This window comes from Leptosomus discolor, chromosome 1 (genome assembly GCF_034619465.1).
Source record: "Leptosomus discolor isolate bLepDis1 chromosome 1, bLepDis1.hap2, whole genome shotgun sequence".
Lineage (NCBI taxonomy): Eukaryota > Metazoa > Chordata > Aves > Leptosomiformes > Leptosomidae > Leptosomus > Leptosomus discolor.
Genome location: NC_141391.1, coordinates 117,075,499 through 117,218,131, shown reverse-complemented (window position 1 = coordinate 117,218,131; position 142,633 = coordinate 117,075,499). Strand labels below are relative to the sequence as shown.

The 142,633-nt window shown below is 46.1% G+C and overlaps 2 protein-coding genes across 2 annotated transcripts; both read left to right on the top strand.

Annotated features, from left to right (window-relative positions):
* The first annotated feature begins 57,858 nt into the window (after positions 1-57,858).
* On the top strand, positions 57,859-104,372 carry PTGFRN (prostaglandin F2 receptor inhibitor). The gene is made up of 10 exons (XM_086460394.1): positions 57,859-57,877; positions 58,178-58,279; positions 64,198-64,623; positions 65,472-65,891; positions 68,931-69,314; positions 73,699-74,124; positions 80,879-81,298; positions 95,760-95,867; positions 102,672-102,977; positions 104,206-104,372. The coding sequence occupies exons 1-10, from the start codon at positions 57,859-57,861 to the stop codon at positions 104,370-104,372; spliced, it is 2,778 nt and encodes a 925-aa protein (XP_086316520.1).
* Positions 104,373-119,874: 15,502 nt separating this feature from the next.
* CD101 (CD101 molecule) lies at positions 119,875-138,906 on the top strand. Its single transcript, XM_086460386.1, is given in 11 exon segments — positions 119,875-119,926; positions 121,024-121,145; positions 121,147-121,405; positions 122,311-122,731; positions 125,632-126,011; positions 126,785-127,168; positions 128,111-128,515; positions 134,500-134,907; positions 135,755-135,880; positions 135,883-136,143; positions 138,761-138,906. Coding segments are annotated over 11 exon segments (2,964 nt in total).
* Positions 138,907-142,633: the final 3,727 nt, after the last annotated feature.

Genomic DNA, 142,633 nt, shown 5'->3' with positions numbered 1-142,633 from the left:
GGTGGATCACATTCAGACTCTTGGATGCCCATGTCGCCATCCAGAAAGATAGTGGTGCTGGTCCAAGCATGATCCCTCACTTCATCATGGGTCACGCTGCTGCCTTTGCCATTCCCTGCTCTATCTGCCTGGGACAGCATGCTCTGTGACTATCATCATGGTTGTGCTCTCCTTGCTTCAACTGGGTAAGCAATTGCCTCTTTCCCCCTCTGGAGTGACTACGTGTCAGTGCAGTGAAGGAAACACAAGGGCTGCATCACATACTGCTTTGACCCCACGATGAAAAGGTGGTAGGAATGTAGTGTGTGGCGTGGGCACGCATGGACCCAGAAGCAAAGTGGCTGGGAGGAAGCCACCTTTGATGCCCTGCAGCTTCACACAGGTGGTGGTTTTGCCTTGCTGCTGCTGCTGCTTGTTTCTTCTGATGGTGTCCTACACACCTCTTCTACCACCCTTTTGCAGCCAGAGGGAGAAAGGAAGGTGTTTAGAATTCTCCCTCTTTAAAAAGCAGGTATTTCTGCTAACTAGAAGCAGTCATGCCCTGTCGTACTCTTGGTAGGAGTCATGTCTTGTCACACAGAATGTTAACGTACCCAGTATTTCTGCTCGCTGGGTCTCTGAGCCCATGCTGTCAGGGGCCCAAGCCCTTCCCAAGACCTCCCAGGTTTGCATGAGTTTGCAACTGTGCTTCCTGCTACTGGTTGGTCTGGACGTACAAAGGGAACAAATGTTGGATGTTATTTAGCACTTCAGTCAGGTCGTGCTGCAGCCAGGAAGAGCGATGGTTCGTAATGGAGAACATATGTGATCTCACACAAACACCCTCACTGCCTCTGTCTTCGTTTCCCTGCCTGTAAAATGGAAATAATAATTCAGTACCTCAAAGAATAGTTGTGGGGCTCACTTAATTAATGTTTGTGAAATGCTCACAGACCTTCATCCAGAAGGGGTGGCAGGAGGGTGTTGTGTTTTCAGTTGCAGGAGCATTGCCCGTCTGTCTCCTTCCCTTGGACCTGATGGAAAGGAGATGCTGTGTGGCCTGTTTGAATGGCAGGTCATGGTGCATGGGGCACTTAGTGTGTTCAGTGGCCCCTGACCACATGGGGACCTCTGGGGGTCCTGCTGTACCAGATGGGCACACAGCAGTGGAGTGACCTGCCTGTGTCCATCTGCGTGATGGCCACCTCACAGCCCTTGTGGCAACAGTACCTGAGGGAGATCAGTCCCTGAAGGGGGGTGTTGGATAGTGTCTCTGGCCCCGTTGTCCCCGTAGCTGTCTGGGTCTGTTTCTCGCTGCTTGCATGGAAAACTGGTACCCACCCATGCAGCTGTCCTTGCACATATGCACATTAAATGCTGACTCCAAGAGCAGTAGCATTGAAAAAAGTCCCCACAGATAAGAATATTTCTCCAGATAGTAACATAAAGTAGAAGTCAAGGGACTACTTTTTTGTTTTTTCCTCCTCCACCTTCTTTTTTTTAAAGTGAGGCTTTTTATTTTACCTTCAAGGAAAGTCGTACTTATCTTAAAGCTGGTTTTAAAAAAATAATTTTCCTTTTCTGTACTGTCCTTTCTGAGGCAAATGAAGGCAACAGCCTTTAGAGAAGAGAGCTGGGTAAGGCAGAAGCCCCCCCTCTTCCTCCTCCTCATCCAGGGCACTGTGTCCTCACTCCCTCCATCCCTCACTCTTGGCCTTGGTCTCTAGGGGAGGAGGACATCGGCTCCATTCAGTTTCCTGATTGGCAGGCTCTGACACACACACATGCTCACACACTCACACACTCCTTCCCACCCCTCCCTCCAGGCTGGTTGATATTTTCTTGGTCTGTTTTCTTCTGGTGAGTCCAACACACTGACGTGACAAGCTTGAGGCTCAAGACCTTTCAGGAGCAAAAGTCTAGGCTCCTGTAACACAGTAGGTCCTCCTCCGGTCTTCTGTGGCAGGGGTCATAAGAAGTCCTCCTGGTACCCAAAGCCACCTGAGAAGCAGAGTGGCTGAGCTGCACTATGACCAGTGGTGTTTGTATTTGGTCAGGGAGAGACCATTTCTCCCTGCATTTCAGTACGGCCTGAAAACCTGGAAGGTGTGAGCACGCAGCACAAAGAAATTGTCCCTGAAACCCCAGTTGCCTCTACCTGGCCAGGGAATCCAAATGGCTGGGAGAGCTTCTAGGGCTGACAGCACGAAAGAGGGTCCCTGGCAGCGTCCTCGAGAGGCAGGGATGGGGCTGGCACTGTTGCTGATCCAGGGACTTATCCTGGCAATTCTGCACAATAGCTGGTGAAAACCTGTCAAAGCTGAGATTCACTGAGCAAACCAGCTCGCCAGTAAATGAAGTGGCATTTTTCCAGCGAAATTTTTGCTCAGCAGAAACGGTGCGGCTGCATCTGATATGGACTCTGTAAATGGCCATTAGCCTGTGGTGGATGAGAGCAATATAATTGAATTTAAGGAAAAGGTTTAGGAGGGAATAAACTTTTTCTTTTGCATAGTTTCCCAGAAACTCTTTAATTTTTTTCTCCAGTTGATAGCTGAAAATGTCAATAGGTTGCAGTTAATACATGGAGACAAAAATAAGAACCAAGGGAGGGCAAATGAGAAGGAAAGCTAAGGATGTCCATCTTCACTAGAGCTGGGTGTATGTAGCAATAAATGTTCACAAAATGTGCTTGTGAATAAAACATGCAGCCTGTCTTCCTTCGTGGTTGTGACCCATTTTATTCCCAAACACTCTCTTGAAAAAAAAAATTTCTACCCGCAAAGATGTTCACGAAAGCAAGCTATCTTTTAGAGTAATGTGAATAAATATAATTGAATGCTCAGGCTGGCGTTATTCTCAAAGCTGTTTTGAAGAGCACTATCAGTTGCATAATGGGCTTGTGGAACAATTCAGCATGATTGCAAATAACATGCGACGAGGAGAGGATGTTTCTCCTGCGTATGAAGCATGGCACCTAGCTAGAAGTGATATAGGATGACTTACACAACCAATGGCATCATGTAAATAGTGAGTGAGGAGTAGGATATTTTCAGCAAAAGGTTCCCAACTAAGCCATATGTTAAAATGCCTTCGCGCAAACTGCTTGTCACAGCCATCCGAAAAGCAATCCTGTCTGTAAGTAGACAGGCTGCTGGCTGATAATTTGGGGACAGATAACGGGGCTGCGTTTGTCGGAGAATTTATCTGCAGTGAGCAATTTGATCAGCTTTAATCATGTGCGACAGCAATGTGAAGTGTAAAGTTGTGGTCAGTCAGTTTGAATTAATCCTTCCATCAATGTCACTGAACCGAAGATCAGGGCAGATTGGTGTTATTTTCTCAGTTAGCCCATCACCAAGAGGAACGGCTTTCCCTGCCCGCAGGTGTCCCCACCTTTCCTGCACTGGCCTACATTCCTCTTTGTGAGCCTTCCCTGCCCACCGTATCAAAGGCGGAGACGGAAACAAGCTATCGGTTCACACAGAGTCCATTCACTTCTGGCTGTTGCAAAGTCCTCTCCAGTGGGTTTTTCTTTTTTTTTTTTTTTTTCCGTGTGTAGCAGCAAGTTGCATTTCATATGCCCAAAAAACGCCTGGGCTTTCCCAGCATCTCCCGGATGGCTATTACACATTAAACTGTAATTGCACCGTCAGGGAGTTTTCCTTTCTGATGGTCTGCCAACATGATCCCTTTAAAAAAATTACGTCTATTGAGGTTAGCAGCTTGGGCAGGAAATAATCCAGACAAATGTAGGCTGCCCCATCTTTGGGCCAATTAATCTGGAACAGATAGCCAGTGAAAGGGTGATAGCGGAAATGCTGAATGAGATCTGTGGGGAGTGGATGGCAATTTAGCTGGGCTGTAAACTTGCAATTCAGATGCTGGCAGCAGCACGCAGTGATTATGGGCTGCAGAGAGGGCAGAGGGGGAATCTGCTGCAGTGGGCAAGGGACGGTGCGTTTATGGGCAGCACCTACCGTGCACTTCAGGCATCCCAGGGCCAGCTCCCTATTGACAAGCTGCTATTTGTTTCTAGGGGAAAGGCACAGCAAAGCTGCTAGGTTAGACCGGCATTCTGGTGGAAATAACCTGTTGGTAAAGCACAGGAGAGAAGCCTGCATTTCTCAGACCCACCCCCAGGAAACAGTTTTCCATGCAGTGCAGCCCAGGCTAAAGGGCTTCCCTGTGCAGGGGCCAGATCTTGGTAATGCAGACAGCATCTGTGGAAAATTAAGAACGGCACTTTTTGGGCAGAAGCGCTTGTAGAAAGCTGGGCGGCTGCCTGGATGGGGCAGTGTGGACTGCAGCAGAACCCACAGGTAGGGAAGTTGTGAACACCTCGTTCCTCTGCTCTGGAAACTCAGCAGAGTCTGCTGCAACTGTCAATTTCTGGCACCCCTCTAGCAGGACGATAAATTAAGAAAACATGAGTTAACTTAAAACGTGGCAAAGCAAAGAGCTGTGTATTTAATTTTCTTTATTCTGTCTTTGAGGATTTGAGACTTTTTGGCTTAGAAAGGAACAAAGGATTGTTCTGTGTGCTTCATTTTGACAATACTGAAATGAAACCCTTTGGCTGTCTGACAAGTTGGTTGGTCACTCCTTTATTGTTTTTTTACGTGAATAGCTATGCAGGCTGTGATAAGCCCATGAAGATTTTGGTGCCATCAGATCTGAATCTATGTTGGAAAAAGCATTACCAGTCGTATTCAGGTGCAGCATTAGCCGTCACCACTAGAAAAGGGGGGCCATGAGGTGGGGCCATGACTTTCTCCAAGGAGTGCTGTGAAGTCTGCGATAAGATTAGTGGTAATCTGATGAACATTAACCAATGGGGGGGAGGAATGTGTCTAGGAAAAGTTTGATAGTGAGGTCTAATAGTAAGAAGGAGATTACCCTGAAATAATGAATGCTTTTGCATGACAAATTGATTTGGAAAAAAAAAAGAAAGGAGTTTTCACTCATTCTCTGTCTCCCCTGTTTGATTTGTAGTTATAATGCAAATAACACAGTATCTATAAATCCTCTCTCAGAAACTCTTCTTCCATTCCTGACCCTACCTTAGAAAAAAACTCAAAGCAACAGAAAACGTGCAAGAGTGGGTAGCATGCAATATTTTTATATAGATTTTAGTCCTGCTAGTTGTGCTATTTGAGAATGAATTGGATGTAGCAGGGAGGTCAGCAAAAGTGGTTGTTAATAGCCACTCTCTTTCAAGATACGTGTAAAAAAACCCCAAACACGTTCCCTTTATGAAATATAAAAATGAAATGATAGGAGCCGCTACCCAGATTGTAAACGGTACAGAAGGTGGGTCAGGTATTTGATCTATGGGAGGAGAGGTGTGACCAGAGAATAGAGTAACTGACTGTAAGCACAGGAGGCCAGTGCGGAGCTAGGGGGGGAGCTGCATCATTTTGTGCAGAAAAGCCACAAAAACATCACAGAAGCAGATAAAAGAGGATGTAAGCAAACATCAAAGAAGGGTTTGTAGCACCACTTTAGAGAGTTTTAGGGGAAATGAGCCTGAAATAGTGAATGGGAAATCTCTCCTTTGTTTTCCTTCTGTGTTTAGGAAAACAGGCTTTACTGTTGCTTGCATCCTCAGTTCTTCCAAGGATAGAGAGATGTCCCCTCTAAGTGGGTTACGGCATGCCCTGCTGCAGGAGAGACAGGCTGCGAGGGGATGGCAGCAGGGGTGTGCTGAGGGGCAGCCAGGGCACGAGTTTTCTCTCCACCCCTCCCCCCCCAGCTCCCCAGTTGCTCAAAATGTTCGTCTTTCAAGCAATGGTCACTATTCCAGCCTGGGTCTGTGCAGAAAGGTTGCTTTCTCTGGAAAATGGGAAGAAATGTGGTTCGACCAATTATTAGGAAGAAAGCAAGGGTGTTCTTAGCAGCCTTTTGGCCAAAACCCAGGAGAATGAAAGGCTGAAATTAGGCAGGGAAGTAACCTCTGCTACGAAGAGCTCTCTCAGCTTATGACTGCAAAGTTAGCTTTCTTTTGAGCACATTTTGATTGCTCTAAAGTCATGTACTGTGCGTGCACGGTACTTTTTTGTGTGGCTAAGCTCTCAAAGTGAGCAGCTGAACAAGGCTTTGCAGTCTGCATGAGTGGCTGATTTCCCTGCACAGTGACACGTCTGGTTGAATGTATTGTGGACTGTGCAAAATGCACACAGAGCCCTTGTTTGACCCCCTGCAAAGCTTGGAGAGGAGCAGAAGACCCTGTACTGCAGCTCCTTGGTCCTTGTTAGAGACAAAGAGCATGCTGCTGAAATGGCTGGCAGCACAGCTGGGGAAGATGCACTTCCATAGGGCTTTGGGAGCCTTGCAGCTGCTAGTGGTCCTGGAGGACGACTTGTCCTAGACCTTTCAGGGAAAAAGAGGTGGACAAGAGATAGAAAAGCCAAAGCACTGGAAGATGGAAAAGCATGTGGGATATCCTGCTTTTTGGGCAAACAGATGTAATGTCCACAGATATTTCTGGTAGAGGCAGTGTTTCAGAGACCTGCAGAATGAAAGTCCTGTTTTCCTTCTGCTTTTCTTTAAGGACAAAACCAAAACAAGTCTTCCCTTCCTCACAAACTAGGGAAAACTGTAGAAATGGACAGTGAGGGGAACGGCTGCCTTCTCTGGGATGGGAGGCAGGTTTTCTAGCAGGGGTGGGTAGGGAGGCAGCTGTAGGGTACAAGTGACCTGCCTGAGCTGTGGCGTGCTGCTGGGCTGAGGCTGCGCCCAAGGGCCTTGCTCTCACGCTGCCCATCTCCCCCACGCTGCCTCCTCTCACCCCGCAGCAACGCAGCACCTGAGCTGGCCCTGTCTCTCTCTGTGCAAGCGCTAGTGTGTCAGCATCTGCCATAGGTGTTAAATCCATTAGCCCCTGAGCACCCCACGGGCTGCCGGCTGACAGCCCCCCACAGACAGCAGCTTCGTGCACATGGCCATCGCCAGCCCCCCGTGCAAGGTGGGGAAGGGGTGTAAGCCCAACACAGGGGTTGCTGGGTGTAGCAAGGGGGGACAAGCAGAAACCGGGGTGAGGCCGGAGTGGCAAGGGGAAGAAACAGACCTGTCCTGCTCTTGGGCTGTATGCAGAGGCACATGGGGAGGGAAAGTGGGTGTGCCCCTGGTGTCCCCCAAGAGCCAGGGTAGGCTGCTTCATATTGTTCTTGCCCAACAAGTCGGCACAGAAATCCCTGCCAGAGCCAGTCTCTTTGGACCACTTGGCCACTGCTTCCCTCCATAGCCTGCTGCTTCCTGATGCCCCCATGGGAAGGGAAGCAGCATCCTCAGAGGGCTGGGTAGCACCTTGAGACTTTTGGCAGCTCAGTCTGGGAGCCTCTGTCATGCACTGCAGTCCTGGTCTGGCTGGAGGACAGGACGAGTAACGGGAGCTGCCAGTGCCGTGTCTGGCATCCCGTGGGATGGGAAGCTCTGTCTGAACCAAAGGGTCCATTTAGTGTTGTGAATTATTGAGCACTTTGCAACGTGGAGATGCCGAGTGAGCCAGCTGTCAGGCAACTTGCACTCTGCTTTTAGAAAACCTGGCTGACCAGAGAACAAAACACCCCTCCAGCCCAGCAAAGCCATGGTGTGCAGGCTGGAGTCCCCCACAGCGAGGTGGGGATGTGGAGGCTGATGGGAGGCAACACTGGGGATCTCGTCGGCAGCAGGCCAGGCAGTGGGAGTGAAGGAGTTGGAGATGTGGTCTCCCTCCGGGACTGGGGAAAGCAGTCTGGGCAGTGAGCCGCAAGCCCATTGCCAGTGCTTAATATTTATTAATGACTTGGAAAAGTAGGGGAAGCAGTGAAGTAGCAAGTTTGGCAGATGGCATGACATTATTTAGGTTAGAGAACACTGTACAGGCATCCGGTGGGACTTACCTGAGGTAGGCAAAGGGGCAGGCAAACCTTGCTGTTGACAAACACGGTGGAGGAGGCTGCCTCCACGCCAACGCTGCCTCACTGGGTTCTCAATAGACCACAGCCACCTGGGTGACAGCGGGAGGAGGCTGGGTGTCACTGCACACAATTCAGTGGCAACATCTGCTCAGTCTGCAGCAGTCATCTCAAAAGAGAACAAAACGGCTGGCTATATAAATAACAGCATAAAAACCCCCATGCTCAAAATACCTTTCTGCTGTCTAAGCAAAGCAGGTGAAGTATGGGCTGGAGTCATCCTCTTGTTGCATGAGAAACATAGATGAAGAATGGGAAGCAAAAATGGGCAAATAAAATGATGGATGCAGAGAGACTGAAAATAGTGACTGTCTTGTTCCCACCTGTATGAGGATTGTGGTGAGGTGTTTGAAAAATAAAGACAAATGAGTTTATGCTCCTAAATAAGCCACAATCAAAGAGACATCCTTTGACACTGACGGACGAAATGGCTAACGTGCATCATCAGCCCGGGGCACGAGATACATCCAGTGTGATTCAGGGTAGGACTGTACGCATAGGTGAATCACAAAGACATTCAGGTTTTGTGTTGGGCTTAGGAGTTGGCATGGCAGGTACTGGGGTGCAGTTCCTAAGAGTTGCCCTCAAGTCTCCCCTGCAGCTTTTCCTTGAGGCACATTAGTGGCCACAGTGAGAAGGTGATGCTGAGCTGGGAGGGTAGGTGAGTGGACCCTCCCAGCAGCACAAGGCCATCAACCATCACCACCTCTGACTTCTTCACAAAAGGGGACTGAGGTGGTGGGCTGTGCCACCAACATAGCTGGGGGAAAGTGGCAGAGAGGTTTGGGTTTTACATCAAAATGCCTGCTAATCCTTGCTTCTGCACTTACCTGTTGGACCCAGGGCTGAGGATCAGTCTTCTCCCTGCAGTGGGGTGGCAGCATCTCTGTGTGCGGGGTCTTTGCTGCGTGGTGCAGATGGCTGCGAGATAAACACAGCGTACAAAGGTTGGGCCTCGGCAGCTAATGGAGAAAGAACACGAGTTGGAAATAGTTCGTCTCGGAGATGTGTATATTAGTAACACTGATGAGGAGCTGCTTCTCACCTAGGATCTTAAAGCAGTGGGGCTGTAAACAGCATTTGGTCCCTTGCACAGGGCTTTTTCACCCCTCCAGAGCAAAGCAAGGGGAGCTATCGCTCATCACAGGCACTCGCTGCACCGCTTCATAAAATTCTTCTAGGGTGGTTAAATCACTCAAGCAAGACAAGCCTTCGCCTCCGATACGGCTAGGAAATGTGACCTAGTTAAGCCCAGCCGGTTTTGAGTGCGATGAAATGGAAGCGACTTGTGCTTGCTGAAATTTGACACCAGAAATAGGGCATTTGCTGTTCTCCCAGCCACCGAGCCCGCTGAGTGTGGGTGGGTGGGCGGGTGGGTGGGTTGGTGGGTGCAAGAGGCAGCACCCTGCCACAGCAAACCCATCCCAGCCCTCCTCATCTGCAGTGCCGCGGCTGCACCAATGGGTACCAGGGACCCCTACAGCCCCGGCCATCCCCTCTCTGTGCCTCACTCTCCTCCATGAAATCCAATTAAAGGGTGAAATGAATTTCGGAGTCACTGCTAGGGGCTTAGAAATGTCCATGCATGGGGGAAAAAAAGGCCTGTCTGCTGGGGCTGGAGCAGCAGAGAACTGGCTCTGGTCTCATTTTAAGCCCAGCCCCACTGAAAAGCTGCTGCCGTGGCTGCAAGGGAGCTATAAACGTAGCATGCAATAATGTTATCGCTTTGATGGATGCTGTAAAGGCTCTGAATGTCTTTTTTTTTTTTTTTTTCTTTTACACTGTGGCCTTGTACCTTGCAGCCTCCCTTGTTGTAATGTGCTAGTTTCTTTTGTAACTCAAATCCTTCCCCCTCCTCTCTTCCCAACTCTTTTAATGGGCAGAATGCCTTCGTTTGCTGCCCATTTCCTAGAGGAAAAAAGACCTGCTCTACCATCTGAGGGAAAATAAGCCTTTCTCCCCTCCTCTTGCTGCTCCCAGGGCAGGTTTATGCCTCTCTAACCCTAATTAGCACAGAGGTGACCAGAAAGGAGCTCCAGTGCAGGCTGCTCAAGTGCCTGGAGCTATTCTCTCGGAGAGGAACTGGCCTTGTGGGGACTGTGGGATCCTCAGGCCTCTGGAGGACAAAGAAACTTCTTGGTGCTGAAACTCATTGGTTTTGGCATTTTCTTCCTCAGAAATAGTTTTCCTTTTGACAGCGATACGCTTGGGGCAGCCCATTCGAATGCACTGCTAAAGTCTTGGACCCTCCAAGGGGCTGGCATGAGAGCCTAGGAGTGCACCACGTCGATGTGACCTTGATTTGCTATTTTAGGAGTGCTAACGGCTGGGCTGGCAGATGCAATGGGTCCCTTCCCAGAAGGATCCACTCCATCCTCCCTCACTTCTCAGCAGCTTTCCCCCATCCCTCCCTCCCCAGTGCTTTCCCCCTGCACATCCTCAAGTTATGGAGCTCACTGCTGCCAGGTAGGATGGAGGCCAAAAGCACAGAGGGGTTTGCAAAGCAATTAGGTTCAGAGCAGAAAAGGTCCCTGAAGGCTAATAAAGTTACAGGCACAGTCCCTGGCTCAAGGAGTTGCTACGCCTTGGACTGCCAGAGGCTGGGAAGGTCCTCTGGGGAAAGTCACGCTCTATGCCTGTCCTGGCTTTTCTGAGCTTTTTCCTTAAATGTCTGCTCCTGGCCACTGCTGCAGACAGTGTACCAAGCTCGATACCCACCAGGCTGGTGCAGTGTGGTCATTCTTACATCCTGCTCTCCTGCAGTTTTGTTCACCCTCCTTCTTCTGTCTCTCTGGTTGTTTCCCTGCTAGGATGACTTCCTCTCTTTCCCACTCTGCTTTGGCCCTGTTCTCGCCTTATACAATTCGTTTCAATGTTCAGCCCTTGCTTGGCTTTGGCTGTGGATGACTCATTCTCCGCGCCTTGCCTCAGTCCCACCTCTTGGCTGTCTCTTGGACATCTGCTCTGCGCTGCATCATTCAAATGTAGCCTGCCTGAAAATGAAGCCCGGCTCCGTCCCCCGACACAGCCCCTTCACGGCAAAAACTTGCCTTCCCTGGGAAGCTGAGGCTTCTCCAAGGTCACAGTGGGCTCCCCAGTGAATAGCATCAACAACAAGGAATTGGTACAGTCCTCTCCTCCTCTCCTCCTATCTCCAGCCTTTAGTTAAATGGATCTTTAACTATCTCCCAATCAGCCTGGAGTCACAAGAGCAGTAGAGAGATGGAGCAGCACAAGATCCTGCTGTGCTCATCAGGCTGTCCCTGGGTACTCAGTTAAACGGATTTTTGAGGCTCGTTGGAGCCATGTACGGCCAGCTACCTGCTTGCACCGGTGCCTTGCGGCTCCCTCCCTGCTCCTGCACCCATGTCCTGAACATGCCTTGCTTATCTTGCTCTGCCTGCCTCTCTCTCTTCATTGCCTGCCCTGTGGCAGGGCAGCACAACTTCTCTGATGAATTCCCTTCTCATGGGAGGAGAGGGAGGGAGAGAGCTGCTTTGCACTACCCAAGGCCCTCCTGAGAAGAAGGGCTGCCCCATCCCTGTTTGTTTCACAAACTGAGTCCCCCAGAGCCCCAAATTCCTCAGGGGCACTGAGCACAAGGAGCTCACTGCAGGAGGCTGCATTTGCACCCAAAAAGATGGAGTAAGAGTATCGTTTCTTTTAGTCTAACTTCCAAGTTTTCTTCCATGTAGGGCTCTGGAGTAAGATGTAGCTCATCAGCAAGGGTATAAAATCTGACAAAAGTAGAAGGTTGCGTTTCAGGCCAGTATCATTAGACTAGACAAAACTTGATGAATGTGTTTTCTTTCTTCCCTCCTCTCCTTAAATGAATTCAGAGCAGGCCAATGTTTCCTTCGTGGTGAGGATTTCTGACGTTCTGACTCCATGGAAAGTTTGACTGGCACGGGTGTGCGGCCAATTTTTGAAGACAGCATTTGTTGAGGGTTTTCTCAATGCTTGGAATATGAAACTGAACTAAACATATACAGTCAGTTGCTGCGCTAAGAGTGAGGGCTTTATGTGCATACTGTCCAAACACACAGGAAGGACTCTGCCCCTGCAAACCCAGACCAACTGGCCAAATCAAATATGAAGATATGCGCTTAAGAAACTCCTATGCAGATCTGCGATTGAATAACATCCGTGCTGCAAAGAGACAAAACTCAGGTGCATTTCTGAGTGAAGACTTCCACAGCTTCTTAATGTCAACAATAATGTCTTTTTATAGGTGCCTTTCACTTTGAAGCATCTCCAAATACTTTGTAGATTAGTGTGTATATATGATAATTTGCCCGACAATGAAGGGGAGGCTCTGGGGTGGGATGTAGCAGCCATCCTGTGTTATCTACAGTGCCTTTGGGCTCCTTCTCCTTCTTTCAGAACCCTGCAGTGCACCTGCAGCATTGTTAGCTCTAACGTCCTCCTCCAGTCTCCTTCCCCTGCATTTCTCTAGGCTTTCTCCATAACCCTCCTTGCATCCCTTGGTCCAACTCTCACCCTTCTGTGCTGGGTTTCTTGTGCCTGGACAGCCCTCCCTGCTCTCGCCTGTGCATGCACTACCCCTCTTCCTTGGCAGTCCCCTTCAAAACTGTCCTCCTGAAGCACTCCTTGCTTCCTTCATCTCCTCCAGACTCCTCCACACTTGAGCTCAACTTCCAGCTGAATTTGCACGCCATCCCTGTTTTATCTTGCATGCCGCCTGGGACAGCAGAGATGTTTTATCTGCAGTGACAAATTGCTGCGTAATGTTACAGTGCTACATGAAAAGGAAAACCACCCTAACGGTATTGCAACCTGATGCCCATGATACGCCAGGGAGAAGAACGTTAAAGAAAAGAAAGCTGAGTGCTGATATATTAAGGTCTGAAAGCAAAAAAATATACTTAGGAGGTTTACTTATCTAATGCTTTGCATCTAGACACTTTCTGAGATCATCTGTCAATTCCCAGAGTCTCCTATTACAAGCAGAGGAAGGACAAACTTCCTTGCACTTCAGAGATGGCCAGAGCATGCTGATCTTATGAGCCATCTAGCAAACCTTCACCAGGCTGAGGTTCCCAGCTTTCAACTATACCAATGGTATCATTTAAATTGTCTCAAGTGAGGACTCCAATGCCATGTGTGTAACCTCACCCAGCCCCTACCACTTGATCCTCTGCCATATGTGTTCACTTTAATTTTTACTTCTGGCCTAGGCTTCTTCAGGATTTCAGATGACTTTACAAGAGTGAGTGCTTCATGAAGTGCTGGGCAGTTGGCGAGCAAGCTGCCCTGAGCTGCTGCTCATCATCTACCTGGCACTTGCAAATCACAGTTCTCCACACTTCTCCATGCCTTTGGCCCCAGCTTCATCTCTAGCTCTTCAAGAGAGAGAGAAATTTATAATGTGCTCGTGTAGCACCTTGCACTGTGTGAGTGAGGTCTCTACATGCATTGGCAGTAACGGTTGGTTAAGAAGTCATCTCCCTCCACCCTGAGCAGGAGTAGAGCTGATTTCAGTGCAACAGGCAACTTGGAGCCTTTGGCCTATTTCCCTGCCCCCCGATGTGGTGGATAGTCTGACTCATGTGGCATGTGTCTATTACAAACAGGCTTGGGATTGTCCTCACCAATTTCCACAACAAAACAGGCCAGAAAGTAGCCCATGGACAGCCTTGGCTGTGAGTTTTTCTAGTCAGGAAAACAAGGAAAACCAGATAGCTTTGACAGCTCAAAGGTAATTGAATACCAACAGTGCGAAACCTTAGGTTGTTGCATGAGGTAGGCACGTGAGGATGGTGGAAAATAGGACTGAAAGGGACCTTCTGTAGCATATTGCCCAACCCCCTACTGTTTGGGGTAGCTATGGTATCTGTAAAGAACTGCCTCACCTCTGCATTAAAACAAGTTGGGATTTGTATCCCGATAAAACCTCTTGAAAGTCAATCACAGAAATGCACTTCTTGAACAGTCAGGACCTTCTTCTAATTTCCAGCTGAAATGTATTCCTGGCAAATTTATGGGCACTTGTTCTTGTGTCAGCAGTGCCCTTTCACTCAAATAGATTTGCTCTCTTCCTGGTACTTCCCTCCAGCGTATTTGTAAGCAACAAATATACCGCTTCCCAGTCTGCTTTTGCTAGACTCAAACCAAGCTCATTTAGTCTCTTCTTGTAGAAGAAACCTCTCTCCTCCCCTAGTCACTCTAAGAGAGAAAGAAGCAGAAAAGGCAATTTTAAATTAATTCATCTTTTATATGGACGTACAATAATCTATACTTCTGCGATGATAGTAATCTTGCTAGTCCTATTAGAAATCCCTCATCTGACATGTCTTAGGTTCGCATTTGTCTTTCTCACATCTGCATGCTCTTGCCAGCTTACAGACATTTGATCGGCTAGTGCGCTCAGGCCTTTCTCCTCCTCTGTCACTTCCAACTGATGAGCTCCCAGCTGGTAGCAGAAATTCTCGTTATTACTCCCTCAGGGCATGACCTCGCATTTTGTACTATTAAATTTGATTCCATCTCTATTGCTTCTGTCCCTTTTTTGCAGGAAAACTGCTCTGATTAGTCACTGTATAATGCCTTAGAGACCCAAAGACATATTCACTATATTTTTATTTTTAGAAACTGTTTGCTGTTTCAGTATTTTCATTCAGTGAATGATGCTGATGTCTCTCTGTATTACCACATCTTTCTTACAGAAACTCCAGGCTGATGTGGAGGAGGGCAGGGGAAGATTGCCACCCAGATGAAATATATAGCAAGAACAGGTATATTTCCAAACCATTTCAAGGAAATAATTTTTTGAGTTATTTGTCACTCTGCTGCATGAAATGATCAGACACACTGTCCAATCAACAGCAAATCAGAAACCTACAGGTATAAAAATATTCTGTTTTACCTAATTATTTTTTCCAAAGTGATCCACTGTTGCTGTGAGTGAATTTACTGCGTCTCACTGCCAGGACGTAGTTCTCATCTACAGAGCTGTCTCAGTGATGGCTCCCAGTACTTTGGGGTTTAACCATTAAAACTATTTTTATGATGTTCAAAATACTCCAGAAACAACTGTCTTTATGGCTTAATTGTTGTGCTCAATTACTATGGCAGTGGGCAGCTTATGAAGAGCTGTGATGGTGATGAGAATTCATTTATTCTTACCTCTCTTTCTCAATTACAGTTAATGTTATTGGAGATTGTTTTACCCAGAGAAGGTCTGATATAATTCAAAACAACCCCTCTGTCCTTAAGATGCTGTAGAGGTCTGAAGAATGTCTCACACTGCTGGTGCTTTGTAAGGAGACACCTTTGCATGCTGAAGAAAATTGCCACCGCAAGAGCTACTTTATGGAAAAATATATTTCAGAAAACAGATGAGGAGAAGTGCACACGACAGTACTGCAGAATTTTGTTTCCCATGTCTAAATCATCTGGTATACTTTTGTGAGGTGTTTCATAGGGCTGTGAGCTCTTTAATGGCTTTGTAGGTGTTTGAGCAGCACCTAAAGCAATGGGACTTCCTGCCCTGAGGGGACCTCTGCAAAGTCCATTTCTGCAAATGAGTATCGAGGTTACTCTGGCTGCTGGTAAACCAGAAAAGGCTGATGCATGTAGGGAGCTGTAGTACTGACATGGTATTACATGGTGGTTTCAATTTGTTCTCACTTGTGCAAATGAGGCACATCTCAGAGGTGCATGACAATTTGCCATGGTGGTCTTCAGATGGACAAAATTCGGTTCTCATGAAAGAACCAGATTTTCTTTCCACACTGTGTTCTTCATACACTCTGAGGATTCCCTCTGTGTTGGGATGCTGTGGGGATGGGGTGTCTGAGGGGAGGACGCTCGCTTTGCCTGTGAGACAGGCTTTGGTGGCACTTCAACTGCCTGCTCAAAGTGTCAGAGGGGCAGGATCTCTATGCACCCTTTCAAGCTGCGCATCGTGGTTTTTTGCCAGCAAAGACTGTATTTTCTGCCTCATACAGCCACGCTAATGAGGCACCCGTGACATCTGACAGGGCCTACCTACAGAGATGTGAAAGAAAATAGCAGAGGGAGAGGGAAGGCAAAGCATTGGTTTGGAAGCATGAGAACTTCTGAAACATTAATCTGGTGAATAACTCCCTGCCAACAGAATTTCACTAAACCACTGATGTGAATCATGTTGCAGATGGCATCATCTTCCAAAGTGTTAGCAAAACACAGGGCTCAACCTTCAGCAGCCCTGCATCGCTACCTCTGATCCAGCACAACAACACGCCTGTAAAAGACAGAGCTTGTAATAACTGCAGTTCAGGAGAAAAAAGCCCAAAAACCTATTTGAGATCTGAATAGCTGGCTTGCAGAAGGAGAATTGCCCATTTTGCTCAGTGCAGCAGTGAAGATGGGCTCATAGGATAAAGAGTACCACATGCTCCAATAGACTCTGAGATTCGCTTTGATGCCTTTTTATAAGTATAAAATCCCGACTGGCATTTCTGAGTGGACGGTGAAGGTGCTAGGCTTGATAAAGCAGGACGAGTCATGACACAAGCGGAAGGAGGAGGAAGAGATGGCCTGTCAGCCAGGAGCCTCTGTTTATGTTATTTCATGGCTGCAGGAAGAATTTAGTCTTGAAACGTTGTTTTAAATACTAAAACCAGTGTGACCTGTTGCCATGATGGATAAATAGTAGTGCTCTTGGGCGTGTAACCTCTGGTACCAGAAGCTACATCTGTATTATCTCAGCCTAAGGTCTTTTTGACATGTCTCAGCTTCTCAGTAAGGAAAGATTAACGGTCCCCACCTCCCTACACCTGATTTCCATGTGGGAGGACACGCTGGCTCCAGATGAGAGCTATGGCTGCTCTGAGTGGGTGTCCATTCGCATGGCCAGGACCCTGAGGAGAACCACAGCACACATGTGAGGCGCTCTCCAGGCAGCTCTAAAATACAAGCACCTCTCCTGGGGGCCTGGGATCTGGCATCCTGATCTCAACTGGAGTTTCACAGGAAACATAGCTGAGATTTCCACCATCCCGGTTTCCCAAGGAGGGACAGGCCTCCCAAGGACACTGGTACCTGTCTCCTGGGCTTTGCCTGGGCATCTGGCTCAGGGCTACCACTGAGAAGTCTTTAAAAAAGATAGCCAGCTTCTGTTAGACATCTTTCACACCCACCCCCCCCCAACACAACAATGTTAGAACAATGCTAAGGATTGCAAAAGCAAGCCCTCTGCAAGCAGGAAGGCAATGGAGGACAGCCAAAGTAATGGTTGCCTTGTGCAATCTTATTTTGGGCTCCATGTGTGTCTAACTTGCCTGCTGTTTCAGCCCCTGGAGCCCAGCCTCTCCTGGTGCAGATTGCAGCTGCAGAGGGGCTGAACAGCAAAACGTGAGGACAGAGGAGGCTATTGCCAGTTGACATATGCTCCTTTCACTGGAGAAGCTGGAAGGCATGTAGTAGTTGAGATGGAGGCTGAAGGAAGACATTGTCTCATTGGCAAGACACGGGAGTGCTGTCTCAGAGATCTGGACTTTCTCCCTTCCTTCACTGCTGTGTACCTGTGGGATATCACAGACATGACTTCAACCAGGCATTCCCAAGTATTCCCTGCCTCTGTGTGCTCTTGTTGCCCAGTGCCATCTTGAAATCCTAGGGGTGCTGATCTCTGCAGTGACAGAGATCAGCAAGCATCCTGCTCTGAACCTACGCACGCTATGCTAACATGCTGGTCCCTGGGTAGGGAGACCCTAGGCAGCTCAAAGAGGGTATCAGAAATGACTGCCTTTTTCCATCAGGTGCTGAGCTGATGATAAGAACTGCAGGAGTTGCTGTAAGCACTTCAGTATTATAATGGTGTTATAGAAGAACTTAAGAGGAAACTAATAGGGCCAGAGTAACCGGATTTGAAGAGCATGTAGAACAAAAGGCTGAGGAATCCATCAGCCCAAGGCAAGACCTCTCACAGAAGATGTCAGCCCAGCCAGTTAAAGTCAAGCAGCGTTAGAAGAAACTGCATATAATGCCAACCTGCATAATAGACACTGCTACCACCTATCACAATAATGAGGTTTCATAAAGAAAAGCCCATCTCGGTGGCTTCCAGGAGGATTTGCTTTAGCGGACAGCTGGGCACCTGGGCTGATTAAACACAGATATAAGTTTGAGCAACTGCAACAGCCTATCATGTTTTGCTGTACCCAGGCAGTTCTAGATAAAAAAGATGCAGCAAATACATCCAGTCCATTTTTAGCTCATCTCTGAATGTATACACCCTGTGAGATAGCTAACCATTTAGTCCCTGCAACGAACATAGTACAGTACATCCTTCCATGGGAATGGGCACCCTGCTCAGTCCCCAGCGGTGGGAACAGCATCTTGCAGCCTCTGCCATGAGACAGCAAGAGGCAGGATGCATAGACTTGCTGCACCTCGTCCCACAGGCAGATAGAGAAAAGGACAATGACACTTCCTCTTGGCTAGAAGACAGGATCTTCTAACACAGCCACAGTGCTTCCTCTGTACTGGAGGAGGACCTGAAAGCAGGACTCAGCCATGAGTCTCTCCACGCTTGGCTCTGCACGCAGTGCAGCTGCAATGCTTCATGGCTGGCCAGAGCCACAGGCACAGCCCCATCCCTCCCAGCAATATACTGGTGATGTTCTTATACCTTTTTGCTGGTTTGAAAATCAGCTGCTGCCAGTCTCAGTTAAGGCATTGCAGCTGGAGTTGGGGCTATGCTTGTGATTTTGATCTGCAATTGCCTAGTGACTTGTTGAAAGCAGTAAGAGTCATCAGGGAAAGAGCTGGTGTGAAACCTTGCAGATGCTGGTTGTGTAGGCAGGGAACTCCTCAGACATTGTTTCCTGCCACAGAAAGACTTTGTTTGATTCTCAGAGTGATCTGGGTCCTGGTTCCGTTGCTCAGGACCCCACTGCCTCCCTGACAAATGATGTCACTTCTCAGCAAAAGACTGGCTTCTAGCACCAAGCTTTTAGAAATGTCCTACTTTATGGCCGGGGCTGAAGCAACAGTGAGGCGATCTAGTGAAAAGGAGGGGATGGTGCAATTAAGTGAAGGGATGCCAAAGGCAGGGAAGGTTTAGACTCCTCTCCTTGTAAATATTTGTAAAGCTGGGACTGAGGCAAGGCCATGATTCCTTAAATCACCCAACACCTGGAAGCTATTGGCAGGATCACAGCACAGGCAAAATGGGTGTTTCTGTTACTGATATTATTCTCGTCATCAGTTCTACTAATCAAGCAATGACAGAAAAATGCATCATCCAAGGGACGGTGTCCACCTTCCATTTCTACACAATATGGCTTTAATTACACTCAAAGGATCTAATGACAAATTAGGGCCTTGTCAGCATGCTTTGAAGTCAACAAAAATATTCCTGTTGGCTTGAGTGGTCATTGGCTGAGGACCACAAGCTGCAGGAGGAAGACTGAATCACTGTGATCTCATGCAGGACTTTAGTAAGGGATGGCTTTGCCTCCATGAGAAGATAGCTCGTGTCAGAGCAAGCAGAACTGAGAGCCCACAGCTGACAAAATCAGGAGCATGGATTTATCAAAAACCCCATGCTGTGGTGTTCCCATTCACTTCTGATCTGTAGAGGAGTTGCATGCCAGTCCATAACTCTCACCACTTACCCACACACCATCGTGTCGCATTCCTAGGGAGTCACCCTTTTAGACTATTTTCCTAGTTGTAAAATGGGACCAGGTCATCGACTCAGGCACCAGCTCAGAATCTGGCCTTTTTCTGGCCTTTTTTCTTTTCTTTTTTTTTTTTTTTTCACTCTTTCATCTAGAAGAAATGGCAATCCATGCTAATTTTTAAAACTGGCAAAGCTATCAAATCAGATTCAATTAGGGTCTTTCCACCCCTTGCACATGCCTGAAATAAAGCTTCTGTTATTGGAGTTTAGCTGACGATGCTTTTGTGCAAGAAAGGAAAGGCTCCAGTTAGTTTTTCTGTAACTGAAGCCATATGGAATTGAAACTTGTTGAATCAATAATGAAACATGTATGTGTCACAGAGCAGTTTTGATTCCAAGACTTACAATAGACTGTTTGCAAAGTCACGTTGCTGGTTAAAACTACATTTTTTTAAAAACCAACAAATGATTTAGGGACTCAGCTGCTTAGGAGGATATGGTCTAACTGATTGCCTGAGAAAGTTTTAAAACGTCCCCAAACCAGCCTGAGGTTCTCTGTTGACTTGCTTTCATAATACATTTAGCTACACTGTGGCAAATGCTTGCCAGCCATTTAGGCAAGTTGCTTAAGACATGTCAAGACCCATGAAGAGTAAAAATGATTTCAACCTCCTAATTTTCCATCCATCCTTCCCAACACATGCATGATAGCTGCACTGAGAAGCAGGTGAGTTGATAATGCAGATTAAGTTGTCCTTTGAGGAGCTACTGCAATTAATCCATGCAGTAACCCCCAAACAAGGAAGTATTTCCGCGACACATCAGTATTTCCAGATTTGGAAAGGACTTGACAAATGCCCAACTGAACTTGCTCAGCGAGTGAACTGTGGTGGAGAGAAGTGTGTGCAGCCTCCAGAGGCAGGCATGGAATATCTAAGGGGGTATTGATCAATGATAACATTTATTTTATTTTATTCCATTTTGGTGCTTGGCAGTGAAGGAGGACGTTGGAGGACATCAGAGGTGTTTCAGCAAAGCTTGCTGGTGAAGAGAAGTTTCTTCACGTAGCAGCCCATAGCCACCTGAAGTCCATCTATATTACAATATGAGGTATTCCCGCTCGTTTTGGTTCTTGACCTCAGTGTCACACGGCTTTGTAATGCCAATGTACAGTAGCATTTTGCAGAAATCAAAAAGCTTTGGTAATTCTTTTCAAAAAGCTGAGCTTTTTCTGAGTTTCCTTTCTTGGTAGTGCTGGGCTAGGTCTGCCCCAAGAACATCGCATTTCATAATCTCTTGGTTCCTACTGGCCCCGGGTATAAGACAAGCACAAGACACCCGCGCTCACTGAGCAGGAGGAATGCTGCGTGGTGGTGGGCTCCAGCCTGCTCAGCTCGCGTTTCCTCCTCAGGGACTGTGGGAGCAGGTGCCTGGAACACTGTTTTTCCTGGGTTTTCCTTCTTTCCTCTCTGATTCTGTGTTGGGTAATTAAGGACTGAAAGGTTGCCTTAAGTGCAGCCTTGGGAATCGTGTTTTAGTGCAGACAGTGTTCCCTGTTATCAGTTATTGCATTATAATAGGACCTAAAAATCCAATGCACATATGATCCTTTCTCGGAAAGGTTTGGTGTTGAAACACATTAACCATGTAGGCAGATAAGAAGACACCTATGATTATGGTGCACTGTGACACTGTAAATGGTGGTAACTCGAGACAGTGTGCACTGGAAAGAGGCAGGCACTGGTGGCAAATTGCTCAGATCCTAGTTCGGTGCCTCCAATGCAAAATTTGAGTCCTGTAGCAAGGGATTGGAAATGCCACAGGGGAGAAAATCGTTACCAACCAAAATAGCTGACATCATCCATGGTTGTATGGGAACCTGCCTGTGGGTAGGGGGTATATATCAATTTCCTGGTGTGGATTTTCCATAGTAATTTATCACTCCAGCAAAAAAAAAAAAAACCTCCAACAAAACCCAAACAAATGAAGTGAAAAAAAAACCACAAAAGAGCGCAATGTCTCATAATACGCTCTCTCTGTTGTGGCAGCAGCTGCAGTTTCTCCTCTCAGATTTCTTTTCTGTTATTACTCAGAAAGAATCAGCAGCTGTTTAGGAAATATTCCAGAAGGATTCATTGAGAAGTTCCTGGTTGTTTTTCACATACTAATCTGGCAGAAGTAACGTCTTCAAGGAAGGGACTGGCTCTCCTGTTTTTCATCTGCTCCTCATAAATTAGTGGCTTCTGATAACACTGTTATCTAAAAGGATGCAACAGCAGGAAGAATCCAGAACTAACAGGTCCAGGTGACGGGAGACAAGTACATTTTTTATGTCACAGACGGGGTGTAGGAATTGCTTAGCTTATTTTAACGATTGGGTTTGCGTCTCTTTAAAAACTTTTGCTCAACCAAATTGCTTTCTAAGTGGCTGTATCTGGAGGCAATGCCCATAAGAAGGATCATTTGGAAAGGACACAACACAAGCTCCTCTGAAAGTAGCCTACCTTCAGGACATACCGACTTTGGTGTTATTTCGGTGCTGTCGCTGTGCTCTATGCTTTAGGGCTGGAGTGTGCTGCCATCAGAGCCTGGACAGGGAAGATTTTGAGGTGGAGATCTGTGGGATGGTCCAGGTCAGTGCCTCTGAACAGGCACTCCTATTGCTAAACTTTGCTGTTCTTTCTTGTGTGCCTTATTTTAGCTGGGATGCCTGCTTGAAGAGAGCATTTCTCTGCATAATGAAGGTGCCTAATGACAGTCAGAGCTGATGCCTGATCTGAGTCAGGAAGCCAGTAACCAGTGGTTGCTAAACAGGTCGGGCAGTAGAGGTGAGCAATCGTGTCAAGGCTCAGCATTCCCCCAAACCTGGTGGTTGGAAGCTGTCACCCTGAGCCTTTCCCCTGCCGTTGGCCCACGCTGTAAAACAAATCATATTCCCATTCCCAGGTCTCTGGTGCATGAGGGCACAACAATTCAACCATCATCTTTTGAATTATGTTTGCCCATGATTCAAAATCAAAGCGTGTTTGCCCTTCCCCTGTCCTTCTGTGTCATAGGCAGCACTGCCTCTGAGCTCACTCCAGGCAAAATCCAAAGCTCCTGTTGGTGTCTGGAAGTGGAGACATGGGTCTTCACAGGGCCAACGTGGAGACTCCAAAGCTCTCAAGACCATGGATCTTGTCGCATGGAGAGTTAAATGCAAAAGTTTCTTCTGCTGCTGCTGCTGTCACTAGTGGGTAGGGGAAAAAAAATTAAACCTGGGTAAAAGCAATTTGGATCTGTGATGTCCAGTGCTGCAAAACACTCTCCACTGAAGTACACAAGCTCTCAGGAATGTGGAAGAGATAATTGGAGGTTAATAGAGCTTTTACTGCTGGCTGCCTGGCCAATTATTTCTATGGAAAAATCCTGACTCTTTCCCTTTATTGGAGTGAGTTCATGATCATCTATATAAAAGAAAGCTGTATTCTGAGAACACATATGCATTTGCATACGGATGATGTTCTATTGCAAATTATTTGAATAAAAATAAAAGAAGAATGAAAACAGGAGTTTTCACTCAAGGGAAAAGTTAATGAACTCACTTCTCTTTCTTTCACTCCCTGATTAAATATTATGTTACCATTTTATCTTTGTGCATGAAGAGTAAAGCCCTATTCTATACTTTGCCAGCTTCATTCATGAAGCTTTTTATTATTTTTACTGCAATAAAAAATTAAAAATTACTCTCTCCACATGAGAAGCAGAATGGAGGAGTAATTCCCTGCAGTATGGAGGAAGGAGAAAGTGAAAGATGAGACACCCTCTTTTGTCTGTTTGAATAGGCGTGAGATGTGCTCCAACATGTGCTGACAGGGAGCAGTTGGAGAAGACCGGCTACAGCAGCTCAACAAGAAATGCAAAAGGCATTACCTGCTATGCAAGGTGTCAGTGAGACTTTCCTTTCTGAAGAGCATTTTTTTTCTTTAATGCTTGTTATTTCTGAAATCCTGTGGGCTCAGCAGCAGATTGTACTGATGTTTTAAAGTTGACTTCTTGATCATTCTAATTCAGATCCTGTGGATTTTCAGTGTTGGCAGCTAACAGGATTTCAGTGGATTTTCAGTTAGAGCAGCTGAGTGCCACCGGACTTCTTGTTCTGCGGCGATCAGGTAGCTCAGCTGAGCTGGTGTTACTCACGTGGGGCACCACCTTCTTTTAGGTGGCAGCAGAAGTGTTGGCAACATTCAGATAAGTAAGTCCAGATTTGTACGCCAGAAGATGATTCTAGAATTGGCTTGGCATTTTACTAACACATCAGAAGGCTATTGCCATGGATTTGTCAGTCTCCGGATATATGAAATTCGCTCATAGCCCCTGTCTGAGACAGCACCAAAAAACTAGCTCTGTATGAAAGCAACTTCATGGGGAGTGCCCATCATCTGCTAAATATGGCTGGTTTTCAAATGTTCTTGAGAATGAACATTATTGCTTTTAATCTAGAAATGGATGCAGGGTTTTATAGAGGCTTAGTGCCTGAATAGCTTGCAGTCTTGTTCGATCAGCTATTGAGATGTAAGCAGAGGCAATATGGAATCACAGAAGAGATATCCACATGCAAACCTTGTAAAACACAGTGTTTTCTAGGGGGGAAAAAAGTAAATTCCAAGTAAGTGAGAATGAAAACCAAACAAACATGAGAATGGGGAAAGGAGATTTAATGTTTAGAAGTGGACCCCTCTGTCCAGGGATTTCCTCTGTGCTGTTGTTACTGGACCATTTGTCTAGGTAGTAGGAGCAAGGTTCTAGCTGCCAGCCAACCATTTTCTTTCCGATAATTATTCACATTGCTGTAGAAACGGAAATTATCTCTATTTTCTCACTTCCCAATTGAAAACTGTAATGGCAGCTGCTCCCTCCTCCTTGTTTGGAAGTTTTACATGCAGAGAGTCATCAGCCAGGCTTGCCTTAAATCAAATCTTCCCATGCAGCCTGGGTTATAATCTAGCGAGCACAGCAGCTGCCTAGTCTCAGCAAGAAGAAAAGCAACACATTTCTGCAGCCACTGGCTAGGGGATTCCTGCTAAAAGAAAGGGCCTATGCCTTGTCTGATGCCTTTATAAAAACATAAAGGAGTCAGTTTCCTGAGGGCTTTCACAGATAGTGCTAATCATTTTAAATTGAAACAGGTCTTCCAAAACCAGCATGTAAATCCCCATAACACACCTTCAATTTCTGTCTCCAAGGCTACCCAGTTGCCCTGATCCTCCGTGACAAGCTCTGGAAATGCCATGATACTTCCTTTTGTACTAGTCCTTCCCTGCTCTTCAATCCCCCTTGCTCTTGAATCATCTTGCTCTCATGAGACACTGCTCCACAGCATTGCTGCCATGGTGGTGGGTGAAGAGCTGGTCTGAAAGCCCACAGCAAGTCTGAGTGGCAGGGCTGTCATCCCTTCCACCATCAGAGAAATGCTGTTTTCCTCAGGGATACAAGAAAATAGACAGAGCCCCTGTGCAGACTTGCTCAGTTTTGTTCACTCATCTGTACTGCATCAGAGGTCTCTCTAAAATGATGCCAATAGTATTTATTCATGCTGGTTTTACCAAACCTTCTTATTCTGCTATGATATACAATTCATGAATAATAGCAACTACTGCCCAGTCACAGAGGTGTATTTTGAGGGACACAGTATATGTAATCTTATTAGACATTTTTCAGTGACTATATATGCAAGCACTGCTTTCTCACAGAGCACTAACATCTGCCCTCTTCTGAAGTCTCTTGGGTCTAAATTAGTGAGACTTTTATATATCGTGATTTGAATCTGAATGTGTTTCCTTGCTTGCAGTCCCTGCGGTCACAGAGTAGGCAAGGAGGTTTTGTACTGTAGTTTACCTTGTGATGGTTTTTTTTCAGCTGTCCTGGTGAACAACATGATCAGCAGGCACATTCCCTGTGTTGCCAATACAGAAGCACCTTCTGAAAGTGAACATCCTCAAGGATGCAAGATTTGCAAAGGCACAGATGTATGGAGCAGTGTCCTAGCAGACAACAGGAGCCACGAGCTGATGGCTCATCTGAAGGTCTGGGGTGAGATACAGCTTCTCTGAGAAGTTAGCATCTGAGTTGCTTCCCCGACCATTATCCAAGTCTCACAGAAGAAGTGCTGGATGAGCTGGTAAGCCTTTTGTACTGCAGATACTCCCAAAATGCTGCAGGGTCAAGAGCAAAGTGCCAACCCAGAATCAATGAGGCCTTATGTAGGCACTCAAGAATAACAAGCCAACCAGTGGATTTGCAGGCAGGCTGTAACAGCTTGTTATCTGATGTCCCCTGGGCACAAACACTGAGACATCTGCAGTTTTTGACCCGTTGTTTTTTGTTGTTGTTGTTGTTTTTTTTCTGTGCTGGATCAATAGCTAGTTAGCTGGTCATCCAATGTGAAAACAAAACAGAGGGAAGAAGACAGCAAATTGCAATAGGCAAGAGATGCTGGGCTGTTAGAATGCCAAAAGGACTGGAAATAAAATAAGTACACAGGTTGCTTTGCTCTCCTTTATTATTTTCCATCAAGCTCTCGGAGTTTGTTTCTGGAACTCTGTTAAAAGCAGAGGTTTCATTTTGCCAGTTGTCATTGAACTTTTACGTTGGTTTTATTTTGCATGTATTTTGCATCTCTAATCTCTTTGCTTGGCACTGCAAGTTAGAAATGAACCTGAAAAACACACATTGAGACATCACTGACTTTCACTGTTTTTGGTCTGAGAACACAAAGCTCTCTTCATATCATCTCCTCCAGTTCCATTAGGGGGAGGAAAGACCCCCAGAAGTCTGACTTCTGGATCATCCTTTGGAATGAGATCTCTGTTCCTTGGGATGCAGTGACTGCACTAGCCTATATCACGTCTCTTTCCTATTTCTAGGCTCTTGTTAATAAAAACTGTGCCCAGATTGTCAGACAGGGTCACGATCACCAGCCCCAGCCTAATCTGTTAATTAACTCCTGTTAATGTAAATGTGCTCAAAAAGATTCCTTTTAGCCTCAGTGTTCAAGAAATTAGAAGTCCTCTCTTGAAGAGACAGTGTGTTTCTTCTTTCATGGTTCGGTATAGTGGTAACACTGTCTTGCTGTTTGAGAAGGATTTGCCACATCCTATGGTGGTCACTTCTCATCCCTGGATTATACAGTATTTAAAATCAACTCAGGATAATAGGTGACAGCTCAGTGTATATTATACATAGCATTTCAGTCTTGCATAGGTAGTCTTGCACCTGGCTTCTTTTTTCTGTAATTTCCATGTCTCAGAATAGCCTGAAGTCAAGGTTGGATTGTGCACCTTGTGTAGTAGAAGGTAACAATATGTGAGGTTCTGGGACCTGCCAGAGAAATGCACTGCTACTGCTTCTGATTTAATCTGATTTATCCTCACTCATTGCTTGGGTGTCCTACCCATTGCAATCAAGGTCAGAAAAGGATTTGAGCCTGTTTCTGATGTGGGAAGACAGCAGTCCCACAGGTAGTAGACACAAAGAAGAGCTAAGCTCAGATTGACCTTAGTGAAAAAAAAGCAAGCTCCCAAAATGGAGTGTAACCGGACTGTATAAAGAGAGTGAATTTGGAGCAGGATGAGAATTGTACCTGTTCATGTTATAAGCAGAGACTCTTTGCTCCCTTGTGACTTCAGTTTTGCCTAGGAGAATCCATGTAAAAACAAACAAATGCCAACAGAAATGTTTCTATTGTTTTCCTTCTCTGTTTCTAATGAAAACTGTTTCTTTAAAACAGAGCAATATCCTCCCCTATGATTTTTGCAGTCACAACACAGAAAGAGAGAAAACCTGAAAGCAAAATTGACTCATTTTGATTTTTCCTGGTTCAAGAGAGGATACATGCCAGTAGGAAAGACAACAAAAATCATGCCGAGTAAATCTGGATTTTAAACTGCTTCTAATGATCAACAGCAATCACACAAATATTTATTCCTGGTTTTATAGTTGATTTGTGCTTAAGCTGACAGCAGATCTTTAATTTGATATTCAGTCTTCCTTACATAAAAATATGTATCTTTCAGATCGGTTCTTTAATTATTCACTTTGTAGGAGTTCAGACAGCAAGTTGTTGGGGGATAATTTTGTCATATACTGCATTAGCATGTACTTTCTGTTCACTAATTCTTTGGTTGCTGATGCTCAATTTGGATCAAATCCTGTTTGCACTGAAGTTGAGAAGAAAATGTCCACTAGTTTGAATAGGGTGTTGATTTTATCCTTACTGTTCATGCCATAGTGGGAGCTGCCGTAACATCTAACACCAAATCTTTAATACCTACCTAGTGCTTTGAAGTGCAGTCTCTCATATTGCAGGGTAAGCATTGACAATTTCAACCAAAAAGCAATGGAGGGACTGCAGCCCTGCTGCTGGAAGTGCAAAAGAGAGGCATGATGTAGGAGAATGTATTCTCCTACATATCTCATTTATTGCATAACAGGTTGGATAACTTTTTTGTGCGTGGTTTGCTCATGTGGCGTCAGTGATATGGATGTACAACCCACAGCCATAGACAGGTCTCTGAAACCTGCCTGTTCCCTAATCATGATGGCTCTAACCTGTAGACTATGATGCAGACAAGCATCTAGAGATATGCCGCTAAATGTATATGTATGCATGGAAATATCACAATACATGGGTTTTTCTCCTTGTGTTTAGTGCTCAAAAATTCCATCAAATTCAACAAGAGCTCAGCATGTAATATAAAGCAGCTGTTTATGAGTGCTGAAGTAGCTAGGAACCAAACTTCAGGCAGTCAGATTTGAAAAACATAGTCAGTCTTTAAATGACGTGCTCTATTGAAAGGAGTCTAGTCTAAAAACCCTTATGAAGTCTGAGAGTTTATGATGTAAAGAAACCTGTAGCACGTGGTGTGTGCTTCCTACTTTTCCTGGATTTCATTATGCCTTCCTGCCTCACAGAACAGCTTTAACATTAAACCGACAGAAATTTGAAGTGCTTAGAGATCCACTGAAGGGAGGCAGTAGAGGAGTAAAAGGTACTCAATTTTCACTGCTGTTGTATCAGTCAAGATAGTTTCCAGAGTGTCTTCATAATAAACAAGAATAAATAACTGCAAATGTAGAATCTGTTCTATATTCATTAATAGGTATCTTTTGAGGTGTGGTTGAGAAGAATCTCTTTTAAGGAGAAGGTGAGTGTAGATTTGAAGTTTTGAATTTGTATTTCAAGAACTTTCTTAGGGCCATGGCTTGAAGCATTGGGGTGTGCTTTACTAGTGCATGAACACTATCCAAGTCTACTGGCATTTGAATAAAGGTGGCAAATAGTTTGTTTGACCATTTTCTCCTGTCGAATTTCAACTACATTTTAAAATAAATCATTCACCAATATTTTTTCCTCATTATTTGGTAAGCTCAATAGCCAGCTGAACAATATTAATCAAATAAATTACTCACTTTTCCTCCATCAATCTGCAAATAATTTATTCACAAATACTTTTTACATGAGGCAGCCAGCTCTAGCCAGGACAAATCAAGGTAATTTCCTACTCTTTTGATCAAATGCCAGTAGGACTTTATCTTGGACAGCTCAATAGAGACAGGTTTTAATGCATAATACATAATGGGTAAGCTGAGTTTTTCACAGTTCTTTGTGAGCTCTCTGCTATTGCCCATATTTCTGCTCAACTTCTGAGAGAGGAATGACAGGGGGGCATATATTTTCCATCCAGGTACGCTCAGAAACATTTCACAAAAACGACCGTACAGCTTTGAGGGCGTAGGGCTCACGTCAGCCACAACTGTGATGGGGCAGCCCCTTGGCTGGAACATGCAAGCTGTTTAATAGAGCAAAGCGAAATTTAACAAGAGTCGAGGAGAGGAAATGAAGACAAGTATTGTGCCCTCTCCGAAACACAAAGGGAACCTAGAGGCAGATTGAAATCAAGCAACGTGGAATTTGGCCAGCACACTGGGGATAATGTCCCTAGCTCTTGAGAAAAGGGTCTTTGATGAGTAGCCAAGACACGAGACGGCACATCCCCATGTAGATGTCTCCAGGACAACGTTCGCACTGTGGTTCCCTTTCCCCAAGGTTCTCATGCAAGCAGTTTGGAAGCTGCACAAAGTCCCGTTCCTGCCCTTAGCGGCTGTCGTATTGCTGACGGAGCAGTTGAGCATGGCCTTATCTGTCTATCTGCCTGTCCCTCTCTTTGGTTGTGGAGAGCTTATGGCCACCACACACCAGCAGCAAGGGGCCTCATGTAGCTGAGGCAATGGCACCAAAAGACTTTTCCCCTGCTTAAGGTTCGCAGCCAGCAATCTGCCCTGCACGTAAGCAGCGCTTTAGAGCCTCTGCCCCTAAACAGGGTGCTGGGTCCTGGTCAGGGAGGGTCCTTCTGCCGTTGGTCGGAGACGTAAGGGACTTCTGAATGCTGTTTACCCTTGCATGCCACGCTGTATGTGGGCCTGCTATGCAGTCGTCTTGCCTTTCTGCTCTGCTGTTCAGGCAACAAGGTGGGGAGAACAAGAGTTGTTTGTCCATGTTTGTCAAGAGAGAAACTTTGCAAAAGCTAGAAAGTGTATGTGGGAGGAGTGGTGCAAGTAGGGAGTGGTTGCATGTGGGTTTGTTTAGGATCAGTGTGCGTTCATGTTCATGCACATATGTGCATGCATAATAACGTGCTTAATATAACACTTCAATCTCGATCCTTCCCTGAGATTCTGTTGGCCAATCTAGTTACCCCCAAATGAGAGATGCCTTCAGCCTATGCATTATGCAGAAATCCAGGTATGAAGAAATGTAGGCAAACATTTCTGCAGCATCGTCAATAAATGAATTATATGTGGTATCTACTCAAAACAACAACATGCCAAACACTGAAAGTCAAATGGGATGCCTTACTGAGAAACAAACAACTGACCACATATTTACTCTACATCTCATAAATAAACATAGAGAAAGCACAAAAACAGAGGAAGATATTTGTCTTGACTTTATACTTGGAGAAAGCTTTTGGCTCGGTCTGGCTCTCATAGCTGAACTATACAAAATGGAATTGGCAAGGGGAAAAATGACACAATCACATACATGTAACAATCCATTGAAAGTAGGACACACAAAAGAGAAGAAAACACGCTTTGAAGGAGAAGGTAGACTAACACAGCGGTCAGCTTCAGGCCTGCTCTTTCTGTCATCTATGCTGGCAATTTATCAGCCTCAGAGAAACGGTTCTCAAATTGAATGAGGGATCTCAAACACCTGCTTAAACTGTCACAACATTACAAAATACGTTTTAGCACACCCTGCTGCAAGGCCATGTAGTGAGGAAGGAAGAACGTCGGTTATGAATGGCAGGATAAAGATGGTCTCCTGGAAAACACAGATGCAGAAAGAGACTTGGGCATTCAACATGGGTAATAGACTCCACAAGCTTTTTGTGAAGTGTAGGCAGTTAATGCTCGAATTCCATTTTTAGATATGTGAGAAGGGGCAAACCAAACAATGACCGAGAAATGATTTTTACTCTGCACAGCATGTGTGTATAGACCACAATGACATTGTACCCAGGGTGGGTGTCTGCGAGTCAAAAAGCACTAGAAACACCGTAGAGTCTGAAAAATGCTGCAGTGGCTGAAACGGAATCTTACAATGTGAGGCTTCAAAGAAAACAATCTATTCATTTTAGCAAGGAGAAGTGATAGGAGCATCGTGTGTAGTTACTTATCCATGAAAATGGGATGGGTGTGCAGTTTTGTAGACAAAGGCATAACAAGTTCTGATGTCTCAAAGTTGGACAAATTCAACCTTGAAAGAAGCAATTTCCTAGCAGCAAAGATAATTAAACATTGGAATAAATTAGTAGGTGGAGTAAGGCACTTGCCATTACTTTGAGTCTTTAAGACAAGATGTGTTGTCTTTCAAACTCACTTTGATCCAGCTGCTGGGAAAAAAAAATCTATGGCTTGTGTATATGGGACAGATTAATGGGTTCCAGTGGCCCCTTCTGTCTGGACGTCTGACTGTATGGGAGGGAAAGTGGTTCTTACCAAATACAAAGGAAAAGAGTGCTATGACACTTGTTGAGAATGCCACACACCACAGCTCAGAATAGCAGAGGTTTACCTATTCTTTTCACCAGTGTAACTAACAGTGTGTAGCAGCAGTGAAGTAGATGCCAGTACCTGGCAGTTACAGTAAGGACGATAAGGAATTCCAAATTGGACAGTCACAAGGAAAATCTTTCCAAGGACATAATGAAAATCATCAAGTCACTGGTGTAACTTTTCAGCACTGTAATTCAGGTCCCGGATCAGCAATCCTCAACTAGCAGCAGAGTACAGGAAATTGGAAGCAAACGGGGACTGGGGCTCCTGCAAGATCAGTAGCCTTGTGCGTACAGTAAATTTTGCATCCATGACCACATCCGTGTGTATGTATTGGGATCGCTGCTGCAAGGCTTAAGAGGCACAAAGGGGTATCTTTTCAGGACTAGAGTTTGATGAAGGATCAGCAGTTTAATCAGCATGATGGAAGCTGACAAGTAAGGGTGAGAGATCTTCTAACCTGTTTTCTGAATTTGTCGTAAGGGTCATATCTTGGTTTACAGAAGTGATGTTTTCCAGTGAAGAATAATGTGTCTGAATGCCGGCCAAAGGAGGAGGTTGAGCAGAATGATCGGAAACAGGCAGTAAGAACAAACAGGCATGTGAGGATATTGTAAACACAGATGAAGACAGTCTTTTTTTGTTTGGGCAGCCGTTTCTCAGTCATGCTTGTGGATTCAGCCTCATTTGCGGTTTGGGAGCTCAGAGAACTTCAGTGTGGACAGGACTAAGTGTCCCCAGGTGCCTTGTGGCTGCCGCTCTGCAAAGCGATCTACTGTGTGCAGGAGCTCAGGTAATTGAAGATGGAGGCTGAAAGTTCTCCTCATCAATTTTAGGAGTGTCTTGTTTCATTCCTATCAGGCAACATCCTCTCTACTGCACAGCATTACAGTATGAATAACAAAAGTCCAACCTAAAATCCATGCTCAGTTACGAACACAGTGTGCACTTCCTGCTAGTGGGAGCAAACAACCTCGCCCAAGCCAAGACATGCTCAAGACCAAGGTATGCTGGAGACGCTAGTATGAAGCCTAAAACAGCCATTTTGTGCGGAAGCAGCAGCCCAAAACTGTGCATAGGCTCCGGAGATTCCCCACACAGAGAAACGCGTAACACGTATATGGCTCCACCAAACAACAGAAAATCAGGTAGCCTGAGGGGAGCCTGGGCAGCAAACAGCAAAATGCACACAAGGAGAGCACTGATTTTACAGTTGATGTGGCAAGTGGAATGAAACAGCAGAGAACTGTCCGAGTTACTAGAGAGCAGGATAGCCCCTCAGTTCTTTGTTTTTACAAACAAACAGGAAATTAAATCCCTAAACAAACAAAAACCTCTGTGAGCAGGCTCGGAAGAAAGGCAGCGGAGTGGTGGCATGAGCGCCGTGCAGCAGCATCCCCTTTTTGAGTTAAGCGGGAACAAAGGCAGCGGCAAAGGAAACCCAATCCCAAAACAGGGTAGTGCTGCTTGTAGGGCAGCTGTCTGGGCACCTGTTGGGAGGAGCAGCCCTGTCCATGCACCACCTGGGGCGGTGGGCAGCCGTGCTCCCCCGGCTGGGCACTGCCCCGGCTCTCCCTCTCCTGACCCAGGCCGTGAGGCCAGCAGGACTGCTCCGAGGAGCGGGCAGGAGCACAGGCAGGCCTGCTGCTGCCATGCGTGCCCGTGGAAGGGCAAAGAACACGAGTGGGCCCACCCGGCAGTGTTTTTTGAGACTCTGTGTGTGTGGATAGGGACATGAGTGGACACTGCAGTTAGGGCTGTGTCACCAGGTGTGAGGGAGCCTCTGTGCTTGGACCAGCGGGCAGCCCGTGCCTCGGGTCTCTGTGTGAGGACAGGGGGCGGAATGACACCCCCCCACCCCCCCCCCCCCCGGTTTGTGTGGTGGTTGTGTGCGGCGACCCTGCGCGGGGCGCGTGTCTGTGAGGAAAAGGGGCATCAGCCAAACCCCACGCTGGGCGTACCCGCCTGTGCGAGGCCAGCGGACACCAGCTGACCCCACCCCACACTGGCAGGGCCCCCACAGCCGCGGCGCCATGGCGGCCCCGCGCGCCCGGAGGGCCCAACGGCCGTTCCCTGGGGATCGGCCGCCGGGAGCCCTTCCCTCGCCTGGGCACCGGTGCTTTCCCGGGCCTCGTGTGCGGGTCGGCCCCGGGAGGCCGGAGGCAGCACCGCCCTCCGCGCGGCCCGGCTCGGCGAGAGGCTCCCCGCCCCGCGGCTGGCGGCGGACGGGCCGGCGGCTCGCGCTCTCCTCCCCTTTAAGGGGGTGGGGGCTGGGCCGGGCCGGACCCCCGCACCGCCTCCGCTACCTGAGGGCGGGGGCGCGCGGGGGCGGGCGCTAGGGAAAGTTTGTCTCTGTGGTTGGCTGCGCCGCGCGGCGCGGCCGGTCGGGGCGGGCGGGCGGCTCCGTGTGCTCGCAGGGCAGCGGGTAGGCGAGTGGCCGGCCGAGGAGCGCGCTGCCGCCGGTCCCCGGGCGAGGGGAGCGTGTGCGTGCCGGCGATCCCCCCTCGCGTAGGGAGAGGCAGCCGCGCAGCGCTGCTAGTATGGGGCACCGCGGGGAGAGGGCGTCCTGCTTGCCTCTCCTCCTGCTGCTGCTCGGTGAGCCCGGCGGGGTGCGCGACCGGGGGCAGAGGGGAGGGTGGCCGAGGGGGCCGGGCCGGGCTGGGCTCGGCTCGGCCACCTCGCCCGCAGGTAGCGAGGGAGGGCCGGGCCCGTGGGCGCGGGCCGCTGGGCGGGGAGGAACCGCCCGCCGTGCCGTGCCTGCCTGAGGCGCGGCGGAGCCCGGCCGGAGCGCTGCTCCCTGAGGGGCGGCGGGGTGCGGGCGGCGCCGCCTGCCCGCCGGGCTGTGTCGGTCCCCGGCTGCTCGGGCTGTCGCCGCCTTCGCCCTCTCCCGGCCCGCCCGCGGGCGTTAACGGCCGGTGCAGCCCTAACGGCTCCGCAGTCCACCCCCCCGCTGCTCCCTCCAAGGGCCGGGGCGCGGATTGCTGCCGAGTATCTCCCCGAAACTTTCAGCGGCCCCCTCAGAGTAGAGCTGGGGCGTGTGTGTGTGGGGTGCTGCTTGGCGCCGTTCCCCGGCGAGAGGGGCTTGTTTCCACAGGCGGCCGGGGTAACCAGGGTGTAGCCGTAGTTGTTCTTACACGACCGGCTGCATGGGCTGTGGCCGCTCTAAGGTAAGGGCACTGAAATTCCACCTCGCAGAGTGTGAAGTGACTGGTTTCAGGGCCGTGGGGCTGATCCTTCTGCTGCCCGTTCCACGAGGGAGACGGCAGGAGGGCGCCCCCCACCCCCCTGCATGCCGGCGGCAGAAACCCGGGTTCTCCGGGCACTCAAGTGTTGTGGGGGAAGCGATACTTCTCCCGCGCCCTCGCCTCCTGGCTCTCGGGGTTTGCTGCCTCTGCCGGGAAGTTCTCCCGCTAAGAGAGAACGAGTAATTGTGTAGGTGATGTTTTATGCCGTCTTCGCGTAATTGTGTAGCTGGCTTTAGCTTAACATGTGGCATTGTTCCTTACCGGTGTCAGTGCCGGGCAGGCAGCGTGCAGAAATAAAGACTGTAGGACGAACTACACAAAAGGGTGAGTGGCAGGTTTTGGTTTTTTGCCCCCGCCCCCCCCCCCCCTTTTTTTTTTTTCAACATTGGACTTGTAGCATCGTTGCTAACAATGTTACTGAAGTAGCAGGGAGTTTAGAGAACAAGAAGATTGTTCAGGTAGGATAGTTATGCATAGTATTTAGATGGTTCTGTGTCAGCTCTGTGCAGTCAGAAGTACTTTAGGTGCTGATGAGCAAGCATGCCCCACAAATTACTATGTAGTTCTGGGTTCAGAACACTTGGGGAAGGTAGTAAGTGTGGGAGCGTTTTTCAGATTTGGGGTGGAAGGAGTGAGTAACTAAACAGTGCCCCAACCCCACACTGCCACGCTTTTCTTTAAACAAAACTCTATTTGCTGACTTAGTTTGTCCTTGTACTTCTGACATTGCTATGACTAATTCTTTTTTTAATATCTGCCAGAGCACTTTCCTCATGGTTTGGCTGTTGAATCTTTCATAGCCAGGTCGGCAGAGCAGATAGTTAGAATTGAAAAGTCAGCTTCCTAAACCTGAGCTGGTCCCAGTCTCTTTCCTGAGGCTGCTTTCAGGCAGTGAGACAATTGAGGCAGAGGGGTGTCTATCTACAAGTCAAGATCCTACCACAAAGAGGTGTCCACTGTGCTTTCTCTTAGTTGCAGCTAAGGTTAGCAGTCTTGTTTATCTTAACAATATAGGCATTCTGCCAGCTGGGGAAACAGTGAAGAACTGGAGAGAACACCTTTAGTGTTTCTGTTTAGAAACAGAAAGGGAATATGTTTTTTCAAGAGAATGGTTTAGTAGGACAACCAAAAAATCAAGACTCTCAGATACTCAAGGTCATGCTGCAAAAAGTAAAAACTATTAAGGTTGATGTGCATCAGCAAAGTTGTTTCCTTTTTAATTCCAGATGAAATAATGAAGAGAACTTAAAATGCGCATGCACAGATATCTGGCCACTATTCATGATACGGTTTTTCTGGATGTTCTGAGTTGCCTTTTAGGGATTTTTTTTTTTTTCAATTGGAATGGTGCTGTTAAAATTGAAAGTGCTTTTGTGTGCAGGGAAAAAAAAAAAACCTGAACTTTTCAGTCTTGCTTGTGGTGTGTGTTGCAGTGTGGCTATCTTCTGATACCATTACTTGGTAGCTTGTATGAGATATTTCAAATGTTAGGAGGTTGGGAAGATGGTGTTCCTCTCACTCTGGATGGGAAAATATGCTTCTGTGAGCATGTATTTTCTAGCAACTCTTCAACAGAGAGACAGGTTGGGGCTTTTTGTTAACTAATGTGCTGTAAGTGTTGAGGAATTCTTGTGTAAGGAAGGTGGCGGGAGGAGTTGAAGCATAGAAGAGTTTATCCCTTGTGTATACTTAGACTTGTTTGTTTTGTTCAGATCTTTACGAAATAACCCAGCGAAAGGATGCAAATGGCTGAAGTATTTGGCTGTAACAAATAAGAATGTTTTCTCATCCTTTCCGCTGGATCCAGTGCAGTTATAACCTGTTTGGTAAGGAGACTGTGGATCCCGAGGGTAAGGCTTGATCTAGTCTCTCTTTTCTTTCCTCCTCTGGTGTGGTTAGATTCTGAGAAGAGAGGGCAGCATGAGGGCATTTTACACTGCCATTGCCTGTTTTATATGTGATTTCATTCTGCAGTCAATCTCCTAATCAACCTGTGAAATGCTCTGGAAACCAAAACATTCCTCCTAGGACAAGACATCCAAAAACCAAAACAGGTATCTGGTGGTTACCAGGGCTCAGACTGCACAGTAAACAGTCTTCCAGCTCCTGAATTATTTTTTTTTCCCCCCCTGGTTGTTGTTTGAGATTCAAGATAAGAATTTCAGTGTATCTGAAAAAAGTGCTATGGGGCTTGAGGAGAGCAGGCACTCAGTAGATCCTGGGGGAAGAGGCAGTTCCAGCGTGCCAGATCTCCAGGAGCCTTGTGTGTACATGAATAGAGTTGTTTCCTGCCACTTGTATCTGAAATTCTTTTATTTTTTTTCCTTTTCCTCAGAAGCTATGACAATTAGTCATTTGAATCAAGGTTTAATTCAGGCTCTGCAATACAAAGCTTTTGGTAATTAGTGTAAGTTATTGTGATTGTGAACTTCAGGGAAAAGCATGCTTTAATCTTTCGTTGCATTTGCAGATAAAGTATTAGAAAATAGGAGAGCCTCAAGGTTTAGGGCAGGGAGATGATGTAAGGGTGATTGCCCATGGAGCATTCAAGGTGTGTTAGAGTGGAATCTGCTGACCTGCTGGTGAGCCCAGGGCTGGTGCTGGTGGCCTTTCCCTGCCTGCTATTGGAAGAAGGCAGGCTCAAATCCTCATTGGTAGTGGGAGAAGGAGCTGACAGATAGTCCTGCCTATCTCTGTTGGCTTTAGAGGTGGTTAAAAAGGCTCCCAAAGGAGAAATGCTGAGAAGCCTGTCCTGGTCTTAGCAGCTGCAACTGCTAAGGCAGTAGAAGCCTGTAGTGAGTGTTGGAACTGGGTTGGTGAGGCACCAAAGGGCAGGTGGTGTTGCTGAGGAGACAGTGCTTTCTGTGTGGTTTTGCCACGCTCGTGTGTTTTCTTAGTGTTGTAGGCTGGGAAGATGTGGGAATCAAAGGGTGAGCAGTGTAGCAAGTGTTTTTTCCTTTGCCTCTTGTGTTCTTTTGGGTTGGAAAATGATGGCTTAATCACCTTTTCTGGCTCTCTTGTGTCTTTGTAGGTTCCTGTCCAGGGCTTCTTTTTAGGGAGTCCAGGTGCTTTTTCTGAAATTCTTTGACCTTGTTCTCCTGGTTTCTCAACTGCTACATTTCAACTTAGCAACAGCTTGCTCTCTTTAGGTAGCCTCTGTTGTATTTGGCTCTAATCCCTGAACTGAGGTATAAACCTGCCTGAACAAGATTTGAAGTAAGCAGCAGGGGTCATTTAAAAATGCAGCCGCATGCTTGATTAGAGGGGAATGTACTTAAATAATATATATCCATCCATCTAGCTCTATAAACAAACATTCAGGGACGTTTGAGATTTCAGGTTTCACATCTAATAAACTTTTGGGTTGATTTGTTTTTGTATGGTTGTTTTATGTTGTTGGGGTGTGGTTTTTTCCAGTCTCCATAGTCCTTGTCAAACACTTACCTGCAAAACAGACTTGTGTATTTTTTAGTAGGGAAATGGTTACATATCTCAAGAAGATAATTTTAGAAAGTGGACATTTCAGTTGTCTGTTTTTAGATGCGTTTCACTGATACATTTTTTTTTGTGTGGAGTTCTGTGTTTTAGAAGGAAGGGAAATGGGCACATCGTCTGAAAATGTGAATTCTTTCTGATTACATATAGAAATCAATCACTTGAAAGTTACATTGGAAGGAACTTGAGGAAAACATTAGTGACATGAGCTGGGTCTAAGTAGGAGTTATGTCAGTGACTATCAAGGTCTCGAGTAGTTTCGAAAAAAGATACTTAGAGGAGTATAAAGTAAGAATCTATCATATTGCAAAGAAAAATATCTTTTTAATACTTTACTTTTGACTTTTATTGGAGATGTTGCAGTTACTTCCCAGGCCCCTGCTAGGTGCCCTGGTTTCTTAGAAGATCTGGAGTAGTAAGTGATAAAGTCTGTTTTCTAGAGACCTTCAAAGCAAAATTGTCTGAGGATACCAATGTTTCAATTTCTGTCCAAGAATAATAAGCAGTTTCCTCCATGACCCTAGTTCTTAACCTGAACAAGGTACCCCAAACCTAGATTGAACAAGACGGGGAGACGCTGTAACGTAAGCAGTTTTTGTCTGGGTTGTTAGTATCTCCTGTCCTAAAGAAGGAAGCTTGTATCAGTGAGATATTATATTCTTCAATTGTCCAGTTTTTTTGTCAGTTGATCCTTTAGAAAACCTCAAATTGTAGCTTTCTTCCAAGGCTTGAATACCTGCTGAGAAGGGCTTTAGAAATAATGAGATAAACTTTTAATACACCATATGCATTAGGTTTTGCAAGGGGCAAAGGTGTAAAATCAGTTTCATACCAAACTGCTTTTGGGGTGGCATGGTCTGAAAAATAGCTGATCAGATGCCAAAAGCCTTGAACAATGTCTTTCCAGATCGTCAGCATATCTGAAATAAGAACCAAGACAGAAGTTATGGAACTAAAGTTTCTTAATTTTTTCCATTTCTGCATATAACAAATGGGCTTATTTATTTACATATAAGCTTTCATAATTGTAAAGCATAACTGATTTCTTCTAAATGAAGTCTGAGACAGAAAAAAGGATGGTCTCTATTTTTTTTTTTCCTCTCGAGTTGGAAGAGGTTTCAAAGCTGGGTTTCCAGTTCAAACCATTATCGACTTTAACTACGGCATTCTGACTAAGTTTGAAGTGACCTAGGTAGAAGGTATAACCAGTATTGCTAAATGCCTTTGACTCTTGTAATGTTAAGAAGCAGTATGGTAATGCTGGTAGGATTGAGTCGATGTAATTGCCGTGGGGACTGCTTGAAACTTGTAGAGTGTTGCAGTTGATGCTCCTTTTCATTACACTAGATGAGGCAAGTTGCAGGGAAAGTATTATGTGATGGGGTCTGAAGAAGCAGCCTGGAGAGCAGTATCTTTTGTATGCAGCAATGGCAAAACACTGCTGCAGAAATAAGAAGAATTGCTGAAGCAAGCTCAAGTATTTGACTAGTGATAATCTCTATGGCCAGATGGAATTTGCATGGGTGCTCTAAAAGATCTGATCTGTTAGCTGAGCCACGGGAAGAATAGGTAAGTGAGCGAACAGAGTTCTGGAAAGGATTTCCTTTAAAAAAGCGTCTGAGGATGATTTTTAGAATTAATTGACTTGTGAACTTCAGGAATGAGAACTAATTAAAGACTGGAGCTCCCAGGCAAGCTGTCACAGCTGCTGATAGGCAGGGCTGCCAGCAGTGCCTGTAGTATATCTGCTTGACACTTTTTGTTAGGAGGGTCATCTCTTAAATTGTTTATTATTCTGTAAGACTTTAGGCACGCATGCTGAAATTTGGTGGGCTGGGTGTCTTTTTTTTTTTTTTTGTCTTTTTCCTAGCAAATACACCCCATTCCCACCCCCTCGAAAAAGTCCCAATATTTCCAACTGTTACACTTGGGGAGGGAGCAGGGAGAAGCAGCACTTTTTTTCATTTTAATTCTTGCATGTTCTGGCCAATTCTCACTCTTTATTCTTGAACAAATAATAATCTCAGCTGCTAAGCTGAGAAGTTCTAGCACCTCTGTGCTTTAGAGCAAGAGCTAGAAGTTTGGCTGGAGAGTTAACTTTGCATCAAGAATGTGGCTTTTTCTGGTCTTATGAAAAACATGCAAATTTGGCCACATTGTAAGACTTGGAAAAGCATCAGTTTGTAAATTCTCGGTAGGATATTAGTCTCAGGACCCTAGAGAAAGCACTGTCATTGCTTTTGAGGTGCAAAAGGATTACAGCTGGAATTTGGGACAGAAAAGTGGAAGCCTGCTTTTTATTCCAGTTTCAGACTTCAGTAAATATATTGTGAAGTCCTTTTCTTTTTCTTTTTTTTTTCTTTTTTTCTCTCTCCCCCTTCTGTGAAATTGGCCAATGCTGGAGCAATGCGCTGGACTGTGTGGATCACTGATCACATCTGCTGCGAGAGTCTGCTGCTTGTAGCACAGAAAGTGTATATATATATATGGTCTTTCTTACATGTGGCTTTAAAAAAAACTTCAATGTAAACTTTGTGTGGTTTTTAACTTTTGTTCTCTGGCTTCAGTTCTTCTCTCAGGCTTTTTCACAGGTGTCCCTCATTGTCCTTTACTTCATGCTGGCTATAAAACAGCTCCTGCTATAGTTGCTCTCAATAATAATAATAAAAAAGGTAACGAACTTATGCTACTCTTTCTGTTTAACAGGCTTGATTAGTCTGGACTTGCCTTTCTGCCGACTTTCTTAAAGATGTGGTTTAACTGTGCTGCTTAGTGCTTGCTTCGTGACTGCAATTTGCATGCTTTCATGCTTTTTGAGTCGTTCTTTTCTTGCCGTATCAGTAGCCATTAAAAAGAGTTTGGTGGAACCATTACTGGAGGTCATGTTGGTTAGCAAGAGTCCAGTTCTGACAAAAGCCAGCTCAGCTTAGGTTTGCCAGTCTTAAAAAGAATAATTGCCAGTGTAGAGGACTTTGTTTCTGTGCATGTTCCACTGTTAGCTCCAACTGCAGAGATATAGCATCATGTTTCAGTCTTTGATGCAATGTGACTGTGGGGAATCTTTGAGCAGGCTGTAACGGCATTGTTCTCCTACACGCATTAAAATGGTTGTTGCAAGAGAGGCATCCATGGGGACCTCTGCCAGCTTCTTATTGATGTGTTCAGTTTCATCTATTGACACACTACCCTTCATTATTACACAGTGAATCCTGTGGCAGTGGAATTTGCTATTAAATCTGCCCTGCAAAAGAGAATTGGCAGGAGCTGCTTTAAAAGCAGCATGACCCCTGCGTTTGCAAAGAATAGCTTCTAAATATGAAACAGATGCTGAATTAATAGAGGGTGCTTCCTAAATTTTCAGGACACCAAATATAATTATTTTGAGAAAAAATCAGAATTCACATAACTTGTGAATAATGATTTAAATGTCAATACCCTTTTTTCCAGAAATGTATGTCTAGTCAGTACATGTATTCATTTGTGCTTGAATACAGCAAGTAACACTGAGGTGAAAATAGGCAATTATTTGTTAATGGAAACCATTAGAATGAGCAGTGAGGTGTTAGTCTGTCTGTGCTCTAATCCTCTTCCAAGTGCTGGAGGGTGGGAGAGATGATGCATCTTTCTTTACCTTTTGCCATTGCTACAAACTATTTTGTGCTTTCAGAGCACCAGCTGTAACATTTACCCAGATGTTCCAACCTTCATCATCTCCCAAAAGATGTGTTATGTTCTTTAAAAGCCCAGTGACATACTGTGTATTGGGAGGTGATGTCCATGGACGGAATTTATGTCTATGTAAAGAGCCTTTAAATTGTATGTAGAGTGTGCTTGTTCATATTCAGTTCATATGGAGATTTAAGTTAATGTGGAGTAATAAGTCTATTGCATCAACCTTGTTTCCCTTTGATCTTGGGGTTCGGTTCTAGACAAGGCACACTGTACCTTTTGGCTTAGAGAGCTTAAGTGCTTGAAGCAGGCTTCATCAGTGGGAAAATAAAGAGCATGACAGCTTATCAGAAACAAAATCACTCTGTGATTGTCTGGAGGTGGGAGGTAGCAAGGTAAGACTGGGTCTTTCATGTCTATCACAAAGCAGGGTTGAATGGACACTAAAGCTATTGACTAAGCCCTGGTTTGCTGGCAACAGTATTGATAGGCACCTGTCAATAGTTGCAAAGCTGCTGACATCCCTATGTTTGTGGGTTTATTTAAAAAAAAAAAAGAAAACTGGTTGCAAAAATAGCATATATAGTCAGGAGTCAATGGGCGCAGAAATGTGTCTGTTGCTAGAAATTAGAGGTGGGGAAGGAAGGGGAGGAGTACTGGAGCAGGACACACTTCCCAGAAAGGGAAGTGGGGGAATAGCTTGTTTAAAATGGAAGAATGAGTTGAAAGTGTGTCTGTGTGAGATGGTGGTGTTGCAGCAGTTACCACCAGAAACAGCCTTGGCAAAACCCACAAGTTTCTCAAAGCTCTGCAAGCAAATTTTGAAATACCCTAGTTTTCTAAGCAAAGTTTTCTGCTCACCACTGGCAGGTAAATAGAAGATCTAATTGTAGCCTCCTGCAGAGTTTAAAACAAGGACTGAAATGTGATGCATGTGGCTGCAGGGTATGCTGTGGCATCTGAATTGATGCTGGTGTCTGCCTTTTGAGTCTGAAAGGGAGGGGTGAGGGGAAGGCTGCAATACTGTGAATATAGTTACTGGATGGGTATGTCCTTCCAAAATAGCCGAAGTACTAATGGGCCTTCAGATGGTACCCTTGTTCCTGCTCATGACCAGAGGGCACAGGGAGTGTGGCTGTTCCAGACTTTGCCTCATAAACCTGTAAGGATCAACAGAGATATGCCAAAGCTACTTAGAAAGGAGCTGTTAAAGGTGGTTTAAAGTATTTCTCACTGATCCACCTCTTGCTGTGAGCAGTCAGCTTTTGGTTTGTATATATATATAGAGATATTTTTCTCCCTGTCTGAGCCTGTAGAAAGACACTTACCTTTTCGTGAATCTGGGCAAAGGCTAATAACCTACAGATGGATGCAGGGCAGATGCACTGGGCAGTTCTGTACCTAGGTTTGTAAGGTGGGTCCTTTCCTTGCTTTAACAATTCCATGCCAGAATAAGAAGCTAGTCCCCTTACAGTGCTTTCATGGAACATGCATATGCCATCAAAGTAACTTGTTGGCTTCTTTTTCTTCTGCGTTTTCTTCTTCTGTCACACTTCTGGTATTGGTGCACTGGGAGAAAACTTACTTTGCATATGTGGGTTTGGCTGAAGTCCAGTGTGAATGTTCTCACATGAGTGATGGTCTGTGGTCAGCAGTAATCCTCCAGTGTCAGGGTTGCCTTGTTGTTGTGGGATCTTACATGCAGTCCGAAGTGGGGCTTTGGTCAAGGGACTGTCATCAATACACAGATGTTTCTGGGAATTAAAGCCCTGCAACTTGGGTTTCCACCTCAGAGGATGCTGCTTACATGAGGCATCCTATGACTGCTACTTGGGCTGAAACAACGTTCAGGGAAACTGTTTGCTGGGGAGGTGATCAGTCATGGAGCTACAGGGTGAGCCTTGAAGAAGAGCAGGCTGTGCTCAGAGGTGGGAGGGTGTTTGGTGGTTTTGGCAGGGAGGAAGCAAGGGACCAAGCTGCAGATTCAGTGAATGGCATAGTGATGAAGAGCACTTACTTCATGCTGTTGATATTTTAATCTTGACCTGGTGGCATAAGGTCTTTTTTGACCTTGGATGCACAGTAGTGTGGGTGAAAAGAAAAAGTGGTGCCTGGGGAACTTCCTTGAGTGTGAGGGGAGGGGGCCATGCACTCATAGAAGATCTAGCAATGACACATGCTGGACCTCCTTAGGACCCTTTCCTTGGGACCTGTGTGCATTGAACATACTGAAGGCCTGTTGAGAAGACCGATTGTAGGTTAGGTATTCTTTCCCCCTACCTCCTTGCTTAGGTGTCATTCTGGTATTGGCAAGGTTTATGTGATGGACAGCTTTGGGCTTGAAGCGTTGTGCTGATTGTCAGAGGACAAGATACCTGATATAAGGGCCCATGTTGTGAATTGGTGGTTGGGGACAGCTAGTCTCAACAAATTTGGTAATGTGAAGGTGCAGCTTCTTGCTTTTGAGTGTGTGGGTATAAATCCAGCCTTGTGTCTGCCTTTTGCTGGGCCTGTGTAAAATTAATTATGGGTTTTGCTTCAGTCGAGCGAACATATGTCTGCTGGCCTGAGCGAAGTAGCAGCAGATACTGGATGGCATTCTAGTTGACAAAGTCATTCCTTGAACAAGGCTGAGTGAGCTTGGTACGCAGTTTCTGATACAAAACAGCCAGATGTGTGTTGGCTGTGGCTGACACATGCACATTGAGGCTGTTGCGGGGACAGCCCCATTTGGCCTGGTTTTGACTGCTTTGGTTGTGTGGATGAGTGAAGAACTTTGGCGTTCAAAGTTACTTGAGTGCTTCTCTGTACTATTTAACATCACCATTTCCCTCTGTACCTCGCTGTCAATTGTTGTTTTCACACGCATTATAAATTTGAAAGGCTCATGAATTGACAATTGCTTTCCATACATGCAGCCAAGGAGATTTTTAACTTGTGGTAATTAATGCCCTACCTTTATGACTTCTGTGTAGCCTTGGATGTATGCCACCAGATTATGACAGGAAATATCCTGATGATTGTTCCTGTCTGTTTAGCAAGACCCCCTAAATTCCTCACAGGCACTTGCATGTACTAGCTTTTTTGTAATTTCATATGAAATGTGTTCCTGAGTGTTACATTTAACCTGTTGAAAACAGATGTCTAGTACTTACTCAGAGATAGTAGTGTGTGTGGGTAAGCCATGCTGGGTTTGGACGCTTACTCTCTAAGGATGTGCAAAACAGAGCAAGTATGGCTACCTGTGTTCTTGTTCTGCTGTGACATTCTTTGGAGACAGCAGGTTCATACATTGAGTGTAGCTTGGATGGTTGGTGGGAGCTTGCAGGGATCTGTGGCTCTGCCTCAGTAGCTGCTGCCACAGGAGCCTGAGACTGTCTTCTAGATAGCCTGCCTATACTGAGGTGGTTCTCCTTTTTCTTGAAAAAGATGGCATGCATGCTTTGTATCAAAATAAATAAAGAGCACTGAATACCTTCTGGGAAACTTGAATAGCACTCATTTAGACAGAATTCTGTTTATCTGGTGCTCTATACTGTTGGCATTTTTAGGAGAGTGGAATCTCTCTCTTGCCCTTTTTCAGAACATCTGTTTCTGTGCATGAAGTCATCTTCCGCCTGCCTTTTTTCCTCCATTTGAATCCACTTCTACCTAAACAGTCTTCTCTGCAGCATTGTAAGTATGAATGCCAGCAAGGATTTTGTCGGGTCATCTTGGGGTGTGTTGTTCTGCAGGAAAGTCACCGTGGGTAGAAGCACTGGAGTGTATACTTCTGATAGGGCAGAACCACGAGAGACCATGGGACTTGAGCTGAGCTGAGTGAGCTCGATGATGTAGGATGATAGCAAAGGTACGACTGTTCATGTGAAACTTTACAGAAGTTTCTCACTGCATCTGTCTCAGAAGAATGTATGACATCTCTTCTGACTTATCAACTGGTCTACTGAAAGTTCTTTAAAGAATATTGCCGTAGACCACCATGGTTACATAAATACTGCTACTAGATTATACAGTTTTCTGTGATTTGAAGTTATAATTCTGATAATGGTGTCTGCCACATGCATGCTGAATCGTGCATTGCATGGAAGCTGCTGTCACAAGTCTCAAGTAATAATAAAACTGGAGTTTAAAATCACGTAAGCTCTAAAAATGAAATAGTTGGCAGAACATTATTTGAATTGATGGTCATAGTCACACAGAAATTCCACTGTCCATTTCTGGATCCCCCCTGTGCCTTAGAATCATCTAACTCAGGTTGTTGTTCAAATGGTTTTTTTATGTTGAGATAGAAACTAATTGGAATTGAGGTAGTGTTTTCTTTCCCTGTCCTGTGACATTTCTGGTATTTAAGGAGGAAATAGGGGCAAAAATTCAGCTGAGTAGCATCCAGGCTTAGCAGGAACTGGTGAAGTTAGGCTGAGGGAGTCCGTCCTTTTGTCTTCTCTTTTACAGAAGTTAAGGAGCCTCATTTTAAACTTTTCCTGCAAGATGTTTCTTGTAACTCCAGTACTGTCTCATGGCCTTAGTCTGGCCTTGATGTCTGCAATTCAACATTCAACTGTTGTGCATTTCCACAAAGATACATAAATGCTGAAACAGTCCACGATAATGATAATACATTTATTAGTTTCCAGTGTTGACATTCAAGGATGCAGCTTTTACCTCTGCTGTTGTGTCAGGCTCTCTGTAGATAACTTAGAGCCTTGGCTTACAATTCATCTGTTTGGGTGGGTTTCACTCAAAGTTTGGGCTAAACGGTGTATAAATATGTATCCTTCCTCTAGAAAATAGGGCTCTGATTATAATCTCAGTTGAGTTCTGCTTAACAGATGATTGTTTCTGTGATAACCAGTTGTCTGATCGTGCTGTGACTCTTCCCTAGCAGTCAGCTCAGTACATACCCTTTCTTAAAGCACTTATCAGCCAGGAATAAGAACTGGTTTTGATGATTTACAGCCCCATGCCTGAGAGCTTTCTTTTTCCAGAGATTTTGTAATCCGAATAACATGGAGTAGAGCTTTATTAGAATTGTAAACTTCCATAATGATTAGAAGGGAAGAATACATACACCAGGTGGATTAATGAAGATGATTCTTTTCTTCAGTAGAGAAATATTTTTCAATAGTATCTCAGAGAATTTTGGGAGATCTCACTGACTAGACTGAGCAACTGTAGGTGATGGACAGGTAGTGAATTTCTTGCATTGAACTGCTAATAGATGAAAAGTACAGTAGTGAAAGGGGCAGGCAAAAATACAAATATCTTAAACAAAACTGCCTAGGGAAGATAATTACTCAAGTGTTAAAGCTGACTTTTTTTTTTTAAATGCCAGTTCTCTTTGGCAAAGAGGATCTCCTTTTACAATAGAGGCAAAGAGTGCTTCTTTTCAATGTAGAGACAGACTGGACTCCTGTACTTTTAAGACTTCCTAGCAATCACTTGTCCAAGGCTTATTTATTCCTTGTGAAAGGGACAAAGATCTTGAAATAATCTGTGTTTTGTCTGGGGAAAGGCAAAACCTGATCTAGTGTGTGCTTTGTACCCTGCGTTTTGACTCTTGGTAGGCTTAGGCTATAAAACTACTAACAGTGGAGGCATTTGTAGGCTGCTCTTGCATTGCATTACAGTGGGTGCTCTTCTGCTTGAATTCTTTGAAAAGTCTTAATTTGATGTTGTGGGTTTTAACTGGTTTAAGCTCCTGGGAAATGCTCTTCAGATCATTAATCTCTAAAAACCTGTTCTTATTTCTGATAAATTAAGTGGGGAGGCAGGGGGTGAGCTGAGAGGGAAGTTGTAGAGTTAACTAGAGCTCTGTAAATGCTGTACGTATCTTCTATTTAGGTCTTCACTAGCAGCAGGAGCGCCTTCTAGGTACTTCATTACTTCCTTATAACAGTAATAATACTGATTGCTCTCTAATAATAAACAAACTTGTTATAGGATAGTGCTGGTAACATGATTTATGACTGCCATACCAACAAGAGTGCTAAACGCAGTTGATTTTGTGGTGTAGTAAAATAAAAAGTAAGCAGGGAGTATAAATAATACTTTGAAGCTTTAAACTACTAATTTACAAACAATGAATAAATTAAGAGAAATAAACAGTTTTGTTGTATTTATGTATGAAGGGCTTGTCAGTCTTTTTGTTATGGTTCTTAAATTGTTGCGTATTGCTGACATTGGACACGGTTAGATGCGGGGCTGGGTGGAGGATCCTTTATTTTTAAACTGTCCATTGAGCAGTCTGACTACATGTATACTGCATCTCTTTCTGAGTATTAATGAAGGCATAACTCCTTTTGCCCACTGGGGCTTAGATATAACACTGACTTTTTCAAGCAACGCTATCTTTTCAGATATTATCAGAAGCATGAGAGCAAAGGGAATTTCTTGACAGTGCACAGCATTCAGTGCCTTTCTTATCCTCTTTTTTTTGTTGTTAATATTTGTGAGATCAGGCTTTCAGTTCAGTTTTTTGCAGCCTAAGTTCATGGCCTAAGTGACAAATGAACATCTCTTGGGTATAGGTTGGTGTGGTATGAATGTATTTCACATTTCTGTTTACTTCCTGTTTCCTTACATATAGGTCTGTGGCTTGTATTTGCAATTCTGAAGGACATGTCAGTTCATATTGTCTCTGATGCTAAGGCTGAGTGAAAAGGTCTCCTTGACTTGACATAGCTTCCAGGATATGTTCTGATAAAGCAATTGGGACTTGCTCTGCACGTTGGACAACAGTGTTTCATGCTCTGGATTTCTGGGCCTAACCAGAAGTACCTCTACAGAATATTAGCATTCGCTGTGCATTGAGTACATCTCCTTTGTTACTTGAGGGCCGTTCGTCCTCGCGTCAAGGGGGCAGTTCAGGGATATGCCTGTTGGTAGGAATCTCAAAGTTGCGTAAAAGGTACTACTCGGAATCTTCTCTTGCGGTTTAAAAGTGCGGACTAATTCTAGTGTCTGTGGGCAAGTCCATCTACATCTTTCCAGGTGAATTTTAACACCCTTGACTTTCTGAATTGGTGGTATACTTTCCACTTCGGTTCTTATGATGCTCAATATTGTATGCTGTTAGACAGCTGCTGTGTTGCACCAGACATAATTTCTTTTCAGATGATGGTAAAATTGTTTCTTTGTGTTAATACAGTGTCTGGTAGTGACTTCTGAGACTTAGTCTGCAGTGCACTATTGCTTTTGCAATGGGTATTTAGAACTTGCAATGTTGTCTTTAGTTCTTATGTTACATACGTGTACCAGTTCAGGATCCAGAAAATGGCTGGAGTGTTCTCTGTCAGGATGAAGTTTGGCTGTAGAATATTTTGTTCTGTTGAACAATGGACTGTGGGACATAACTGTTCTTTCCAGTGTAGCAAATGTGAGGATGCCTAGGGTGAATGCAATCTGCTGTCTGTTTCAATGTGAGCCAATTGTAAGTGCTAGTTACTGAATAATTTCAGGATACCCAAGTTTCACGCAAATATTAACAGCTACTTACTTTGTATGTAGGTTGTCTTATTGAATAGTGTAACCTAGAACAGCTCTGCAAGGAGACTGGAGCAGAAAAGAAACTATTAAGCATTTTCCCTTGGGGCGTCTTTCAAAAACTGTGTTCTCCTCCTCCTGCTATTTTAATGTCATGTTGGTTCTGTACCCGCCTTTCTCCCTTGTTTCGTGCTCAAAAGGATTCCCTCTTTTCTGATTTTTAAGAGTTACTTGAAAATTCTGTGTTCTTTTGTTCCTTTTTTTTGTCTCTCTTCTCACTGCTGGGCACAGCCTAGTCAGCCTGGGTGCCACTGAGGAGCAGCAGTAGTAAAACGGTACTTCCTAAAGCTGTAGAAAGGGAGGGAAGGCTGACACCAAGATCCATTCAGCCTCCTGTTTTGCCTCTGACAGTGGCCAAGAGCAGATGCCTAGGGAAAACTGAGCACACCCTGTTACTATCCTAGTGTATTCTCATGATCATCTGTAGGTTGGAGACTTCCGACGTTAGAGGCAGCATCCTCATGTTTAACCTTGGGTATTTCCTGCAAGAGTTTGCTGGCTCATAGGTGTTGCATTTGGCTACCTCTTTAAGTTTTGTTTTTCTGAAATGTTCTGGGTGATGGTGCATATTAGCTGATCTCTGTATGGTAGCTTTCCCTTTCTCTTTTATCACTGCTGGTGGTGTCCTTTGCATACACAGCATGTCAATGACAGCAGCAAAGTACTTCTGAGATACATTTCTTAAAAGTGGTAACAACTTTTAAGATGTGTATTTAGGCTCGCTTATCTGAAAATTAGTAGCTAATGGCTGAATGCCAGACTTTACTAAGACTCCAGGCAGTAATATATTGTGCTGCTGTCTCTTATTACATGGCTACATATGAGTTTTCTCAAATGTCTAATAGCACAAAATTCTCCTCCAAAGCTTAAATGTGTGTGACATTCTGTAGTGCTGTGTGTTACTTTGCACACCAGGGAGGCTATTCAGTATTGGTTGTAGAGGTAAGAGTAGATACTACTGCAAATGCTGCTAGTTAAATCAAAACAGGTAACAGTGAAAACTTGCTGGTGTATAATCTAAAGGGAGAAAAGACTTTCAGTTTGTGATGGGGAACATGAGAAGACTGCTGGACTTCTTCAGCCAGGTACTGAATTGATGAACCTTGCTGTTGGGCTAATGGAGATAACAAAATACCTTCATTGAATATGGGGTGAGGTTTTCAGAGGTATTGGAAGGCTTGAGGCTTTGAGCCTGAAACTTTATGAAGAGTTGTGGTTCCCCAGAAAGTTAATGCTCAGGGTTTTTGGAAGCTCTTCGTTTCTTGAACTGGCTAACTTTGGTCACAAGAGTGGAGTGTTTCTTTTTTTCTGCTTGCTCTAGAAGGTGCAAGTACAAAGGAGTTTGTTTCTCTCTGGGACTGGGGTAATTGGGAGTGGAGTCGTACTGGGTGTGTCTTGCATGAGGTAGTTCAGCTCTCTGCTGGTTTCTGGATCCCTCGTGTGTTTCCCGTATGCACATACCTGTCCACCTGTTTCAGAAACTGTTCTTTTTGTCCGGTAAAATAAAGTTTCCAGTAAATTAAATGGTGGCCACATACAATGCCATTTCTTTCCAGATGCGAGAACAACTTTCTAGAGGTCTACCTCTGTCTACCAGGGGTATGGACAGCTAATTACACAGCTAATTTACCTTCAAGCTCTCAGAAGTAGTGAATGCCAGAACGTGGGTAGATTTCATATCATAGCCATACATTTGTTCATGGCTTAGCTCACATTTGTGATTTAGGGAAGAGTTCTGATTTCCACACTGAAGTTCGAGTTAAATATGAACAGCCCTGTAAGTGTTCTTTAGGAGCACGCAGGCTGCATCTTCATTACCATTTTAGTTGGGGCAAGGATTGAATTTGAGGTGAATCTCCTCACTGTCCCACTTTCTGCACATTGCTTTTTACTGGGAAGCAATCTGAGTGTGCAATTAAGATTCTGTTGGATATAACTGAACCAGAAGTGTCACTCTAGGAGCGTTATCTGCTGTGCTTCAGGTGCCCTTGGGTCTTTGGCCTCTGGCACCAAACCTAGTCCACTGCAAACCCCCAAACGTGGATGGTGTGATTCTTGGGACCTCAGCAGCAGCTGCCCTGTACAGACTTTTCTCCTTTTGGATTGTGCCAGGTGCTAAAGTTGATAGTTGTGCTAGTCTTAAATTTCTGTGTGATGGGGGATGAGCTTTTTTGCTTTTTAGATATCAGTGGAGTAAATAAGCAGGCAATCTTGAGTTCTGTCTACTGATCTAATACCTTATTCTCAATTTTCAAGAGTCTTAATGCAACCAACCAGATTGATTTGGATATTGTTTGTAAAGCTTTTTCCTGTGTTTCCAGAACTGTCTGCATTGGTATTTGTCTCTTTCAAATAGTAAAGAGGGCTGTGGCATGCCTGTTTTTAAAGGCAGCTGTTTTGCAGACCCATCTGGGGGTAATTTTATTTAATGGTCTGTGTGGGGGTTACACAGACACTTTTAAAGACCTTGATCAGAATTGCTGTGTGCCTTCTAGATATTGTTTTATGTCCCTGACCTCTCATCTTTTTCTTATTTGGACCTCTTTCCTCCGCTTGCCCTCTCCGAACTGCTGACCCTCTCCTTTGCAAGAGGGAAACAATACTGTAATAAAAAAATGTTTCTTCCTGAAACAGGGGTTGATTTCATGTGTCCACTTTTTTTAGACCAGAGACCAGAGAAGCTGCCTTTTCTGGGGCAGGAGAGTTTCTCATCGTCAGCGCCATAGCAAATAAGAGCTCAACAAGTACTGCAAATACCTTGCAGTCCTGTTCTCAATTACAGAATTAGTTATGTAAATCTTGTATTAGAGAAGGAAGAGCCCTGATGTCTCTTAAATCATGCTCTGTGTGTGCACGCATGCGTACAATTCCTTCTTGTCTAGGAGAAAAATATCTGTGCTCCTTGCATGCAGGCTCCATAGAGATTAGCATACTAAACAGTATTGCTTTGCATGACCTGAAATTGGCTTTTGAGTGCTAATTGGATCTATGAGCTTTGAGAGAAGGGGTTGGAAAACATTGGTCTCTGGTTTTCCAGGTTGCAGACAGCAGTATGGATATGGTGGTGGTGTAGGTGCCCAAATGAAGTCCTTGGGGGGCTCCTGAGCTACGGGGGCACCAGTTGATAGAGCACAAGCTGACTGTTTGCTTTGCATTGCTTATGTCTCCTTTGTCTAGCTGTATATATCTTTCTGTTTTCACCTTTATGTAAAGAAAGTGTGATACAGTGAAATGAACACTAAGCCTGAAACCAGGAATGCCCATGATCTATTCCTAACTGCTTCTGTTCTACTGCATGAGTTTGGTCTAGTCAGTTAATCTGTCCAAGTACATCTTCTGCAGCAGAAGAGCTGACAGTAGCTGTGCTACTGCAGTTACCTGCATGTGCTGACAAGGCACAGGCACTTATTCCCATGTTGTAACACCCATTCTGTGTGCATCTGTTGTTGGCATTTTTAATATGGCTGCTTGCTTGGAGATTATTTATGATGAAGATGGGACCACTAGATAATTAAATTACAGGCAAAAAGGATTATTCTATAAACACTGAGATCCATCCTTCCACTGGCTCCTATGGCTGCAAATCAGTTGTCAAACGTGGAGCCAAGGTGGGCCAGTGCCACATGCTGCCTTGTTCAGCAGTTCCAGCAGCCTTGCTGCCCAGCCACTTCCTTCCATAATCTCTTAAAACCGCAGATGCAGACAAAGTGAAGCTGCCTTTCAGGATCCAAACCAGAGAGTCTGAGCACCCAGTGTGTGTGTTGGGTTGTTCAGCGTTGTGGCTGCTGACTTCTGTAATTGAGCTTTGCTCTGTTGCTGTATTTGCTGAAGCCTATGTGATGCCTTTGCTCATCCAGTAGAATGCTTTCCGGGAAACTAGACTCTCTGTACTGAGATTTGAAATGAATCCCCATTTTGGGGGAAGTAGAGATTAAGATTAATAATATCCAGATTATGAAAGCATGTGACTTTTTTAACCTCATCTCCCGATCCCCTTTAGACTTAACTTGGCTTTAGACAGGACTTTGTCTGGTATGGGTGGGGTGCTTGGTCAAATTGTGGTAGACAAGTGCCACAGAATTTAAGCAGGTTAAAACCCCCAAAACAGCAACAACAAAACCCCCTCCCCAAAACCGCTGCAAACCCAAACACCAAAAAAACCCCACCAAAAAACCTGCCAAAACCAAAGCAAAATAACTGCAAAAAAACCCACAACCAATGCCACATACACACAAACACCCCCCCCCCAAACAGCTGGTGGTGTGTGTGGGGGGGGTTTTGTTTTGCTTTTTGTTTTATTATAATTGACAATGAAAAATAAAGGCTTTATTTTGGACTCAGCACTACTTACATTTGACAGCATTTTGAGCGTTTTTTTTGGTATTACCTAACATTAAAGAACTTTGAAAACAAATGATTACTTCACACCAATAAAAATCAGTACCTCCTGTTCTGAGAGGAAAAGGGGGTGATAATAATGGAAATTATTTTGGGGAGAGTTGAGGAGGGAGCATTCCTCATTTCTCATTATTTAAATGTATAATTTGTGAAATTATGAATTTGTGAAACACATGGATATTGTTATATGTGCATCTTTTGACAAAATACTTTTTCCTAGCTTTCCAGCTTTCTCACCTATGCTAGGTGCTATGTCCTGTTTAAAATTGTGCTGGTTGAAAGATGTATTAACTTTTATAGTTTAACATGATCTTGTCTGGGATTTGGATTTTTTGGTCTTGTCTTAGATTTTCACACTCAGTGTATGTTTTTAGTTAATGTTACTATAGATGCAGTTTTAGAAAGTATCTATTCTAGTCTGTGTTCTCCAGTTAAATCCAAAGTTCAGTTTAATCCTAGTGGTGTGCTGCATTCCACATAGAACAAAGAAAATGGTTCTTCTCTGCCCAGAGGAAATTGCAGTGTAGAGTGAATGGATTTGGACTGCTGTGCTCAGTTCCAACTGCTTTGGGAAAGATTTAAGATAACAGATAAGTGCAAATTAATGATGTTGCAGAACAGCACTGATTTTAGTTCTGTATATTCCAGTTTGAGGACTTTTAAAAAATACTGGAAAATATATGCACTCCTCTTGAGTTGGAATTAATATTGCAGTTTTTAACCTGTGTCCTTCCTCTCTACTAGAGAAAATGTGAAGACACTTTAGATACAGCATTTCTGCAAATATTTTCAGCCCTGCTTCCAACTGTGCTAGCTCTTCAGCTTTGAGTTGTGGGCTTTACTGCTTTGTCAACTTTTTTCCTTAGAATATTACATACTGAACCTCTCCTCTGGCAACACAAATTGCTTTCTGAGACAGAAAATGAACTGTCTTGCATGGCAGTCTAACTACCACTTCCAGAGTCCCTGGACTTTTTGGGTCAGGTTTCACCAGGTAACCTAAAGAGGCTGCTCTGGCAGCGTAGAGTAAAAATGGAGATCTGTGAGACTATTTGGAGGAAAGTAAATGAAGGTTGTTAGCAGGGACAGCTATTTCAGGTGAGACCCAGGAAGAAGTAGCATGTTGACTCTTGCATTTCATTGTTTCTTTTTCTCCTTCTCCTTTTGCTCCCAGCTGCATTTTGGAGACTTATCAAAAGTAGTTCTTTAGATACAGCCTTTTATCTTCAACTGTCAGTCAGTGGTAGGGAAAGGAAGTAGAGATGTTATGTGATGGAGTTGTTTGACATCCAGAGGAATCTAAAACACGATTTTTAGTATTATCTCTGCCTGTTAGATGTTTGTTCTGTTTGGACCAGTGGTGCCACAGTTCTCTGCCTGCCAAGAGCCACTCTAACAAACTAGCCTTCTGCTTTGCACGCTGGGAAAGGTTCATATGGCTTCTCCTTTTCCCTTTACCTGCTATATGCCTTGCTCTACCTTCCAGTAGCATACCTTTCCCCATGACTGGGAAGCAGTGGTGCACAGTGGGATCTGTGCTGTCAGCAGCTGGTGACAGTGTTTTAAACTCTAATTATACTGCATATGCAACCTGGTTTCTGCCTTACAAGGTTCCACTGTAGTTTACTGGGATCTTCTCCTTGTATTGTAGCGGAAGAATCAATGGAAGCACTTAAGGCAAATTCCTGTCACTCATTTTGGCAGAGAATTGAAATGGGTTGTGTGCTTGGGTGAAAGGTATGCCAGTCAGTCGGTCTTCAATCGGGTGGAGCTTTCTGGAGAGAAGAGGTGAACAGTGTTTTATTCCCAATAGCCCAAGAAGACAGCAAGAGGCAATTCTGCCTGTTGCAGTTGCCTTAGAGAGACATGTCAGAGGAAGGAGCCTTTCCTTCTTGTGAGACAGTTCAGTGAAGTTTTCCCAAAACAGATCGTTTTAGGCAATGATCAGATGATGTGCTGACTATCTGCAGTGATATATAGTATATTTTATATCGTGAAGTATTGTTCTCTTACTGTCCCTGTCCTTTTAGATAACAAGGCCTTTTGACTGCTGTTTCCAGATCTGAACTTGCCAACTACTAGTATTTATCCAAAGTGCCATCATCCAGACACTTGTATTGGGCAGAACAGACCGGGTCTGACTTGCTGGATGTTCATCCAGCCAGTTGTACTGGTGTGTTTTGTGTATTTAGAGTAAGGGTGGTGGGTTTTGGGGGGTGTGTGTGTTTGTGTTTGTTAAATTTTTTTTTAAAGGGGTGGGGGAGAAGCATGGAAAATCTATTTAGTTTTTCTACTGAGCTCAGGTGGTTTTCTCCCTAGGCTCTAACTATAAACAGCAGTGGGAGAGAAGTTTTTGAGAGCGCTGCTCTCCACTGTTGACAGACAGATAGAGCTTAGGTAACTAGCCATATAAAGCAGCAAACATCTAACAGCTATGCAGAAGGACTCCTGGAAATGGAAAGATGCACCATAGCATAACTCAACTGCTTGAGTAATCTGGTGTCCTTCTATGATGGAGTGATTGCATTGGTGAATAAGGAAAGAGCAACCGATGTAATCTACCTTGACTTCTGTAAAGTCTTAGACATAGTCCCACACAACATCCTTGACCCGAAATTGAAGAGATGTGGATGGACTGTTCAGTGGGTAAGGAATTGGTTGGATGGCTGCATCTAGAGAGTTGCAATCAACAGCTCAGTGTCCAAATGGAGATGAGTAAAAGTGATGTCCCTCAAGGGTCTATATTAAGACTGGTACTGTTAACGACTTCATTAGTGACATAGTGGGACTGAGTGCACCCTCAATGAGTTTGTGGGCAACACCAACCTGAGTAGTGCAGTTGATTTGCTACAGGGAAGGATGCCATCCAGAGGGACCCTCACAGGCTTAAGGAGTGGGCCCATGTGAACCTCATGAGGTTCAACATGGTCAAGTGCAAGATCCTGCACCTGGGTTGGAGGAATTCCCAATATCAGTACAGGATGGGGGATGAATGGATTGAGAGCAGCCATGTGGAGAAGGACAGGGGATACTCGTGGATGAGAATTTGGACATGGGCAGGCAATGTGCACTCGCAGCCCAGAAGGCCAATTATATTCTGGGCTGCATGAAAAGAAGTGTGGCCAGCAGATCGAGGGAGGTGATTCTTCACTTCTGCTCTGGTGAGATGCCACCTGGAGTACTGCATCCAGTTCTGGGGCCCCCAGCACAAGAAAGGCATGGACCTGTTAGAGCAGGTCCAGAGGAGGGCTGGAACACCTCTCCTATGGAGAATGGCTGAGAAAGTTTGGGTTGTTCAGTCTGGAGAAGAGAAGGCTCCAGGGAAACCTTATTGCAGCCTTTCAATAAAAGGGGGCTTGTAAGAAAGATGGAGAGAGTCTTTTTACCAGGGCCTGTAGTGACAGGACAAGGGGCAATGCTTTTAAACTGAAAGAGAGTAGGTTTAGATTGGACATAAGGAAGAAACTCTTTATGATGAGGGTGGTGAAACACTGGAACATGTTGTCAGGAGAAGTTGTGGCTACCCCCTCCCTGGAAGTCTTCAAGGCCAGGCTGGATGGGCTCTGAGCAACTGGTCTAGTGAAAGATGTCCCTGCCCTCAGCAGGGGTTGGAATTAGATGATCTTTAAAGGTCCCTTCCAACCCAACCCATTCTGTGGTTCTATGATAACTGAGAACTGTGTCCTAGTGAAAGCCTTGTGGTTTGCTTAGGTGCATTTGAAATCCCTTTTCTTGGGGGTCATGGGTGAGGGGGGTGAATAGGAAAGACAGCAGGTTGTTACTGTCCTGCAAAATATGTTGTTTTAATCCTTTCGTGTGAATCTTAATCCACATGGTGTAGATGGAGTCCAACTGGGAAGGTACTTGCTTTTTCACCCAGAGCTGGAGATGTGGCTTTTCTGAGGTATCTCAGATGGCATGGAGATGAGAGCAATCCTGCGACCTTGCAATTTGATAGCATTTCTGAGGCTTCACTTAAGATGCAGTATGCGTTTCTTCATCCTGATAGAGATAATGGGTTTTAAGCAATTATACCCAGGCTAATTCCTTTTGATAAGAGCTCTACATTATCTAAAAAAAGAATCATAGCCGCCTGGGAAAGAACAATGTAAATCTCTCTCTCATGGACTCTTTCATTCACTCTTCTCTGATATCTTCAGATGATATGCAGCAGATCTTCCAGGCCATAAAAATCTATCAGTCTTTTTTTAGGCAGGGAGTATTGCAATCAGGGAGGTGTAACAGTAGTGTGGACTTGCAAGGTATGCAGGGAGCCCTGCGTGCTTCAGGTGGTTCTGGGCTACTATGGTGATTACAGCTTTGACATAAGGAATCAAATTTGGTCTCTCTTTAAAGAACCCCTTGTTCCCTCCCAGTGCAGGCTGTCTGGTTGTAAGGTGTGGGTTGCTTCTGCTGATTGGGGTGACTGAAGTTTGTGATTTGGAAAGAGTAGCAAGTGCCTACCACTTTATTTAGTACAGATCCCAACACCTACTGTGTGTTTGCACTGGAAAGAAGAGGATGATGACAATGTGTGTTAAGCAGTTAAAAGTTATTGCTTAGATTTTTTTTTTCTTTTCTTTTTGAGACCAGTAAAGAAATTTCAATAGCTAGCTGCATTTCTGGTACTTAAAGAATTTCCTTTTATTCTGCTTAATCTCTCTGATTTTTCCTCTCATACAGTGTAGGATAGGCAATTTAATTGGTTGCATTTAAAAAGGGGGGAAATCCCAAAGCAACATGCTGTTTGTGTAAATGTGCCACTTGTAGGAAAATTGTTACATATTTAAAAAACAAAATAATTGTGTTAACAGTATTGAAAGGTTTTCAAATATTGTAGGCATGTTTGTTGTAACTTTATCTCCCAGATAGTCGTGGATGACATTCTTGATGTGGAGCTGCATTATGATAATTGGAGCTGGGAGGAGAGGCAAGAGGGAAAGGGAAAAATTGGAGATAAGGACTATAATCTCCCATGCTGATATGCTTTGGTTCTCCTTTCCTAGAGAAGAGCCTGTGGATGTGTGGCATGCTGTCTGTCCCTTTGCCTGCCTGCTTGCTAGGGAAAGTCACTCAATGCCTCCTAGCGGGAGCCTGATCAGTTCTCTTTCAAAATGGAGGAAGAGAGTTTGTGTGGGCAGTCTCTTTGGCGGGACAAAAAAAATGCAAAAATAAAATCTTTTTTCCCTCCATTTTGTAAAATGGCTTCATGCGTCACAAACGCTATAGTTAAGCAGCGCAGTAAGGAGTGGGAGATTGGGGATTTTGCTAGAAATAGGAGGCAGAGTGCACAGCTTTAATGGTGGGCAATCCATTGCTTATTCTCCAGTGTGGCGCAAGAAGGGTTGTCCCTGCTCAACCACCTCATTTATGCAGTGCTGCAGCAAAGTGGTGCCTAGATTGAAAATAAATGGAGGAGTTCAGGGAGGGAAGATCATTACCACCATTTGCAAAGTTGGCTGCAGTATTTTTTTTCCTGTCATAAACTGCTGTGAATTTGACAGGGCTGCTGTATTTCCTTCCCAGACATGGTAATGTTTAGTTGGCAAATGAAACAACCTTTTGTTTAGAAAGCTCTTCTGAGATGAAAGCATCAGCAAAGTTGTCGCTATGTCTCCTGTGACTGCCTTGGTTGAGGAGTTAGACTGTGTGTCCTAAGTCTTTCTGATGGAGACTCCAGTACTTAGTCAATTTACTTATTCTTCAGCTCTTACTTTTTTGGCTTTAATTGGCTTCCTACTGTGTGTCACGTTGCATTTTCCTTTGGCTGGCGGATGTAGAGAGTCGACCTCCTTCTCTGGGCTGCTAAGAGAACGTGTTTTCTTATTAGATAAAGCTGTCTAGCACAGGCTGGAGGAAGCATCTTGTGTAAGAGAGTGCTGAAGCAGAAGTGAGTTCTTTGCAATGGTAATACCTTGTGGGTGACTCTACAGATTACTACTTACCTTCTTTCGTACATGATATGTAGATGCAAAACCTGTGCGAAGATGAAGCTCCTAGAAGATTTTCCTCATCTGTAGCAATGTCCCTAATGCAAGAGGAAATCCTCACCAGCTCTTTCCTTGAGGAGTTGTGTAGTTTGTTGAGTTTAAACAGACCACCTGTTCTGTAGATCCTGCACAATTTTGCTGCCTTGTTTTCTTGGTTATCCTAAAAATGACAGGTTGCTATTTAATGTACTTGGATTGACTTCACAACCTATCTATTCAGTCATCTGCTTTCCTTGTTCTCTTTGAAAGGATTTCATCTAATGACAGCAGTGAGATGGTGCATCTAGGTGATGGGACAAATTAATTTAAGTACTTCATGGACCACTGCTAAGGAACAAACACTGGCTCAAAACTACCCAGGCTATGTCTGGGCTATCTTGCCTCTGTTATTATTAAAATGGCAGGCCCCAGTTTATTATTCTACCTTGAGCCACACTTTGCCCATGTTCCTGGTGGAGTATTTCATGCATTCCCTTGAGAGAGTCCTCTAACCAAGTGCTTGACAAACAGCCATGAAGGCTCCTGTGGTTGTCCTATTTTTTCGGGTGTTTCTGGTCCAGCCCTGCAAAAGCACCAGTGTTGCCTGGTAGTCCTGTCACCTGTCTAACGAGCTCAAAGAACAAGTCCCATCCTTTGTGTTTGTGTGCTCGCCTCCTTACAGGTGCTCCATTACTTTTAGTTTCGGAAAACAGTTCCTTGCAATTTCATCTGGCTGTCTGGCAGCTCTTTAAAAATAAAGTTTTGTATTTAGGCAATTAATCTTGTGCTCAGGCAGGTTTGATGTCCAGCATTGCAGTTTATGATACAGAGCCAGTTATTGAGTTTCTACTAAATACACATCTCTGGTGGTCTCAGTGATACTGAAAAATACTGGGTTGTCAAAGTTCTGTTGTTTTCTGTCACTAGTGTATACACTGTTCTTTCCTGCTCCATCTGTTTCTACAGTTAAATGGGATTCAAGTGAATTCATTAAGACTATGTCGGCTTATATTAACAGTGAAATATATTAGGTGTCATGAAAAATAAATGTTTCCAACAAATTTACAGAGTTTGAAGCTCTTGTACCATACAGCTGAACTACAGAAAGGTGGAGGGAGTGTGAGTAACATGGGGCGCTGCAAGAATAAAATATTTGTAAAAGCTCCTCATTTATCTGCCAGAGTAAAATGGAGCTCACCGCTTGCCAAGATCAGTGTCTGTAGCTCTGTGCCTTCTGCTACAGTTACATGAAATGTTAATCCCTGATGCACAGCAAAGAACATAACACCTTGTTTAGCAGCTAGGGATGCTCTTGCTGTCATCCGCTGCAGGACAAAAGGCAGAACCCTGAATTCACAGCTTGCTAAATACTGAGCTCCTGGGTTACCTAGAAGTGCAGCTCACCCTTGGAGTGCCTGCCCTGTGCGTGTTCCTCCTTACCTGTGGGCAGGGCACAGCAGGTGCTCTACAGTTGGTTCTCATTCTCTTGTCTTGTGATGCTGTCCTTGTGTGCTCTTGCCTTGTGAGAATCCTAGTTTATCTTAGCAGTAACAAATGTTACTCTTTTGTAAAGTGTAAAATCATAACTGTTACAGGCTGTCCCTTTTCTCTCCTGCAGCCTTTTTCCCCACCTTCCTGCCAACTTGTGTGTTAAACTGGAATTGCTTGTGGGACTGTGCTGTGAGGAGAGGGATACTCATTGTTCTACAGCAATAGGGTACAGGCTCTGAACAGACCTGTTGAGGAGTCCCTGTGCCCCTATCTTTCCCTTTGGCCTGCCTTCTCTTATGAAGGTGCTAATCACCCCCAACCTTCATTTAGTGTCAAAGGTTCTTTAGTGACCTTGGAAGAAGAGAACTGAGCTGTTGGTGCTAATTTCAAACACAAATGTGCAGCCCTTGCCACATTAGTCATGCCTTTGTCACCTCTAGATTGGATTAGTGCGGCGCACGGCATGTGGGTCTACAGCTGAAGACACATGTGGAACAGTGTTGTCTGCTTGTTTTAGTGTCAGAGGAGAGTATTTGCTGGAGAGCTGTCAGCATTTGAAGAATGCCCTCAGTCAGGATCCTGAGCTGACTTCTCACAGTGGTCTGCTGGAAGCTGTTTTGGCTGTCAGGGAGTGCTTTAAAGCTTACCTGCTGCTGTTACTGGTTTCTGTAAGAGGATAAGTTGAAGGATTGAATGGGGCTGCAATTAAGACCTAGTGAGGAAATACGTTGGAGCCCTGCAGCTTGCTTTATTTTTTGTTGGTTATTGTTCTGTATCAATGACTTTACTATATGGTGCTTGTGTTTAGAGAGATGTGCTTAAAGACATCTGGTTGTGGAACTATGCATAGGCAGTGGAGGTTTTTCCTCTCTGATTCCCATGTGAATGGTGCAGAGAAGTCCAGTTTCCTTACTAGGACTAGTCAGTCACTTGATCAGGTCCATAATAACCATCTTCTGGGAGGGATATAAGGGGTAAGAGATTAACCCCAGTCTGCATTACAAATAAGTTTAATGAAGTACTAATGTTGAATACAGAAAGTCATGGCAATGAGGAAATTTGACTATTATGACTGAGCCTGTACACATGAACAGCCTGCAAAGCGAAGAGCACGTTGGGAGTTATGAACAGGGGAGGTAAAGACAGTGTCAGTCCTTGGTTCAACCGTTTGCTGAACTGTAACTGGGGATAAAAATATACTTTTTCTCTTGTAGTTATGCTCAGTGTGTATAGCTGCTTGTGTAGTTTTTAAATGCCCGCAGAAATCTTAATTCTTTAACACGTCCTTCTCCATGCTGCTCTGGAGGGGAGAAGCTGCATTTTATTACAGGTTCCTCAGTGGGTGGTTTCTCTCCATGAGACTAACTTCTTTGCTCACACCTGGATACCTATTGGCATGATGGTTCTGAGCCAGTGAGTGGGGTCTTAATCTACAGCAAGAAGACACAGAGTTATAGGAGGGGAAGACTCAGCAAGTATACTGGTGTTCATGTCACTAGCTGGTGAATTAGAGCAGTTGTGCTTTGCTGGACTTTGTGTATTGGGGGGCTGTTTGTTTAAACTTGGTTTTGTCTGTGGTATCTCAGATCAACCTTTTGGTCCAACTGTTTTTGATGATGTTGTGGCTATCTACTTAGTTTTAGCAGGATCTGTCCTTCAGTGGTCTAGCATCTCTTGTTCTACTTGGCTGCTAAAATAGTTTACTATTGATATGGAGCTGATGGGATGTTGTAGCCTATTCATTTTTGGAGACTGAGTTTAGGTAGTACCCTCTTTCTGAAAAGGTTTCTCTGGTTGGAACTATGAATCAAAGCAGTTTGCTTTTCTGGGAAGTAAGAACCTGCCAAAATCCATGTGCAGCTGCCGGGGTTATTCTTTGGGCTACAGAGCCAAATCAACCAGAAAGTCTCCTGCTGTGTCTTTGACAGGTCTTCTGGCTAGTTTAAGTGGTTCACACTTTTGCCAGGAGCATAACATACTGCTTTGCTAGCCTTCTGCAGTGAACTGCTGTTGCCGTTATGTCCTTCTAGCGAGACAGTCCCAGAAAACATGGTCTGAACACTGTGTGTTCCTCAACTCTGGAGGAAGCCTGCTCTGCTCGTGCTCCCATGTTCTGGGACTTCCACCAAAGAGGAGATGTGTGCTAGAAACAGGTGTAGTTGCAGAAATCTGTTCAAGCAAAACTGTGCCTGTTGAAATGGTTTCTTCCCTTTAAATCAATTACGAAGGCAAGGAAGCTCACCTGTGTTAGAGAAGCCTTTCAGGGCAGAATTGACTGTGTCATTTTTGGAGAATGTCAACTTACCATTCTTATGGCCCTCAAGCTAGAGGAGAATTAGTTTCCTACTTCAAATGCTCTGCTGATGTCAGCAGATGATTTATAAAAATGCTTGATTAGATTATGCCCTCACTGTTGTGATGAAAACCACTTATTAAGGTTAAGTGTCTTACCATAGTACTTGCCTTGTAGTAGAGAAACTGCTACCCATTGGATCTATGGCTACTTCTCTCCTACAGTATTTTGTTACCTAATGTATTATTAAATAAGCAATGAAACAAAATTGCCCCCACTAAAAATGGTGTTTAGGGGCTCCTGCTCCAGTGAGATTAAAAGTTAATGGGAAATATTGCTCTTACTAGTTCTAGCTTTCTGCAGAGTGGGGTGCCCAACCTTATTCTGTTTCTTCTTTTTTTTTTTTTTTTTTTTTTTTTTGTCAAAGTCTATCCTGCTAACTCTTTCGTTAACTGTGTGTTCTCTCTCTCTTTATTCTCCTGCCTAGCTTTCTGCAGAGGGCGTATCGTGAGGGTGCCCAAAGGTCCTCTTATTCGAGTCATGGGCACGGAGGTGGTGATCCCTTGCAGCGTTAGTGACTATGATGGACCCAGTGAACAGAACTTTGACTGGGAGTTCTCCCGGGAGACTGACTTTGTACGGATAGTGAGTACCTGGGATTCTACATTCACCTCTGAGGAGTACCAAAACCGTGTGGGCCACGGGGATATCAAACTGAGACGGAGCAGCAACGATGCTGTGGAACTTGTGATTAGAAACATCCAGCCAACTGACCAAGGGAGATACAAATGCACCACGCCCAGCACTGATGCCACCGTTCAGGGAAATTATGATGCAGAGGTCCAAGTGAAAGGTATTTCTGAAGAGTGAGGTGTGCTTTAAATTTGTTTTTGTATTGACTATAGATGTACCCTTAAGAATGTTGAATTTTTGCTGCTTATGAGCATTGTAGGTTTTTTTTTCTTCTTCCTGTTCCTGTTTAATTCTCCTAAATCCAAAATAAAAAGAGAAGTATGATAGCAAAGGCAAGTGAGGTGAAGAAGCAAAGAGAGGCTGTGTGCTGTAAACACCACTTTCTTTTTTTTCTGTATAGTAAATATGTAAATAAAAATGGGAAAACTAAGCTGTGGTTTTTCTGAAGATGTCTGCAGATATTTAATGTCCCTAAGCCTCTGGGTGGAGAGGTGAACTTAAGGTAAAAAACACAGCCTGTCTTCTCTCTCTTACTTATAATGTCATTTAGGGATCTTTCTATATGAAGGAGGTAATCTTCCTTTTCCCCTTTCGCATGTTGATACTGCAGTCATGCCCTAGCTTTGCTCTCTCCTGTACGGTTCTTCAGTAATAACGTGGGAGACTATTTTCTTCAAGTGCCTTATCTTTTACTCCCATGAAAATCAAGATGATTCTGGATGGGAATAATCAGAATGATGATGCTTGAATGAAAAACTAAGTGAGAGGAAGGATAAATGAATTTGAATGCTTATCTTGTTTGGTTTAAAGTGGAGCACTTCCTTTAATGGATTTTCAGCTGAATTTCCTGGTTCCTCTAATATTTATGTGTGGAAGAAGGAATGATTGGCCAGGTGTTGCTCTGTGGTAGTTTTGCTGCCTCATATCTGAACAGGTCAGTGTGGGTGTTCTCTTCTTGCTTCTGTTTAATGATGCATGTGTCTTTTGGTCTTCTTTTCTTTTTAATAGTGATTTCCGATGGCTTATCGGTGAGTAGTTCAAAAGCACATTCTTCAACGTCTCTCGGGTTGTCTGAGGGTGATTCCTTCAAGTTGCGCTGCTCAGCAATTACCACCTCACCGGAGCACACTCACCTGCATGTGACTTGGCAGATCAAAAGTGGATTGGCTTGGCAGGACATCTTATCTTTGACTCATGAGGGCAAATTCCAGCTGGGTCCTGGCTATGAAGAGCGCTACCGTAATGGAGATATCCGCTTGGACACAGGAGCGAATGACACGTATCAGTTATCTGTATCCCAGGCCTCATCGGTGGATGGGGGTGCCTACAGGTGTCTTGTGAGCGAGTGGGTGAGAGGGGCAGACAGCTCATGGCAGAAGATTCAGGAGAAGAGTGTGGAGATAGCAACTGTGACAATCCAACGGACTGGTGAGTGCTGCTGATGGGCTGGGGTCACAGGTCTTGGCTACAGCAGTGCTGTGTCCAGACTGTGATACTTTGAGAACAGAAATTGGGTAAACTGAATGGGTAACTGAGACTACATTCCAGGAGAACCTAGAATGCTGGCTTGTTTGTCTGGGTCAACAGAAAATGCTTGGCATAACTTTTCTAGCTTTTATTTCAGGGAGAAGGGGACATGATGGCATGGAAGGATTGACTGGAACCTCTTAGATGCCTAGACCTAGATTTTATCTCATCCTTAAGTTTGCTTAAGATTGCTTCTGGTTTTTATATTTCTTAAAGCCCTAAGTACCCAAAACCTTCCCTCTGCTCTCTCATTAACATAGGGTTGTCCTATAGTACTAAACAGCTGCACTTCCTCTGTAAAAGTGGCTTGTGATTCAGTGACAGATGTGAAACATTTCTGTGTTTTGTTTATTAAAATAGCATAGAAAGATCAAGAGAAAGGAGGAAGGCAGTGATAATTTAACAGGATAAATTATCCAGTGATTTTTATCACTGACACTGGATCACTGGTCTGATTGCTCTGCTGTGTTGGTGGAGGTCTAGGACAGTAGTGGTTCTATTAACACATCATTGCATGCTTGATTAAGGAGACAAAAATACATATAGTGCTGTGCTGAGGATATCCAGATACCCCTGCCTGTACAGATTTCAGGAGTAGTTGCACTAAGCACTTAGTTACATTAGCATTACCACTGCTAGTTGGAGGAGGGAAAGAGAGGGGTGATGCATCTTGTCACACAGTAGGTGGAAAAACAGGCAATGATGGTCTTTCAGAAATGTGAGATTATGATGATATTTTAGAAGTATTCAGACAGTAAGGGTATCTTTTTGGTTTTTGTAATCTTTTAATTACTATAGGGAGAACCCAGAACTGCTGGGTATTTGGGCTAGCTCATTTGGATGTACTTTTAGTATCATAGTGGTACTTAGCCTGTGAAATTTGACAGGACCAATCTGCCTCCTCTTTCAGGGTGTCTGTTACACAACAAAGCTTGCAGATGCTCTCTGCTGATGCAGGGCTTGCTTAATTAAGAGCTGTAATTATCTATTTTGTCATATTTTTAGAGAGTTTGGTTTAAGTAGGTGGGATTTAATCAGTGGCTGAAAACTGTGAGGATGGCCAGGACAAGTAGTAGTAGTGAAGTTTTTTTTGATGTGGTTTGGGTGTGCGGTTTTGTTTGTGGTTTTTCTGTTTAGGGTTTTTTTGCCTTCATTTTTAGCTCAATCGTTGGGAGCACTTTGTTGAGGCACAAAGGCTTTTTTTTAAAGTTATGCTAAATGGGAGAGGTTATTCTCCAGCAAAATGTTGTGGAAATTTTTACCCACACATCCTGTAGCAGGACTTAAAGTGTATTTTGTGCTGACATCCAAAACCTCTGCACTTGCATGCTGAAATGAACTTGAGCTGTAAGTAGTAAGCCTGGTTGCTGCACTTCCCTCATTATCACCTGCTGTAAACTGTGGGGTTGAATTTGTAGAAACAAAATTAAAGAAACAAACAAAACCCCACAAAAATGAAGCAAGCCAAACGATGAATTAACATATCTAATGAAAAAAGTCATACAGGTTACTGTGTGGGGTTTTTTCTGTTGTTGCTCTTCTATCCCCTTGCCCATCATTTTCATCTCTTAAAACCATGAAATCTTTGAGCCTGACTTTGTTCTCGTATGTCTTTTTTTAATAGTGCCTTGCACAATAGATATATAAGCCGAAGTGAGGCCTTCAGCCCTGTCTGTAACCAAAAAAGGAGCATTGAGAATATACATATGAGTAAACTCTCTTAGAGTCCTTCTGTATGCATACACTGCCAGATTCTGAATGCCTGTCACTATTTCATGAAGACAGAATTGTTCCTTGGAGAAATGCTGCTCTTAACCTTGCAGATGAGTCTTATTTTGTATTCTGATATTAGCCTGTTAAATTAACTAGGCTTTCCTACTGATTCCAATCCCATGATAAGACAGTGAGGGAAATCCCAATGAGATACTCATCAGACAGTGAGTGGACTTTGCTTTACCACTTGGGTGGGGCTTACTACCCCCTGTGCAGTTTGACTGCTCTGTGCTATCAGGTGGTGAGCAGTGAGATGAGTATTGCTTGGTTTTATTGGCAATAGTTGTGGCTGCTCAGTTTGACTCTGGCCTTTATATGTTGTGTCTCATTCCTGATGGTAATCCTAGAAAGCTTTTATAGGTAGGTACATGGTTTTACAGTGAAGTCACTAATCTGCACCAGAGACAGCTGCCTGTTTAAGGCAGGAATCTGTATTCTTGCTCATGGTCTTGGCATAGGTCTGCTGAGGAGAGCCACTGCTGTGGCAGACCTGTCTACTGGCCTCAGTTGAGGCTTGAATAGCAGCTGCGTTACACACTGTGGGAATGGTGCTGCACTGAGATCCAAATCTAATCTTTAGGCAATGTAGAATGAGGCAATGAGCATGTTGTGGCCAGGTAACTCGATGAATGATTTGCAAATGACAAAGTTTACAAACAAAGTGCTCCTGGTTCACTTCTCACCAGTAACTAAGGACAGCTTTTCTACTCCTGGTCTTGACACTTTCATCCCATGGCTTTCTTTTAACGAAGCTGTGGCCAGCCTGGTAACCTACAGAATGCAGAAGGTCCTATCTGAATGCTGGCTATGCCCATATGTGCTATGTACATTAAAAATATTCACTGGCTAGTGGAGAAGTTTGTTAAATGTGTTTTAATTGCCTATTGGCATTGCTTTAAAAGCCACAGTGTGTGTTGGTCAGAGCAGTAAGTGGAGGAGCCAACAGTATAAGGAGTTATTGCTGCCTTCTGTTTGCTTCCATTTAGCATTTCTGCAATGCAGCTGAGGTCAGTCAGGACTCCAACATGTGCCTGTGGTTGCTTCTCACCTAAATCTGTTCTGTTTGAGGAGCTCTTACAGTGGATTCTTTTTTTTAAAAACAAAAACAAAAACAAACAATTAAAAAATAGTCTTTTTTGTTTGAATTTTTGTCTCTTCATTTCTAAGCTCTAGATGTGGTCATCTCAACAAGCAATGTGTCTGTGACTGAAAGAGACTCCCTGGATCTTACATGCAACATCACAACAGACAGGAGTGGTATTTTCCAAGCGGAGGTGACGTGGTATTTTTCTGCATCACCTGATGATACCTTGTCAGATGCTCAGGTTTTGCTGAGCATGGACCGTGATTCTGTTGTCAGTGATTCAACTCTCATCAGCCTGAGCCACGTAGATAGGAACTCCTATCGCCTGTTGGTGCGTGATGTGGATGTGGAAGACTCTGGCTACTACTTCTGCCAAGCAGCTGTCTGGGTACCACTGCACGATGGGAGCTGGCATAAGGTGGTGGAGAGGACATCTGCACCAGTCAGTGTGGTGGTGACAGCGTTAGGTGAGTGATTCTGCTTTCAGACTTCATGGGTAATGTACCACTCATTTCTTGGCCCTGTCAAAAAAGGGAAGAATATCTTCTGTACATGTCTCTTTCTCATTTGCATCTGTCATCTACGTGTAGGGTATCTCTCTCTTACATATAAAAATACTGATCTATCCTATGGGGTTTTGGGGTTGTACATTGTAGGGGTTTAGGGTCTCTTACCATGTGTCCCACCCACGCGCTCCACTTTCTGGTGTCATTGAACAGTCTGCAATTGGGAAACATAAAAGCCTGCCTCATTTTCCAGGGGCTGAAGCTGCCCCTATTGTCATCATGTCCTTATACCATAAGCAGGGCTCTGATACAGCAACAGGCATTCTCTCTGAGCTCTCAGTGATGTCAGATGCTTCCCCTGATTTTTGAGTTATGCCATAAAAATTATTTATAATGGAAACTTCATAATGAACTCTAATAGCTTTCAAAGCTGTTGGGCTTTTGTTTTGTTGCTTTAATCGCTAGAGACACACCAAATCCTACTGATGGATTTAGAATGGAACATGAGTTTTATACTGCTTTATTCTTTTCCCTCAACATGCAAGTCCAATTTATGACATAGCTGTTGAGTAGTGTGACTGAGAGACCTGGCTTGTGGCTAACAGCTAACTTGATGCTAGCAGTATTGATTAGCATAGTGGCCACTAAAACAGATTTTCCTGCAGTATTTAAAATCCCACTCAGTGTGGTGCATTTTTCATGATTCAGTTCTAGAGATGAGTGGATTTTTAGCCTTTTGGACAAGGAAGGGATTATTTGTGCACTTGAAGTTAGAGCTTCCATGTGTTACTTCAGCATTTCTGCAGCAAGTTCTTTCAATTCACCAGTGGGGGAAAAAAAATTTGCTTAAACAGAAACTTGATGATCTCTTTATTCTCTCCTTCCTTTATCCCCAGTTGTTCTTGGTGGTTTTCCCTTCTTACAGCTCTGATACTGTCAATGTCCACTTTATTTGCAAGGGGCTGGTTAGAAGCAGCTGTGTTTGACAGTTGTTCATTTAAGACTTGTTGACTGAATGAGGAACAGAAGCTGTAGGTAAGAGATTCAACAGGCTTACCTGATCTACCTGGCCTACAAGAGCAGGCTGACAGTGTATTTCCCTATACCCTTTTTCCAAGATAAATCTCTTTTGGAGATCCACTGTCTCATATGCATGCTGCAGGTTGTAAAGCTTTTGCTTTGCATTATCCCCGTTGAACTCGTAAGCTCTGGACATCTCTCTTTATGCAGATATCCTTAGAAGTAAAGTTACTTGGGAGAAATACTAAAAATGAAACTCCAGCAAAACATCTAAAATAACTGTAGTTTTAGGAATAGGTCTAGATATGTCAGCGTACCCATCCTGTCTCCTAGTTTAATCTTTGGGAGAGAATAGCTTCAATTTAGAAGCAATGAAACTCAGGATGGTGTTGCAGGATGCTGTAGGTAAGGTATCTGCCTGCACCTGCTAAAATACATGAAGTATTGGTTGTCGTGGAAGCACAAATGAACCTAGATGGGATCTGGGAGAGAGCTGGCAGAACCGTAATACTTCATGTTTGTTCCCAGCTTTGACTGGATGCAAGTATCTGGGCCTAAACCCTCTCAATGTACCCGTTCAGAGCCTCTTGTCATCAGAAATTGGTGGTACTGTCTAGTTACAAAGGCAGAGCTCCTCCAACACAAAAGTACTGAATGAGACTAGCATATAGAGAGCCTGCTCTGAAGCCTGGTTTTCAGAAATAAATAGCTGTGTTACAAGGTTAAATCCCAGTGACAATGACTTTAAATTTTGCATTTTAGCATTGTACAGAGCAGTTGAGCCGTGGCTGTTTCCAGGAATACTTGTAACGTGTGCTAGAAGTGCACAAGTGATTAATGTCTTCATGTCCCGTCCTTGTTCAGCCATTCAAATTGCACATTCAACTTGGGAGTGTTCCCTCCTTCCCCCACTTGTGTGCATGCATGCACACATGAACATGTGTGCACAAGTGCACTGCATGCTCATGTACTCTTTCATGGTGCCTGTACCTGTAAGACTGTTCCTTACTCTCCATTCCAGTGTGGCATTTTTTGGGAACAGGAGAGAATAAAATCTGCTCTTCAGCAGATGCTTGGTTGCTAGGGCAAGGAAAAGTAGAATAAATTTTCAGTATTTGAGGTTTTCAACTGCATCCAGAATTCACTTCCTCCTCCTCCTCCTCCTTAATGGAAGTTAAGAGCTGCTGGAGTATTAAGTCATTGAACTGTCAGTGAGGCTGTTCTTTGACAGCTGACAGAGTGGAGGAATGAGGTTTATCCAGCCAGCCTTTTATTCTTTTTAAATCCTCTGTTTTAGTGTCTGTCAGGGTGAAGTGCCTACGTGGAGTGGTGCTGTCAAAGCCAGAACTCTCTTCTAGCAGTCCTTCCCCTGCCCGCAAATAAAACAAACCTGAAGTGATTTTCTAAGAACTTGAGTTTCTTGCAGCTTTTTCCTTGTGTTCCTGTCTAGAGAAGAGTTTCTGCTTTCATAGTCTCCGTTGTGGTGAAAATATTAATTGGTCTTGAATGCCTTCTTTTTTGGGGGGGGGAAGGAGAGGGGAGGGGTAATGATAAGAAAATAGAGCGTGAGCAATATATCAAGAGGCCCTGGAGAAGACTAGTCTTTTGTGAATGAGACAGGAAGAGTAGTGTAGCTGTAGGATCTATGGGGACTTACACCAAAAGTGGGTTTTGCCACCATTAATAATCTATGCCTTGGTTGCAGCAGAGGAATTCTGTGGAGTTTCTTTTTATTTTGCCTTAATACTGAAAATGTGCAGAGATCTGCACTTATGTTCATTGTTAGTAGGTACTACAGACTTATATAAACAGTAGTTTTATGTTTGCATGTTACCTACCGCTGCAGAAACTCACCATCACTATCATTAGCTACTCTAGTGTCTGGTGTGTATTAATGCCTTTGTTCTTGCTAGATGCAAGGACACTGCATGTGTAACAATGGTGAGAGAGCTTTTCTGCAAGCTAACATAGCAGCAGCCAGCTTGTTTGATACAATTTATCCTTTGCATCTGAAGTCCAAAAGTGCATGTGCATGCACAGTTTGCGCAGCCTATTAAGATGCCTTATTATCTTGGCTCATTGGTGAGCTAAGCCTGAATTTTTTGCCTTGGATTGTCTTCTCTGTCCCAATTATAGCTTCAGTTAATTGTTTCTAGGAGGGCAAAATGCCAAATAAAACATAAAGCAAGAAATAAATACAGAGCACTGAATACACTTACGATGTAAAAGCCGTGTGATGAGTATTGGCCGAACAGTTGGAAAGCTAGTCTTTTTTTCTGAATTATAGTAGACAGCAAGGCAGAAAAATATTCTAACACTAGTAAATAAATATGTATTTCCTTTGTGGTATGAGGTTCTTGCTGTAATCTTTTCCCTTTACTATTTCTGTAGTCTGAGAGAAAATAGTCATGCGGCTGCCTTGTCGCTTTTAGGCTTTGGACAGCCAGCTATTTCAGATTTAAATACAACAGCCCTGTTCTTAACCCATGAATTTCAGGCACTCCTTTTCAAGCTTGAGGTCTTCCAGCCTCATAGTTGTACAGCATGTACTTCTCTGTACAGACTGTGAAGCTCTTCTGATCTATGCATCTTTGACTCTTAACCTACTTAGTACTATTACGCTGCCTGCTGAAATTTACTGTGCACCACTAGTGGTGCTGCCTGTGGTCAGTGCTGATGGTGGTACTCATGCCTTCTGGTTTTGGTGTCTGGGTGGGTGAGGTGTTTGGTTTTGGTGGTGTTTTTTAACATTCTCAGACTGTATTGTAGAGACATGATGGGATGGTTACATGTGGGGGAAAAAAGGCATTTCAGGATGGGAAATGGCCTCTTATCCTGGAGAGAAACTGGGGAAATGGGGTGTGTCTGGTCAGTCCAAAGCCAGAGAATAACCAGTCTTCTGTTGCTGCAGACTGCCCCAGGCATTTGAACAGGTGCAGAAGGTGACTGGCTGGGCTGAAACTGCACCCACACGGTGGGTTCTTGGGGCCAGGCCTAAAGAAGGGAATGAATTTGCTCAACAGGATCTCTTAGTCCTGATTTTTGTGAAATGGTCTGACTAGACACACGAAACAAAAGGTCTTGTTTGGAAATGCAGGTCTCTAGGGTTACTTGTGTCAGACTGCTGCAAGTCTGAGAGCTGAAGCCCAAGTTCCCAGCCCCCAAGTCTTGTAAGAAAAATGCATATCATGGCACTTGGCTTCTAACTCAAGTGCGTTCACAGACTGGATGTTAGAAGTTAGCATTATCTCATAATAAGCTCTGGCACTTTCTCCCTTCTGCTTGTAGCTTCTAACCTCTTTCTTCTGGTTTTCCTCTCCTGCAGAGCCAGACTATGAGGTGTTTCTAAATGCCTCTAAAACACCCAAGTTTTCAGATGACCCCACAGAGCTTAATTGCAGGATCACAAATGCACAGGACACCGAAGCAAACATCCGCTTCACAGTTTCCTGGTACTACAGGCAGCGCCTGCCCAGTGATGATGTGGTGGCAGAGGAACTCCTGGCCACGATGGATGCAGACTGGACTCTGCTGCTTGGGGACAGGAGCAGAGAGCGGACTCAGAATGGAGAAATAATCTTCTTTAAAAAGGCTGTTGATACCTTCAGTTTACGAATCCAGTGGACTTCAGAAAGTGACAGAGGGGATTATTTCTGTGTCATCTCTGCGTGGAGTAGGCACCGCAACAACAGCTGGGTAAAGAGCAAAGATGTGACTTCTGCATCTGTCAGCATTTTCTGGGCTACACAAGGTAGGAACCTTGCACCTATTTGCTGAAAGACCTGGACAGCTGAGATAAATTCTTTTTCTCTTGAGTAGGCCTGTCAGGCAGAACTCTGCTAAGGGGCTTTGGAAATGGGTTTCTTTGTTATGAAGAGACAAAAACACTGTTACCTCGTGTAAAGGCCTTTTAAGGCCTCTTTTTTTTTTTTTTTTTTTTTTTTTTTGTGGTGGGAAGTAACTATTTAACAGCACTCACCAGTTTTATGCAAGTTTGGAGTGGAAGTGGAAAGCAAAGATACGTAAATCAAACTGTGCTGAGACTTCCAGGAGCTGGGCTGTCATTGTGGCAGCGGATGGCATTCAGCTGGGGTCATTGCCCCCTTCCGTGACTCGGAGTGTTTTGATCTCTCTAGGATGCATCTTTCTGATAGCAACAAGGTTGTCTTGAGGTGAACAGAGGAATGCCACTTGCTTTGTCTTCTGTCTGCCAGTTTGAGAGGTGTTTTTTTTCTTCTCTCTTACAAGCCCTTGTTTAGATGGCACTTCTGAGGAAGTTCATGGGCATAGTAGTACCAGAGTATCAAAAAATAAGTGGGTGGCAGAACAGAGATTTGCTTGGATCTGGGCCTTTTTTAGGTGGAAGTGAACTAGCACAGGTCAGTATTTAAACTGACTCTGAGAGCATTTCTTAGACACTAGAGTTACCTGAATCACTTAACGCTGGTTTAAAATATGTGTATGTATTCTGGATGTCCTGTAGAGTGATAGGGTTTTGGCTTCGGTATGAAGCATGGCTTTGGCTGATGCAAGAGGGTCTGTTGCATAGGGACAGAAGGAACAGGATAACCTAGGATGTAAGGTCTTTGGCAAAAATCTGTGCTTAGCTAAGCTGCATTTATCCTGATAGATTTGTTTAACAGTCTAGCTCAGGCAGGCGCAGGCAGAGAACTATATTTTGTAGACAAGCAATTGGAAATCAGTTTAAAGTTGTTTAGGGGTGAATTGGAGAGCTTCTGCTGTGATTCTACTTCAGTGGAGAGAGAAATGGTGGGCTGCTTGCTCAGTACTCCCTTCATCCTCAGACCAATTATGGTCCATGAAAAGGTGTGTGGTGTGTGTGGTGTTTTTTTTTTTTTTTTTTTGCTGAAGGCTGCTCCAGCAGGAATGAGAGCTCTCATTAATGCTAAGTGCTGGTCACAATTAGTTCGGTTGTTATGCCACAACACGGAGTGTGTGTGTGTATGTGCATGCATGTGTAATGGATCATCACCTTCCAAGCAGCTAGAGACACCAGCTGGAGTTGAAAAGTCTCAGCCTGTGTTGACATTTCTGAGGGAAAACAAACCGTGACAGGTGTGAACATTCCCTTGTTTCTGGTTTTATTCCAAAAACTCTGCTAATTTTGCAACACAAATGTAAATGTTATAGTCCCTGTGCTGAAAACTACGTTTTGTTGGCAAAACTTGGAGTTGGGGGATTTATGATGTGAAAGTGAGCTCTCCTACAAACACCTTCTCCTGAAAAAGCATGTGTTGTCTATATAAGGAGGGGAGGGGGCAATATATAGGTTTGATTTCCCCCTTCTTTACTTCTGCCCCTCACGTGCCCTCCCCTTTCAGCAGTCTAGCCCCAGATGCCTTTCTGTGCATGCCCTGTCCCCTGCCATATGCTGTTCATATGATCTCCAGACTCGGCTGTGAGCCCAGTGTTGCAGCCAGCAGCTATGAAGGAGTTAATCTGCTGCTGCCTCTGCTCTCTGACTGTTGTTTTGACAAGTATCTGGTGATTTGAGTCCCTAACTGCTCCCAGTGCTTATAAAAGCAAGCAGCCAGGCTCCCACGTGTTTGCCTAAGGAGAGAACAGAAATTTGCTCCTTCCTTGGATAGCCTGTGCCTAGCTAGATCTAGGCTTTTATTCCAACTATTTCGTTACTTGCATTTTCTGTGTTAACTTTAGAGCAGTGCTCGGGGAGGACGACTTCAGAGAAATCCCACTTTGGAAAAGGTTGTTCTGAGTTTTTGAGAAAAGAAGTGTTGATTTTGTTGTGTCTGTGGATCAATCAGCACAGAGGAGTGTTCAGGATAAGGATGCCTTTGCTTAAAATGTAAACATCAATATGAAGATGTCAAAGTCCTTCTTGTGTGTGTTGTATAGTAAGTTGTATGTTTGCCCATTTTAAAGTGAGGTTTTTTATCTTATTTTTCTATTTTGTACTGTTGGGACCAGTAATGCTCACATGTCTTTCTGCTTACTCAGCTTTGGAAATGCAGCCAGTCGCTATCATAGATCACCATTGTTTTTGACATGGTCTGCCTGATTTGTTTCTTCCCTTCTTTCTTCTACCCTCTTGCCTGCCAAGGTAACACAGGCAGGCATCTTTATCTCACCTCAAACATGAAAAGCATAAATTGTATTGTTTTTCTTTTGCTTATTTAGACTAAAAATTCCAGTCAATAAAAAGGGGTAAAGGAAGGGAGGAAACCTTTTTTGGGTGGCTCTGTAGGTGATTTTCAACCCAGAAAAAAGTTTGATAATTTTATTTATTAATTTGAATGTGAGTACTGCCTATATTTAAAGCACAGTTGCTGTTTGCAATGAAATGCAGAATTGGTGTGTGTTTCCTAAACTGGTGTTGTCAACTTTGGATCTGCCTGGAGGTCTTTGCAAAAGAGATTGTCATCTTTTAACTGAAATTTCAAATCCCAAAGATACTATTATTTGAGGTTTTGTTAATACTTCTGTCTTTATTTTACAAAATAATTGTATTTAGCATAATGTTACTTATCCTAAAAGCTTGCCTAGGCCCTCCTATGACATTAAATTGGGAGCAAGGGCATCTTAATCTTTCAGAAAGTCCTGCAAATAGAGAACAGGTGATACTTCTGTCACCTGCTTGTCTTCACCATTGCTGGTGTATAATAGACACTGCATACGACAGACATGCAGTTCCTCTTGGGCAAAGAAATTCCCATACTCATGGCACCAAGCTGCCAGGTATCTGTGCCAGTTTGGGTGTAGGAACAAGAAAATGCATTCAATTAGGTGTGCAAGCCCCAGTCAGGAGTGTCTGGGCTCCTCATGCCCATGGCTGCCTGAGGGTGAAGTGTTTGTGCTCTTTGCTTGGTAGGGGAGCTGGCCGGTGAGAGTGGCCTAGCTGTGCGTGTGCAGCAGTGGGGAGAGCCATTGCGTCATATGTATGCGTATCGGGCTGTGGTGCAGGCCTCAGCGTGCCTGCTGTATTTTCAGAGCTCTTGGTACTAGAGCTGCTGGGGCTACAATTGTACCTCAGGGTGTTGTGTAACTGCCGCCTCCTACGTAGGCAAAGCTGTCATTACCTTAATGTCTGTTGTGTTCCTCGTACTTGCAATCTAGCTAGTGCACTGGGGGATGAAGAAGCCTTTATGAATATTGAGATGGCATTACTTGAGGCTGCTGATGAGATGTTAGGCTCTGAGGTTACTTTTAGCTGTGGCCATTGTGCTGCTTTTCCAGCTGGAGTCAGTGGAGTGCAGGGAAGGTGTTTGCTCTTTCCTAAAGTCTCCTTGCCCTTGTAGCTGTTAGGCTTTTCTAGCAATTTGGCTGGCTTAGATTAGGTGAAAACTCTTTTTGGTTACTACTCAGGAAGTACTCTTGAAGCTGAGCATGCACTTTGTGGTAGAGAACAACAGGAGAATTATAGTGTGGCTTAACCACTTGAACTGGCTAGTGAAGGAAGGCAGAAGCATGCACTGCCAGGCTCCAAAGTACAGTTTATTACTCAAATTTTATCTGAATTGTTTGGCTAGAGTTTCTTCTGCTGCTAGCCCTCTGTCTTGGAGTAGCTCCCAAACTGGTTATAAGCTTTGGGTAGGGTTTACTTAGGATCTCTTCCCCTACCACTTTCCAACATAAACTCTGCAGATTGCAGCCTCCTGTGTATGACTGACCAGGGTGTGTTTTATTGTGTTTTTCATTTATGGGGCTTTACAAGAAGGAGAGGAGACTCTCTGCATGGGATTGCAGGCTTGTGTGCAGAGGGGCAAGCGTGCAAAGTAGCAGTCAAGACACAGACATTGCTGCTTTGGCAATTCTCAGATTAGAAGTGACATCTTAGGCTGTAGTTTTTGGAAGAAAATGTTCTTTGACCTCTTTGGCCCATCTTATGCTGTGAGATCTGATGAGTAGTTTCTGTTAACATAGGAAACATGAAGAAACTTTCCTTTCCCACTTAACTTTCCTTGCAAATTACTGTTATTTCTAACCTATGTGCCAAATCTGTGGTCTCTCCTCTTTCTCATAACGTGCACTATTGCATGCAGAGACAACCACATGCTTTTCTAGGTGGAGGTGATGGACTGCTAATTACATTTCACATCTGCTGCTGAAGGAGAACAATTTTGGCACAGAACCGTACTGTTAAGAATGGTGATCCAGGCTTTTCTAGTTGATAGGGTATGGGGCTTTTATTTGTTTTACTTTACTACACAGGTCTCTAATCTTACTGCAGATTCAGAAATGTTCCTTTGATGTTTTTTGACTTTCTTGCAACAAGAAACATCAGCATCTGTATGCAATGGGTTTTGTGTCCCCTTTTCTATTCTGGCCTGTGTTTCTTATGGCCTCACATAAGAGGAGATGCCTCTGCCGCCTTCTGTAGTCATCCAACCTAAGGAGCTTTGGGTTTTTAAAAGATAGAAAAATCTTTTGAAAGGACTTTCATAAGAATATATCTCTCAGTTCTCTGTTCAGCATCCTAATTTCTAACTGTTTGAATTCTACCACTGTTCTCCAGCTGCATCTTGGCCTCAGATGTTCTCTTCTACAAACTCTACAGATGGCATTTCTGCTGCTGTCCCATGCTACCACCACTCCTTTCTCCTTTTTCTTTAGCAAAAATAACTGGTAAAAGCAACGTTTTCTATTGCCCTCAAATGGAAAGTCAAGAAAGGATGTCTAGGAACAAAGTTCGCTCTGTCCTTGCAGGGGACACAGAAAAGCGTGGCTAGCTGTTCGTGCTTCTGCTCTTGGGGCAAAATATAATTGTCCACTATATTCCTAAAATATGTGGCAAGCTGATACGTGCTGGGCTCCTAAATGCTGCAATCTTATGAAGAGAGTGATATCAGATTCTCATGGACACAGAATGAGGAAAAAATGGATTTGAAGTCTGGAATCAGTTGCATGATGAGTTCTCGCATAAGGGAGTAGAGGAAAAACTGTGTGCGCAACTTTAATTGTGATTCTACCCTGAGTGCCTAAATGCAAGTCTTGTATTTCCACTTGCTTAGTGGGTGGAAGTGTGAGGGGGCTTTGGTGTGGAGTATCAAGTAATTCTCTGCTCAGCTAGACCACTAGAAGCAGCTCAGCTTTTGCCGCTCCTGCTGTTTCTTTATATAGCTTTGTACTGTGATCTGCTTTGTACAGTACTGATTTAAAGTTGTCATACCGGGTTTCTCATCTTGTGGGCTGTGTTTACTCATTGTGAAAACTGCTGCTTGAAGGCAAAACACTGCAAAATGTAATCTTGACAAGTATCTTGTTGCTCTTGTAGGGAGGGCATAAATATTACTGCATTTAGTTCAGTTTTGGGGAATGTGTAACGATCTCGCCATTGCTTATTTCCTTTTTCCTGAGAAGTTTCACCTTGCATAAAGGTGATCTGTATAGTTTAACTTGTCTGCACTTGTTTTTTATAAAGCGAGGAAGGGAGAATATGCTGCAGCAAAGTAAATCCAGAAAGTCAGGCTGGTTGTATTTTTGCAATACTGCTACTTTGAGAAGTGGCTGTAAGCTGTGAATTCTGTCCCAGCCCTCCTTTTCTTAGAAATAACCTGGGTGTGCAGGATGTCTCTTCATCACAGTGCCAGGAAACTCCCTTTCCTTTTAGTCTGGTTCTGATTTCACTCCTCATTTTCTCAATTTCTCACTGCGAGCTTGTATTTTTTTGTGTCTTGGGGTTGTGCTCCTAGAGGTATAATTTTCCCAAACCCTGTAATTAAGGGATTCTTGGGATTGAGGAGTCGACAGACTTGGAGAATGCCAAAGAAAGGGAAGGAATCTGATCAGTAAGCGTTGCTGGCATTCTTGATGCCAAATGGGCTGTTGGGAAGTGTCAGGGATTCTGGTAGGCTTGTACTCAGGTGAATGCATGAGAAGCAAGGGAAAAGAACACATATGGAGGCAGAGGTATACCTAACACTTTCAACACAGAGATGTATAGATGGGGGTGCTGGGAATGGAGACTTCTCCTGTTACCACCAACTTACTTGACATGCAATTTCAGCTGGTCTTGGGAGTTCAGCTGAATGTCTGGATTGCTGCTGGGGTGGATTTCCAAGGGAAATAAAAGAAGCTACACTAAGCGCTGCCAATTGGGTTAGTGGCAGCTTTTGTCGCTAGTCGTGAATACTTCAGCAGTGTCCTTGTATTCTGCCGCTGAGGGTGCTTTTTGTAGGTCCAGTGTAAAACTGAGTGAGTCTTGTCCCACTAATATCTTTACGCCTGAATAAAAAAAAAAAGTCCTGGAGGTCCTGTCATGCTATGACCTATGTATTGCATTATCTATTCAGCATTTGGTGTTTGTTTGAATTGTGCATCTTGATCCAAAGTGTTGTGTACTGATGTGTGCGCGCTGTTGAGTAGCATTCTGGGATGCCCATATGTGTTTAGATAAACGTGCTGGCATTTGTCTCTCCAAAAAAGTACTTTGCTTATTTGTAATTTTCTAGTTTGAAAAGTGTTGCAGAAATATCTGCACCTGTTTATTAACCCCTCTCTTGCTGCTTATTTCCTTCCCTCTTCAGATTACACGCTTACAGTGGAGGCGGTGAAATTGAAGCCATTCTTTGTAGCAGGCCACACCTTTGAGATGACATGCAAAGTGTCTTCAAAAAACATCAAGACACCACGCTATTCTGTCCTCATCACAGCTGAGAAGCCACTAACGGATCAGTCGAATCCCAATGGAACCACTCGCATAATCTCCTTGAACCAGGATTCAGTAGTGCGGCTGGAAGACTGGACAGACCAGACCCGTGTGGATGGTGTGGTTCTGGAGAAGGTCCAGGAGAATGAGTTCCGCTACAGGATGTATCAGACCCAGATTTCTGATGCTGGGCTGTATCGCTGTGTAGTAACTGCCTGGTCTCCAGGTGGTGGTGGTATGTGGCATGAAGCAGTGAATGGCTTATCCAACCCTATCCAGATAGACTTCCAGATGTCAGGTTGGTATAGGATCTGGCAGCAGTGTGTCTAAGTCAGAAAGGGAGAGAGTTCTGTGATGCTCTCCCAGTGGTTTCCCTGTCTCTGGGAAATACTTGTCTTTGGAAGATGGAAGGGGTCTCCAGATGGTGTGATGGCTGAAAGTTATGCTTGTTGTCTTTGGTGGTATTGGTGTCCTTTGTGCTATCGATTGTTTACAGAAAGATGTTTAATGAATTGGCTGTAATCATAACCCCTGGGTTTTTCTTTACTAATGCACCTTTTGTGGTCCTGCAGGCTCAGAGCTCGTTCTCAGTAAGGTATAACTGCTGCTACATTTGCTGGCTTTATCACTAGATTGCTGTTAGGCAGTGGCCGCTCTGGAAGAATATTAATATAAACTGGATTTCTGTTCCAAAACAGACTTGATTAGCATAACATTAAATTGCCTGAGCACACCTTCCTGTTGGTGTAATTGCAGAAAATGGTCAGGTCAAGACAATGGTAACGTTTCAGCCATCTCAGCAAGTGTATCCTGCCACTGGAAGACCTTAGAGGCCCCTTGTGGCTGGTCTACAAAGCTCCACAAATTGGGATGAATTTCAGTACCCAAAAGTGCATCCTGTTCCTCACATCCTTGCTGAAACCCTCACCTTCAGCTATAACATAGCCTGCCTGTTGAGATTTTTCTAGAGAATTGTGCCTGTTCTGGTATATTGTCTGGGGGGAGGGAGAGAGCGACAGCATTGGTTTGGATCTTCGGAGATGCACGTTAGCACTGTCTTCCTGTCATGCTATGTGGGTAGGAAGTGCCACAGGAGTTGTTTTTATAATGGTGGTGCACTTATGAGTGAAGGACTCATCTTGTGATTTGATAAACCAAGTTGGTGACTTCTTGAGCAGTTTTGAAGACTTCTCAGTGTAGCCTAAAGGTGCATCCTATGTTGGAGTTCTCTAGTTAGCTGCTTTATCTCAAACCTTTGGCACTCCCTCATTTCCTATTCACAAGCACAGCTTGGGAGAAGGTCTCTCCTCACATCCCCTGTTCTTCATGAGTTATTCCGCTTATAATAGCGGGGCTGTAGTTTTTTTGGCTTTTTTTTTTTTTTTTTTTAGAAGATGGGCCTGTGACTAGGCAAGAGCAGCCTGACCTCTAGTTGCATCCCTAACTATGGTAATTTTTATCTAACTATGGTAATTGTTATCTATGAAGTGACTTCTAGAAATGGAACTTCCTTCTGTGAGGCACCCTGGGAAAAGGGCTGAGCATAGGGGGACAGCCTTGCAATGAGGACATCACTTTGTAAGAAGCTTTGAAATGTAGCATACTGATACAAACCCTAATGAAGATGCAGCCTAATCTAAGCTGGCCAGAGAAGAGGACATTGAGTCAGTTCAACGGTTCTTTCAGTTTTAGGTAATTTCTGATTGGCTTTTTGTTGAGTTTTATGCTAGGTTGCTGTTCTGAAAACATGTTAGTTGGCTGTGTTCCCCATGCCTCTTAGAGCAGCACTGTTGCAGATGAATATTGCTGTAGATTTATTGTCTTCTCAGGATGGTTTAATGGGCTATGGTTTTAGCCTTATTACCCTTGATATCTGGGTCAGACACAGTGGGAGAGCAGCATTTGCAAAGGGGTGATGCAAGAAACCAGCAAGAATTAAATCTGACCTAAACCCCTTCCCTCCAAGCTGTTACGTGGAGGCTTTCCTGTACAAAATTCGTGGTTGGTGACTCTCCCAATATTGCTTGTGTTATGTCACTTTGAACTCCCATCCAAAAATTTTGGCAGGATGCTTTTAATATCCATGGTTCAGAAGGAAACCTGTGAGCTATGCAAGGGAGGGAAGTGTGCGTGTTGCAGTCTTGACTTCTTTTTGCTGTCACTCTCTACTCCCAGCCTCTTCACACAGATAGGATTTCGGGAGTATGGAGTGAAGAAAGGGAAGCAATCTGTAGAACTGCTCTGGGAATGTGTGAATTCCAGTAGCAGGGCTGGAGCAGGGAGAGGGATGGTCCTAAAGCAGTGTCAGCCTGTCATTCTTTACAAAAGAACGAAGGGAGAAATGAGATCCCAGGCACAATTTACTGGAGCGCTACTTCCCAAAATAATCTTGGCATGTAGGAAAATCTGGCTTGAAATATCTTCCTTTCTTCAATTGATGGATGAACCTTTTGTCCTTCAGTTATTATTTGGATATTCTTGCTCTCTGAGCATGATGAGGACGTGTGGTGAGCACAGTTATAACTGTGGAATCATTATTTGGAAAATTACTTGGAATCGGAGAGACAAGACAGAAGATGTTTTCTGAGTGTTACTCTGGTTTTGTTTGCTAAGGTGTTCTGTCTTTGATGTAAACTGAGACTGAGTCGGGGAACTAGAGGTAAATGGCAAAGTCGTGGAGCAGCTATAAAAGCCCAGCTTAGATAATCACACCCTTGTCTTCCATCCTGTGGTACAGGCAGCTGCCAAACTTGCACTTCAGAAGAAGTTGGTGCCAGATTTTCTCTGGGAATGGTGAAAGGCAGAACTGCTGAGGTAGCTAGTGGTTTCTAGGGAGAATGAGAAGCTCCCCAAAATTGGAGAGAAGATACTAATAGGGAAGTGTCAGAAAAACCAAGGGCATGCAGCTCTCCAGGCGACAGTATAAACTGAGGAGCACCGCTCTGCTAAATCCTGAGTTAAAGGCAGGGTGGGGATGTGATGAGTAGCTTAGGAGAGAGTGTGTCCTTGGTAGGAAAACTGTTAATGAGTCTAATTGCACTGACTTCTGAGGTTCTCCGAGTATAACAAAGACATTTGAACTATGACTGCTGGAAGGGATATAATAAGGCGGTATAATTTTGAAAAACAGTATTCCGCTCTCCTCCCTACTTTGGAGGTTTGCACTTCGACAGCATTTTCAGCTTGCACCATGGGGGATGAAGTGGAGAGGTGATCAATACAGAAACAGTATTTTCAGCAGAAGGAAGCCCTTCAACAGTTTTACCTGAAGGTTTTAGTGGTAGAAAGAATTTTTCTCGGTTGTTTTTATTGATTCCCCTTTCATAGGGGGTGGGTAGACTTGTTAGGATTGGAAATCCTTCCCTCCAGTTTGACTCCCTCCCAGATCTGGGTTGAGTGGTGTTTCAAGGACGGTTTTTAGCGTGCATATATACATTGTGCAATGGGATCTATCTGAATGGCAGGAGGCCTGTAAGCTTTTTATATATGAGCTGGGGACTGCACACATGAAACTTCAGTGTTTCCTGCCACAATAGGCTCAAAATGTGGTAGTGCTCTGAAATGTTTTTCCGTGAACATCTGTGGAAAATGTCTTGCTCACATTCTTTCCATTCAAGGCAAAACTTGCTGGCTGCAAGCAGAGGCCTCCTCTCTTCTTTCTCCACTTGCTGTTGCAGAGGGACGTATTTATTCCATTTGGTTAACTATCAGAAATGTTAATGTAAAGGCATTTGTTTGAAACTTCCTGAACTAAAAAATGAAATGTGGATTTCATCCACTGAATTATAGAAACTGTAAGTCAGGGGATGATGGTAGTGAGGAGGAGCCTAGTTAGGTCATTAGTTTTCAAATGTTCAGTCAATGACAGATTGTTCTCTGCTGGATATATTTTAAGACCAGAGAGGATCTTGTGAATCCTCTGATTCTGGCCTTATGAATAACATGGACCACTAGACTAGTTTCATAAAATGAATGCCTGCTGTATGTTCAGTAGCTGTAAGCAAACTGTTTGTTTGGGGGACAGGGAGAAGCTATCCCATATGAAGATTTTAGTATTACTCAGTATTTCTTTTTGGTTTTCCCAGTCTAGAGCAGAGGTTCTCATCTCTTTCAAAGGTTACCCAGCAATGTGAGGGACAAGAGCAGCTGCCAGTGCTTGCCTTGCAATTTTCTCTTAATTCCATTGCACCATTTCTGCTGAAACTCAGACACATCCTCTCTCCTCCTGAGCTCTTGAATCATGTATATGTACATAGCTTTTCTTTCAGCCTGGAACACACTTGTCTTCTGTTCCTTGCTGTTCTTCTGAAGCCAGTGTATCAAGACAGCTTCCTGTAAGACTTGTGATCCTACCCACCCACGCTGAAGTCTCTCACTTGTCTTCTGGTCACCTGGAGGTGTTGCTCTGGTGGCAATGCCTTTGCACTGGAAAGGCCAAGCAGTGGATGAGAGGGGCTATCTTTTTTTGGTTTTGTTTTTGTTTTTGTTTTTTTTTATGCTCCCTTTTGCCCTCAGCCTTAGCTGAGCTGGCCAGCAAAGGTGGGAGTCAAATAGCTGGGAACTTGCTTGAGATACAAGTGCTTATCTGATGCAGGTCTGTGTACAGGTATCTGGTCCAAGTGACTCCAGATGGCCTGCAGCTGTTTTTTAATGCTGAGGCACCTGGCCTCTGTGAAATCCACCTGGTTTATCCTGGCATCATAAATTCTTCTTTGGCATTTGTCCTTTAATTTTCTATCCCTTTTACCCTGAACCTGGCAACCCAGGTTAGTGTTTAGAGTGTCTTTGCCCACTATACACTCAGAGGTGTTTCCACAGAAGTGACTTCCTTTCCATTGAGGGAAGCAGGGAGAAGGAAACTCTTACTCTCATACTGAGAAGTAAGTTATGAGAGAGAACCATTTGGAGCTTGGCTGTGCTCTGAGCTGGCTTCTGCCTGTGCCATTCAGCAGAGGGCAAAAAGCTCTGGAGAGGCAAAAATAAAAGAGAACTTTAAGGGAAAAGTCTTGATGAAATCTTCAATTCTGGATTACATCTGCATGTGAGCTCATTGCACAGCAATGTATTATCATTCACTTTGGAAGAAGCTGACATAAACTGAGAGCTTCTGAAATATGAGCTGAGTATTGATGTTGAACTTGCAATTAAAATGAAATGATGCCCTGGAATGACCCCGAGAGATACTCAGTTTCAAGAAAGGAGAAAAGAAATATTCTTAAAGGAAGGAAACTTTAATAATGGAAATGAATGAAGAGCAATACAGCAGAAACTGTGGCAATAAACGCTGGCATTTTCCAGCCACTGTTAATGGGCAGGAACGTGCTTTGTCATTGTGTGCCTTTGTGCCTGTGTGCATTAATTTGTAGCTGGAAGTAGAAACCACAGAGTAAACTACTGGGGTCATCTTCCAGTAACAGCTATTATGAGACTTAAAGTAAAACTTGTTAGGGAACAGCTCCATGAAGATGGAGGGAGAGGGCAGGGGGCTGGAATAGTGTGGGTGAAGGAGCTCATTATTTGCTGAAAGGCAGGTCATGGGATTCTCAGTTCAAGAGTTAATGATTTAGTACCAGGGCAGATATAACTAATACTTTGGAAGACAGAAAACTTGTGGGCTGCATCAGGTTTTTTTCCCTGTTGTGGTCCATGGTGCTGGCTGATTGGAAGTAGGGAAGCTGCAGACAGTGATTGTGGCCTTCCTGCTGGGTAATGGACTGGGCACAGGCTTTTTGGGTCTAGATCTCTGTTGTCAGTCAGATTACTTGACCTTTCTCTGCTCTACTTTACTTGTCTGGAAAATAAAACTAACTCATGTCTGTGGGGAGACGATACCTTATTTTTGCAGAGAAATACTGGCTAAAATGATACAGAAAAGGCCAAAATATCAGCTAGGACCTAGGTAATTAGGATATCTTCTGTTGTAAATCTGGATGTTAACTGGCTTTTGGTTATTCTCCCTCCTTTTCCCCTTCTTTTTCTTGCGGACTTAAGGTGTTTGGATTACTAAGCAGGGAAGGAAAGCAGGGAGAATGGGGTGACATCAGGTAAATAGGGCTCAGGATTTTTTTATTTTTCTCCAATATGTAAATCCTTAAGCTGAGTAAATTAACTCAATAAACCTGAACTCCTCCTTTCCACCCTGCTGCCTGTTCAAGTGTGAATCTGATTGAGCACAAAGTAATAAACCAAATTTGGTGCAGCTTATAAATGCTTTTCCCTTTCATTTACATATGTAGAAGAATTTGCAATACACTTTTTAGATTGAAAACTATGTCACTATAGGATTTGGATCCTGGAGTTTCTTTCCTGGGCTGCATGAAATCAATGGTTTGAGCAATGAGATCTGACATAAAAGGGGACATTCAGAAGAAATTACAGCAAACAGGTCCTGATCCTGGAACCTGGTTTCTCTTTAAGCACTTCTAGAGTTGTACTAGTAAACTTTTAACCTCAATTTCTTCACTTTCTGTTTAAAATTATATAGTGTTTTTCAAGCATTCAGAAATCAAGAAAAGCTCTGAAAATTCTTTTTATTCTTACCTTGATTGAAGATGCTTTTTAATATAAAATTGTTGTTATTTTAATAAAGAAGAAAACTTCTTTTAGGGGTTGTATCTAAGCTTACATATGGCCTTGCTGTAATGAGAAACGGAGATTTTGGCTTAGTTTAAATCAAATTTTCAGCAGAAGATGGCAGTTTAGGGGAAGGTTGATGCTTAGCTCTTAGAATGGGGAATGCTGGTTTGTTTTGTAAATATGTGCTCTTTAGTTTCCAGATTAGCGGAGAGCATGATACTTCTTTTCAAACCTAAAGTTATTAAAATCACATTATTTCTCAGCTTTCAAACTCCTGAGCAGCTTTCCTACACTTAACTTTGCTTTGTTCTTGGTGAGCTTTATAGGTCATGCTTGATCTGTCAACCCTGCAGTTGAAACTGAATTCTGGTTTGTTTATTCTCCTGAGTGACCAGTAGGTGCCCATAACAGTATTTCAAACCATTAAATACGGGTGGCAAGGTGGGCAAAGCCACATCATCTGTTACCTGTAGAGTTCTATTTTTCTCAGAGTTAATGTAGCATGAAGTCAGATCTTATCAAAGGAGAGTTCATGTCACCTCCCCAACCCTTTCTGTGACACCGCCACGCTCAAGCACTTGCAATGCTGAGATCCTCATAGTTGGTGTCATCAGTGTCTACTGAGATTTGCCTGTTACCATATGCCTGCATCTGTAAGCTTGGGGTTGAGGGCCTTTTTTTGTCTTGGAGGGTAAAAACTTAAGAAAAGCACTTGGTTTTTGTGTGCCAAGCCCTGTCTAGTGGAGTCTAGATCCAGGACCTTGAATACTGTGCTGTGATGGTAATGGGGGCGCGGGGAACCCAACAGGATCCACACCTTGCAGAAGACTTTCGTGGCACATTTGTGACTTCTTGGAAGGTCCTCAGGAGCCTTGAAAATGTGTCCGGAAGCATCCTCTGTTTGCTCTGGTGCTGTTTTTTACCCAGGTGCTTTTCTTGAGCCTGCAGTAAAGCAGATATCCAGTTATATAAGGTGACGGCTTTGCTTGTAACCCACTAACAGTCACTGGTTTGCTGCTGCTTTTGAGATTGGCGTGCAGCTCATTCCTACTTCTCTCATCCTGTTGCCAGACAGGTTCATTGGAAGCCAGAGTAGATTATTTAAGCTAGGGACATAAATCCAGGCAAGTTATAATCGGGCTAAAAGCACTGGTCAGTTGTGGTGGGTTCTTTTTGGGGGATGGGGGTGGTTTTGTTTTTTTAAATAAAAGCAAACAAAACAAAGACGAGAACCCTTCTATAAAGAAAGGTGGCATGCAGATGACTTTAATGAGGGATTAGAGCCATGTTGTTAGTTTCTGTGAATCTTTCCAAGGTTCTGTAGTGACTACAACTCTGACTCAAGTGTACCTTATGGTGCAGGATAGGGAATTAAATGGCCTTTGTGGTCCAGCTGAGGGCTAACATGTCTCTGTTGAAAACAACCTCCTGCCTTTTCAGGTTGGGGGCAGCAGGCAGGTAGAATCTATGAAGATGCTTTGTTCTGTCCTTTCCTGCCTGAGGGCAGCCTGAGCCCCAGGGCATGGGGCATGTGGACATAAGGCCTGAGATACTTCCAAAGAAGAAAGATGCTTCTCCTAGGAAGTTTCAACCACACAGTTTTCAGGACTGAACTAAGCAGCTTTCCCTGCAATGAAGCTTGCTTAGGTTTAAAAAAAAGTAAAAAATAATTGTTCGCCCTCTTCAATTGGAGGGGGAAGAGCACAACCCCTGACACATCTCTCGACTCTCTGTTGAAATCCAGTTCTTCTAACACAGGACAGTGATTTCTCCCTGGAGGTACAGATGGTAATTTGCAGGAGATGTACCCCCTAGTAAGGAAAAATAACCAAAGGGAAATAACTGTTTGTGGCTTACCAAGGGGAAGTATGATCATGAAATGACAGAGCAGTTGCTGCCTAGCAGCCTTCTTACTGCCAAGGAAGCTTTGACTCTTCATGTGGGAGGCAGGGTAGAGATGCACTTGGTGACTCAGAATTGACAAGTATGTAGGGAGTGCTGCATTACCATGATACATGGCCTTTCCTGGTTGAGTGACCAAACAAGCTTAGTTTTTACCCTCGTGACATTCAATGGTCAGGAATGTTCAGACTCCACTCTGCATTAGTGGTTTGTTGGCATGCCAGGGTTTGAAGCTAGTGTCTGCTGAATGCAGTAAATGCCTGGACTTTCAACCTAGAAATAAGGTCTGAAAAGTCCTGTAAAATGTACCCTCTATCTTTCCTTGTTTACCCTGCCAGGGCAGGGGTAAGGCAGCCCATCCTTAGCCTGACAAAGTTGGGATCATGCAGTTCATCTCCTTTGTTCAGTCCCTGCCAGCATCTAGCCAGGACAGAGCCTGTTTGCTGGGGTGAGCATGTTCCATATTCCTGACATGATGTCACCTTACTCAGTGCTGGGAGTTAAGATAGACCGCAAGCTCTAGGCAGTACCAGGATTATTATGGTGCTGTTTTTCCTTTGATCACTGCAGCAGAGGGTATGTGCTGGGAATGCAGGGATGTTCCTGGCAAATTTTGACAGTCTCTTTGTTTCTGTGACAGTTCACAAAGAGCTTGAGACTTTTCTAGTTACAGTTGATGCTGCCTTTAGTCCTCTAGGACCTTGAAATTCTGTCTGCACAACTCCAAAGAAAATGATGGAAAATGTCGTGTTTTATCTGAAGATGAATAATCAGATAGGCTGCAAGGCGAATATGGTTGGGGTGCATGTGTATGTGTGAATGTCAGGAAACAAATTGAATTCACATAGAAAGAGTTTGGATAGAGGCTGAGGAGGCAATCAGATTAATCTCTCCATTTCCCCAGAAAAGGAAGGATCCCGTCATGCTGAGCTTAAGTTAGGGCTGCAGCTTGCACATGAAGTCATTACCTGAACAGCTGAACTACAAAGTGTTCTGTATCTCTTATTTCCTTAAATATGTTCTAGCAGAAGCATGTAGGAGTCTTTGCTGGTGGTCCCCATGTAACTTCTATTGCATCTTTACCACCCTTTTATCCTTGCTTGGTGGGGTAACTTGAAGTCTTAAATTTTTAATAGAGAGGACTTATATTGTCAAAATGGGTACAAATTTATGGGATTATATGTCTACATGCCGCCCTTGTGTAAAAAGTACAGCTGCTTCTGAGGCAGAGGGCTATAAGAAATTTATGGTATAACAAAGAGCAGCACATTGTGGATACTTTAAAAAGAAATGACTGGTGCTCGTAGTGGGTGACTCTCTGTTAAAGGGCACTGAGGTACCCATCTGCTGGACTGACAGGGAGTCACAAGATGTATGCTGTCTTCTGGGAGTTAAGGTCTGAGATGTTGCTGAGAGGGTGCCATAATTTGTCAAGAGCACAGACTACTATCCACTGTTATTCTTTCATGTGCTCATGAATGACACTGCAAGCCAGAACCTGGGCAGAATCAAGGAAGCCTATAAAGCCTGGGAGGTGCAAGGGGAAAATATTGGTGCCCAAGTTACATTTTCATCCATTTTACCAGTTGAAGGAATGGGAGCAGACAGAAATAGATTGGTAATGCATATCAACTTCTGGTTACTTGGCTGGTGCTGTCACGAGGGTTTTGGCTTTTATGACAATGGGGCATGCTTTGATGACTATAACCTGCTAGGGAGGGATAAGGGATGGAATCCACCTATCTAGGAGAGGCAAGAGAGCCTTTGACAACAGGCTGGCCAGCTTGGTGAGGTGGGCTTTAAACTGAAGGAATCGGGGGGGGGATGGGGGGGGGGGATGGGGGGGGGATGGGGGGGGATGGGGATGGGGGGGGAGTCCAGAATGGCAGTGCTCATGCCAACGCATCTAACTGGGGAGTAAGCCAGGCCAACCAGAGCAGGACAAATGTTCCTTAGCTGCCTCCTAAGATGAGAGCCAGAAGGCAAACCGCCTCAAAGGTATGTATGGCTATGGTGGATCCTCTTGCACCCCTCCAAGGAAACCTGCATGCTGGATTACCTCTCTGAAAGGCCTGTACACCAATGCATGTAACATGGGGAGTAAACAGGAAGAACTAGAGATCTATGTGCAGTCACAGGGCCATGAACTCATTGCAGTCACAGAGACATGGTGGGACAGCTCGTGTGACTGGAATGCTCTCATGGATGGCTACATACTTTTTAGGAAAGACAGGCTGGCAAGGCGAGGTGATGGAGTTGCTGTTTATGTGAGAGAGCACCTGGAATGTGTTGAGCTCTGCCTGGAGGGGGGATGAAGAACAAGTCTAATGGGTAAGAATCAAGAAGCAGATGACACGGTTGTAGGTGTTTGCTACAGGCCACCTGATCAGGAGGAGGAAGTTGACACGGCCTTCTACAGACAGCTGAAAGCAGCCTCACTGTCACAGGCCCTGGTTCTCATGGGGGATCAAGCACTCTGATATATGATGGAAAGGCAATGCAGCTAGGCACACACAGTCCAGAAGATTCCTGCAGAGTATTGATGATAACTTTTTGACACAGGTGATTGAGGAGCCAACGAGGAAAGGTGCGCTGCTGGACCTTGTGCTAACAAACACAAGACAGGTTGGCGTTGTGAAGGTTGGGGGCAGCCTTGGCTGCAGTGACCACGAGATGGTAGAGTTCAGGATCCTGCATGGAAGAAGCAGGACAAGGAGTAGGATTACAACCCCGGACTTCAGGAGAGCTAACTTTGGCCTCTTCAAAGACCTATTTGGAGGGATCCCATGGATTAGGGCTCCAGAAGGTGGGAGGGACCAAGAGAGCTGGTTAATATTCAAGGACCACCACCTCCAGGCTCAAGATTGGTGCATCCCTATGAGTAAGAAATCAAGCAAAAGAGGAAGGAGACCAACATGGATGAGCAGGGAGCTTCTGGAAAAGCTCAGCTGGAAGAAGGGAGTTTACAGAATGTGGAAAGAGGGACTGGCCACTCAGGAGGATTATAAGAACATTGTCAGAGTATGCAGGGGTGCAACAAGGAAGGCTAAGGCCCACTTGGAATTAGAGTTGTCAAGGACAACAACAAGGGCTTCTTCAAATACATCAGTAGCAAAAGGAAGACTAGGGAAAATGTGGGCCTGTTGCTGAATGAAGTGGGGACCCTGGGTGATGGAGGATACAGAGAAGGCGGAGTTACTGAATGCCGCCTTTGCCTCAGTCTTTCCTGCTAAGGCTGGCCCTCAAGAATCCCACACCCTGGAGGTAGGGGAGGAAGTCTGGAGAGAGGAAGACTTTTCCTTGGTTGAGGAGGATTGTGATAGAGATCATTTAGGCAAACTGGACACGCACAAACCTGTGGGTCCTGATGGGATGCACTCAAGAGTGCTGAGGGAGTTAGCAGATGTTATTGCTAAGTCACTGTCCATCATCTTTGAAAGGTCATGGAGGATAGGAGAGGTGCCTGAGGACTGGAGGAAAGGCAATGGCACTCCCACTTCAAAAAGAGCCCCGGCAAACTACAGGCCAGTCATCCTCATCTCCATCCCGGAAAGGTGATGGAACAGCTCATTCTGGATGTCATCTCTAAGCATGTGGAGGAAAAGTTTATCAGGAGTAGTCAGTGTGGATTCACCAAGGGGAAGTCATGCTTGACCAATCTGATAATCTTCTATGATGGCACGACTGGCTGGGTGGAGGAGAGGAGAGCAGTGGATGTTTCTTGCCTAGACTTCAGCAAGGCTTTTGACACTGTCTCCCATCGCATTGTCATAGGTAAGCTTAGGAAGTATGGGATAGATGGGTGGACAGTGAGGTGCATTGAGAACTGGCTGAAGGACAGAGCTCAGAGAGTTGTCATCAGCAGTGCAGAGCCCAGTTGGAGGCCTGTGGCTAGTGGTGTTCCCCAGGGCTCAATATGGGGTCTGGTCCTGTTCAACATGTTTATCAGTGACCTGGATGAAGGGACAGAGTGTACCCTCAGCAAGTTTGCTAATGACACAAAACTGGGAGGAGTGGCTGACACACCAGAAAGCTGTGCTGCCATTCAGTGGGACCTGGACAGGCTGGAGGACTGGGCAGAGAGGAACCTGATGAGGCTCAATAAGGGCAAGTGTAGGGTCCTGCACCTGGGGAGGAATAACCCCATGCACCAGTACAGGCTGGGGGTTGACCTGCTGGAGAGCAGCTCTGGAAAGAAGGACCTGGGAGTCCTGGTGGACAGCAAGTTAACCATGAGCCAGCGATGTGTCTTTGTGGCCAAGAAGGCTGATGGTATCCTGAGGTGCGTTAAGAGTGTGGCCAGCAGGTCAAGGGAGGTTCTCCTCCTCCTCTAATCTGCCCTGGTGAGGCTGCAACTGGAGTGCTTGTCCAGTTCTGGGTCCTCCAATTCAAGAGACACAGGGAACTACTGGAGAGAGTCCAGCAGAGGGCCATGAAGGTGGTTAGGGGACTGCAGCGTCTCTCTTACAAGAAAAGGCCAAGAGACTTGTGTCTGTTTAGCCTGGAGAAGACTGAGAGGGGACCTTATCAAGTCTTATAAATATCTAAAGGCTGGGTGTCAAGAGGACGGGACCGGGCTCTTTTCAGTGGTGCCCAGTGACAGGGCAAGGGGCAACGGGCACAAACTGGAACACAGGAAGTTCCTCTTGAACATGAGGAAGAACTTCTTTACTCTGAGGGTGACAGAGCACTGGAACAGGCTGCCCAGAGAGGCTGTGGAGGTGTCTCCTCTGGAGATATTCAAAACCTGTCTGGACATGATCCTGAGCAGCCTGCTGTAGGTGAACCTGCTTTAGCAGGGGGGTTGGACTTAGATGATCTCCAGAGGTCCCTTCCAACCCCTACCATTCTGTGATTGTGCCCAGTGGAAATTGGGGGAATTTTGGAAGCCACAAAAGTCATTAGTGCATTGTAACTGGAATTAATTTCTTAGTGTGCTGTGTAATCTCTGCTGACCAAAACAAGCAAGGCCCTTGTAGGCTAGAATAGTTTCACCAAATATCAACTCTAGCTTCATGGCACATCCAAGTTGCTTTCCAGAATCTCAGTTTGGAAGTGATGTCGTAAGTGTGTGCAGTGTGGTGAGTTGTCAGTATAGCTTTCCACAGAAACGTATTGGGAGGGCAAGGGACAAGTAGGTTGTCTTGGGTGAGTTCCTTAAATGTTCTCCATCAAAAGCATTATTTGCCACTGATTTTCAGTGAATCTGAAATTTACAGTTCATGTACTAAAAGAGTAACATGTAAGAGTGGAGGAGGGCAGATCTTCCAACAGCTTTTCTTTCTTCCCAAACCACCTTTCGATGTCTGTTGTTGCTGTTGCTGTCCCAGAGGTAGCTGAGCTAGGTAATGACAGCAGCTAATGGCGTTCAGGGAGGGTAAAAAGGGTTACTTCTTAATCTGAGTCCCAAGTTCCTTCTTGGGTTTCCTGGCCTGTTCCCCCAAAGCCAACCCAGAGGCTACCATTAGCATCAGCTCCTTCACCTTGTTTAGTAGAGAAATCACAAAAGGGTATTTAGACACATTTTTCAGTTTATGCCCTGTGAAATAGTGCTAGCAATGCTGGTGTATCTGAGGAGTTGTGATTTTATTAGTTTTGCACCAGAGATGTAGTTGTTGTCAAAGTTTGGGGAAGTTTTGTTTAACTTGTACACCTCAGAAGTCAAACACCACATGTTGTCATGGTGTTTGAGCATTTCATAACAGCCTAATGGTTTTCATCAATATCATCACCACTTCGCAACTGAAGGAATTACTGTACCCTTAGGCTTTGAGACATCATCTACAGAAGAAACTGTCTATGGCAGAGCCTGAAGGAAAACCCACAGGAAAGTGTCACCAGATGCACTTGTATTGCCAATGTTTCAGTTCTGTAGCAGAACCATCTATTTTGTTAAAATACTGATTTGCTCTAACATGTATTCTTATTGTCAGCCTCAGCCAAAAAGATCCATGCTGGGTTAGCCTGAAGACCTGAACTCTTGTGCTCTTAGAAGAGTCACCAGTGGAAGATGGGCTGCTTTTGTGCAGGACAGTAGAAAGCAGACTTGGGCAGCAGCCTCTATGTCGGGTAACAGGTCTGGCAGTTTGGGTACTTTGGCTTAGTGCAGGAGTTAATGGCTAAAACTGGATAACTATTTTGTGAAAACTTACATGGTCACTTATCTCTACTTCAGAGCCCCGTCTCCACAAACAAGCAGAGAATATTTCAAAAACACGCAAGAAATGTTTTAGACACTGAAGAAAAGCCTGCCATGGATAATTGTGGTTACTCTTTTCTAGGTCCTGTGTTTAATGTCTCTGTGCATTCTGACAACCCAACGATTTACCAGGGTGAACTGGCAGATCTGCTGTGTATCATCACAACGGAAGGAATGGCACTTGAGCCAGGTATTTTGGCCAAATTATTTTACTTGTAACTCATTTGCCTTAACCAGGCAGAATAATACCAGCAGTTACAACCCTATGTCCTTTGAGTGAGGCTGGAGAACTGAGAACCAGCATTCAAAATCCTATAGAACTAGATAGAGAAGAGCATGTTTGCTTTACACAGCCAAATTTAAAACAAGGGGGTTTTTGTTTCATGCTCTCAGGGGAGGGGAAAAAAAGTGTTCTTACTGCTAAAACCCCCTGTGCTGTCTGTACCAACTGACCCTGCTACTGGCAATCTCAGCCGACAGCCACTAGATGGGCCATGAAAACTATTCTTATTTTCTTTAATTGTAAAGGAGGTCCATTGGCAAAACCTGTTAGCAGAAAATGGTCATCTATGAACTAGTCTTAAAGTCACCTGGCCAGTCAGCTCCGCACTTCAGAGTGAATTTAAGGCTTAATGTAAATCTGAAAATCACAATAACTGAGTACTGCAGCCTAAAAGACACAAATGCATGTTTATTGCTAATGCCTTCAAAGGTGAACCTCCTTTTTTTTGTGTGGAAGAAACAAACACAGTACCTAATTGCTGTGAAAAGGATAGCAGACACTTTAAAGGCAAATTTTTATGAAAAGCTGAAAAGTTCAGAGAATTGCTCAAAACCTAGCTGCTTGCCAAGCATTGCCTGAGCTGCTTTTCATCAAAATGCTGTGAGAATAACTCTAGTTATTATACCCAAAATTTGGGGTTGGAGTGGGTTTAGGTTTTTTAAAAGTCATTCCATATATATAGGAATATAAAAATGTATTTAAAATAAATCTATAAATATGTATGTAAATATAAAAATGTATATACCAAATATAAAGATGTCATGATTCATGCAAAACTTAAAAATTTATGTGTAAGCCACTACAAAAGAGGTGCTGTGCAGAAAATATTCCTTATAATACAGTAGCTGATGAGATGAAGTACCTTAGTAAAGACCCATCACTTTCAAATGCCAAGATGTCTGTTCTACATTAAATCTGAGTGTAGTGGCAAAGCAATTTGCTAGATTACAGTTGTGTGCTGCCTGTGAAAAAATGATAGAAGTCTGTAGATTGTATTATTGAAATGCTTGCTAGGGAGGAAAGCTGAATAAACTTTATTGCTGTCAAAAGATTCATAGCCTGGGATATTGGACACAGTAAGCAGTGATGTATGCCTGTACGTATATATCAGTCTGTCCTGTGGTTTCTGCTCAGCAGGAAGCCTCTTCTAAGTTGAGGTGTGCCCAGGCTCTTACAGGTATTGTTACGAGGCAGTACCCAAAGCCGCTGGCTTCCTTTGCAAAGAAATAATTGTCAGCAGGGAGCAGCTGCTGTTTCTGCTGGTGTTTGACAGCTAAAATAAGCTTGGGCTTGCCTTGTGAAAGAGGTCTCAGCATCCCTGACTCATTTAAAACTTGAAAGAAGGCCACATAGTAACAGTGGGGCTCTCCTGTCTGCTCTGCTGCAGTTGGGTTCATGATGGTTTTTTTGTGTGCTTCGTAGCTTGAGACTGGGAGAAGCACTGACAAGGTAAGGCTGATCAAAGGGATCAAAGTAAAAAGGTGTCCTCTTTGGAGTTGCTCATCAGCACATTTAAGTTTTAACTGGGCAGCTTCATAAGGGTTCATGGGTGTCTGTTGAATTGATAGATGATGTCTGGAGTTGGAAATGATTCTGTTTCCAGCAGTCACAAGCAGCCAGTGCAGAGTTTTAAACGTCAGCGCTGTAATCTGTTCCATAGCTGGGTAACATCATCTGGAACATGGCAGATCTCTGCCTCTGCAGTTCTTCTTTTGGGTTTGTTTTGGGATTTTTTTGAGTCTGTAATGGGGCAGATGAGGCGCAGGCAACAGATACCCCTAGAGTAGAGTAAAGTGTGGCATTGTGACAGGCTTTGAGGGAACCTTTCAGTCCATGTTCTGAGCCTCCAGTTGCTGAATGAGCAGGATTTGGGGCCTAACCAGCCATGTTGTGTGGAGAAACCCCATCTGGGCCTTTCATATGAGCCTGAGAAGCTGGCCCATCTCCAGTCCTTGCTCATCCTCTGGATGAGCCAGGCATAAGAGCCGCAGGTAACAGCTGGAATCTATGCAACAGCTGTAGGATGTGCAGATTTCCCTTCTCAGTCTGCTGCCTTGGCCTCGAGAGTTGTAGGGTACTGGACCAGTGGGGTGACAGAGCAGTTAGGTGAAGAAGAGCCTTATGAGCTCATAAGATAACAAACAGATGTAGTTCCTCAATAGTAACCTTATTTTCTGTATTCCATCTCTGATCTGTCTCTGCTGAGTATCACAATTTAATTCACAACTGGAATGGGGAACTCACTTATTTAAATGAGTGCCAAACATTAGACAAACTGTGAAAATAACAGGGCTGTTTCATCCCAGTGGAGAAATGAGGCATGTTGTTAGGGAAAGCCTATACCAGGTAATCAGGTAAACAGGGCAAGAGTTGCCAGCATCTCCTAGAAGGAGAAAACGGATGACAGCAGTACAGACATAGTGTTTCCATTTGGGAATGTGATGAGAGAGAAGAGCAATTGCATTTGACTCTCCTCAGAGGGGCATGATGGCTTTCAAAGGCCATCTACTCTTCTGGTATCACACCTGCTGCAGGGCTGTGTTTTGTGCCTTCTGGTGAGCAAGGAAGGATCAGGGAATTTCATAGAATGCCTTGTTAAATACGCTTCCAAACCACTTTGAACACACGTGATATGCCAGCCAGCTCAGCTGTTGTACACATGGGCACTCAACTTTGCATGCATGCATGTGGATTAATATGTATGCCTCCTGTAAATAAGTTGAGGTGTCAGGTGCCACCTCTTATCCCTCTTTGTATGCACAATCAGAAAAATAAAGTACTTCCAAGGACCTGAGCAAAAGTTAAATGACTAAATGATCTTTGTCAGTGCCCTTTGTTACAGTTAGATCGATCCATTTATTTCTAGAAGCATTACTTACGGTTAGGACCCTTGTCTGGTAGAGGCAATTCACAGTACTCTGTGTGTTTGTGTGTACCCACCCTGTGGGAAATTTTCAAAAGGGTGGAAAAGGTTTTGGCGGGACTGCTGTGTGCTTTAATTTCCTCTGCTTCTTTGAGACCCTGCTGAAATGGAGTGTGTATTACTAAGCTCAGTACATGGCAGCAACTGCTCCATCTTAAGAAGTGCTCCTTTGGCTTGGCAGCTGTGCTTGGTGTTTTGAATTGATATGAGGGGAGTATGTGTGTGTCAAGGGGGAATAGTAGTTCTTCTGTGCCCTGAAGATATAAAAGCTGCTTCTGATGTTTCTGTTGAATACACATTTTCACAAACGATCTCTCTAGACTTCCCAGATCACCCCTTCTTGGGCTATGTGCTTAGGGATTTAGAAGTATTACTTACTGTGCCTGAAAGGAGATGGTTTTTTATCTGCTCCAGACAGACCCAGTGGGCACTCTGGAGAATTTAACAAAACCAGCTTGTTTACCTCTTGTATGGCTTGAAGTGGTTTGCTCAGCTCTCTAGGAAGCCCTATTCAACCTCATTTAAATGTAGTAAACAAAAAGGGTCTCAAAATTGTGATTCAGCCCTGTAACAAGATGCTGAGAGCGCTCCATTCTAAGCAGTGGAAGTCTATGTTCCCTAAGAGCTGGTCTAGAAATAGGATTCCCTGTTTTGAGGAGTGATTGGTCAGGGAAGCAGTTAAGACCCAGACAGCTTAGTCCTGTGTCAAATTGAAATGTGCATAAAGATGTGCTTTACATGTTGATTATTCTCACTAACTGAGGAGGGGAGGAAGCACAGCACCACTATTACTCTGCTCACAGAGCTCTGAAGTGTCCAGCTCCCAGTATTTTGTGTTCCTTTATGAAAGCAGCTGAGTTGTGTGACCTGGGGGCACTTCGGTCCTTGATGGCCTTCTGAGCTTGGCACTTTATGCTTTGCTCTAATGTGGGGCACCTTGTCCAGGTGTTCCACACTAGTTACAACATTGTAGAGCATAGAAGGAACTGGTTAAAGAAACCTTTGTAGTGTTAAGCATGGGTGGTTTTTTTGTGATTTGGTTTGGTTTTGTAGATTGGGGACAAAAATTGTGAGTGACTTATCAACATTGGTGCAAGGTGTATGTGGAATGATGCTTTTGGGAAGCCTAATGTGTGACCTATTTTGTGTCAATAGAACTGCATATTTAATAGCATTTGGGAGCTGTTAGGCATGTTGATCACTGATCTTTAGAGAGCACCTGATCTATGACCTGGTTTTGATAAATTTTCCTGTGTTTTTATTGCATGAAAACCAGAGATATATAGAAATGAATCAGATGACTTTGCTATTACAAGCTATTTCAAGGAGGATAGTGACAAAGAGTACTTGGAGCCAAATCCTCCCTCTGTCTGTAGTGAGTCACTGATTGCACACTGTATATACTGACTAATAAAATATGTTGGCATAATACTGTTGTCCCATGTTGTAATTACAGAAGATAGATTCAGCTATGTCAAAATGACAGCAAGTGCCTGCGCTCATATTTGCGTGCGGAGGGGAGGGAACCTCAAATTAACTGAGACTGAAACGAAGGAATTCTTCAAAGGTAGCAAGTTGCCTGGGAATCTGAAGGCTAGATTTTTTTTTTAATATCTAAATTTATTGTTTAAACCTTTTTATAGCAAGTGCAATGGTATGTTCAGCATAGTTGGACTTAGCCTAGAAGGTGTCTGTATGCTCTTATGGTACCTGGAAACACAAGAGCTAATGGCAGCCTTGATGATGTTTGGAAGGAGTTGGTTGTTCCCAACGTGACTGCCTCTGGACCGATGCTATTACCGTATTTGGCATAAACAGGCAGCAGAGGCAAAGAGTCGTTTATAGAAACAGAGCTCTCTCCAGTAGAGGCCCCATTTCACACAGACAGTTGGAGGTGTACACAAAGCAGAGTTAGTCCCATTAGCTGAACATGTGTTGATGGTAATTTTTATTAACTTTGCTTTCAAGGGAAGTGGTCCAAAAGCTATGCCAAGTAACTAATAGCAGTATGTGAAGTATGATAGGCAAGAGTGATTGTTGTGAAGGCTGCTGGTTCATATGACCTGTGCTTACCCCCATGTAGGACTGGGAGACCTACTCCTGCTGTAGGGCTGCAAAACAGGCCAGGTGCTCTCTTGAGGTTCTGCGCTGTCACCCAGAGCACCTGGCTGTGGCAGGCAGGGCAGGAAAATGGCTGCTGTCCTGCAACATTTTGGTCTGCCAGCATCTCTGGTAGTAGCATCTGCTTTCTTATCTTTTTGTTTTGTTTTTGAAGATGTCTATAAAACCAGTGCACTTTTTGAGGAAGTTAATTATACCCCAAACAATGAGTTGTTATTTGCCTGCATAAGTTTTTACCTGGCCAGCTGATGCTATACTTCAAGTAGCAGAGCTGAGGATGTCCCTTTACTTCACTTTAAAACATTATTTTAAGGTTCCCTTCTTTCCCAAAGCACTACCTTGCCTGATAGAGGCTTAAAAATCAGCTTCACTTACATCTGCAAAGAATTTGAGTACAGCAGCAGGTTTAGGGCTTTAAATCTTTCCATTAGCCTGGAGATCAAATATGAAAGTTTAGAGAAGTGTAAACTCAATTAGATGAAAGGTTATTTTTAAATTTCAGGTTGCCAATACTGTGTTTTTCAGAGATCTCAATAATGGCAAATGGAGGTTAGGTACACCACCAAAGTCACTGGGGCTGCCTTAGGTGTGAAAAGGTTAAGGCCTGTGCACACATTGTACCGGCATGCAAAACTCAGGACAAAAATAGTAACCTCTTTCCAGTTTGGGCCCATCAGTTTGCTAATGTGCCAGGAAGGAAGGCCTGTTGATGAAACAAGTGAGCAGGCTTTCTTGAATGTGCTCTGGGTCATGCCAGGTTTCAGACTCTGTAACAGGTGTTGCTGGGTTCGTGTTAGCAAAGAATAGCAGTGATTTTTAAAGTAGATACTCAGCTACATCAGCCTAATAGGGTTAAGACTGAGATCTGCTAATGGGATCAAGAGGATCTTGCATGAACATAGAAAGAGCTAGATGTTCTGGCGAATGCTGACTACCTGTCAGCTGTGTTAAATGTGGAAGGTGTTGCAAATGCGTTTTTTATGGACTCTCTCCTTGGGTGGTAAAACTTGATGATGTGTGACAGTAACCCACAACTCTGGAAAAAGTGTATAAAAGCATTGTGGTCAGGCTTTGCTCCTGAATGCTTTGTACTTTTGTAGGTAATTTTTTGTGCTCTGTGTAGAATCTCTGTATTCATTTAGGCAGACTAAATGTAAGAAAGGGGCCTTCAGGAAAGAAGCCTTTTGACTTTGTGGTTGTGTAGGCCCTGCATGAAGATAGTGTTTGCGAGTCACTCTCTGCTAGGAAATACCTAACACTTCCACTCCCTTTTCACTGTAGGTTCAGCATAGTTATAGAACTTCTTATGACACCAGGCCTGCTTGGTGAAAACTTAAATCAGAGATTAAATAAATTTTAGGATAGCAAGCAGGAAAGCAAGAAGTCTCTTTGTTGTCCCTGGAGTAAGTCACCCTTTCTGTGCAGCTACGTTCTTCCTGCCAGTGCATTTCATTGCAGTTCACTGCTTGAATCCTGCTAGAAAGGACATTTTCAGGGTACTCTATTTTTCTTTTTTTGTTGTTCTTTCTTTTCTTTTTTTTTCTTCTGCTGTCAGACAAGTGTTGGCTGTGCTGTTTGTACATTAACGTTTCTGCTGAGAAGTGGCACTATGAATACTTTTCAGAGCTCACCAACATGTCTAAATTCTTCTTTGTCCACAAATGCAGATGATATGTCCTTTGATGTCTCCTGGTTTGCTGTGCGCTCCTTTGCATTGGACAGAGAGCCCATCTTGCTGGCCTCACTGGACCGCAGAGGGATTGTAACGCAAAGCAGGAGAAATGGGAGCAGTGATCTCAGCCTGGAGAGAATCAGCCCGCTGGAATTCCGGCTCCGCGTGCATGGCTGTGAGGACCATGACTTTGGGAACCACTACTGCGTAGTGACCCCGTGGGTGCGATCTGCCACTGGCACATGGCAACAGGAGCCTGACATCAAAGCCAAACCAATCTTCCTGTCTGTGAAAATGGATGGTAAGAGATTGCAACATGTGTTACACTATTTATTTATTTATTTAACACCTTGTTATGTCTTTCTGTGGCGAATACTCCCTGTGACTATTTTTAAAGGTGCCTGTGATAATCTCATTAGATTTGGGTTTTTTCTGTTTGTTTGCAACTTTCTGATTCCAGTAGGCCTGAACAGATCATAGTCATAAGGTTGGGTTCTTTCCTGATCATCTCTTGGTGATGTTTTGCATAGCTAGGGCATCTTTCAGTCAAGGCATAGTATTCTCTCCAAGGGTTAACCCTTCTGCTGCCTGCAGGAGGAAGCCTTGGTTTGCAGATGGGGCGTGCTGAAGTAGAGTTGCATTGTGGTTAATATCAAAGCTGAGAAGAGAAAGCCAGAGCTCTGACTCCTTCCTCCCTCTCCTAACCACAGGACGTGCTGCTCACTGCACTTAATGCCTTGTCTGCTTTCCAACATGAGTTGCAAGTGTTGCTAGACTTCATGAGAAGCAAGTTGCACACTGGATGCTGCATTTAGCCTGTAGCTAAGGAGGAAAATTAATGCAGGAGGGCTTTTGAACTAGTTGCTTTCTTCCCAATATGACCTTTCCTGGAAGTACTGAGAAGTTCCATGAACTTGAAAGGAATCAGAAGGGTTTATTCTCTCTGCTGTGCAGATAACTATTATAACTGTACTTTCCAAACCGCTTACAGTTCTTGACCCTACCTTTTAAATGAGCTGTAGGTGCTTACAAATCAAATTTTTTGGTTAGATACCAACTTTGGAGGTTGATTAGACAAGGTTGCTGAGTGGCATTGAATATACAATACGAGTAGTTCTAGTCAAGCGAAGTGTAAAGTCAACTCCTTGCCATTTGGAAACATATTACAAAGAGTGCAGCCACAGTCTGCCTCTGATGGGGAAGCTTTGCAAGGCTTTTGTTTGGAGGAACAGGTAATGGGATCCCTCTTGGAACTAGCTCTACTTTGCTATCTCGCTCCAAGGCTCCTCTGGTGCTTCCAGCTTCCCTGAGGCTTTGAAATGGTAGAGGAAGAATTAGAGTGAGGAGGTAAGGGATTCCAGTAAGAGATGAATTTTCCAAACCTCAAAAGACTGAAATCAAGAAGGAAAATTTAGTATAATTTGCTTCTGAAATAATTAATCTGCCCATGACTGAATACTGTGGAATTTTCTCCTTTTTTAGGCAAGGATTTCTCAGTAATATCTAATGACTTTGCCTTCCTCTTTCAGTTCTGAATGCTTTCAAGTATCCCCTGTTGATTGGCATCGGTCTGGCCACTGTCATTGGACTCTTGTCATGTCTCATTGGCTACTGCAGTTCCCGTTGGTGCTGCAAGAAGGAAGTGCAGGAAACAAGACGAGAGCGTCGCCGGCTAATGTCGATGGAGATGGACTGAGTGTGGGAGCCGGACACACTTGCATTTCAGGAGAGACTCACAGGGCTCTTGGACTGTGCTGAGACACTTGCTCACAGGCCCAGACAAGACAGTGCGTTTCCTCTCTGATTTCAGCCTGGACCTCAAGCTTCTCCTTGTTACACATCATGTCCTGAGAGTGTTCAGGCCGTATTTAGTGACTTGGAGTTCTCGTTTTCCAGCAGCACTTTCTGCATAGGGATCGTGTCCTTGTAATGTGCAAACTGTTGAGCCTTCTTTCAGCAGGGCCCTGTGACAAAATTCACTAAGTTTTTGTTTGTTTCATGTTCCCCCCTGGCCTTGGTTTTGAAAAGATGTCCCTGTATGAAAGCATGATGGGCAAGATGATGGGTAGGAAAGGGGCTAGTAGAAGAAGTGTTAGACTTTCACTGTATTAACCAATCTACGTTTCCCCTCTACACCCATCACACCATCCTGTTCCTTTCCTCTGTCCACCTTGGTATCTCACAGACTGTGTTGGTTTGAAGGCTGGAGAAGGTTCCTCTGCTGGGTGCCTCATGAGGGTGTTCCAGCAAAGCATTGGTTTGTGGTTGTCAGCATGCCTTCTCTTCCCTGGCTTTCAAAGGGTTTGCAGTTAACCCCAAAGCATAACTTGCCTTGGAGGTCTTTGAGACACTTTTTTTTAAAACGTCTTTTTTATTTTATTGTCAGTGCTCAAAACTTTTAGCTGTGATGAATAGGGGCTAATGTGGTAACCCTGAAGAGTCAATCCTCAGACAAGCGTTGTTTGGAGGTCTGCTTATGGCCACCTTCTCCCCCACCCTTCCACCTTCTTTTCTCCCCACTACAGCTGCTCACGGCGTGCCTGAGAACCTGTTCTGCTTGTGGCAGGGGGCACGTGGTGACCAGGGACAAGGCCCAGCCTTCTGCTGGCCTCAGCAGAGAGGTGGGAGACCTTGCCCCACTGATGGTGTGACTTATGAAGAAAAAAATAATAGTAATGAGATGGTTCTTTGCCTGCAGTTGGCCAACTGATCATGTTTAGAGAAGACTTATAAACTATGTATTACCAAATGCACAGACCAGATTCCAATGCTGTTACTGCCAGTCACTTAGTGGTAACCCTCGAACCTGTGAGCAGAATCTGAGATCTGCAGTAGCTAAAGTGCAGCTCAGGGTAGGAATAGGAGCAAGCCCAAGAGGGCAGCAAGAATCCTTCAGGTTCCAGTGGTCCCAGTCTTGTGCATGGGCCTGCAGCAGAGCTTTCCCCATGGGTTTGAGACCTATTCCTAGGTGTTATAGTATAGAAGTCCTGCTTTGGTCTTCCACATAGACTGACCTTGACCTGGCTCCTGAGTGGGAGCAGCTCCTTTTCCAGGCAGTTCTGTCTTCCCAGCACAGCTCATGTTTTAAGCAATAAAAGTCAATAAAGATACTGTGTATAAACAAACAAGTAGGACTGTACTGCAGTCTGATGTCACTGCCAGAGTTTGGCTTGTGTCAAAAAGGGTGAGAAAGGTGAGGCCAGGGCTTAATCCTTTCAACATTTTTTTGAGATAAAAGATGCTAAAGGAGACCATCCATGGAAGGTAGTGGCTATGGTGTGCTGTTGCCAGTCTAGACATTAGTTATGTACTAGACAACCTGCTTCACTAATAGCTCATCCCACTGCACATTCCAGGGGAGCTGCAGGTCTCATATCTCTATGAAGGCTTAATTTTGCAGTAATGTTTGTGGAACCTTGCACTCAATGCTATAGCTATTCTAAAACTGGGATTTTTTTGCAGTAGGATTTCTTTGTGTGTTTTTTTTTTTTTTCTGTCTTGCATTGTGACCTTTGTTCTGAGGCTGACGTGAGGGTTTTTTCTAGAAGACTGTTCTGCTTCCCACATGCGAACATGCATGCAGTCACATATGTATACATAAGTATGCATGGAGGTGTCCAATGATTTTTGGAAGCTGTGTGAGACATCTTCAAAATGTCTCACATTTGTGGAGTTGGGGCTTGCAACTCATTTGATTCTATAAGACATTTCATTTAGTATTCCAAAACTGGGACACCCAAAAAAACCTGTAAACTTCTGGGAGCCTTGGACCTGAACATCTGGCAACTTTTCTTTCTGGCCTGATGTTTTCCTTTCTGGAAGAGCTCCAAAAAGGCCTGTGTTGCAGACAGATGTAGTTGCCTCTGCTGAGGAACAGAGTAGAACCAGTCTCTAGCTTCTGCTGTGAAAGTCCAGAAATCTGTAGCGATGCTTTCCAAAGGAAGGGAGTTCAGGAAAGGACTTGCTCAGATATTACTTTGACAGCAAGAATTTTCTTCCTTTCCTGTCTGTCTGCTGTAGTTAAATCTTGCTTTTTTCCTTGGGTGTTGTTAAACACCATTCTGATATTTGGCATGCTGGCTGTCCTTCCCACACTGATCTAGCAGCTTCTTTCCTGCATTAATGTATGCTTTCTTTACGGAAGGCCTGTGGCATTGGGGTATCTTGGGAGTGGTGGGAGTGGTGGTGAAGTTTGAAGCACAGCATCAGTCACTTTGTCCTTGCAGACTGACTCATTGTTTATGTGCTCTTTGTTAAGTTTTAGGGAGAGAGGATCACAACTGTAATGCAATAATTAGGGAATGAATGAGCAGGGAACCGCCAGCTCTTCTCAAGCACACAACATAGCACACTTTCTCCCTGCTGGAAAAAAACTCAGGGTTATTTTGGTTAGGGCTCCCTGCTCCCCTAGTGAAAGGTCCCCATGTCCTTAGCTAATGCTGACCTTCCTTCACGGCCCATGACAAACCATCTTTGTCATTCCAAGTGATGCAAGTTTGCCGCTAGCTCATACTGCTGCCAGCCCCTTGGAAGGAATGCTGCATCCCCTTCCACCCTGTATTTGCTGTAGTTGGAAGGCTAGAAGCTGAGGGGCTAGATTTACAAACACCCCCCCCCCCCCCCCAGGTTTCCTTCTACTTGTGCCAATTTTGTATTATCCCTTTTTTTTAAAATAGAGTGGGAATCTTATCTCTAATGAAAAAAATGTATGTCACTTCCGGTTTTTATTATTATTATTTCCTGTGTGACCAGGGTTTGTGTGAGTGAAGGTGTGTGTGCATCTGGTTGTGTATTAAACCTGCAGACTATCAGAAGAGTAAGCTGCCTGAGATGCAGTGCAAGCATCCATATCCTCCCTGCTGCAACCTGTGGTACTGTCAAAATATCCTAAGGGCTCACGTTGATCTTCCTCTGTTCACATTGCCACATCTCCTGGTTAAGCTGGTAAATTCCTCCAGGCACTTGGAAATTCAATCCAGGACAAGCTTGAACATCATATAGCAGAAGGGCAAGATATTTTCTTTCTTTTGTTTGAATTTCAAAGTTATAAAATAAAGTATTTGGCACAATTCTGGAATGCAGGTACCGAATAGTTCTAACAATGCTGTGTAAAATGTTTCTTTTTATGTTTAAAATAAAGAGCAAGCCTTTTTGATTATGTCTGTGCTGTGGGTCTGGATGTTTGAGCTATGGGCAGTTCTGTCCTTGTACCTTATGTGTATGCAGACACTATTGTTGAGGCAAGGGTATCAAATGTAAACCTTACAGTCCTGTTTCCATCACTGTTTGCCCTGTAAAATAAGCGTGAGCCCTATTTTAGAGTAAGTTTTAAATATTTGCCTACATTTGTCTGATGCATTGGGGAACGTAACTATTTTCTGAGTCTGTCTTGTTTCTACCCCACTGTAAGTCAACCTTTTTGTTGGGGAGTTTCCTTTTGATTACCTAGGGCTAGGAGTAACAGTTAGGAGTGCTTGTTTAATATCTGCTGTAAAACCTGGGCATTAGTTGTTGAATCTTCCTTGAACCCTTCCTGAGGCTTCTAATTTCCAAGGTACCAGGAGGAAAATCAGTAGTGTTGGAAGTAAAGTTCCTGCTTACCTTGCCAATGGCTGAATTTAGTGGTTTTTTCGCCCCAGCGACCATATAAGCACACCGTGATAGTATAGCAGGGAGGTGACTTGCTTTACAACAAGAAGTTGCTTGAGGCAGAAGTGGTTTTGGGAGGCCAAGACAGGCTTTGGCAAGGTGGGTTTGTGTTCAAACGGGTGCGTGCTCTGTCCAAGATGGCCGCAGTGCAGGCCAGTTGACAGCAAAGTGTGTACCTTTGGCTTCTTTCCAGATGGTGGTGTGGCAGCTGGCATGGAAAGATGTCCTCTTTCCATGTATGCTTACAGGAAGCTGGAAGGTGGCACCAAGCTGTAAGTTCTTAAGGGGTGACAGGGACTGTCAGCTGAGATGAAGTATCATAAATGGTTTCTGATCCCTCAGCAGAGCCTTTGGCAGCTGTAAATGTTTAACACTTACTTCACAAGTAATGAGTGGCATGCTTGTGGGACAGCAGTCATTGGCCTCTAGCGCAGGTTACAGTTTACTGGTAAGTTTGGATTAGCTTTATGAAATCCTTTTGCTTCCCCTACCCCCTGGGATGATGTGGATCTTAATACTGTTCTTGTAAGCATGCTAGGATTTTATCATAAAAAAGAAAGCTGAAACTTGAAGTCTGGAGATGAAGGGGGATACTTGCAAGTAGCTGCCTGAGTGTTGCAGGGAATGATGGGAGTTACCAAGTCTCCATCATCACCTTGTATCTGCCATAGGTTCAGCTCAGCTACCTGTCTGTAGAGGTATCTGGCTGCCTACTGTCACAGAGGCAGTCTGAAAAGCACTTTTGTGCCAGAGCCTGAGAATTTAGTTGCTTCTATAGCACCAGCCTCAGGCGATGTGCTTGGCTGTGCTTGTTCTACAACAGAGCCTAGTTGTGCTGCAATGGCTCTGACTGCCCTGCTCAGGTCAGGGCCAGTCCTAAAACCTCCTCTGGGCTGAAGCTGACTGGTGTCAAATAGGGTGCATGAGAATGCCTGCTGCCTCTTTGTCATGTGAAGGTGAAGTCTGGTCATGCAGATCTTCCAAGGAAATGTATAGATTCTGCCTTTTCAGTAGGACTTTTTACATTTCTATGATTGCAGGGGGCTGAGGTCTGCCCAGCAGGTATCAGGACAGATGGTGTTTTGAGAAAGAGCCTTTAGCAACAGATTGAAGCTGTGGGACCTGCTAACTGAAGAAAAAGCCACTGCTCATTGTGTGAGGTAAATGCACGTTAAATACAGCACGTAGCCTTCTATCAGAGAGCCCTTTGCCAGGGATCCCCTTCTGTTGCTGAGGAAAACATACTAGGTTGTAGCCAGCAGATGATTGATATTGAGAGCTCCAGGGGAATGCCTGGGTTATTGAGGAAGCCGGGTTCTGTGGATTTCCAGGTCCCTCAGAAGAGCTGCCACAAAGACAAGCTGTTCTCTCCCTGGCAGCCAAGTTGCATTCCACAAAGTGCCAGAAATGTAAGTGCATGTCTGCTTCTACCTCTGCCAAGAGGGTAGAAAGGCAGCACTTTCCAAAGCAGACTTTGTGATTGCGAGTTAGTATTATATCACAGTTTATTCATGTGGGATTTTGTAAACTTCAGCATGTACTGGGCCTTAGACTAAACCACAGACTTTGTCTAAGTACGCACCTCTGTTGGCTTCAGAAGGGAATAATGAAGCTGCAGATAGGTGGACATGAAGCTCTTTCTTGGTGGCAACTTAACTTGGCTCATGCCCTCTGGTTCTGTGTTTGTATTATCCTGCCAGTGATTTGGCATATCCAACAGACAGGAAGGACTCTCAAAGATACGAAGTTCCTGAAAGCTTCTTGAAAGGTGGGGCTGGAGAGAAGAGAAAATGCTTCCGGAGTTCCTGCAGCAGAGCTAGCAATATGAACATACCAGTTACTGGGCATCCAAGAACCCACAGAGATGCCTGAGAGGACAGGACTGGTGTTGCTTTTGTGGCTTTTGTTGCCTTTGTGCTGACTTTAGCCCTGCAAAGGCCCTGGGCTCGCTGTGCAGCGGCTGGGATGCTAGGGCTATAGTAAACACAGAAAATATCCATGCTGCTTAGCATCTGTCTGGATATATGAAAGCTGTATGTGGCTTCAGCCAAATGCAGGTTCTGCATGAAGTACAGTAGCACTAACCTCCCCTTCAGTGTTCAGGGTCATCATCTTTCTTTTTGTCCCCAACCTTGTTTGCAAATTTCCTCCATGTTTTGTTCCCCCTGCCCCCCTCTTTCATTTCCCATTCTTCCCTTCAGGAGTCTCTTCTTGCCTTTGGCTCTCTGCCTCTCTAAAGGACCATGCTCTTTTGTGCTCATGTCTTTTGGGGAGAGCAGGGGTGTATTGTTGTGGTGTATCCTTGGAGTCATCTGCTGAGACCTCAAGCTGCGGAACTCCAGCCTAGTGCCCACTGCAGATCATCTGCAAGACTGGCACCAGACACACATGCATACAAATGCTTTGTAGTCTCTTTCCTCATGTGGACGCCAGACAATATGCAAGGAAACTAGGCATTTCTGATGGGGAAATGACTCCAAAGAGACATTCAGATTCCCTTTGCCAAAGCAGAAGGGACAGATTTTCTTTCTAAATAACGGTTTTGATCTTCTTTCTCCCAAGTAACCGCTTGCTATCACAACACAAATGCTGCTCAGCGTCTATGAGTTCCAGACAAGCAACCACTGTGCTGAATGTTGTACCTAGTGTGAAGCAAAGTCACTTCTCAAGATACACTGATGAGATTAATTTTTAACACCCAGGCTAGCCACCCTGGACCTGAGAAAATACCTAAAGAATGCAATTTATCTGACCTACTTGAGACATGCATTTTAGAATAAGAACCTGAGGGTACCATTTCTCACCATTAGCTTTAAAAGAAAGCACAGCTCGCCTAAGACATTAGCGGTAGACAAGATAAATGTATAAAAGTACTGGCCAGGCAGGTAGGGGCTGAGAGAAATGAGGTAATGGCAGCTCCCTCTAGTGCTGGGCTAGGGAAGGAGGGAGGAAGCCACAGCAGATGGCTGTGGTCATCATTCAACCAAGAGGCAGATGCTGGGTCCTCGAGATCTCTGTAACAACTTTTCTCATGTAACTTATGTTTTCGTGAAAACGTTTCCAGGATGGAATTTAATCTCGATTTTTTTACTTGGATAGCATCTCTGTCTTTGCATAAGAATAGTCCTTGGATGACAGTTATCAGGATGAATCCAATCCACTCTTAATTGTGGTTTTTATCCTTGCGCAGGCTCCTTGTCTTCAGCCATGCAGCTCTTTTGCCGTGTGACCACTGGAGTCAGCCAAGTCTCATCCCGAGGTCCCTGGTGTGTTATCCACAGTGTCCAGTCCCTCTGAAGGTGTCTCTTCTAGTGAGTGTACCAATAGAGAGTGACTGTACCAATAGTGAGTGACCAGGCTTCTTGAAGTATTTAGAGCAAAATCATGGCTATAAGGTGAGTCTTCCAGCAATGGAAAGGATAATATATCTTTCCACTTTATTGGGTGTTTGGCTTTCTTCCACAGGGACAGACCTTACCAGCTGTTTTCTGTTGCTGCCCGTTCTCTTCCCACCACACCATCACTGTGGGCTGACAAGCACAGCCTCTTCCTCTAGCTCAGAAATGTCAGTCTCTGATGTTTCAGGGAGAGCCCCGTCAGCTCTGAGTGCCCAGCCTGGCAGAAGTGTACATTTTCTTTGGAAGTAAGTTGTTAAGGTCCTTTTGAAGCTGATGTCTTTTCCTGTAGCCTTTCAAGTGCATGCTGAGACGTCTTTGTCCTGGTGCCATTATCTTTTACTTTCTCCCTTCCTTCTGTCTCCCACAGTCCCCTGCATTCTTTTGTAAGTCACTATTCATTAAATTCCCCTTCCTCGACCTGAGTGTGTACAGTGTTAACAAGATGGCTCTCAGGACCCTTGGGCATGGTATTACTGTATTTAAACCCTTCCTTACCTTGTGTCAGTGGTGGCAGCAGCATGTCACCTGAGTGTCACCTCTTCCCAACTTGACCAAGACCCACGTTTCAGTGGTTAGAGATGTTCTCCAAGTCTCCAGGGGTAGCAGGGGAGGTGCCGCAGGCTCTTTTAGGTGGAAGGTATCAGGCAAAAGTAGGATAACTGCTGCTGTGTTGCAAGTACTAGCCACATACTTTATCAAGCCCTTCAGTGGCAACACCAAAGGAGGAGTTGCTTTCACACTGAGACCGACAATCCAAGCACAGAGAAGTGAGGTCTAGCGCGTACATTTGCAACTCTTCCTGACATCTCCGTTTAATCAAAGCTGTGTACCCACAGGCTTTCCCTGGAGTTCAGTTCAGCTCCTGCCTTTTGTTTGAAGGAAATTTGTTTGGCTTAGCATAAATATAGCTTAACCTTTCTGTGACTATAGCTGAGACATCCTCCTTTAGTGCTAATGGAGGATACCAGTAGCAACAGCATCAGTATTGCCTACACTGTGTTCTGCTGTTCTGCTCTTGGGATGCTTGTATGGCAAGGAGGGCAACATGGGGTGCTGTTGTCCAGAGTGCTCTACCCAAACTCGAGGAGGGTGAAAAGGTAGCATATAGGAACAACGCATCTACTGCATGGCCAGGTACAACTGCCTGGTAACTAAACCCATCCAGACCACTAACCAGCATGTTAATACTACATTTTGAGTTGAGGTCCCCCTGGCAACCTCTCAGGCCCCAAGCTGAGTTTCTTTGGATACCGTTGTATGTGTACTTGGCGAAAAGCTTTGTATTTGCAGGTGAAGGATGCTTTAGGAGCTTCAAGAGGAACTGAAGATGGCAGTTCTGGGGTCTTAAAAAGAGCTACTCTGGCTCTGCTATTGGATCTTGCGAAACCTCTGCTTTTCTCATGATCTCAAAGATGCGGGCAAGAGGGAGTAGTTTTGGGTAGATGAGCGAAGGCTTTGATGCTAGGTGAACTGTAAGTATACTTCTGCCATTGCTACCTTGCTTTATCAGTTCAGGAGCATAGCTGTGTATCACTCCCACATCGTTCATAGTGCTGGGCTGGCCACACCGCTCTGGTGTGGACAATGCATTAGTGTCCTGGCTGGTAAGGATGGGACTTTCGGTCTATGTAGGTGGCAGGGTTTCCCCGAATAGCCCTTTTGCTGCTCTGTAGAACCTGCAGCCTCCCCCTCCTCAGCCCCAGCACCACAGTTGCCTGCCGACAGCTCCTGGATGCTCCGCTCACTGTAGTGGGTTCAGGGCAGGGAAAAATCCATCCGCTTTCAGGTTCACACACTGCCGTTGGAGGGAGGCACGTGCTTCCTGAAGGGCCTTGGAGACCCTCTGCCTACCTCTAGGAGTGGAAAACACGCATTTTGTGCATCTTCCACGCAGGCCTGTTAGGAGAGCACCTCCCTACTGCATCCACTGGTGCAGTGGGTTTTGGCAGCTGGAGTTGTCATTTTTCCTAGCTTAGATGTATTTAACAATTGGCTGCAGCAATGGCTGTTTAATTCCCTTGCTAACATTTCCAGGGCAGCTATTTAATTTTTTTTTTTAAACCCTCTTGCTTCTGGAAATCCTGTAATCGAATCCAAGCTCTGTCAATCTAATTAGTTTTGAAGTGCAGCATCTCCAGAACTTAGAGACCTAAATAAGCAGCTTAATATTAAAACCTAGCTTCTCTCCCAACACGTAATACTGTTCTGTGTTCCCCAACAGAAATTTCTACTGAACAACAGCCTGCTGCGATTGCTCTTCCTTTTTCCGTCTCTTAACCTCCCTCCTCTCTTCCCTGGCCTCTGCCTTCGCTGTGTCCAATGGGAACCGAAACAACCAGGCACAACCCTCTGCTGCTCTGTTTCAAACAGTCTTTCATGATGCTGCTTGCTTAAAAGAGTCTGATGCTACTTCAAATGCCAGCATGGAGGGATCTAGGGATGGTGTGTAGCAGCTCCTGGTGCTGCAGCCAGGCAGGGGGGCTGCGTTTGCAGACTACATGGTGATGTGATCAGGCCCTGCGTGTGCTGGGCCGGGGAATCACCTGAATTTACTGAGGGCAGGCTGTGCCACCTCGGAGCCAAGCCCTGCAGCCAGAGGAGCATGGCCTGATGCAGCGCAGGAAAGGGCAGCTGCTGAGCAATGCCTCTTTGCCGAGGTGCTGCACCCTTGGCTCCTTCCTGGGGTGCTGCGAGGAGCTGGCAGGGAGGAGATGAATTAGCTCCCTTGGTGCAGCATCCCTCCTTATCCCCAGCAGTGGGTTGCCCCCCCTGAGCTTTCTGCTGCCTGCAGTGAAGGTGAGATGTCAGTAGATTTATGCCAGAAATGCACTGTTGGCCCAAACTACAAAGATGGTGGGCCTATGGCTGTAGAGAAATGAGGCTTTTCAGCCCTTTTGTGTGGGTAGAAGATTTAAAAAAAAATAATGGGGCAGAGGGAGGACAGCCTAAAGAGCACTTTTTATTACGATAAGCTGTGAGGCATGTGGTTCAGGCTCTGTTTATGTCCTGCTGGCAGAGCAGATTCAGAACAAGTGTGTTTGCCCGCTGCTGTGGCAGTGAAGCAGGAATAACCCATCCCACTTTCCTGAAGGACTTTGGTGTCTCTGCAGTGCCCTGGCCAATTTTGTTCTATTTTGACTTTTTGCAGCAGAAACGATGGTGCAAACATGAGAAAACACCAGTTCACCAAAAAAGAGCTGTGGGCATTCTCTTCCTAGGCCAGCCCTGGCCGCTTGCTACTGAGAGCAGTGAGTCCTAGAAAGCTGCAGTTGCACAGGACAAGTGTTTCTCTGCTTCCCAGCCTGTTCTGCTCTTAGATTTCAATTGCTTGAGTTTTTTAATGATTTGTTTCAGTTGCTGTACAAATGATATTGTGTATTGCAGCACAAAACAATCGCAACAGCCTTTCTGTGCTGCTGTGCTCAAGAAGACCCTGTCCTTGCCGTGCATCAGAGCCATGTCCCACGAGGGCCCAGGACGCACGGGATTTGAGTAACGGAAGTCCTTTCCACTGCCATGAGAATAGGTCGCTATTTTCTTCACCTTTGCTAGACTTCCCCCTGTTTTCGTGGCTATCTGGTTTCCCTGGGACTGGCAGGTGGTTTGGTTTGGCAGTATGTCAGTGGGGAGATCTGTATCAACCAAGATCTCGCTCAGTTCCAACAGCCCAAGATGAAAGCTCATGTAGCTGTGAGGTGAGCTCCCAGTAAAGCAAGCCTGGCTCTGGCAGGAGCTGGAGGATTTGGGCATTTGTGCTCCGTCAGGAGGTTTCTGCCCACAAGAGCGTGCCTGGAGGATCACGGCTGAGCTGGCCGGCCTTGGGGAAGCTAGGCAGCCAGCCGGCTCCTGCTCTGTAACTGGGGGAAATAACCAGCTGCCTTTGATGTCTGAGCTGGGCTGAGAAAACCTGATGGGAGACTTCAAAGTCTGTTGTGCCAGCTCCCCTGATTATCTGTAGGCTTCTGGCACATCCCCCAAGACTGCCAGATTATCCCAGCTAACGCTGCACTCTTCCCCGCATCCTCCCACACTGCGTCCCGCCAGCCCCTCGCTTTCAAGGCAACAACCTCCCTCCCTCCCTGTTCTTCTGTCCCTCCCCAGTCACTGTAGGTATGTGGAAATGGCATTTCTGGGCAGGGAACATGCCTTGTGAGATCTGTGAAGCAAAGGCAGAGGAGGCATTTTTAGAGAGCTTGTCCATAGCCTGCACCTCGGGCTGTATTCCCCCTCCCCATTCAGTCTCAAGAGCAGCCCGAAATGCAGGGAGCTCTCTGTGGCTGCCCTTTGCAAGGCACGAAAGTGTTTACAGCCAAGCAGGCACCGCGTGCCCTTCCCCTCCAAAAAGCATTTGGAGAACAGGGCTCCCATCCCTGCTGCTCCAGGGCAGGTTGCGCAAGCTGAAGGGGTGAGAAGGGGCTGGGAGGAGAAGGCTGTTTTGTCTTTGCCCCCTTCAGCCTCTCTGCTGGGACCTTGCTGCCTTGAATTAGTCTCTAGCTGCTTTGTCACATGTGGTTTGGTGCTCAGGGAGCCCCAGGGTGCTCGTCTGTGTGAGCAGAGATGCAGAGGGCAGGTAACTGCTGAGGGGTGGCTTGGATGGGCGTGAGGAGATGGTAGAGCCACAGGACTGAGAAGAGGCCACAGAGCTCGTGCTCCTCACAGAGCAGTTTGCTTTCAGCTGGGATGCTGCATAGCGATGCCAAAAGCTCATGGGGGAACACTCCCTTTTAAGAGTTAGGGTTTTTTCTTTTTTCTCCCACAGCAAGCAACCTTGGCAGTGGCTGAAAACCCTTCCTGTGCAAAGCCGGGTTTGCTCAAGACATGGTTTGAGGTCTGGTTTCCTTTGGAAGGTGGGGTTCATTGCTACTTTTCATAAAGTGGGGTAGGCTGTGCCCTCTGCTGGGATGGGTGGAAGCCAGCAACAAATGTGATGGCTGCAGGCAGAGGAAACCACAGCTGCCCTAACCCCAGGCAGCCAAATAGGGTGAGGGAGCTCATGGGGGGCTGTATAGCCAGACAGGGGATCTGGGCTTCAACCTCTCCCCTATGCTTGCCTAGTTGCTTTTGGGTCTTAGCAGTCTGTTCCCTCTAAAAACTAACACTGACCATGGGATTGCCTCCTTCACCCTCAACAGCTTTCTCTGTAGCATTTCTACCCTGCTGTGGTAGTGATCCTGCCTTATCCCCATGCCTCCCCATGCTCCTTGCAGTGTGTGAGGTGAGTGTCTGGTGAGCCCTTGTCTGTCAGGGAGGTTTCCAAGTCACTGTGGATGTTGCAGATTGCTGTGCTCTTTTAGGTAGAGTCTAACTTCGCCCTGGCTGCACTGGGCTTGGTGAAACTTTCCATCCTGCATTTTTGGTGGTGTTTTGCTGGAAAGCTTTGGCCCAAAGTGGCTGAGCAGCATCCAAAAAGAGTGCCTGCAAAGGGATCCAGGGAGGCAGGGGGAAGAAGGGATATGGAGGCATGCAATTAAAGATGGTCATCAGCTGTGTGAAAGCCAAAGTCGGTGCTGTGGGCAACGTGACCTCCAGCCTTGTGCTCTGGAGTGGGAGATGGTGGTACCCTGCTGGGCTGTGCTGAGAGATGTCCCTCCTGCTCAGGTGCTGGTGATAGCCAGGCTGTGCCAAAGGCTAGAGGTCAATAGCGTTTAATCTCCATGGCCCTGGTGCAGCACTTCAGCTCAACTGAATGAGCTGCGTGGGAACGTACACTGCCTAGCTTGGAGGAGGAAAGTCCTCTGCTCATTGTAGGTACGGGCAGGACCCACTGTGCTATTCAAGACTCATATTTCCCCTTCGCTTTCCCGTCTGGTGTCATCCCCAGGAAAACAGGTAAGGGGATCTTTCTCCCCATGGATCTAGCCTCCCTGGTGTGGTTTCTAATGGCAATGTTGTCTTTGTAACAGATTATCTGATCCTCCTCCTTTACCCTACCTTGCGTGGCTAATAGCCCTGCTGTATGTCTGGTTGCACTGATTTTTCAGGGAGGGAGAGGAAGTTTTAGGCTGCGCAATCCTGGGAAGAGGGAGCTGTTGGTTTTGTCCACAGAGCATAGTCATTGCCAGTGACAGGGCTGGGCCAGGCAATCCTATTCTCCCCGGTTTCTCTGTTGCAAATGTAAACAGCGACTCATGCATCATTAGAGTTGCAAGCTTGGAGTTAAACTGTCCTCGTGTGTGTTTATCTGAACACTGACTGTCGGAAGCTCACTGAGGTTGAACTCCAAATTTCCTTTCCATTTACTCTGTTGCTGCAGCAGAGATGCTTTTCCTTCCTCCAAAGTGGTAAGCAGGTTGGCTTACTGTCAGCAGGATCATCCCCCGTGCACTGCTGGCAGTGAGTTGCTTTTGGAAAGCAAACCACTTCATCCCTTTCCTTCTGAGATGGGAAGGTTTTATTGGGCAGCAGGGAATGGGCAGTAATGGGAGCCTGCCTCATTATGGCTATGTGCATGGCCACAGGACACAGGCCCTCCTCACTAACAGATGTGCTGGGGCACTCCACGGCTTGCCAGCCTCTGCTGTATCTGCTCACTTCATCTGAGGAGCCAGCACATCAGTTTCAAGCCTTGCATTGCACCTTCTTCACCCAAAGCAGGTGCTGCTCCTCTGCTCCATTTCATTGCAATGAGAGTGGGTGGCAGGGGACAGGTGAGATCCTGCAGGGACCTTTCTGCCTGTTGCAACAGCCTGTCCCCCCAGACTGGATTTGGCTTTCTGGAGAGCTGCATGGTGCTATGGGAACTGGCTAACGGAGGCATGAGCCTTGCAGTGAGAAGCCTCTGCTGCTATCTCCTGGCCCCTCAGGATGTCATATGAATCAGTTTATTAAATGGGGAAAGGAAGGATCTCATGTTTGTTTTGGTTCGTTACATGAATCTTGTTCCCTCTAGGAGTCCTGTGGGATCAAGCAAGAGGACTTGTTTTATGGTTGGTTTTTGCTTGTGAATCCCTGAGCTAATTTAGTCATTCAGTTGATGCCCCAGCAGCACAGCAGGAGCAGCATGGCTCAGGGGTAAATGCTTTGTGCCACCATCCTTTCTGGGAAAAACAAACAAAGAAAAACCCCAACCAAAACAGGCCCCCCTCAAAAGCCCCAAACAAATCCTTTCAGAGAGTGTCTCTGGTTTGAGCCTCGCTAGTGTTTGGCTGCATGCTCAAGAGGCTGGGCTTCCCCTGCCCAGGATATGCCCCTGTCAGCCTCCCACCATGTCCCTAGCACCTGCCGGCAGGAGCAGCAGCACGCCCCAGAGCACGCAGTGCTGACAACACCATGCCACTGCCACACAGCAGCCGATGCCACTGCAGTGCTTGCCTCCGGGGCTGTGGCCAGCAGCCACTTGGCCTCAGCCCTCCCAGTGCAGCTCCTCATGGTCTCACCGCCCCTGTGAGCAGTGCTGGTCCAGGATCACCCGCATCTGGGTGCCTGCCCATGGGATGCACTTGCAGGAGAGCGTTCCTGGCTGATTTCTGGCTGCATGGTGATCCTTTGAGAGCTGCTAAGCCTCCTGGGCTGGGCTGGCTGTTATGATAGAGTATCTCCTGCCCATATAGCCGATGGGCTTGTGGGGGTGCTGTGGGAGAGGCACACCTCTTCGGGTGCCCCACTGCTCCCCAAGGCAGGCCTTGGTCAGCCATCCTTGGGGAGCACTGTGCCACCCCAACCTGTACCTGAGGCATCATGCTGTTGTCTGTAGCTACAGAAAATAAACATCTGGGGGAAGCTTCAGCCCTGGAAATATGCCTCCATCCCTCCCTGGGGTTCAGCCCCTCACCCCCTGTGTTACCAGGGAGCAAGCTACTCCATGCAAAAAAGTGGGATTCATGAGGCAGAGCATTAGCCTGTGAGCTGCTGCCGACAGCAAAGCCACAGCCGGTAGCACCGAGCACCCAGCACGCACACAGTGGCAGGAGGGGCCTTGGGCATCAGCCTTGCCCAGGCAGTGTGGGGCTGGGGTGCCGGCTGTCACCTCTCAGAGGTGTGTTACTTTGCACCCTGCTCCCCAACCTCTCCTTGCCATTTCTAAGCAGAGGAAACCACTACCGCCAGCAGCTTCCTCCCAGCTGCTTTCAAAATAGTAGGGTGGCTGTCACCATCGCCCATGAGATCCTTCCACCACCCCCCTGGGAGAGGACCCAAGCAGAGTCGTTTTCCATGGGACTGGTGCGGTGCCTGACGACTGTCTTCCTCCTCCTCCTCCTCCTGGGTGAGTGCCCTGCCTGGTGATGTGGGCTTTCCTGGGGCAGGTGAGGGGGAAGTAAAGAACCCCTCGATGCAGGTGGGACCTTTGCAGGTGAGGCCCCCTTGCTGGGGCTGCAGGGCCAGGACAGCCCCACCATGGCCAGTGGTGCTCTGGCTCAGTGGCCGTGGGAAGAGCTGCATGGCATGTTCTCCTTTTGGCACTGTGGTTTTGCTCCAAAGTGATAACCTGGACCCTGGCATGGTTTCAGTGCGGGGATGTGCACGTCCCTGTTGTGTGGCTGCTGGGGCTGTGGAGGGGGTTACCTCACCCCCTCTTCCCCTGGGGAGGGGGTTTCTGAGGCTTTCTTAGGCTGTGCTGCCATCAGCTCTCTTCCCTGGCTTAGTCTCCATGACTGGTTTTTGACTTAGTGCCGATGTCCTCTGGGTGTTTTTCTCAGTGTCTCAAGTGTCACCACTGGGAGCTCTGTGGGAGGGGAGGGTGCAGGGGTGGTCACTGCCTCCCAAACCCTCTGCAGGCAGAAATGGAGGAAGCCCTTGATGATTCCTGGTTCCCTCTGCCTGTGGAGGAGTTCTTGCTGGACCCTTCTCCTGCATGCCCTCCCTGGTTTCTGTCTGTGGAGCACCTCTGCAGCACGCAGCCCGCAGCCCGCTGTCCCATGTCCCTTGGCTTCTGTGTTGCATCTCCTCTGACAGTGGTCAGCTCTGTCACCTGCTCCCCGCACCCCCCTAGGCCTGCTCAGGACCTCTGTGCTTGGCCCCCTTAACTTGAACACACCACAAGCTTCCTCCAGTGATCTCAGCCTGGTTGCTGCTCCCTCTGAACAGCTGTTTGAGAGATGCTCTCTGGCCATGATGCTGTTGTCTCTGTCGTGTGACCCCGCAGTGTGCTAGGAGACAAAGTTTGGAGGCCTGTTGTTACAGGACTTGTTCTTACAATAGCAATGGGCTTGGACTTCGTGCTTCACAGGATGAGACTGCACAGCAGTTCTTTTCAACATTATGTTGTGGTCCCTTGCACGCCCAGACCCACTGCCGGTTTGGGTGTGCCGCCCTCAGCATATACCCCTGCAAACACTGTGTGTGTCAACTGTTTGCTGGCAGGTTTGAGCACTAGTCAACGGGTGGTGACTGTTCAGGAGGGACCCCTCTACCGTGTGACGGGGTCCCACATCACGCTGTGGTGCAAGGTGAGCGGCTACCAGGGCCCAGCGGAGCAGAACTTTCTTTCAGTGGTCCATCTACCTGCCCTCTGCCCCCGAGCGGGAGGTGCAGATCATCAGCACCGTCGACCCCTCCTTCCCCTACGCCATCTACGCCCAGCGCGTGCGCAGCCGGGGGATCTACATGGAGCGGGTGCAGGGGGACGCCGTCCTGCTGCACATCACCGAGCTGCAGGACCGGGATGCTGGCGAGTACGAGTGCCACACGCCCAACACCGACGAGAGGTACTTTGGGAGTTACAGCACCAAGACAAACCTTTCAGGTGAGTCCTGAAAGAGAGCCCTGCTCGGCAGGGGTGCAGGCAGGTTTCCACTGCCCCCACCTTTACACTGGGGAGAAGTGCTTGTCTCTGGGTCTCTGACAGAGGGGCAGCTGGGGAAAGGGGTGATTAATAGGACTAGTGGGCAGAAATTTTCCTTCTCTCCCCACTGTGGGGTTGTTGTCCTACCCCTGGGTGGCCAAGGTAGGGATGCCCAGATGTCCCCTTGCAGGTTGCTCTGACCGTTGCCTCCCAGACAGGGCAAGAGAAGGGAGACAAAGCCTCTGCTGTCCCATGGCCTGAGTTTTAACTTCAGCTCCTGATGCAGCCACAGCATTTCACAGCCAAGTGCTTAGGAGGGCAGAAGTTCTCAGGCTCTGTACGTTAGCTGTTGGTGTACTTTCAGGTCAGGGTGTGGGACTTGTCCCAAGAGGGATACGCACAGACAGAGAGAGGTAGCAGCTCCTGCAGAGCCCTGAGAGAGGGAAGGCGATGGGGTGACAAGGCAAAGGGAAAGGCCCTACTGTGAACCCACCAAGTCTACATGGTGTTATGGTGCTTCCACTTGGTATTTGCCCATTTCCTCCTTTATCCTGCTGTTGTACCAGCCTGCGCTTGGGATTGTGAGAGGCTGGATGTTAATCTAATTAATACTGCCCATAGTTTGGCTGAATGGGGCACTACAGAGACATTCACGGTGCTTTCTTCCCTACTGAGGTTTTAACCACCTCACACCTTGGTACAGGCTGATGAAAGCCTTGTCAATCAGCTACAAAAGATATTTCTCCTATGCTGTCAGATCCCTTAGGGTCTGGCTGTGGTTTCATAGTGGCCAGCAGGTTGCCCATTGAGACCAAGAGACTATTTTTCCCATGACCAGCTGCTCTCTGTTTCTGCCCTGTGCTCAGTGATTGCAGACACCCTCTCGGCTTCCATGGCACCCCAGGTCCTCACCTGCACAGAAGGAGACATGGTGGAGCTCACCTGCGAGGTGTCCAAGTCCACAATCCAGCACACACATCTCTCTGTTGGCTGGTATCATCTTCAGGGACCAGGAGAGCACCATGGCAAGGAGGTCCTCACCCTCTCCAAGGACTTCGTCTTGAGGCCAGGGTCTTCTTACACACAGAGGCTTCTGGCAGGGGTTGTGCAGCTGAACAAGATCGGGAACACCACGTACAAGCTGTGTATCAGGGGAGCAGAGCTGTCTGACTGGGGGCAGCTGTACTGCAAGGCGGCCGAGTGGATTGAGGATCCTGATAAGACATGGAAGGACATCTCCCACAAGCAAACAGGGAGGATGTCGTTGTCGGTCTTGAGCTGGGGTAAGTCCGTTGCAAACTCACACATTGCCTCCAACTCCTTTGCTCATTCAAGGTTCTATAGCAGCAGCCTTTAGTGGCCTTCGCCTGCCTCCGCCACAGCCAGGGACCCGCTGGTGGGTCTGGCCACCTCTGCTGGCACTGAGGGGGGCAGGCTGGGCGTAGGGCCATGGCAGCCCCTGGTTTGGGAGCTGTTGGTGCTTTTTCACTTTGGAGGTTCAGGCAGCTGAATCTCTGATGCCGGCAGCAATCATGCAACCTTGTGGGGCCACGCGAGGTGTTAGCAGAGAGAACAGCGTGTGCCTACAGCAGGCGGGCTCCTTGGCAGCGTTAAGCTCCAGTGTGCAGAAAACGTGTTGTTAGACTGCCTCGAGGGTCTCGTGGCCTCAAAAACTGAAGAAGTACGCAACAGTCAGCTGCCTGTCACGGTGCCTTGGCCACAGGCACTAAGGGACACGGGGATGCACTGCGTGTGCTGCACAGCTCTGGTGGCTGCTGGAGGTGGCTTGTCTGACTGTGCTGTCATGAGTCTGCTGGCCTCCAGAGCAACTGGTGTTGCTGTTCTTTAGGCCATCCCTGTGTCTCCTTCAAGTAGTTCATATATGGTGGTAACGAGAATGTGGGTCAGACTGTGCTTTGAAGTGGGTGCACCAAACTCCTGGCTTATGCTCTAGGAAAATGTAGTATTAGGAATTTAGAAAGAGGTGACAGACCTGCTACCCCATATGAGATGGATTAAAACAGGAAAGTTTGAAAAACAGCCCCTGCCAGTGCTGCCCATCCTCCTCCACTCCACTCTGTCTCTGCCAGGCACCTCCTGTTCCTTCTGCCCAGCAGCTTCCCATGGCTCCTGGCATCTGCAAGCTCTGCATTGCCTTGCCCAGGGCCAGTGAGAAAATCCCTCTCTCCCTTCTGCCCTGCCGTGTTTGCTGCTACTCCTCTGAGTGCCCTGCCTGCTGTCCCTCCTGTTGCAAGCCCATTCCTGGCTGTGGTCCCTCACTCTGTTCTTCCTCCAGCTGCCTGTGGGTAGCTGTGCCCAGAGGAAGGGAAAATCTCTCTTTCCCACCAGTAAGTTTCACCTCCAAGAAGCCAAGGCAAGGCTGTGTCTAGTTGATGCCCTTTAACATAGGCAGTAGTATGCAAGAAAATGGAAGCAAATGTCTCACAGAAAAGATGCCTGGAGAAGTGGTGTACCATGTCTACATGACTCAGAGTGGATGGAGGAGGCTGCAGAGTCAGGGTAGTGAGGGGAGCTGCTGTCTCGTGGGAGGGTGGTGAGTCAGCAGGTCACCAAAGAAACATATGGGTAAGAACCAAGCACCCTTTTTCATTTCTTTAGAAACGGAGAAGCCTTGTGAGAGTTTAATATTTGCACTGTGGTGGCCATTAAGGGTAGAAGGGTAATGATGGTTGTAAGAGGACAATATGGTGGTTGTGTTAGAGCTGGTGGAATTGCCAGCGGGGGAATGGTGGCAGGCATATGAGCCCTCCAGCACATCTCACCTGCAGTGCTGGGGTCTCCCTCCATCACCCCATGGGAGATCCCAGGCTGCAAAGCTGAGCACACCATCACACGGGGAGCCAGCAACTGCTCTGACTGTGGCCAACTACTTTAGCGGTTTCTATAAACTCTACAGCAAATACTTGGGAATGCTGAACATCTGCAGGGGCTGGGATTCCTGTTCACAAACTGTTTATGAACCAGTGTTTAAATTAACAGGATACTCTGCTTTCAATAAATGATTCAAGCCCTTACAGTGGCAGTCTAGTAGCTGCTCTCTTTTACCTCCAAACTACAGCACATAGCCTTGCCCTTGCTGTTAGACACAGGGGGCAGCATGGTGACCCAAGGAGATGGAGTGGTGTGAGCCAGGCTGCATGCCCAGGGAGTTGGGGCTCAGCCCTACCCTCCTGTCTTTTTGGCTGTGCCACTGCTCTGTGGGGTCACCGTGCAGGTGTGGGTCTCTGCCTGCAGCCACTCTCCAGCCAGGCCGATGCCAGGAACAAGGGGGCATTAACGGCAGAGGCTTTGAATGCCATGTGAGGAAGGGGAATCGTATCATAGGACCTGGAGACAAGGTCCTTACTTCAGATGCGGCCCATTGCCCAAGAGGGTCTCTGCAAAGGGGAAGATGTCTTTGTGCTCCACCTGTCCCTACCCTCTTTGCTTGGCACCTGCTGCTAGTCAGTGTCGGGGGCAGGACAGGGACTAGGAGATGACTTCCGCCTTCTCTTGCTTCCCCTCTAACCTCCTTGTGCTGTGACAAGTCTTGACATTTCTGCTTTCTGTAGGAACTAACCCAAAACCTCTCCAGCTTCGAGAGCGTCTCTTGCCCGCATCCTGCAGTGGCTAGTGAGGGCTGCAGCATACAGGACCAGCAGCATCAGATTCAGACATACAAACTGAATGCCAGCCCTCCACACACCTTCTCCCACCACAGACAGCAGAGTTAAAAACACCAGAATGATAAAGCCCCTTTGTGCCCCTTTGTGGTTTAAGGGATATTTGTTACATGAAGCAGAACAGCTCCAGGAGGTGAAATGGAGCAGCCCCCCATAAAAGCTGATGCCTCTGGGTTAGGGGAGCCCTCAGTTTGGATGCCTGAGCTGACTTGAGGGGTGGCTGTAGCTCAAGACCCTCCCAGTGGGTGCTCTGCCCTGGGGGGGGTTAGCTGCTCTGAAATGGGGAGCTCAGTCCACCTGCGGCTGCTGGTTAGTGCCTGGGGCTGGCAACCATCTCCCCACAGGTGAATTTTTCCATCTTAATCACTTTTCTAATGAAAGAAAATGTTTCAATAGAGAATTTCCTCCTGTTTCCCTCTGCATGGCTGTTGGTGCTGCCAGGTGGGAGGGAAGTGTAGGCAGGGCCACCAAGCACTCTCTTTGCTTTTGATTGCCCACAGGCAGAGGCCTCTTCGTGGACATCGCTGCTGCTGAAAGCTCCCTTTCTGAAGGTGATACCTTGCAGCTAAGTTGCATGGTGGGATCTCAGAAGAGCAGCAGCAGGTACTTCCAAGTGCTTTGGCTCCTCAATGGCATGGAAGTGGCCAGGGTTGACCCCCATGGGGTATTGATTTGGCAGGAAGAATACGAGGAGAGAGCCAAGCTGGGGCAGCTCCAAGCATTCAAGCAAAGCAACGCGATTTATGTCCTTATCGTCTATGAGGTGGGGCTGAAGGACAATGGTACGTACCACTGCTCTGTTTCAGAGGTGAAGACTCCTGGAGACTTTCATAACATCCAAACCAATCTGTCATCAGGCATCCAAGTTGATGTGAAGCCAATAGGTTAGTAAGTACTAATGGCTGCTCTTCTGGGTAAAGCCTGCAGTGATCCCTGACTGGGAGACGCTTCAAGTCTGGTCTTATCTTGGCAGGGGCAACACACCTGCTGTTTGCAGCAAGAGCGCAAATGTGCCATAGATTTTGGTAGATAATGGGAAAAGCACTTACTCTTGTGAACATTAGCATGACAGATGCAGCAACTGTCAACAAGTGTTCTCCTTTAGCTCAATCTCTTTGCAATAAGTTTTGGGGCAAATAAGTTTAGATCTAGGGAGGCTGGGTCCTCCCGTGTCTGGTACAGAAAACTGTGAGCAACACCTGTCTCTACTCCTGAGGATCACAGTATGATCTAGCAGAACAGGTACTTCTGGATAGGAGGGATCATTGCCATTTCCATCAGGGTGCCCTTCCTGTTTTGGAGGGATGATTTGTGAGAAACCACTCTAAAAAATATGTGTAGAAGCCTCTTGGTTTCCTTGTCATAGCTAGACAATGACTATTCTGATGTAGCAGGAGTTGTCTATTGGAACTATTTCTTAAGTATTTCTTTATGTATCCTTGTCGCAGGAAAGACATTAAAGAAGGAAAAAAAAAAAAAAAAGAAACCTACAAAGCCTTCTCCAAAGTTATAAGAAAAGGCTAGTTGAAAACTTGAGGCAATTCCTTTCCTTTTCCAACACCAAGATTTATCTAGTCTCTCCACTTAATGCCACAGTACCTCTGTCTTTCTCTGAGGAGAGCAATATCTCCTCCCACACAGTAACTGTTGTTTGCAGAGAGCCACATGCGCCCATCCATGTCCAGCAGCATGCCTCAGGTCATGGCTGGAGATGCCTTGATCATCCTTTGCGAGGTGCAAGGAGCAACCAACCCAGTGTCCGTGCGGTGGTGGTACCTGCCACCACAGCACCCGGGTCCCTGGGTGCTGGTGGCCACCATGGAGCAGGACGGCACCCTGAGCCTGGGCAGCGCCTACCAGGACAGCAGGACTTGGGGGAGCCTCCGGCTGGAGAAAGTGAGCTGCGGCACTTTCACCCTGGTGATCCCCAACACGTTGGATGAGGGCGATGGTGGGCGGTACAGGTGCGAAGCGACGGAGTGGTCCCGAGGCCAGAGCTGGAAAAAGGAGGGGGAGACAGCAGTGACAGTCAGCTCCATGGGTGAGTTGGGCTATTTCTAGGCTTTCAAGCTGGACATGCTGGAGACAAGGCTGCAGAAGCAGAGATCTGCTGTGCGCTGAGCTGTGCTGCTGCAGGGTGACCTGGGGCTGGTCACTTGGCCCTGGAGTGCTTCCGTTTCCCCATTTCTAGCAGGGTGCTTGAGTCCTCCATGAGATGTTTTGGAGAAACAAGTGGGACACAACAGCTAAATGCCTGGAGACCCGATAGGCTTACTTGGCAGGTCTTTCTGACTGTCTCCTTAACTTGAAATACAAAACGTGTTCTAGCAGCATAATTACTTACAGTAATTAAGCTCAACAAAGACACTTGCTGAGTTGTATGGTGGCCTTTGTCAGAGAAACACCCCTGTTGCTGGCATCTGACCCCTTCTCCTGCCCTCCTGTCTGAGCACAGAGCTGCTAAACTCCCTGGTGTATGATGTCCACTCTGTTTCTTCTTTTGATTGCTGGAGAGGCAATTTTGATTGCTTATGGAGAGGCTTTACCAACAGGCAGCCTTTGGCTGCAATTTAGGTTGGTTTTTTCTTATTGCTGGGCTGGGTGCCTCAGAGCACCAGTTGGGCCACAGGGATTGTTAGGCTTTTGGGGAGGGTGGAAAGAAGCAGCAAACAGGGCAGAAGCATCAGCAGAGGATCCCTGGCTCCCTCCATGGGGGGAACCTGGAAGAGAAGGGTACTCAGGATTGCCCGGGGATTGGGAAAGTGGGGGGTGAGGTAGGGGAGGGCCAAGGCATGTGTGGGACTGGAAGAGCGCAGTGCAACTTGGGGAGAGCGGCACTGGCAGAGGAGCAGCAGGACTGCTGGCTGCCATGGGGCTGTGGTGGCTGGAGCCACGGGGATGGTGCTGCGTGGGAAGGGTGGTGGTAACATGGCATGTGGCAGGGTTTCTGTCGCGGTGCCAAGGGCTCTCTCCTCCTGAGCAGGTCTTGGTCTGCATGCCACACTGAGAAGCCGAATTGCCACCATTGGATATGGGCAGAGTTTTGAACTTGTCTGCCAAGTGAGCGCCAACTATACCCTCGAGGAGGTGCCGGTGTCCGTGCGGTGGCTCTTCCAGCCCAGCCCGCCCTCTGGCCACTACCACGAGCTGGTCCGGGTGTCTCCCAGCGGCACTGTGGCCTGGGGGGCAGCAGAGTCACACTTTCAGGGGGAAGCCCAGCTGACAAAGGCTGCCACCTCCTTCACACTGCACATCCATAATGCTGTGGCTGCCGACGAGGGGACGTACCAGTGTGAGGTGGAGGTCTGGAGGAGAAACACCCTGCCGCTGGAGCAGCCGGCAGCCACTGCCAGGTCCAATGCCGTGGGTATAAAGGTGGTGCTGCCAGGTAAGCAGCGCGACGGGCGCTTCTTCAGCAGAAGTCTTTCCTGCAGCTTTAAATCCATCAAACATGACCAGGGGCAACCAGGACTGCTGATGGCTGCGGTGTCCTCAGCAGCGTCACCTCCCAGGGCTGCACAAAATGATGCTGCCTGTCCTGTTTCTTCCTCTTCCTCACCCACAGCTGCTGACAGTACTCTTGGAGGCAAATTTGGTGTTGAAGAGTGGCAATGTCTATTTGCAGATTAAGCATATAGGGATCAGCCTTGTCACTAGGATTTTAAGCCTTGTTTCTGGGAAGTAGTCGTCCCTGCCTGAGATGCCCAGTTCAATGCTTGCAGATACGAGGTGCCTCCTGTGATGTGGGCTTCTGCGGGGCTGGAGGGTGGTGGAGAGAGACTGGCCCCCGAAGCTGGTGCTGGGGTATGTCTGTGTTCCCCTCAGCTTCCCCCAGTGCGTTCAAGGTGCGCTGAGAAAGCGCCAGGGTGCTGTGCTGGGCTGGGAGCCAGCACTGAGCCGCAAGGTGCTAGGGGTGTCTCCTCCTGGTCACGGCTGGGCTGAGCAGCTGAGGGCTCTGCCCAGGGTTCCCTTTTATGGCCACCTCTGCAGGCAGGGCCTGTGCTGCCATCATGCCTGTCAGCATCGTGCAGGGAGTCTCATCCTCTTATGGAAGACAGATGTGGCAAATGGGGGCATACAGCCCCCCAGCCATCCTGCTGTGCGCCTGCTCTCCACCACCTCTGGCAACAGCACTGCGTCAGCTTGCCCTGCTCATGGCTGGGGCTGCTGGAGGAATTGAAGGGTTGTCCCAGCCAAAAACCTCTGAGCCTGATAGAAGTGAGCATGAACATACATTTGTTTTTTTTTTTTCCCCCCTTGTGTCTGTTTTTTTAGCAAAGGAGAGTTCTTGCTCTTTTTTCATGCATTAAGTGCTCCTTCCTCTAATCTTTGGATTTTCGGGATCACAACTCAATGAACTGAAATTATGCATTTTCCATGTTTTTTAACTGATGGGTTTGCTGTAGCGTAAGCTGATACATTTCCTTCCCTGTTCAGGCTTGTTTCCATAGTGCTCTTTCTCCTGCTCCACTGCTGCTCTTTCCTCGCCCCTGCAGAGCTGGGTGCTGGGGTGCTCTGTGTTACACCTTGAGCTACAGCCAGTCAGGGACAGGGGGTCTGTGGGGTGGTATTGAGTCCAGGATTGACAACAGACAGCATCTGTGAGCGTACGTTAGTGGTGTAAATGGCATTAAGATTAACAGGTGTAACTGTAGAGTGTCTACACAGAGGAGACGGTAGCAGTGGAGCAGCAAGGTATTATGACGTTTGGCTCCAAACATATTGCAGCTGTTACTGGATACTGTGATGCTGTAAAGATTGTGGGAACTGGGAGGGCGCAATGTGCAGTGGGAGGTGGCTGCTGGCTATAGTACCGTCTCTCTCAGAAATGTAATATGAGCCAGCAAAGGATATTTGGGAAGGTAGAGAAGGAATTCTGGGAAGGAAGCCGGCTCTAGCCACAATGGGATGAGATGAAGCTGCAAGTTGTGAAAATCACCAGGCTGTTTTTTCAGATATCAACTCTTGTGGTTGGAGCCTGCAGAGATACTGGAGCTCCTGACTTTTGCTTTAGAACTTTATTTACCATTCAATGTCAGTCGGTGCTTTAGGAATTTGAATGCCACTGTGGATCTGGCCTGTAACTTCAGATGGGAGGGACATGTGTGAAAGGTCATACCAGGAGGGGAAGGATGACAGGTTTTTTTCCATTTCTGACTTCATAGGTAGTTCAGCATCTGACTCTTGGTGGGGTCCCATAATTAGTGCCCTGGCAGGCAGATGCTGCCCAGTCCTAGTCAGGATGCTCCCATCAGCCTCTCAGTGCAGCCACCCATGGTGGCTTCCCCTAGCTCTGGAGCAAGCCATGGGGGGCCTCACACCAGCTGCCACTCCTGCCTGCTGGCCCACATGGGTTGCTGCAGTAGCTGTGCCCTTCTGCGTGCTCCGCAGCTCCTGGGCTGGGCAGAGAGCGCAGCGTCAGCAAGCAGCGTTCACAGGAAAGTGGGCACAGTGGCTTGGCTTGGTTAATTAAATTGAAAGGGAAAACAGCCACATGTCTTTCTGTGCCAACGAAAAGGCAGGCAGCTGCTCTGCCCTTTTCTGTAATTGATCTTCAGTGGTAGCGAGAGGAGACCCAGAGCTGAAACAAAAAGGGCCTTTGCAGCAAGTGCTCTGCTTCCTCTCGAGGTGATTTCCTCTGAGAGCATAACAGCAATTTTTGTCATCAAAATCAAGTGCTCACAGCAGTGGTTCCTGTGGCTCTTCTCTGAGCTCTAGTAGCTTTTTCTTCTCTGGAATATTTTCTGCCCCAGCGGGTGTCAGGCCAGGCCATACTCAAGCGAGAGGCCACCATCAGGCAGTTTGCTGTCTCTTGTGCTAGTGGCCTCTCTCCTCTCTTGTTTTTGGGAAAGGTCCTGAGTTTTACCCGCCAGCCCCTGACTTCAGCAACACTCCTGGGAGGGAGGCACACATTTTGGTCCAGCGTGGTGCCCCCACAGCTGACTTTCCTGAAGCTCCTTTTTGCTGGGAGAGATGGCAGAGCTGCTTGTGGTGACCAGTGGGGCTGCTCTGCCAGCATGCTCTCCCTGGCAGCTGCAGCTGGGGAAGGCGCATCCACATGTCTGACATGGGAAGGCTGTCCCCAATGTCCACCACCTCCCTTGGTCCTGCCTGCTCCTCTCCTGTGGCATTTGAAACTGTAGCAAAGTCTCCAGTTGAAATACCTGGAAGTGTTTTTTTCTTTCCCTTTGTAGAGTTCGCTTTTGAGTCCCTGAATAAAGCCCTGGACTTCAGCAGGCTGGCTGAGTGTTATTCCTCTGTACTGAGCAGCTCGTGTTAAGAACAAAGTGTGTTATTTTTTCCAGTATGATCAGTTCACCTGTCACAGAAACACAGAATGGCCGAGGTTGGCAGGGACCTCTGGGGATCATCTGGTCCAACCTCAAGCAGGGCTACCTAGAGCAGGTTGCCCAGGACCATCTCCAGATGGCTTTTGAGTATCTCCAGTGTCGCTTTCTGAAGATTTGTGCTTCTTAGAGTTGCCTCTGGGATAAGTATGCTTTTAAGTACTGAAGTTGGAAGACACCAACTGGATATGGTTCCTAAGCGTGCTCAAGTTTGCTTGATCTCTGCCTGTGTGGATCTGATGAAATTGCGCAGCTTCCTAATTAGAGTGATTGCTTTCCCATTCTCTTCTGCTTCTTGCCCTTACCGGCTTCTTCAGAGCATCAAATATGCACTGTGAAATGCATGACAGCACTTTCTCAGTTCCTTGGGAGGGGCCACGTCCCAGAACTCCCAGTGAATGTTGCTGCTGAAATCCTCACTACTGAGGTGAGGCAGTAAGCATGCACTGGCACTTGTGCAAGTCCCGCTGTGGAGGAAACTGTCAACCTTTTGGTGAAAATGTGTCTGTCTACATATAGCGGTTTAGGCCCACCCTGCCAGCAGCTAAACCACGAAGCTGCTTCCTCACTCCTACCTGCCCCCTACCCTGGTGAGATGGGGAGGAGAAAATGTAACTAAGGGCTCGAGAGTCCAGATGAAGGATAGGGAGGATTCACTCACCAATTACAGTCACAGGCAAAAAACAGACTTGATTTGGGGAAACCACCAATTTGCCAATCAAATCAGAGTAGGATAATGAGAATTACAATCAGATCTTGAAAAAAAAAAAACCCAAAAAACACCCCCCCCAAAAAAACCCCCCCAAAAAAAACCCCCCAAAAACCCAAACCCTAAAAACAACCTTTCCCCCACCCCTCCCTTCTTCCCAGGCTCAGCTCTGCTCCTGATTTCTCTACTTCCTCTCCCTCAGCGATGCAGGGCGATAGGGGTTGCGGTCAGTTCATCATGCGTTATCTCTGCCGCTCCTTCCTCCTCAGGGGGAGGACTCTTCGCACTCTTCCCCTGCTCCAACATGGTCTCCCTCCCATGGGAGACAGTCCTCTGTGAAATTCTCAAACTCAAGTCCTTCCCATGGAGCTGCAGCTTCCCACGAACCGCCCCAGCATGGGTCCCTTCCGTGGGCTGCCACGCTCCCAGCAATGGGCTGATCTAGTGCGGGCTGCCTTGGAGCCACGGCCTGCTTTGGGCCCCATCCCCTGTGCTGGCCTGGGGTCCTCCGCAGGCTGCAGGTGGGCATCTGCTCCACCGTTAATATCCATGGGCTGCAAGGGGTCAGCCTGCCATCTCACCACTGGCTGCAAGGGAATCTCTGCTCGGGCATAGCTGTCCCGCTCCTTCTTCACTGACCTGGGTATCCACATGGTTGTTTTTCTCACGTCCCCCTCCTCTCCTCCGCTCCAAATAAAGACATGCCCAGCAGATTTTTCCCGCTTAAATACATTATCGCAGAGGTGCTAGCACAATCACTGATTGGCTCAGCCTTGGCTAGAGACAGATCTGACTTGGAGCCAGGGGACCTTTTAGCAGCTTCTCACAGGAGCCACCCCTGTAGTGCCCCCCCCCCCCTCCCACCACCACAGCCCCACCAGACACAAGCCCAACACACTGCAGTGTGGAGAGAAGAGGAAGAGCAATAGGGGCAAAGAGAAAAGAGCAGCATAAGCAGACGTAAGCAGGGAGACTTTGCTAGCAAATTTGAGACTGAGGCAGAGGCAATGCGCAGGGTTGTCAAAAGCCATCAGTTGGGATATTTTGCATTGACTGATCTCAGGAGAGACAGTGACTCTGAAGTGGATTGCTTGATTTTCAAGAAGAAATGCTTGAAGGAAGGGAACTGTGCAGGCTTTCTCCTGTGGTGTCGCTCTATCCCATCAGCCCCTGCAGGAGAAGCTGCAGCTCCCTCCTGGTCCACAGGCTCTCTCCATAAACTGCTGCCATTGTATCCCTTGGGGAGGTGCCACAGAGGAGAGTGCCCTGCTGAGCCTGTGGCTGCAGGCAAGGGGCTGAGATGCTCGGGGGGGGGGGCATGTCAGCATGTCCTGTGCAGCCTGTCCCCGAAGCAGCACCCAGAGGCTGAGCTTAAGGGAGCTTGGTTGCCCCCAGCCTCCATGGCACAGGGCATCCCACTGCCCAGCTCGTACACAAGAAAAATGCTAAGAATGGAAACTCAGCCTACAGTCCCTTAAAACCCTGATGGTGGTCTCGTGCTGAGTTTTCTGTCTACCCACGGGTAGGAATCTGTGCGTACTCCTTCACCTGACCGCTGGCCCCATGTCTCGGAGGTGGTGTCTCAGCATGGAGGGGAGGGCTGAGGGGAAATGTAGGCAGTTGGAGGCCCTTTGAAGAAACCTGTTTGCAGCCTTTCTGCTGCTGGAGGAGATGGAAAGGTGCCAGGAGCAGGTGACATGTGGTGGGAAGGGGGTCCCTCAAACCAGGAGCACCACAGGCACATCGGGAGCAACTGTGTACAATTAAGCTATTGCTGCGTATAATCACAGCAGGTGTTCAGGACCCTGTTATGTGGTTTCCAATTAATAACCACAGCAAACACCTGAGATGGCAACTGTTAGTGAAACCCACGCAGGCTCATAGTCTCTCTGAGATAAAAGATGGGTTCAGTCTCCAAAGCTGCGGGCTGGTTTTGTCACTTATGTGTGAGCCTACCGATAGAAGCAGTGGTAGATGCCATGTTTGCTTCAGGCTGAGGTTTTGCCTCCAATCTCCAACACAGCTGCTGCCTCCATCCCCCTGTTCCTGCCCCGTGGTCCCCCAGGCGCTCCTCCGCTACTCCTCTGCCCAGTAGCACCCAGTGATTCCTGGTTCAAATAAGGGCATGTGGATTTGCTCTTTCCCTCCTTCCCCCACATCCCCTGCTCCAGCATACCTTAATGGGTGTTTGTCCTCTGAGCACCCTCTTGCTCCCTCCTGTTTCGACGGGTCTCAGGCCAGCCTTGTTCCTCTCTTTGCCTGCATCCCTGTATTGGCAACTGCAGCCAGCATGATTATTTGGTTTCTCCATTTTAGAAAGCAAGCTTCGGGTAGCTACAAAAGAGAGCTCTGTGGAAATTGCCGGCGGTGCTGACACAGCCATTGAGTGCAGAATCATGTTTGCCCAGAATAATTCCCAGTTCGCTGTTACCTGGTACCTCCTACCTCCTCCTCCAGCAGATGCAACCCCCCTGCAAATTGTAAGGGCCGACTACAGCAGCGTACTGAAATACGGGGCTGAGTTCAGCTCCCCTGCACAAAAAACCCGGTTCCTGAGCCAGAGGGTGTCCAGCAATGTTTTCTGGCTGTGGATACTCTCTGCAAGCCCTGGGGACCAGGGCAGGTACTACTGTGTGGTAGAAGAATGGCTCTGGCTGGCAGATGACTGGTACAGACTTGGAGAGGGAGCATCAGGAAGAACGACACTGGAATTCAAGCTCCCAGGTGAGTAGGCAGTTGTCTCTTGTACGGGTGCCACTGGAGAAGGTTGGATCAATTTACGAGGGGGGCCCTGCCAGGCCTCTCCTAAGCTGGCAGAGCTTAGGAGAAGCTGCAGTTCCCTGTGTTGTATCTGACACTTAGGGGTGCGAGAGTTGTCAGTGCATCTCAAAAGCAAATAGGGAATTAGGAGGATTTACCACATCCTCCCAAACCAACCAAGCTGGTATTTTTGCCACTGGCAGATGATGTCTAATGCTTCGTAACAAAGCAAATCATAGTGTTTTCTTTTCCCTCCAACACATGGTGCACTTGGTTGTACAGTGCTATGAGTAGAGAAGCAGCCTTTTCCTGGTACTCTTGAGTATCGTGAAGCAAGACACTCAGTTTCTTTACTCCGCAGCACATTGCTGCTGAGAACAAAGCTGAAGGCTTGGCTACTCCTGCCTTGGGCACTGCACTGCTGGGGTGCACAGTGGGTCTCCCTGGCTCAGTTCTTCCTTCTCTCAGCCTCACTTGGGTTGCAGCCCTAAATAAAGTGGATTGGAGAATTCCAGCTTCCTAAATAGCTTTTGGTCCAAAGGATGCTTTACTACTTGATTGGAGGGGGTGGGAAGTATTACAGCAGAGGGATGTGGAGAGGGGGCAGAGATGATGGGGCTTGGGGGACGTCCCAGGGAGAATGAGTCACAGGAGCACAGGGCCTGTGGGTGTCCTGCAGAGGCTTTTATAAGAGGTTATCCCAATCCCCCACGCTTTGCTCTAGAAGATTTCCTTCAGCCTGTGGACGTGGGCAGGAGCATTTCTATGGCAGTGCAACACCACATCTCTTTCTGCTTGCATCCTACCCCAGGGCGCGAACTGCAGCTTGAGAAAACCAACCACAGCATCTCAGCAAGGGAGGGCGAGGAGGTGACACTGCGCTGCCTGCTGCAGGGTGCCCACCTGCCTGCCACCCGCCTCTCGGCCACCTGGTTTCGGGGAGTGGCCATGCCAAGGCCCTGCTCACCCTCCACCATGATGGCACCATCGAGTACTCCCAGGAGACCCTGGCCAGGAGGCTGCACATGCGCCGCCCCGCTGCCGGCAACTTCAGCCTGACGCTGTGCAGTGTGGAGGAGGGTGATGCTGGGGTGTATCACTGCCAGGTGCAGGAGTGGCAGCAGCAGAGCGAGGGGAAGGACGGGGCTCTGCAAGCCTTGGCATGCTCAGGGTACACCCAGCTCACAACCATCCCACCAGGTAATGCTGCTGGATGCGAGGAGGTGCTCAGCCCGCACTGGTTCCCCCTTAGCTGGGCTGGGGTGTGTGTGGGAGACAATAGCAGCTCTCTGCTGGCAGTGCCGGCTGCAATGGCAAGGATGCAGCAGGGCCAGGAGGACTTGCTAAGGGATAGCAGAGGGGGTCAGTGCTGGGGGGATCGTCAGAGTTGTACTGGGAGCCAGAGGGAGGGAGGGGAGGCCTTCAATGGACAGATGCTATGGGCCTGGTGGGGGAGGCGATGGGATCCCATTGCCAGTCTTGTTGATCTGCCAGGGCTGAAACCCAGGTGCTTAGCATTGTGCATGTTGGAGGTGGTGGTCAGATCAGATATTGAGAGCTCTGACTACCAGGCCTGTGGTCCAGAGGGTGCCATTGAGTGCACTCATGTCTGCAGTGCTTTGCAGCTTGTTGGCTTCCCTGTGGGACCATACGCACAAACCCCTGCTGTCAGTTGTGCCATTAAGGCCGGAATGCTAACTCTTTTGGGGAAAAAAATTCTTGGTGTGATTTTTCTGGCAAGTTCATCTCCAATGACGTCTCTAAAAACAGCCTCTGTCCTTTTGGGGTGAGTTGGGGTGCATGCCTGGTGCAAAGATAGAGCTGGATTCTACATACAGACTTTTAAATAAATAAAAGTAAAGGTTTCAGTCAGGCACACACAGTGTTTTTAGGGAGGTAACGGGCAGGAAAAAAGTGCTCTTTGTTGCCTCTTTGGGGAAATAGGAGGCTCGGATGACCCTTGTGCAGGAAAAAATACGATCTTTGAAATCAGTCATGTTGCACACGGCTGAGAGGATCCCACAGTTCTTCTCATGCCTTCAGCCCTGGAGTTGCCATGCCTGATGCCAGCCTGGGTGCCTACATGTGGTTATAGCTTCTACAGCAATTACCAATGCTGATGGATGTGGAAGAGCTCAGGGGACCCTGTAGAGCCCTCCCTTGTGCCTGCTCCTGGTACAGGCAGGCATGGAGCCTAGTCCCATGACTCTGCACCTACAACAGCAAATCTTTAATTGCACAGGGAGGGACTGACAGCGCTTCATCCGTCTGCTGTTATGTTCCTGCTGTTGTCCATCACTACTCCCTCTAACACTCAGATTTCTCCTTCATCAGCTCCCTTTGTCTCTTGTTACCCATTACTGGTGGAGTAACCATCTCTAAAATTGCTCAGTAACTGCTGGAAAATCTCCTCCAATTTTTGTATGTGTTTTTGCCCAGTGGTTTTCACGGTTTTCACAAAATCTGAGAGATTAGCTGGGTGTTTTTTCTTTCTTTCTCGTTTCCTTTTTTTTTCCTGGCGTGTGTGTGTTTCTCCAGTGATGCAGGTATCTTGAAATGCCCCTCCGGATCACGAATTTCAGAGTTTTCCAAGGGGTCCTGCCACAACCACGTGCAAATATACCCATAACCAGGAGTAACTTCAGCTCTAGTCCCTAATGCTGCCTCTTAGGATACCTCCCTAATCCTATAGAGGCATTCATGTAGTGGAGACTTCTCCCGGTTTTCATATGGGAGAGTAAATGCTGCTTCCATCTATATGGATGGGGTGCAGATCTTCAGAGGTAGAGAAGTAAAAACCAGTTCCACAGCCAGTAGTAGCCCCCAGGTTGATTCATCCCTAGGATCATACCAAGCCCACCAGGTTGTGTGGGTCCCTTATGGACAGCTTCAAATCAGCAGACCTGCATGCTCAGCATGGTTCTGCAGAGCAAGCGTAGAACTGCATGTGGGTCTCGGGTAAAGAGGAGAATTGAGGAGCAACACTTTGAGATGGCTAAAACAGACCCAAAAGAGTTGGCATGACCCTTCGTGGTAGGCCAGGTGCATCTGAGGTTGATCTGTAGTGTTGAAGCTACATGTCAAGTGAGGAGGTTTTGCAGGCCAGGATTAATGGGTGGCCGTAAGGAGCCCAGGACAAAAATGGAGAAGCTGCAAATAAGATCTTTTTATCTAGCGTGGGACTGATCAAATGTGGGTTTTTTGACATACCCAGAGGGTCCACTGGCAGTACAGGCAGCCTCCACCTCAACTGAGGAGCTGTTCTGCAGGAGCTGCTGGGAACGGGGATGGGGCTTACAGCTGCCTGCAGCTCAGCGTGGCTGAAATAGGACAGCAGAGTGGCAGGAGCAAGGAGAGGCAGGTGTCTGGGGAAGACGGGGACCTCCTTGATCTGGTTTCCTTTGCTTTCCTCTTGTCCCTCCTTGTTCAGTGGTGCAGCTTCTGACAGACCTATACCTCACCCTGCTGTCACTGGTGTCGAGCAGGGACCCAGGGGGTGAAGGGTATACAGGTTTTCCTTACTCAGCCCAGTCTGGAACGGGTTAGCTGAAGAGCTGTGCTGTTTCTGTTGGGATGTTTCAGCTGAACGAGCTGGGCCCCTATCTGACCTCCCAAAACAAGAAACTGAAGGCCAATTACCTGGTTTCTCTTCCCCTTCTCCTCAGGTAGCCTGTATAAATTCTTAAAAATTGGTAGCTGTTGAAGATTGAGGGAAAAGTGATGAGAAGATAACCTATAGAAACAGTAGGAGAGAGAAACTCAGACTAGCTTGGTGCCTCACTTTTTTTTTTTTTTTTTTCTGTCTTCTTTCCTCCAGAGTCCACTGTTTTGTCTAGGATCTGCTCATCCCCACCACTGCTGAACTTCATCCTATACTTACCACTGGTTCTGATCCTTCTCCTGGCGCTTGCCGTCTCCTACTGCTACTTCAAATTCAGAAAAGCAAGAAGGGCAACATCATAGGAGATGAGCTGATGGACCTGCGAGGAGGGGCTGGAGGGGTCAAGAAAACTTAGCTGGTCGATAATGGCAGATGTGACTTGCAGGAGTGGAGCTAGACAACTGAGGAGGACTGAGTACTTACAGAGGGGCTTTTTATTGTTTTGTGGTAGTCTTGCAATGAATCCTTGAAATTGTGCATTTACAGGGTTTTCATAACAGAATTTCCTGTCTCTTAGGTTAGGTACCCACCTATTTCACACTCTGTTCATTGTGGTATATTTGAGGTCCTTGCAGTATGTGTCTCCCACTGTCAATGGAAGTGGGGTTATTCCTATACAGGTATAAGGAAAAAAACAACTCTTTTTGCACTGCGACACAAAAGTATCAAATTGCTACTCATTTTAGGTGACTTGACAAAATCTATGTGGTGTGCAGGCTAAAAACCAGTGGCAGAGCTGGGGATGGAATATTGGTGTCCCATTTAAGGCATTGCACTTGCCTTTGCCCACCCTTTGTTGGGGAAGATCTCAGACACTGCTGTCCCCTTGTTCTGAGAGCACCCGTGCCCAAAAAGCATCTTCTCCGAAAGGAAATGGGTCTTCATCACTAAACCGGTCATAAGACTTGAGCAAGTCTGTCTGGCTGAAGAAAGTCCATAGCAGGGGTACCACAGCCATCCACAAAAAAAACAAATCCTGTTGACCCAATAAGGGACTCATCTGGAGTCTTGCATCCCAGAAGGAAGAAGTGGACACCAAGCCATCTTGGAGATGGTTGTACAGAGACTTTATAGCTCTTATTTTGCTGGGACTGCTATAGGAGACGACAGCACCCAGCCCCTAGTGCTTAGGCTGCCTGTGGGTCAGGAAGCTGCACAGCTGGGACCTGGTATTAGATGACTCCAGCTTGTACCATGTGATGAAAATGCCATGTGTATACTTGCTGGGCAACTCCTCTATGCTCTGGGATCCAGCTCAGGCTCATCTTTTCAAGGCTGTGGAGCTCTGCTACCTGGATGTCTGAGGCATTAGAGAAAAGATTTCAATCCAGTCCCTGTAAGTCTAGGGATACTCAACCCCTAATTGTGCAAAGTGGGTTGTTTCCCAGTGAGTTGTAAGGTCAGGTGTCAGGGTGACACTCAAAGCACTGTCCTCAAACAAAAGCAGCCGTGTGTAAATTGTGGCAGATGTTTATGAACCTGCTTCCTTTGACCAGAGGGAGGGTTGGAGACACTGCAACCCCTCTAGATATCTGTTCAAGTCCTTTGCTTTCCTTACAATTAGAAAAGCTGCCTGTATCCCAAGGAACTGGGAAATGCTTCAGTCCCTTCTCCTTGAAAAAGCACGTTTTTTTTTCCATAAGTTTGAAGACTACTGCTGTTGTTTCCCTGTTCAGCCACCTCTGTCTGTACCGGTTGGCTCCAGCTTGCTCATCCTTTCCCTGCAGATTATGTTTTCTGGACCTCGTGCAGCTTTTCCCTTTGCTGCCCTGACCTCAGCTGTCTCTCCCGTGGCGTGAGTGCTCAGAGCTGCACGTGGGGCGCTCTGTAGAGGTTTCCCCCCTGCCTTGTGGGTTATGTCCCGTTTACACACCCCAGTAGGATGTTTGATTTTCTGTGTGTGCGTGACAACACGGCACTGTTTGCACTTGGCTCGCAATCGGCAGGCTCCTCTCCTGCAGATTTGCTGTCTAGCAAGTTGTTTCTCCACTGTGTGTTCAGGCTGTTGACTCTTCCTATCTAATTGAAGCACCATTTGCATGGGTCTGTTGAACAGCTTTCTGCACCAGTTTGTGAAAGATCCTGCTGTCTGTCTTAGTCTTGTCTCGATAATGCTTTAACTCATGGACCAGTTTCAGTCTGTTTTGACAGAGAAGCAGATGCTTCCAGGACATTAAACTTGTGCAAGTTTCATGAAAAGTGGTAGCTGGATGAAGGAGAGGAGGCAGGCGAGTTGTCCCACCAAGGGAAGGCTGCAGTGTGAATGGCCTGACAGCCAGCCCTGAGCCAGCCATATGCTGGCTGCCTGGCACCCAGCTTGTAATTAGGGGATACAGAAAGGAGATGTAGATGTGTTAGGGCATGGGAAAGGAAAGAAGGAACCATTTTTGACCATAAACTATTCACAATTAATCTGTGCACTTAGTTTCTCTACCAGTTTTGTGCTGTTCCTCTGTGGTTTCGTTTGGATTGTTTCCTTAGATTGCCCCTAAAATTACATTGGCAGCATACTTCACAAGCCTTGGTAAAGTCAAGAATATATGATGCCTACTGCTTATCCCTTCCCACAAGGCTTGCAGCCTTCTTGCAGGGGAGATTAGATAGGTCTGACGTGCTCTGTTCTTGTTTAAAACAAACCAAAAAGGTTTCTTTTCTTTTTTTCTTGTATTCTTCTAGGTGCTTGTAAATACTTTGTCCCTGTATCTCCCTGAGGATTGCAGTTAAGAAGATGCAGGTGTTCAGTTTCTCCTTCTTTTTAAACGTAATTTTGCCCTTTTCTTGTCACTTGGTGCCTCACACCTCCTCGAGTGTTGCTGCAGCAAACCACTAATACACTGCTTGACATGCTGTTCTTTATGTGTCTTATGATGAACCTCATCAAGACCAGCCTTGTGCTCAAAAATCTAACTTATTAGGTTGCGTCCTGGTTTCGGCTGGGATGGAGTTAATTTTCTTCCTAGTAGCTGGTGCAGTGCTGTGTTTTGGATCAGTGTGAGAATAACGCTGGTAACACACTGATGGTTTAGCAGTTGCTAAGTAGTGCTTGTCCAAAGTGAAGGACTTTTCAGCTCCCCATGCTCTGCCAGCGAGCGGGCGCACAAGAAGCTGGGAGGGAGCACGGCCAGGACAGCTGACCCGAACTGGGCAAAGGGATATTCCATACCATAGGACGTCATGCTCAGTATATAAACTGGGGGAAGTTGGCTGGCAGGGGTCATTGCTTGGGGACCAGCTGGACATCGGTCAGCGGGTGGTGAGCAATTGCTTGTGCATCACTTGTCTGTCTGGGGTTTGATTTATCTTTTTTCTTTTTTTTTTTTAATATATTCCTTTTCATTAAAATTAGTATTATATTTTATTATTGTTGTTGTTATCATTATATTTTAGTTTAGTTTAGTTGTTAAACCATTCTTATCTCAACCCATGTGTTTTACTACTTTTTTTCAATTCTCCCCCCCATCCCACTGGGATGGGGGATGAGCAAGTGAGTCGCTGCATGGTGCTTAGTTGCCAGCTGGGGTTAAACCACAACAGGTTGATACTCATTACCAGAGTGCTGGGATGGTGGCATTGGACAGCCCCTACCCTGCTGCAGTGGTCTTGTGTGTGGGTCAGTCTCCATAAGCTGTGTGAGCCCTATGAGTGGCCTGGCTGGGTTTGGTGCATCCCCCAAACTTGCGCTGGCCTTCACTTGGCCACCTTGGCACTCCATTGCAGGTCCGTGGAGGCGTCTTTGCTGCTATTGCATCTTCACATAAAAAGCTGCAGACTCTACTGCAACATGAGATTTTTGTTGTGGGTGGACTGGGGGAAGAAGGTGGGCAGAGAGAGGGAGGTTTCTCCGTCAACAGGGCACTTCCTTTGTCCTGTTTTTGCACAGTTAACCAGAGGCCTGTGTAAGTAGCAGCATTCTGTTCACGCAGGTTTAGAGGTTTTAATTTAAGTTTATAAAGTGTGCCTAGGGCCTTGATGAAAGAATCTGCAAGAAGAATGTGTGTTTTTGCAGTGGTGGGGTTTTCCTCTATTTTT

Coding starts and splice junctions, on each gene's coding strand:
- PTGFRN (XM_086460394.1), top strand. Junction 74,125..80,878: donor CATTTTCTGGGCTACACAAG/GTAGGAACCTTG, acceptor TTCCCTCTTCAG/ATTACACGCTTACAGTGGAG. Junction 81,299..95,759: donor GATAGACTTCCAGATGTCAG/GTTGGTATAGGA, acceptor ACTCTTTTCTAG/GTCCTGTGTTTAATGTCTCT.